At 59.2% G+C, this 140925-nt stretch overlaps 1 protein-coding gene across 2 annotated transcripts; it reads right to left on the bottom strand.

Moving 5' to 3' along the window:
- Positions 1-23662: 23662 nt before the first annotated feature.
- NUP210 (nucleoporin 210) lies at positions 23663-134649 on the bottom strand. Of its 2 annotated transcripts, XM_036243670.1 has the most exons (40): positions 134486-134649; positions 116361-116497; positions 113922-114053; positions 104931-105030; positions 101770-101920; positions 100295-100427; positions 94596-94754; positions 94259-94327; positions 92289-92395; positions 91118-91258; positions 90247-90384; positions 88697-88852; positions 87459-87657; positions 83457-83602; positions 77116-77337; positions 74971-75144; positions 69773-69965; positions 69233-69339; positions 67626-67730; positions 67441-67542; positions 59065-59193; positions 57902-58029; positions 57677-57812; positions 55418-55480; positions 55062-55241; positions 52684-52764; positions 52100-52231; positions 50852-51010; positions 48208-48299; positions 43980-44154; positions 42282-42457; positions 33525-33745; positions 31919-32055; positions 29637-29760; positions 29355-29501; positions 27868-28118; positions 26191-26407; positions 25570-25665; positions 25407-25490; positions 23663-23773 (listed from the first exon to the last, which is right to left on the bottom strand). In XM_036243670.1, the coding sequence occupies exons 1-40, from the start codon at positions 134647-134649 to the stop codon at positions 23673-23675; spliced, it is 5664 nt and encodes a 1887-aa protein (XP_036099563.1). In that variant the 3' UTR covers positions 23663-23672. The 2 variants fall into 2 exon arrangements, with proteins under 2 accessions (XP_036099563.1, XP_036099564.1); XM_036243671.1 differs by lacking the exons at positions 113922-114053; positions 116361-116497; positions 134486-134649 and adding exons at positions 107369-107466; positions 107625-107867.
- Between the last annotated feature and the right edge of the window lie 6276 nt (positions 134650-140925).

The following is a 140925-nucleotide window of genomic DNA, read 5'->3' as shown; positions in this document are numbered from 1 at the left end:
CCCAGGAGCACCCAAAAACACCCAGGCGCACCCACAAACACCCAGGAGCACCCAGGTGCACCCAGAAACACCCAGGCGCACCCAGAAACACCCAGGAGCACCCACAAACACCCAGGAGCACCCAGAAACACCCAGGTGCACCCAGAAACACCCAGGAGCACCCACAAACACCCAGGAGCACCCACAAACACCCAGGAGCACCCAAAAACACCCAGGCGCACCCACAAACACCCAGGAGCACCCACAAACACCCAGGCGCACCCACAAACACCCAGGAGCACCCAAAAACACCCAGGCGCACCCACAAACACCCAGGAGCACCCAAAAACACCCAGGCGCACCCACAAACACCCAGGAGCACCCAGGTGCACCCAGAAACACCCAGGCGCACCCAGAAACACCCAGAAACACCCAGGCGCACCCAGAAACACCCAGGTGCACCCAGAAACACCCAGGTGCACCCAGGTGCACTCTGGCATTTCAAGGTACATGGGGTCACACTTAGCCCCGAGCTGCACAGCACAACACAAGCCTGATTCCTTGAGATTGTGGGGAGGTCAAGTCTCTGACTCAGGCCTCCAGGCTCTGTGGACTCGGTCAGACTCATCGCCGGCTCCCAACAATTTCCTGGTTCAGGGAGTATTCAATTTACTGAGGTTCTTTTGACCGAGCAGGTTCAGCTGGAGGGCACACAGTGACGTTCCCAGTCATCAATTATGGAGCAGCACAGTGATTACCAACCATCAGTTCCGGGTCATAAACGCGCCAGCGCACCAGCAGCCCAGCCGAGGCTCACTTCCCACCCAGTCCCTCCCCCGGCCCTCCCTGGTTTCACTGGCCCCAGCTTAATAAACGTCCCGTAGACTCACCTGGACTGGTGTGTGAAATCTTTCCCGCATGGAGTCAAGAACCCACACACCACGGGCCCGGCCTTGGGCAGACCCACTCAGGACCAGATCCCCTCTCCAGTGACATTTTCTGGGGGCCCACACGAAACCTCGAGATGGGGACCGTGGAGCCCACACATGTCCTGTTCCCTCCCCTCCCCCCAGGCACGTCGCCCTTGCCGTTCTGTCTCCTAAGCCCAACGGCCCTTCTTCGCCTCTGTGACCTTCAACTTTGCAGTGACAAGTGCTGTTTCCCTGCAGGTAAGCGAGTCACCCTCACCGCCTGGGCCTGAAGGACCCTAACTTTGTTTACCTCCTTTGTCCATCTTTTCATCCGGCCATGGGGTGTCCTCTCTCTCTCTCTGCAGACGGCCGCTCTGGGCGGGCACAGGATGAGCGTTGAAGAGCTGCCAGGCCCTGGCTGGTGTGGCTCAGCGGTTAGAGCGTCGGCCCGCAGACCAGAGAGACCCGGGTTCGGTTCCCGCTGAGGGCACGCACCTCGGTTGCAGTGTGTCCCCGGCCCTGGTTGGGGTCGTGTGGATGGCGACCACTCGATGTGTCTCTTTCATATGATGTTTCTCTTTCTCTCCTCCTTCCTTTCTCCCTCCTGCTCTACCTGAAGATAAATGCAAAAATGTCCTCGGGTGAGGATTGAAAAAAAGAGAGAGAGAGAGCTGTTAGGGTGCTCGCCTCCTGAAGACTCCTATGACAGATAAGTTGGTCATGGACCAAGGAAGTTTCGCCAGGTAGCCAGCGACTGCAAGACAACATCGCTGCACCTAGAAGCACTGTAAGATCACACAAGGGCCTTTCCGGACGCTCTTCCCTGTTAGGTGACTGGTTCCTATGCAGAGAGAGAGGTTCTTGCCTTTTGGCTAGAAGCTCACTACTTTCTTCCTTCCCTTATGTCTAGAGTTGGGTTCAGGCTAACTCTCTTTGAACTTTTGTTTTTTTAAATCCTCAAAATGGAGCTAACAGCTAAGGGCTGAGGGAACCTAGGTTATAGATAAGGGTCGAGCTAACAAAGAACAGGAGAGAAAACATGGGTGAGTGGTTTTTAACTTTGGCTTCTCAATTGGAACTGCTTTCTGAGGGTTTGCACAAAACCTTTCACTGCATAAATGAGAACCCGAACTCATTCAGCTCCAGAGATAAGGGGCATTTCCTTCCTCCAGCTCAAATCTCAGATATGCGTAAGTCACTGAGAATCTCTGCGGAGGTGTCGGGGGGCATCCTCCACGGTGTGTATGAGACCCACAGGAAATTCCAGCTCAACCGTAATCAAGCATTTGTCTTGCCCAGGGACACGCACGCAAAGGTTGGTTACCGAGGGTGCTGTGTCCTCACACCTGTATCAGGCAGCTGGGGAGGGAGACCAAGACATGCCAGCGGGTTTGAAATGACTTAGGAGGTAAGAGCCCTGTGGAACTCAACCCACAAGCAGCATTCTCCAGGTCACTACACGATATCCCTAGAAGTCTGTTCAGACGGCACCGATTCCAGGAGAAAACGAAAATCAACACGAAAAATTGTGTCCCCAAAGCGGGACTCTCCCAGCCCCCAGCCCCATTCATGTTCCCACGGCTACACAATGAATAGGAAGGCTTACGTCCGCGTCCTTACGGAAATGGGAAGGCTCAACCAGAAGTGAGGTCACCTTAAGAAGGATTGCAGGAAACCGAGACACGAGTTGGACAGAAAGAGTGGAACAGAAGCAAGCACAGGTTTTCTCTGAGGGTATTGTTTTCTTCTCCTCATGGATACTTTGGGAGAAGCTGAAATTGTCGTGAAAGGGGAAGCCACTAAGTCCCTTAGAGCTACTCTTCTCTCTGAATTAAACTTCTTTATCACGATAGAGGTCTCTAATCAACGCTTCTCTGTTTTCAAATCAGAACCCGTCCCCTTCCAACGAGGGACTGTTACAGGACAATATATATTTTTGCTGATTGGATCTGCCCAATTAGCCCGATAGGATGAGACTTTCTTGAAATCTGTGACACCCACATATCCCTTCTCCAGAAAGGTGAAGTGTACTTAGAACTAAATGAACCAGATGCTGAGCCAAATGTGAAAATAATGATTTTTAAAGAAACCTCCACGGGAGGGAATGAATCTTGAGACTGAACATTTGCTTAACCATCTTTTCCTCATTATTACCTTCCATGAGAGCAGCGGTTCTCAACCTTCCTGACACCACGATCCTGTAATGAACACAGCTCCTCCTGTTGTGGGGACCCCCAACCATAACATTATTTTTGTTGCTACCTCATAACTATAATTTTGCTACTGTTGTGTCTTCGGCGACCCCTGTGAAAGGGCCGTTCGATCCCCAAAGGGGTTGCGACCCACAGGTTGAGAACCGCTGGCCTAAGGGATGGATTAACAAGCTACTGTTCTACTAAGAAGGGCCCACACCGCCCAGAGCCTGGCAGGGATACCTCTAACTCTGTTTGCTACATATCTGTCTCTCCGTAGATGAGAAGCCAGTCCACAGTGTCTTTGAGGGTGCATACTCCCCAACTGAGAGAAATCTGACCCTGAGTACCTCAAGAAAAAAGACAAATGTTCCTTTGCAACATGACCTGACCCCAAAATAAAGTGGGCAATGGAGAGGTTTGCATACTCAGTAAAACTGTTAATTTTAATATTGTTCTGCAGCCAGGCCGGTTTGACCATTTCCAAGGGAAGTGGACAGAGGTTCCGGGTACCCAAGCCTTTGTGGCTCCCAGAGGCAACCCTATGCTATGTATTGTCTATAAACTAGAAAAAATCTACCTGGATGAAAAAAAACATTCCAAACACAGGTGAATGGATTTGTCAGTCATTTGTTATCATTCGGGTGGCAACCCAATTGTTAAGGTATGAAAAAAATGACGGGCCCGGCTGGTGTGCTCAGTGGTTGAGCGTCGACCCTGCACCAAGAGGTTGGGGGTTCGATTCCCGGTCAGGGCACATGCCCAGGTTGTGGGCTCGATCCCCAGTGGGGGGCGTGCAGGAGGCGGCCAGTCCATGTTCTCTGTCATCGATGTTTCTATCTCTCTCTCCCTCTCCCTTCCTCTCTCTCTAAAATCAATAAAGAAAAAGAAATAATCCTATTAAAATAATAACAATAAATACAATAAAATACAAACTTCTGGAAGGTGATTTCTATCAAAAGGGGGAAATCTTAGCTATAGCCAAGTCAATCAGTTGAACTTATTCCAACAATTTCTTTCTAAATTCATACATTTTAATAAACGTTATTGAATATCTAGACATGTTGATATAACGTGAAACTGAAACATTGACTGTTAGGCACGTCTTATGTTCACCTCCTTCAGGGTTTTACTGCAAAGGGGCCGTGGGTGGGTTTGGAGCTGTTGATGAATGTCGGAGGTGTGCTTCTTTCTTTTTTTTTTTTTTATTTTCACTTGAGGACTTTTTTTATTTTTTGTTCAGATAGAGCAGAAGGGAGAGAGAGGAACAGAGAGAGAGAGAGAGAGAGAAACATCGACGTGAAAGGGACACATCGAGTGGCTGCCACTCGCACGACCAACCAGGGCCGGGGACAAACCGCAACCGAGGTACGTGCCCTTAGCGGGAACCGAACCCGGGACTCTCTGGACCGCAGACCAACTCTCTAACCGCTGAGCCAAACGGGCCAGGGCGGAGGTGTGTTCTTGAAAGTGAGTGTGTTTGCCAATAGAGAAACCCACATTTCTGAAAGTTATAATGCATTCATAAAAGTCAATCTAAGGAATGCTGGTTGCTTAATTGTTGGTTATCATTAGACAGTGAGGTTTTTAAGAGTTAGACATTCTAATTAGGTTGGAAAGAAGTTATATGGTTTTGGTAAAGAAGGTATAAAGTGTGGCCTGGCCAGTGCGGCTCAGGGGTTGAGCGTCGACTCTACAACAAGAGGTCGCCAGTTCAGTTCCCGGTCAGGACACAGGACCAGGTTGTGGGCCAAATCCCCAGTGGGGGGCGTGCAGGAGGCGGCCAGTCGATGTTCTCTCTCATCCATGTTTTTACCTCTCTCTCCTTCTCCCTTCCCCTCTCTCTAAAATCAATTTAAAATTTTAATTAAAAAAAAGAAGTTATCAAGTTTGGAGGTGAATTTTTGAAAGCCAGGAACTGAAAGTGAGTTGTTCTAAGAATGGTTATTTGTGAATGAGTAAAACGTTTTGTGAAAGTTGAAGGTTTGTGAAAAGACTTTAACCCCCACTCAGGCTCCAGCCCCCTCTCCCCCCTCTGGCTCCTCTCTGGTGACTCTGGCGAAACCTGGAGTTGTTTTAGTTACACTCTGTCTTCTAATCATCGGTGTCAGAGAAACCTACTGTCAGCTGCCAAGTAAACCCTTCATCACAATGTGTCTTGTCGCCCAGCCGGTGTGGCTCAGTGGGTGGAGCGTCGTCCCAGGGACTGAGAGGTCCCAGTTCGATTCCCGGTCAGGGCCCAGGCCTGGGTTGCGGGCTCCATCCCCAGTAGGGGGCGTGCAGGGGGCAGCCGATTGGTGTTCTCTCTCATCGATGTTTCTCTCTCTCATCGATGTTTCTCTCTCTCTCTCTCCCTTCTTCTCTCTCAAAAAACTCAATAACAACATTTTTACCAATGTGCCTCGTCGGTGCTGAGATGGAAGGCAAACCTGCCTCTGGACACAGAGCCACCTGTCCACACAACCACCGCTGGGTGACACCGGCGTGATGGGGTCGCTGAGTCAGGACCTGATCGCCCTGACATTCTAAGGGACCCCTCCCCTCTCCTTCACTCGGCCAGCATGGAATTGAGTCCCCTGTGTGAGCAGCATCTATTCACCCCCAGGGCATCTCCCACTGGCCTGGTCATTGGTATAGCCTCCCTCAGGGCACGGGGTGAACATGTCCACGGGCCAGACACACTTTCTCTTTGTGCTTCTCTCTGCCAGTGTGGAGCTCAGGCCCCTGTCTGAGCGGGCAAATCCATTCGCCGGGCATCTGGACAATGCCCTGGTCATTGGCAAGGCCACCCTCAGGGCACGGGGTGAACACAGGATGAAACGTCTTTGCTGGCGTGGACTGAGCTTCTGTCCGGGCTGGGCAGCTGCACCCCCAGAGCATCACTGTCCAGTCGTCGGTAAGGACACACTGCTTACCGGTCTCTAGAGCATCTTTCTACAGCCCGTCTTATCTTGTCACGTTTTATGTCACGGGGTCTCTGGGTGAGTTGGCCAACAGCAGCCCTGCCCTGGCTCACCGCTGTCCCTGTGACTTCTGCTAACTCAGTGGGCCTCAGCGGCCTGGCCTGGGCTCTCCCCAGCTGCTGAATTAGTGAGACCGGAGTCAAGTCTTCCTTGGTCAACACGGATCATTCACAGCCCTCCAAGCGTCCACGGAGGGCCTCACCGGGCCTTCCAGTCGGGAGATTAGGGACGTAAACGAGACCGAGGTAACGAAAGAAAAAGAATGCCATTTTCCATCCTCAGCAGCTGAAGTTGCCCCTGCCTGATATCCCCCATCCTTCTTCCAGTCTTTTTATTTTATTGTTGGTGCTGTCACAGATGTTGCCCATTTCCCCCCCTTTTCACCCTCCACCCAGCCCCTGCTCTGCTCATGGGCTGCGCGTAGATGTCCTTTGATTCATCTCTCCCGGTCTTCCCACCCCCGCCCCTCTGGGACCTGTCCATCTGTTTCATGCATCCACACCTCGGGTCCTGTTTTGTTCATTAGATTCCACACATAAGTGAGATCATGTGGTATTTGTCTTTCTCTGACTGGCTTATTGTGCTGAGCATAATACTGAGCATAATACTCTCCAGGTCCATCTATGCTGTTGCAAAGGGGAAGAGACCATTTTTCTTTTCTTTTCTTTTTTTTCTTTTTTTTCCTTTTTATCCTCACCTAAGGACATTTTTCCATATTTTGTTCAGATAGAGTGTGTGTGTGGGAGAGAGAGAGAGAGAGAGAGAGAGAGAGAAACATTGACGTGAAAGGGACACATCGAGTGGCTGCCACCCACACGACCCAACCAGGGCCGGGGACAAACTGCAACCGAGGTACATGCCCTTAGCGGGAACCGAACCCAGGTCTTTCTGGACTGCAGGCCGACGCTCTAACTGCTGAGCCAAACTGGCCAGGGCCATTTTTTTTTCTTTTCTTTTTTTTACTCCTGATCCAAATGCATTTTCATTGATTTTTAGAGAGAAGGGCAGAGAGAGGGAGAGAGAAAAACATCGATGTGAGAGAGAAACACCGATCACCTTCTATACATGCCCCAACCAGGGCCAGGGATCAAACCCACCACCTAGGTATGTGCCCAGACCAGGAGTCAAATCCGTGACTCTTCAGTGTACAGGACCACACTCCTACCGACTGAGCCACACCAGCCAGGGCAAGAATTCCTTGCTTTTTACAGCTGCATAGTACTCCATTGTGTAAAAGTACCACAGTTTTTTATCCACTCATCTACTGATGGGCACATGGGCTGTTTCCAGATCTTAGCTATTGTAAATAGTGCTGCTATGAACATGGGGGTACATATATTCTTCCTGATTGGTGTGTCAGGCTTCTTAGGGTATATTCCTAGAAGTGGGATCACTGGGTCACATGGCAGTTCCATTTTCAATTTTTTGAGGAAACACCATACTGTTTTCCATAGTGGCTGCACCAGTCTGCATTCCCACCAGCAGTGCACTAGAGACCCCCTTAGAGTCCCCTTTTCTCCACACCCTCACCAGCACTTGTTTGATGATTTGTTGATGGCGGCCATTCTGACAGGTGTGAGGTGATAGCTCATCGTCGTTTTAATTTGCATCTCTCTGATGATTCATGATGTTGAGCATTTTTTCATATGTCTATTAGTCATCTGTATGTCCTATTTGGAGAGGTGTCTATTCAGCTCCTGTTCATTTTTTAATAAGATTGTTTGTCTTCCTGGTGTTGAGTTGTATTCGTTCTTTATATATTTTTGATATTAACCTCTTATCAAGTGTTCCATTGATGAATATGTTCTCCTCCCACACAGTGAGTTTCCTTTTCTTTTTGCAGATGGTTTCTTTTGCCGTGCAGTAGCTTTTTAGTTTAATGTAGTCCCATGTGTTTATTTTTCCGTTTCACTTGCCCTAGGAGACAAATCAGCAAAAATACTGCTACATGAGATGTCTAAAATTATACTGCCTATGTTTTCTTCTAAAAACTTTATGTTTTTGCGACTTACATTAAGTTTTTTATCCATTTTGAGTTCATTCTTGTGTATGGTGTAATTGGTGGTCTAGTTCCATGTATTTGCATGTACCTGTCCAATCTCCCCAACACCATCTATTGAAGAGACTGTCTTTACTCCACTGAATGCTCTTTCCTCCTTTGTCAAATAGTAAATGACTTTATTTATCATTATTATTATTATTATTATTTTATCCTCACCTGAGGACATTTTTCCATTTTTTGTTCAGGTAGAGTGGGAGGGAGAGAGAGGAAGAGAGAGAGAGAGAGAGAGAGGCATCAATGTGAAAGGGACACATCGAGTGGCTGCCACCCGCATGATCAACCAGGGCCGGGGACAAACTGCAACCAAGGTGTGTGCCCTTAGTAGGAACCGAACTCTGTGGTCTCTCTGGACCACAGGCCGACGCTCTAACCGCTGAGCCAAACCGGCCAGGGCTAAATGACTTTAAAAGTATAGGTTGATTTCTTGGCTCTCTATTCTGTTCCATGGATCTATATGCCTGTTCTTGTGCCAGTATCAGGCTGTTTTGATTACAATGGCTTTGTGGTATAGTTTGATATCTGGTATTGTGATCCCTTCCACTTTATTCTTTTCTCTCAAGATTGCTGATGATATTTGGGGGTTTTGTTTGTTTTTTGGTTCCATATAAATTTTTAGAATATTTATTCTCGATCTGTGAAATATGCCATTGGTACTTTAATCAGAATTGCGTTTAATCTATAGATTGCTCTGGGTAGTATGGACATTTTGATGATGTTAATTCTTCCAACTCATGAACATGGTATATGTTTTTACTTGTTTGTATCTTCTTCTATTTCTTTTCAATGCCCTATAATTTTCCAAGTGCAGGTCTTTTACCTCCTTGGTTAAGTGTATCCTAGGTACCTTATTTTTGTTGTTGTTGTTCTTGCAATGGTAAATGGAATAGAAAACCATAAAGATTCATGGACATACTGATGAGTAATCAGGATAAACAAAAATTGGTTATGGGACTGAATGAACTGAGGACAATTATTATTCTTATTACTTTGTTCAAAATATTGTTGATTTTTAAATCTTTTTGTTTTCTGGATATAAGGAAACTTGTTCTTTTCCTAGAGCAATTTGGTAAATTATACCCTCATAAGCAATATTGAAACATTTATGTTTTTCTCTCTACCTAATCTTTGCAGAGTTTAGCAACTCTTTCTTTTAATTTTTATTTTAGAGAGCAAGGAAGGGAAAGGGAGAGAGAGAGAGAGACACCGATGAGAGAGAACATTGATTGGCTGCCTCCTGCACGCCCCCCACTGGGGATTGTGCCCACAACCTGGGCATGTGCCCTGACCAGGAATCAAACTGTTGACCTCTTGGTGCATGGGTGAGCCCCATAGGCCAAGCATGCAACTCTTAATAAGTATTATTATTTTCAAAGAAGTATGTTTGTTTGCATGAGTCCAGTAAGAACCTGTTCTCTGGATAATAGGACACATAAAACCAGTCTCCAATTGTGATTTTATTAACCAAGCCTTGGACTGGATGCCATGATGGACAGACACATGCCTGGACTCTGGATGTTTCCAGAGAGCTTTACTTTGAAGCCAATACGAGCCCTTTGGAGAAACAGCCTGGTTCCTTGCCTATTCGCATGGTTTGTGGCAGTCTTTCTGGTAAGGCACAAAGGCTGCTTTCTGGAGATGGTCAAGAAAGAGCCTTAAGACCGTTGGGACCTCAAGAACTTGAGGAGTGTACCCAAACCTATAGGTACTGCAGGCGAAGCCTAATGGCACTGTGAGTCTTGGCTTCTTTGCCTTGAGGAGCTAATTAAATCTCAGTCAGGAGATTCTTTATGAGAGTCTAGCAAAGCAGACTTAAGAAAACCTACATGATCAATTACCATTCTTGTGTTCATGCAAATAATCAAGCCAAAATGAAACGAACTCAATGTAGTGATTTGGCTATCTTTGATAGAAATGAAGGTACCTTTAGGGGAAACATTATGTTCCAAAAGAATCTACAGTACAACAGTTATGGATATTAGACTCTAATATAGTTCATTGTCTTCAAAATTTTATTTTTCAACTAGAAATGAAACTGAATACTACATTTTTATAGTTTTTAAAAATATTTGGCTATAACTCTCCAAACTAATGTTTCTATTTTCTCCCATCCTTTGACTCACAATTATTGAGAACTACTATGATGCTGTGTCAGCCATACAGACTTAACCTGAACACCTGATGACATCACCAGAGACGGTTAAAGCTCAGATAAAGAGGATCTGTCAGCCTGGCTGGTGTGGCTCAGTGGCTGAGCATCGACCCTGCACCAAGAGGTCGCCGGTTTGATTCCCCGTCAGGGAACATGCCCAGGTTGTGGGCCTGATCCCCAGTGAGGGGCGTGCAGGAGGTGGCCAGTCGATGTTCTCTCTCATTGATGTTTCTGTCTCTCCCTCTCCCTTCCTCTCTCTCTAAAATCAATAAAGAAAAAATATTTTTTTAAAAAAGAGTTGACACTGTCAACTTAAAACAATAAAATAAAATAAGGCGAGACTTTTTCTACCCAAGACAATAAAGGGTCAAAGCCTTCAGTAAGGGCGGCGGTTATCAGAATCACCTGTGTGGAATTAAATAAACCCAGGTGAACTGTGCCTAACAACACTGATTGTTGGTGAAACCACACCTGGGCAAAATCCCTCTACTGTTGCAGAGAGTCTCTGTCCTGGGTGTGGGAAGGGGCTTCAGGCTGTGGGTGAATGACAGTCCCCCAGTTTGCTTAGGTTGGACAGGTCATGGGATGCCATGGCTGGAAGACAGGAAGCTTGGGGGCACGGATGACATTCATGTTTCCCTCAGCTGTGGAATCTTCTCAAGAGGATGAAAGGTTGTTTATTTTAGGTTTTTCTCCCCCAAATCAATAGTAATGCAGTCTCCATTCCTTGAGAGCAACTGCTCTGGCGAGGAATTTTATTCTGAGTTTCTCAAAAAAAGGGCTGTGCCTTTGAAGCACTAATACCTGATCTCTAGGGACTCTTATCGGAATCGCCGTTGGAACACAGATTCTGAGAAACAGAGCTTATCTGAGCCTGAGCTGTCTGAACCAATCCATTTAATTCAGTTCCCCCGTGGGTTGCTAAATCAGTGAGTCTTGCGTTGCACTTGTCTCCATGGAGGTATATCTGTTAAAGTGTCAGTGTGGTTGCCAGTAAAGAAGCCAACGTTTCTCAACGTTATGGAATGTGTTTGCCAATCTAGGGAATGACAATTGCTCACTTTTAGTTTTTTCCTCCCTACCTGATCCTCCGGAATGTGGCAATTCTTGACGAATGAGTCACAGCAATATATTTCTTTGCGTAAATCCAGGAAGACCAGTTCCAACCTGTGTGGTCTTACGAACCGAGACTTTGACTGGAATGCTATGCCTCAGAGAGACAGCTGGGTTCTGAGTGTTACCAGGAAGCCTGAAGGATTTGAGACAGAAAGAAAAGCCAATGAAACCCACCTGCAGAAACTCACCTGCTTAGTCAGTGGTTCATGGCAGCCCGTCCAGCTAAGGAACGAAGGTGGCTTTCTTGGAAGATGGCAAAAAAGGAACCTCAAGACATCTTTGGGGGCCTCGAGAACTTGAGGACTTGACCCGAACCTACAGGTATTGCAGGCAAAGCCTGGTGCCAACTGTGGCTTCTCTGCCCTGAGGGGCTGGCTACTCATTAAAGCTCAACCTAAAAAGTCCTTATAAAAATCCCAGCAAAGCACATTTTTAAAAAAATTTTGTGTTTGATTCAATCAATTACTATTCTTGTAGTTATACAAAAAGGGAGGCCAAACGGAAACTGGACTGGATGCAGTCTCTTTTAAAATGAGGGTAAGCCCTGGCCGGTTTGGCTCAGCGGTTGGAGCGTCGGCCTGCGGTACAGAGAGACCCGGGTTTGGTTCCCACTAAGGGCACGTACCTCAGTTGCAGTTTGTCCCCGGCCCTGGTTGGTCGTGCGCGTGGCAACCACTCGATGTGTCCCTTTCACATCGATGTTTTCCTCTCTCTCTCTTCCTCTCTCTCCCTCCCGCTCTGTCTGAACAAAAAATGCAAAAATGTCCTCGGGTGAGGATAAAAAAAATAATAATAATAAAATAAAATAAAATGAGGGTAATCTTGCCCTGGCCGGTTTGGCTCAGCGGTTAGAGTGCCCACCTGCGGTCCGGAGAGACCCGGGTTCGGTTCCCACTAAGGGCATGTACCTCGGTTGCAGTTTGTCCCCGGCCATGGTTGGTCGTGCGGGTGGCAGCCACTCGATGTGTCCCTTTCACATCGATGTTTCTCTCTCTCTCTTCCTCTCCCTCCCACTCTGTCTGTACAAAAAATGGAAAAATGTCCTCGGGTGAGGATAAAAAAATAAAAAATAAAATGAGGGTAATCTTAGGGAAAAAATAATCGTGTTTCGATGGAAATCACCATGTCCAGTTGTGGATACTGGACTCCGGTGCAGGTAACTGTCTCCAATGTTTTGTTTTTAAGGCTGGGTCTGTGTGCGCCACCCCGGCCTCAGCACCTGATGACATCACCAGAGATGCTTTAACTGCCAACAACATATTAGATTGTCACTGTGTGGCTTCGTTCCCGCTGAAGCCTTACACCTGGACATGTTCTCCGTTGGTTTCTGATTGGCTGTAGGCATTAACTTTGTGCTCTGTGTTGTTCTGTGTCCACAGAACACACGCCTGGGTCTTTATCTGCCTAATTACTTGCTCACACGATACAGACCTCACGACGGAAGCCATCTGCCTCTCTGCATCCTGAAAGTAAGATTCCGTAGTTTGGACTTACAGCTGAGCCCATGAAGTATGGACCGTCTCGCAGCTCTGCTTAAAACTGTTTTCCCTTCTCTGCCAACACTGTTTAGACAGAAAAGGCCCATGGTTTCTCATGGGGGAATCCTAAAATATCTCCCTTGGCTTCATTTGAATGAAGTGCAGTGGACAAAGGGGCTTCAGACAGATGGGTCACACCTGCCTCCAGGGACACTGTAAGTTAATCTTTACAACATGGGATTTTACTCCTCACTAGACCTTTAGTTGTTATAAGTCTCCTCACTTTTGAGTTTCGCCTTTAAAAAATAGACACCGAGGCCCTGGCCGGTTTGGCTCAGCGGTGAGAGCGTCGGCCTGTGGTCCAGAGAGACCCGGGTTCAGTTCCCGCTAAGGGCGTGACCTTGATTGCAGTTTGTCCCCGGCCCTGGTTGGGTTGTGTGGGTGGTGACCACTCGGTGTGTCCCTTTCACGTCGATGTTTCTCTCTCTCTCTCTCTCCTTCCCACTCTATCTGAACAACAAAAAAAATAGACACTGAGCCCAGCTGGTGTGGCTCAGTGAACTGAACACTGTCCCATGGACTAAGAGGTCCTGGTTTGATTCCCCATCAGGGCTCACGTCTGGGTTGTGGCTCCATCCCCAGTGGGGGGCGTGCAGGAGACAGCTGACTGATGTGTCTCTCTCGTCGATGTTTCTCTCTCTCCCTCTCTAAAACAATCAATGCAAACATATCTCAAAATAAACGAATAAAAACAGACATTGATTAGCAACCCCTGCCGTGTGCCCAGAGCTTTAGTCCGAAGGAGAAGGCCGCTGGGGAGGGTTAAGAACAGATGAAGCGGCCGCAGTATCTACAAGCACCTCTGTGGCTTTTCCTGTTTCTGACAATATCGACTCCTCCCGAGCGTTGAGAAAGGAGCAAGGGAAGGGCCCTGGCAGCGTCTTGTGCTCGCTTCTGTCTCTTCCCCCTCTGGATCCCAGTTCCGCCGTCTGTGACCCTCTGAGAGTGACCGGCTTTCCGCGAGGGACACAGACCGCTCGGCGGGTTTCCCGGCAGCTGTTCAGTAATTGCTGTTCTGCTCTCGGGAAGCAGTAGCTACATCGATTGGAACAGGCTGGAATGACCAGAACTATAGTCTCTGGAAGTTACATCACATTCCTTTGCAAAACCACCAGGACCCCTGAGAGAAGAATGTGTACAACTGCTGTTTCCCTCGTACCTGAAACCAGTGGTTTTTGTTTTTTTTTCCCTATGTAATGTACCTATGCTTCTCCTAGGAGCTTCTAATTTGCAATTAAGATGATCTTCCCATTCATTCAGTTTAATTTTAGAGGTGCCTTTTTTTTCTAATTTTGCATGCAAACATTGACTTAGGCACCGAAAGTGCTACATGTTGGCCGTCTCTACTTGATGCCACGTCTCGTGAAGTCTCACGGCTGCAAGTCCTTGCAAGTAAAGGCTTCCTATTTGTTGTAAGAAGTGTTGGTAGGGGGCTGGGGCTGGGTGTTTCCAGCCCTGGAGGCCTGATTCCCCACGTGGATTTTGGTTTTATTTAGGTTTTGTAGTGTCTGGACAAATGAACGAAGGATATCGTGTAGCAGGTTGGAAGAGTGCTGTGCGGCTGAATCCCCAGAGCCACCTCCCGAGTCATCTCGAATCCTCTTACGTGTCTCGGTTTCCCTCCCCTGCCATCTGATATAATTGTGAGGACTCAGGGCGCTAGGTGCACGACCTGTATGTCCGCGTCCCCAGACGGGTCACTCGCTCACTCACAGTGGAGCTGGGCTTCCACACGGGCCTCTTGCTGTCTGATGCTCCGCAGGGGTGTTTAGTCGCCAAAGGATAACGTGAGATGTAAGCTGGAGGGAGAAATGCCCCTTGACTTTGGAGCCAAGCCAGCTCAGTCTCTCAGTTATGCAGTGAAAGGTCCGTGCAGGTCCTCGGAAAGCAATTCCAACGGAAAAGCCCACGTTAAACACCAGCCACCTGTTTTCTTCTCCTGTCAACTCTTACCAGGAGCCTGGGCTCTCTCAGGCCTGACCTCCACCTCAAGGACTTTAAAACAACAGCTCAAAAAAAAAAAAAAATCAGCCTGAATTCAACTCGAAAGAAAGAAAGAAAGAAAGAAAGAAAGAAAGAAAGAAGAAAGAAAGAGAGAAAGAAAGAAAGAAAGAAAGAAAGAGAAAGAGCGAGCCCTGGCTGGTTTGGAGCATCGGCCCGCGGACCCATGAGTCCGGGTTCGATTCCAGCCAAGGGCACGTACCTCGGTTGCAGTTTGTCCCCGGCCCTGGTTGGGGTCGTGCGGGAGGCAGCCAGTGGATGTTTCTCTCTCTCTCTCCCTGACGATAAATAGGAAGTATCCTTCCGTGAGGACTAAAAGAAGAAGAAAGAGGAAGAAAATGATGTCTTCCCATCAGAACTGCAACCCGACCGGGAAGGGCCATGGGGCAGGGTCTTGTGTGATTGTTCAGTGATTTGGGGGCACACGTGCTGTCTGGCAGTTGGCTGGGTGTCCAGTGCCAGCTTCCCTGGTCCAAGACCGACTGACCCTGTCAGGAAGGTCTTCAAGTGGTGAGCCCCTTAATGGCTCCTAACTGCTCGTATGATTTCTGCACAATGCTGCAGTTCACACACACACACACACACACACACACAACACTGTGACTAGTTAAAAAGGTGAAAGAGGAAAGAACACACAGTCAGCGTCTCTGCAGCCCCCACCCAAGCCAGCGAGGACAACTGGTTTCCCAAACACCCCCCGTCGCGGCCTCGGAGATGTTACTGGTGGTGCTGAAACATCGCCCGCTGTTACTGGCAAAGTTGAAGGTTCCAGAGGCAAAACAAGGGCCCTTGGAGCTTCGGGGAGGAAGGCACCCGGGCAGGGGTGGGTGGGAGAAGGGAAGAAATGCGAGGTGCAGGCTTGCTCTCGGGTCCTATCGGGAGGTCCCACCTGGGCCCCAGAAAATGTTACCGAAAAGGGGACCTGGCCCTGCGGGGTCTTCCTAGGGCCGGCCAGCGGTGTGAGCTCTTGACTTCATGCAGGAAGAATTTCACCAGTCCAGGTGATTTTTGGAGGGGTGCTTATTAAAGCGGGGGCCAGTGAAGCCAGGACGGGCCTGGGGTGCAAGCAGCCAGGAGGGGACCGGGCGGCACGTGAGCCTCGGCCGGGCTGCTGGCTCACTGAGAACTCAGCCGTGGGGGCCGGGGGGCAGGTTCCGAGGGTTCCCCGGGAGGAGCTGCTGCCACCCACGCTCCTGGTCGCCATGGGGTCCCTTAGACTTTAGGAGACGCTGCCTGTGGGGAACAGAGGGAACGGGGAAGGTGTGGGGTGCTCCCCGCAGGGAGAGTGATGCTGGGACCTTCGTTTTCAGGGTTTTTTTTTAAAGGCTGGGAGTCTAGGGGAGATCTTAGGGGAGAATCTAATAGAATAGTCACCACCGCCTGGGGGCCTGGCCCACCTCTGAGCCCCGGAGCCTGGTCGGCCACCCAGGAGCCCCTGTCCCCGCAGACAGACTGCGGGACAGTGTGTGGCAGGGCCCAGGGGACAGCAAGCTGAAGGGAGGGGCCGCCGGAGGGCCCAACAATGTCCATCCGACTGACCAGCGGCAGAAAACGTGTCCTCAGTGGTTCGGGCACGAAGGAGTCCCTGGCAGTCACCTGTGGCCGTCAGGACACTGCCGACCAACCGTCCCCACAGGCAGAGGTTTCCAACAACCACTATTTACTGTCACGGTCATGGGGCTGGGTCGGTCGGTCTGGAAGGGCAGGGACCGTTTCTGGGCTTCGTTGGGCGTCTTTCCCTGCCCTTGGGTCTGCAGCCACCTGGGCTGCCTTATCACTGTCCCTGGCAGGACCAGACGGGCGGGGGCACATTCTCAGGGACTCGTCCGGCACCAGCTCTGAACTGGCAGGATGGGGCTTCCACCCACATTCTGTTGGCCAAAGTGACGCGACCACAGCCAGCGTCCACGGCGGTGGCCGGGGCTGCAGCAATGACCCTGCTCCCCTCTGGGAGCCAGTCCGGGGGAGGCCAGCGCAGGGTTAATGGCCACTTTGCAAGTGAGGGAAGAACTACTGCCCAGAGAGGGGAGATCCTTGGCATCTGCCACCGGACCAGACCTTCACCACCCACCCCGGGTGCCCAGGCTCCGGGCTCTGTCCTCGCTGGTGTGTCAGACTTGCAGAGATAACATTTCCAGAGTGTACCACACACACACACGCAGTGAGAGACAGACACAAACAGTTCGTTTTGGGCCAAGCTTAGGGATTCTGCAGGAAGAAAGAAATCCATATGCAATGCTGTATTTTTAGCACTAACTGGTGCTAAAACAGCACTCGTTGGCATCCTCTGCAGAGTGGAAGTTGTTTGTGCGTTTGGGAACGAGGCGCTGAGCGCTGCCTGTCGCGTGGACTCTCACCTCCGGGAGGTCTGCCTACGGCTGGCAGGGGGCACGCTCACCACCCCCAACGCGCCTTAGAACGACGGCAGACCGCCACCTGTGCGTCTGGTTACCCAGCCCCGTCAGCCCCAGAGGACCTGAGACAGGTGAAGGGGACAAAACGCCGTCACCAACTTGGCAAGTGCTGGCGGAGGCAGGATAGCACAGAGCTAGGGAAATCCCTCGGCAAGAACAGGGAAACTGAGGCAGAGCTGAAGGCATGAGTGGGCGACCCCAGGACCAGCTGCACTAACGACAGCTGCACTGACCGATCAGTGCAGACCACGACCCTAAAGGGACACAGGTGGAAAACTGATGACTATTCTATTGAAATTCTCCCCTAAACTCCCAGGCTGTAAACACTCTCACAACGAAGGACCCACTGAGCTCCCTCCCAGGAGAGCTCCCTCCCTCCCCTCCCTTTTCCCCCACAGGCATGCACCCCCTAAACTCAAGGGACCTCAAGGCTTGCAACCAGGGGAGCAACGGGCGGTGGCAGCTCCCTGGGCGGCCCCCTGAACCTGCCTCCAAGGCCCCTTTTCTCTGGTGTCCCCTTGAGCTACGGCAGCTCCGCCTCCGCTTGTTTCTTTCGCTGGGATTTTACTTCCCAGTGAACCGGAGCAGCCCTGTCGGACTCTCCCATTGCTGCTTTGCCCGAGGCCCTTCCTTGTTTCGCTGTCCCAGCTTGATCAGATGTGCTCTCCTAGTCACCCGGGCTCGTCCTGTGACATCGTCCCCGCACAAAGGCAAGAGCCCACACTCTACTGGCTGGCCCGAGGCAGACGGCTCAGGGCCAGGTCCCCTTTTTGGGAACAAGACCTTTTGCTTTTTGCTGAAGGAGGTTGAGGGAATCGATATCCTGACATCCACCCACCCCGAAGGGTTACCACACATGGACGGAGTGGTGCCGTTGCCCATCCCAGTCATGTGGTAGAAGGGCCAGGAGAGCCGACACCATCTATAATATGATGGAAGCTGTCTGCTAAGGAGCCTTCCAGGAAAGAAGTCATTAGTGTTTGGATGGGGACAGGGAGAGCCTGGCTTTCTGTTCCTCTTCTTACGAATGCTGCTGTGTCTGGATGTGATGTGATGGCCGGCTCCTGGCAGCCCACGTGTGTCACTGAGGGGGCCTGGAGGAGAGGAATGCAAACCATTATTGAGTGCTGTGCACTCCGTATGAAATTGCTGCCCTGGCCAGTTTGGCTCAGCGGTTAGAACGTCAGCCTGTGGTTCACAGAGACCCGGGTTCGGTTCTGGCTAAGGGCATGTACCTCAGTTGCAGTTTGTCCCCGGCCCTGGTTGGGTCGTGCGGGTGGCAGCCACTCGATGTGTCCCTTTCACGTCGATGTTTCTCTCTCTCTCTTTCTCTTCCTCTCTCTCCCTCCCACTCTACCTGAACAAAAAATGTCCTCAGGTGAGGATAAAACAAACAAAAAAGAAATTGTTAAAGACTGCCCGGCTGCTGTGGCTCAGTGGTTGAGCGTCGACCCTGCACCAAGAGGTCGCCGGTGTGATTCCTGGTCAGGGCACATGCCCAGGTTGTGGGCCTGATCTCCGGTGGGGGGCAAGACTTTGCTTATCTTGGTTCAGTCATCAACTCAAATGGAGACTGAAGCCAGGAAATAAACAAAAGGCTAAGACTTGGAAGGTCAACAACAGAAAAATCAGAAAAGGTCACCACAAGCAAAGATGCACCGTTGCGGGTGGTCATCCACACCCTCGCGTTTTCCATCTCTGTGCACAGATGTGTGATCGGACGGTGAAGAAGGCTGAGGGGGAAACATGGATTCACTTGAAACATGGTGTCGGAAGAAAGCTCTGTGGGAGACGCTGGACCCCCAGGGGGATGAGCACGTGGGTCCCCCAGCAAATGGAGCCCGAAGCATCGATGGAAGTGAAAGCGACAGACTGGAGCTGTTCTGCTTGGGGCATGTCAGGGGACAGCATGTTCTTGGGGAAGGACAATCATTCTGGCAAACAGAAGGCGGCAGGAAGAGGAAGGACGGTGAGGTGGATGGACGTGAGAGGAGCCAGAGGCGTCCGTGTACAGAAGCCGAGCAGGGCTGCTGAGGACGGGGCACTGTGGACATCACTCACTTAGGGTCACCAGGAGCCAAAGCTGACTCGAGGGCATGTAACATACTGTGTACCAGGCAGGCCCTGTGCTGAACATACGACATCAGTTGAATGCTTTCTAAGTCTTTCTGTGCCCCAGGTCCTGGGGACATAGTAGAATCAGGCTTGTTTCCACCCTCACGGACACCCCAGCTGGGGAAGGGATGTGGGGTTAGATGATGGCAACAGCATGGGGAGCAACAGCAGAGGTCAGGGGGCCGGAGGAGCTCCCTCCCTCCTGCTCACCTACTGTCCCTTCATCTCATCATTACGTGAACACACACTTTCTCCACGGGGGTCCTCAGGGGCCCGGAGCACAGCACCGTCCATCTGTCAGCTCATTTTGTCCTCACGGAGCCTCGCGAGAAAGTTTCCTGTCCCCAGTTAGGGAACCCGGGACCAGGGCAGTACCAGAGCCCACAGGGGCTTTTCAGATCCTGCATTTAGTTTTTCAGCCGATCACAACAAGGGCTTAATGTGCCCTGAAGTTGTCACCTGTCCCCCAGTGGTTACTGAGGATGCATGAAATCGTACGCTAACCAACAAAATAATCTTGTTGAATAAATAACGTGTCATGAACAATGTTTCTCTCCAAATCAAGGTACAGGCAGTAGCCTTAAAACAAAGGTACAGGCCGGCCAGTGTGCCTCAGTGGTTGGGCGTCGACCCTGCACCAGGAGGTCACCAGTTTGATTCCCGGTCAGGGCACGTGCCCAGGTTTTGGGCTAAATCCCCGGTGGGAGCATGCAGGAAGCAGACAATGTTCTCTTTCGCTTATTGACGTTTCTCTCTCTCTCCCTCCCCCTTCCTCTCTCTCTAAAATCAATAAAGAAAAACAAACAAACAAACAAAAAAACCCCAAAGTCCAGCTTGTCACGTCTGCCATAAATCACTAACAACCTTTTGGGAATATTGTAGGAACAAGCTTTGGGAAGGAGGTTGACTCCAGCAACTGGGTATTCTGGGTCAAGGAGACTTGCTGACTCTCGACCATAAAAACTGGACGTCCACTTGACCCATTTCAAGATAATCATAGGAATGGACTGTGCTGACATACATGTAGAGAACTGTCCCCCCCACCCCCGACCTCTTGTTCTGCTTTCCCTCTCCCTCCTGATAATAACCCCTGCCTGCCCCAGACATTAAGAAGGGCTTTGGGATGAGAGCCCCCCAGCTTCTCAGGTGCCCGGCACTTGAATAAACCACTTTCCTTCTCACCAGCGCCTTTCTCATGAGTTTGGCTTTCGTTGGGGCAGGCAGCCACACCTGTGCTCAGGTGCACTGTCACTTCTGCACCCCGCCACCCCCCGTTCCCCAGGGCTCTTTGTGCAGGGACTGGCCTCCCTGCCCCACGGAGCCTTCTCTGTGGTGCTTAAGGCCTCTTCCTCACCATCCCCCTCTCCTGTCAGATCAGCCACTTCCTCCAGGAGAGGACACGCCCACCTGCCACCCACGGCCCATGTGAGAGGCCTCACCATGGCACCTTGTGGGCACTGCTGCACCCACTTCACAGAGGAGGAACCAAAGCCCAGGGTGGACGAGCAACCAGAGTGGGACTGCACAGGAGGGACGGGGTGGGTCCAGGCTCTGCCCCCAGCTCTGTCTGATCTCCAAGCTGTCCGAGGGGGAGGTGTGGGCAGGGGTGGGGTGTGAAGGACGGACGGGGCCTGGAGGGCTGTTCCACCTGTGGACAAGGCGCAGTGGTGGAGAGCACAGCCTATTGGGAAGTGCAGTTTGCTGGGCGTGCACAGAGGAGCCAGGGCCTGAAGGAGCTGCACCCGGGCAGGGCTGTGGTGACGTTTAAGGGTGGGGGAGGGGATGCAAGAGTCAGATCTGCCAGCAGCAAGGCAGGGGATGGGGACAGCTGAGCTGAAGGGGCCGGGCAGGGAGGCAGGGGGAGCCATGAGCTCGTCCCACAGGGAGTGTCCCTGGGCAGAGGGTCGTGGGAGGCGGGACAGACGAGGAAACTAGGAGGATGGATTCGTGGGAACTTGGAGTCGAGCTGGAGTAGTGAGTGGGGCGAGGACCCGAGGAGGGGACCCTCCTGATGCTGGAATAAGTGTGTCCGCGGTGGTAGGAGCAGAGCTCTGGCCAGGTGACTGGACGTGTGGGTGTGGACTGAGGGCGTGGGGCCGAGCAAGGAGGGCTGGACACCGGGGTTTGCCTCCGGGAGCTGCCGTCCAACTAGAGGAATTAGGTTGGGCTGTGGGCGAAGACCCACTTGATCACGAAGTCAGTGTCCCTGGGCCGTCCTGGGCGGGAATGCAGGCTCCACGGTCATGACGGCCCAGGGACACTGGTGGCCCCGCTGTCCTGCTACATGGAGACCCACCTGGTCCAGGGGGGATGAGGAGGTGAGGAGGGAGCACCCCCTTCCGGAGACCATTTTGGGACACTGCTGCTCCGCTCGTGCCCAAGAGCGGCACGTGGGCCTCTGTGCCTGCCGGTCAGGGGTCTGGGTCCGAGGGAAGATGGCGTGATGTCAGGGACGACTGGTCTCCACCAGAGGAGCCTTCGGGTGGCCAGTGACCTGGGCAGCCACCCCACTTCTCTGTATCTGTTCCCACACCTGTGACCAGCCTCCCCTGTGCGTGCTCCCTGAAGGGCCCTGGGGCTGGGCAGGCCGGCGGGGAAGGGCCTGCAGAGGACGGGCCCTGGCGCCCTCAGGGCTCAGACCGGCTGAGCGGAGCCTGTGACCTGGGCAGACCAGCCTGGAGAGGGGCTGGGAGCAGCGTGGCCGGAGAGCCGCTGGCAGAGGGGAAGGTGCCGGACAGGGAAGGCTGAGCTGACTGGCGGGGACGTGTGGAGGCCTGGGCAGGGCTGCCGCGTGCTCCTCAGGGAAGGCGCCCAGGGGCCCTGGGCTGGCAGCGCGGAAGACACCATGGCCTGTGCCCTGGCTGCCGGCTGGTCCCTTGGAGGGGGGAGGCCAGAGAAGGGCTGTGGGGCTAGGGTTAGGGGCAGCCAAACAGACCCTCTCCCCAAAGCCACGTCACCGGAAGCCAAGTCCCCGGGGCCTGGGTCCCTTCCAGGCAGGAGTCCTGCAACCCCAGCAGCCGTCACGCGCCGCGTAAGAAATTATATTGCGCTTTATTAAACAAACTGAGTAGACACAGGCCTGTGTACATCCAAGTTGTCAGTTTGAGCTCAAGTAATAGGCAAGGCACGATTCATCCGGTCTTCAGCTTTACAAAAATAAACCACAGACCACCCCGGGCCCCAGGGTGGGTTCACACTGCAGCTCGGGGACAAACCTGACCCCATGCGGGTCCACGGGGGGCTGGCCCTGGGGCGCCTCCAGGTCCCCCTGGCGCAGGGCTGTGTGCTGAGCCTCAGCCTGCGAGGGAGCCAGGCGCTGGGAAGGAGGGAGGGCTTTTCCCACGGGTCCCTCCCCAGCGCCCTCCTGGCCGGGGCTGGGCACTGCGGGGAGCTGCCTGGAGGGTCCTGCCCCTGGGAGCCGGCTCCCTCCTGGGCAGGACAGAGGCTCAGATCTGCTGAGGTGAGGCTGTTGTGATGAAGGGAGGACGGATAACACTGGCTTTGTGCTCGGGCGGAGCGCGGGGCTTCTGCGAAGGAGCAGGAAGATTCCTGACCCCAAGGACGGTTTCCTAACGATGACCCCAACGTCCCTGTGCTGACGGCGGGGACCTCCCACAGGGCCGAGGCCCAATGCAGATGTTCTAGGTGAGGGAACAAGAACACCGGCCAGCAGCACGTTGAGGCCGGAGGGGGGCAGAGAGCGGCCGGGCCGGCGCTCCCCGCGGTGTCTGTCCCAGGAGGCTGAGGGGCTCAGGGTCCCAGCCGCTCCGGTCCTGAGCTTCTGGTGCAGGGACAGGCAGGGACCAGACACGTGTCACTCACTCCCCTCATTCCCTACCAGGAGCCGAGGGGAAAACCCCGCAAAAATAACAAAGTAACAGAAATCTTTTCCCTGAGACCACTGAGGAACATCTCCCAGACACCCCCCCACGGAGCTCCGCCCACCCCACGTCCTGAGAAGGGAGGGGCGTCAGGGACTCTGGGGAGCAAAGCACTGTCCGGAAACCCTAGGAATCCAGGCACAAGGGATGCGTCAGAACGTCTTCGCCTCTGCAAGACGCACGTGAAACAGACCGACTCTGGTCTGTAAGCAGCTAGAGCACAGTCTAGAGACCTGGACGGACAGAGGCCGGAGGGCTCCGCGCAGGGGCCGCTGGTCTGTGGAGCGGCGGGAGCGTCAGGGCCCTTGCAGGGGCCGCGGGCGGGCGGGGGGCGGGCGGCAGCAGGCGTGGCTAGTGGGAGGTGTAGGGGGGGCTCCACAGCCCCGAGGGGGGGCTGGCTCTGCGGCCCGCAGGCAGTGCATTGGAAGGCACCGGAGAGGAGGCAGCGAAATCTGGGTGAAGAGAGACAAGTGAGCCAAGGGCACAGGCGACATTCCCGAGACCCCCTGAACAGCGGCCGCCGGGTGCTCTGCTAAGTAGGCACCCCAGTATCTCGGCGCCACAGACGGGAACCCACGGAGGTTTGCTGAGCTGCCCGGGAGAGAGCGAGCGAGCGAGCGCTGGACACGCAGGGGGACCTGGGGCACCACCTCCCTCGGCTCAGTCTCAGGATGGCAGAGAGGCGTCTGTCCTGCTGGACAGAACAGTCCTCGGGCAAAACACGGTGCACGAGCGTGAGCATCGGGGAGACGGTGCAAAATCCCTGCTGTGACCCCCACACAGGGAGGGGGCGGGGGTGTCTCTGTGGGCCAGCGGCCAGCCCATCCGAGCTGCAGAGCAGGTGAGCCTGACCGTCCCGTGTCCTTCACGGGGCTTTAGCTCCAGGCCTCGGGCATCTGCTGGGCGGCTACCGTTCCAGGGGCCAGCAGGCCTGGGGGGCCTGTTACCCCGGAAACGCATCTACACACACAACTGTGTTTGCTTTCAAAAACGTCACGGACCCCTTGAAGCCTGGGTGTGGCCAGTGGACACCAGGTCAAGGATTTCTTGTGCGGGGGACAGAATGGGGACCGGGAGACACAGGGCTCTGTGCACAGCTGTGCAGACGGGCTCGGCCCATTTCAGGGGGCTCAGCACTATTTCAGGGGGCTTGGCCCATTTCAGGGGACTTAGCACTATTTCAGGGGGCTCAGCCCATTTCAGGGGGCTTGGCCCATTTCAGGGGGGCTCAGCACCATTTCAGGGGGCTTGGCCCATTTCGGGGGGCTCAGCACTATTTTGGGGGGCTCGGCCCATTTCGGGGGCACAGCCCATTTCAGGGGGCTCAGCACTATTTCAGGGGGCTCAACACCATTTCAGGGGGCTTGGCCCATTTCAGGGGACTCAGCACTCTTTCAGGGGGCTCAGCCCATTTCAGGGGACTCAGCACTATTTCAGGGGGTTCAGCCCATTTCAGGGGGCTCAGCACCATTTCAGAGGGCTTGGCCCATTTCAGGGGGCTTGGCCCATTTCGGGGGGCTCAGCACTATTTCAGGGGGCTCGGCCCATTTCAGGGGGCACAGCCCATTTCAGGGGGCTCAGCACTATTTCAGGGGGCTCGGCCCATTTCAGGGGGCTCGGCCCATTTCAGGGGGTTTGGCCCATTTCAGGGGGCACCGTGCACAGAGAGAGGTGCTCCCGGAGTTGTGCGAAGTCCCCTTGGTGCCCCCTGAGACAAGCGGCTATTAGAGGAAGGGCCAGGCATTCTCGTCCGTCTGGGAACCCCCATCGGGGCAGCCTGGAACCCCTCTCTGAGCCCCAACCCCGTGCAGAGTCCACTGCAGGGCCCCGAGAGGGGATCCAGGGTGCACACCCGCAGAGACCAGCTCCTGCCGCCAGCCCCACCCTGGACAGCGCTCAGGGCTCAGGGCTCAGGGCCCAGACCAGCACCGGAGCCTCGCGGTTTCCTCCCACCAGCTCCCAGACCTGCCCTCCAGGCCTCACGCCGCTGCCCCTCCGCTGAGACGCGGGTGCGAGGCCTCAGCTGCGGCTCCTCCCCAGCACCTTCCCCCCACCCCAGGTCTGCCTGCTCCCAGGGGGACTCACAGTGGGGGCTGTGCCGAGGGCTGGCTCGGAGGGACAGGGCCGGTGGTGCGGCGAACTCGCGGGGGGCGCAGACCGTGTGGTAGGCTGCAAGACCAACCACGGGCCGGTGAGATGGTGAGACCGGGGGGCGGGGGGGAGGCGGCCACCTCGCGGCCTCGCTCACCTATGATCATGACCGCGGTCCCAGCCAGCAGGGCGAACAGCGTGAAGAACATGACCTGGTAGGAGTCCAGGAAGTGCTGGGACAGCCCGGCTGCGTCTGTAACGGGGACACGGTGACCAGACTGCCCCGCGGGGCCCTCGTCCGTGCGGCCGAGGCGGGCGGCCAGCTGGAGGCCGGACAGTACTGGGCCCATGGGGGTGCGAGCTGGTCACCCTTCTTATTTTTCAATCCTCACCCGAGGATATTTTTACATTTATCTTCAGATAGACCGGGGCGGGGGGGGGGGGGGGACACATCGACTGGTTGCCTCCCACACGACCCCGACCAGGGCCGGGGACTGAACCACAACCGAGGTGCATGCCCTCGACCAGAATCGGACCCAGGACTCTTCGGTCCGCGGGCTGACGCTCTAACCGCCGAGCCACACCTGCGGCCTCTGTTCACATGTCAAAGGCTCCTTCCGGCTGCCGTGTTGAGAACGGACGGTCACCCTGGCCTGAACGGGACACTCTGCAGTCCAACCCTCCGTCCCTCTCTCTCCCGTCTCCACTAACACCCGGGGCCACCGGTCCGTCTCCCAACACCCAGGCCCGGCCCAGCGTGTCCTGGCCCCCGACTCACAGGAACCGGTCCCTCGGCGATCCAACACGAAGGCCACGGTGACGGGGATGGTGACGGCTTGGCTGGTCGTGGGGCTGGAGAAGGTCAGAGTGGTGGACAGAGGCCCCTGGCTGCCGGCCGCCGGGTCCGAGATGCCAACCGTGTACGCGATAAAGCTGGGCAGCCCCAGAGACTTCTCCTTCTCGAAGGCCAGCACGGTGGGGGACCCCGATTTCACCTGGGAGAGACGTCAGGCTGCAGGGAAGCCCCCCTGCCCGGCAGGCTGTGCTGCCCTCCGGTGCCCAAAAGCCAGAAGTGGGGCCCCGCCCAGGCCCCATGCTGGGCAAGTGCCGACGCCTGGGCACCCCTGACGGACAGCACGCCATCCGCAGAGCCAGAAGGAAGCCCACTGTCCACACTCGAGCTGTTTCTGTTCTATCCTCACCCGAGGGCACTTTTGCATTTATCTTCAGACAGAGCGGGAGGGAGAGAGAGAGAAACATCGACGTGAAAGGGACCACTGAGTGGCTGCCACCCACACGACCAACCAGGGCCGGGGACAAACTGCAACCGAGGTACATGCCCTTAGCGGGAACCGAACCCGGGTCTCTCTGGACCGCAGGCCGACGCTCTAACCGCTGAGCCAAACTGGCCAGGGCTCAAGCTGTTTGTAAGGAGAGGACAGACCGGTGTCATTGAATTCTGGTCACGTGCTCCTTTAAAAACAGTAAACTCTGGCTGGTTTGGCTCAGCGGTTAGAGCATCGGCCTGCGGTCCACAAAGACCTGGGTTCGTTTCCTGCTAAAAACAATAAACTGACACCAGCTATCCCCAACCCTCAAGGACCAGCCTGGAGCTGTTTCTGGGGGTCACCAGCGGCCCAGCCCCAGGGCGGGGCAGACCCACCCTGACCAACAGCCCACTCACCCCGACCCTGGCAACTCAGCCACCCTGTGGCAGGGGCAACCCCTCACCTCGTCCACCCGCTGGGCGGCGGGCACCCTTCACCCACCCTTCAGCGGACGGGGACTCGAGGCCCCGAGACAGGGCACTTCCCTGTCGGCGTGAGTCCATGACGGGCTCGGACCAGGGAGTCTCTTCCGGCCCCTCGTCAGCAGGGTCCCCGCCCTGAACCCACTCATTCCCGGAGGAAAGGTCACCTGCACCCAGAGAGCTATGGGAACAGGGGGTGTCAAGGTCTGTTTCTGTTTTTCATCTTAGGAAGAGGCGACTGAGGGTGTCCGAGTGCCGCCCTGCGCCCACCCCCTGCGCCCACCCCCTGCGCCCACGCCCTGCGCCCACACCCTGCACCCACCCCCTGCGCCCACCCCCTGCGCCCACCCCCTGCGCCCACCCCCTGCACCCACCCCCTGCGCCCACCCCCTGCACCCACGCCCTGCGCCCACGCCCTGTGCCCACCCCCTGTGCCCACGCCCTGTACCCACGCCCTGTGCCCACACCCTGCGCCCATCCCCTGCACCCACGCCCTGCGCCCACGCCCTGTGCCCTCTCCCTGTACCCACCCCGTGCCCACACCCTGTACCCACCCCCTGTGCCCACGCCCTGTACCCACGCCCTGTGCCCACGCCCTGTGCCCACCCCCTGCACCCACGCCCTGCGCCCACGCCCTGTGCCCTCTCCCTGTACCCACCCCCTGCGCCCACACCCTGTGCCCACCCCCTGCGCCCACGCCCTCACCTCCAGGTGCTCCAGCACGTCCACGGCACCGAACACCTTCACCTCGGAGCTGGGGTAGTGGTTGCTCAGCAGGATCTCGGCCTGGTCGGCGTACAGCCCCGGGCTGAAGGGCACCTCGGCCGCGACCTGCTCTCCGGAGAAGTGGCTGCCCGGCAGGGCGGCGGTGACCAGCAGCACCGTCCTCTGCACGCTCAGCTGCTTCAGCTGCTTGTCCGTCAGTCTGCGCGTGGTGACCGAGCACAGGTACCGGCCTGTGGGGACGGGGGCGTTCCGCTCTGTCCCCCTTCCCGCTCCGAGAACTCCTACTCATCCTTCAGAGCCCAGGTGAGGCGCCACTTCCTGCAAGGCCTCCTGGGTTGTCCTTCCTCCAGTGACCCACCGCCCATCCTCCCGGTCCCCACCCTCCAGCCCAGGCCCACCGGACCCACACTCCCTGGGGCAGGACGTCTGCTCTGCAGCGAGGGCCCAGCCACCCGGCTCAGAACAGGGCTGAGCGCAGGCGACCGGTGGCCCCGTGACCCGGCCCCAGCGCAGCAGGAAGCTCGGCAAAGGCACAAGTTACAGCTGCTTCCGTGTCTTGTGTTCTCCACGCGCGACCCAGACAGGCCCACGCGCTGGACAGAGCTCCCCAACCTAAAACCTGGGGTCCCCTCATGCCCATGCCAGCAAAGCGCCCCAGGCAAGCCAGCTTCCCCGGTGGCCCTGTTTCTCCTGGTCAAGGGGAGACGGCACCCTCCTGGGGCTGAACAGCAGGGTCTGGGACCACCCAGTGCCGCCCTGCGCAAGGCCCCGAGCTTGGCCCCCGCACACGCCCTCTGGGAGCACCTGCTGCCCTCCGACACTGGCCCTGCCCGGGCACTGGGGCTGCAGACCCTGCCTGCCAGCTTCTCCCAGCCGAGACGGGCGGAGAAGACGCCTCCGGGTCGTCACCAGGCATCACCTAACCGCTGGGGGCTCGGGGTGAGACCAGCGCTGGGCTAAGCTCGTCGAGGGACTTCTCCCCTGAGCCCTCACCGCAGCCATGGGGGCGCCCGTCCTGAGGTTGGGGGGCAGTGTGGAGGGCCCGGGCCGGGCACCCTCAGGCCAGGAGCTGCTCTGGCCACGACCCCGGCCTTTGGTCCACAGCTACTGGCCCACTGCATGGCCCCGACTATTCAGGAAGGACCCCCAGCCCCCCTGGCTTGCTCCCCTCAGAGCCTGAGCTGAGAGCAGAGCACCCCCACTCCAGGGAGGAACCAGCCCCAACATAAGAGCGAGCGCTGAGCCATGTCCTTTCTGCTGGGGGGGGGCAGCTACTGAAAGTGGCCACGACCCCTCCCAGGAAGCCCCCCCCGCGGAGGACACCAGGAACCCCCGGGCCACAGTGACGGCATCCGTCCCCAGGCTGGGCTCCGGACAGACTGCCCTCTGGACAGACAGCCAGTCAAACGCACCGGAGGGGCCCCTGCCTGCCGCCCAGTCCCCCCTCCAGAGCCCGGCGGACGCACCCAGGGCGGCGTCGAACGCGGGCTCGGCGGCGAAGATGTCACAGGCCGGGAAGTCAAACACGTCCTGCTTGAACTGGACCTCACAGCTGAGGAGGGCTTCAGGCTGCAGGCTCTTGACGACCTCCAGCTGGGCCAGGGAGCACTCCCCTGGGGATGGGAGGGGTCAGGAGGGCAGGCCAGGCCCCGGGGTGCAGCGGTCAAAGGTCCCCTCTGGGGCGTGAGTTTCACGGGAAAGCGTGCGCACCCCACTGGGCGGGCACACGGGGCCCCGCCCGCCCCTACCTCTCAGGTTCGAGCTCCTTTCCCCCACGGTGACCATCACGCTGGAGGCTGTGGCCTCCTGGACGCTGGTCTGGACGGGCCGGATGGGGCGGGCCGTGATCCTCTGGGGGACGACCACCACTATCTGAGGAGAAGCCGAGGGAAGGTCGCTGGGCACGGACCGTGTGGGCACAGCCTGCGCCGTCTGACTTCTCCCCGGGGCCTGGGATGCGGGCACTGCCCACTTCACAGGCGACAGACCGAGGCTCAAGGCCGAAGCGCGGAACTCGAACACGGGACGGCAGGTCGGCGCTCGGCTGGTCAGACCCCACTGCCCAGTGCCGCCCACGGAGCAGGGGCAGGGGGCAGCCCGGATTTGTCCACCATCCGGGGGTCAACACCATCATCTCTCTGTCCACCCTTTTGGTTAACTGGTCTTTCAGCCAAGAGAACATAATCTATTTACTTTACCATTTACTCAAAATAAATCCACCTGCTCAAACCGCGAGCGCACAGAGCAAGGAAGGGGCCCAGATGCACCCCTCACGCCCCGGCCACCCTGCAGCCCCAGCTCGGCCTTCACCTCCACACAGCCCGGCCCTGTCTGCCCTGCAGCCCCTCCAGCTGTGCTTCTACCAGCCCGACCTCCCTCAGAGAGGGGGTGGGGCCCACACCCCCAAAGCTCCCGGCCCCCAGGGCCAGAGCAACGCAGACCTGCAGGCAGGTGCCAGGCGGGCAGTGGTCAGCGCGCCCTGTGCTGCCCACCTTCTCCAGGCTGCCCCGCCGCCGTCCTCCCCTCCCCCCCTTTGCAAAAAGGGCCGAGCCCCCCACCCTGGGCCCCGTGTGTCCCCCCCGTGGGCCCCGTGTGTCCCCCCCCGTGGGCCCCGTGTGTCCCCCCCGTGGGCCCCGTGTGTCCCCCCCGTGGGCCCCGTGTGTCCCCCCCGTGGGCCCCGTGTGTCCCCCCCCGTGGGCCCTGTGTGTCCTCAGGCACCACCTGTTCTGCAGCACCACCACCCCCAGCTCAAGCCCTGTGTCCTGGAGCCTCCAGCCCCCCAGATGCCCCCCACCTGAGGACTCAAACTCACCGTGTCTCCACGTCACCTGTTCTCCCCCCAAGTGGCCCCCCTTGTGCCCCCTCAAAACAAGGGGCGTCTAAGCCAGACCACGGGGAGTCATCCCCAAGGCCTCCCTCTCCCTACCCCCACTTCTGAATGGTCACCAAGCTCTGACGACCCTCCCTCCTGAATCCCCCCAAAGTCGCCCTGAGTTCTGCCCGCCCAGGGTACCAGCTGAGGGCCTGCCCTCGGGTCCTGGCAGCTCACTCTGCACGACCCCTCTCTCGGGTTTGGGCTGCGGGGCACCAGGCGACGTCCAGAGCTCACCTCCGACCCTCGTAACTGGTTAGAGTCCCTGAGGGACCCGCTGCACCAGCGTGAGCGCCAAGCTCTCTGCCCGGACGGCAGCGGCTCCCACCCGCCGAGCACACGTGTGCTGGGGCCGTTCCGATGTGTCTCACGGCGCTGCCTCCCCGCTTCACGGACAGGAAACAGGCGCAGGGAGCCCGACACGGCACCCAAGGCCACGCAGCCCCTCAGCGGAGCGGTCAGCTGGGGCTTGGTCAGGCAGCCTGGCCCACACACGTAACCACGCACGCCATGGAACAAACTCCCCGGCAACCGATGCGCTTCCTGGTCTGAGCCCACACCCCAGGTTCCAGCCCCCAGGACGGCCCGGACCCTCGCCCCCCGCCAGCGTCCCTCCCCCAGTCGCTCCTCCAGGACAGCACAGCTTTGATAGTTGCGAGGGCCCCTCCCTGTACCCACTGGCCCCCTGCGGGGCTGCAGCCCTAAGCATGGGTGCCCCCGGGTGCCGCGGGCAGGCTGCAGGGGGAAGAGACCCGGGACATGCTCACTGCCTCCCTTCTGGCCGGAGACAAACAGGACAGAGCATCCCTGGTCACCTCCAGAAAGGCTCGAAGCGGACTCGTGGGGGAGGCTGAACTTTGCTGGGGGGGCCCACAGCCCTGCTTCCAAGAGACACCCACACAGGACACTCGGGGGGAGCCGGAGCGACCCCGGCAGGTCACCGCTCATCACCCGGTTTGGTGGAGGGGGCAGAGGCGGGGACAGAAAGGCCCAATGCCTGTCCCAGAGGCAAGTGGGCAGCAGACTGACCGTGTCCCAAGGCGCTGACACTGACTTCTCAAACCAAAGGGACCCTCAGTATCAAAACCTGAGAGCTTCACCCCAAGAAGTTCAGCCACGCCTCTCGGGCCACGGAGCCACGAGTGTCCTGAAGCCCACCTCTCTGTAGGTCCTCAGGTGCCCAGCAACCTCGTAGTAGACCGTCACAGACCCCGCGTCCCGGGCCACCGCCACTCCCGACTTGGGATCCACGTGGAGGATGCTGTGGGCCGAGGAGCTCCAGGTCCCGGGGAGACCTAGGGGAGAAAGCCCCGGAGGTCACCCACCTTCCCTCCCTGCCCACTGCACAGCTGGAGCCCGGCAAGGCCCCTCCGGCCCCTCCATCCCTCACACCTCCTGCTGGCTGTCCCTCCGTCATTCCGTCCGGAGATGACCTGGGTGCTGGACCCCCAGCCTCCACGCCTACCTGCCCTCCCCCCCAGCCTCGCCCCCATCAGTGATCAGTCCCGTTGCACCAAAGCAGGTGTCGGGCTCAGAGCTGTTACTTAGTTAGAAGCCAATCCCACTATGTAACGAACATGATGAAACACTCAACAACCACATTCTATTCGTGGAAACCGATCTCTGCATGTTTTTAAAGGTAGTGTTTACCTTCCTTTTAAAAGGAAAAAATTAGGTAAAAAAAGAAAAAATAGGGAGCCAACTGGAAAGAAGTTAAATCAATCACTGCACATGTGGCTCATGGGGGTCCAGTTGGCACGGGGAGGCTGAAATCTGGACACCACTGAACTGGCCCAACAGCTGTTCTTTGCTTAGTCTCCTTCCAGAGACACACGGGCGACACGCCGGCTTCCAGGCACAGCGCTCATGAGAACGGGACGTCCCGTTCCTCGGGGCATCAGTCACCTTTCGAAGGATCAGCTGCCAGTGGCCACATGTCAGACAGTGTGGATGCAGGACCTCCCACGGTGCAGGACCTCCCACGGTGCAGGACCTCCCACGGAGCAGGACCTCCCATGGTGCAGGACCTCCCACAGAGCAGGACCTCCCAGGTGCAGGACCTCCCAGGTACAGGACCTCCCACAGGCAGTACCTCCCCAGAGAGCAGGACCTCCCACAGAGAAGGACCTCCCAGGTGCAGGACCTCCCACAGAGCAGGACCTCCCACAGAGCAGGACCTCCCAGGTGCAGGACCTCCCAGGTACAGGACCTCCCACAGAGCAGGACCTCCCACAGAGAAGGACCTCCACGAGCAGGACCTCCCACAGAGCAGGACCTCCCAGGTACAGGACCTCCCACAGAGCAGGACCTCCCACAGAGCAGGACCTCCCAGGTGCAGGACCTCCCACAGAGCAGGACCTCCCACAGAGAAGGACCCCCCACAGAGCAGGACCTCCCACTGTGGGGACCTCCCACGGTGCAGGACCTCCCACAGAGCAGGACCTCCCAGGTGCAGGACCTCCCACAGAGCAGGACCTCCCTCCTACTGGACAGAACAGGGGTTGGCAAAGGCCACATATTTGGGGTTGTGTGTGCCCAAAGGTCTGATGCCACCGTTCAACCTGGCAGTTGGGTGAAAATGGCCACTGACAGGTCCCAATAAACTCTTATTTGCAGAAAAGAGGCTGCAGGCTGGCTGTGGCCCAGGGTGGTGGCTTCTGCTCCAGGACACCATCGAATCCCACTCGCACGTCTCCAGGGAGCCCACGCCCGCATTCTGAGGGCCCACGTCCACAGGGGGGTTCCGTCGGCCAGCGTCTCTTACCTTCCATGCTGACCAGAACGGTGGCCAGACAGAGGACGTCCCCCACCACCACCGCTCCAGACAGCTCCGGGGAGATGGCGTGCAGGACGGGCAGCGGGACGAAGTCGGAGAGGCCCCCGTGCTCCGAGTCCCGCACGCTGAGCAGCGTCAGGCCCACGCTGACCGTGCGCACGACGCAGGTGTTGTTGGTGGGGCCCTTCCCGATCTGCACGAACTCGTCCCTGGGCACCGGAGGGATGGGGGGCTGTCAGTATCTCAGTATCGGGAAGGAGTCCGGCTCCGGGGGAGGGAAGCAGCCGGAGTCCTCGCTGGGCGACACCCTCTGCGGGCGGCAGCCTCAGATGTCACTCCGACTCCCGGGCGCCCAGCAGGCGGTCCAGGTAAGACGACCCTCACCTCATCCTCCAGGTAAGACGGCCCTCACCTCATCCTCCAGGTAAGACGGCCCTCACTCACCCTCCAGGTAAGACGGCCCTCACTCCTCCTCCAGGTAGGACGGCCCTCACCTCATCCTCCAGGTAATGACGGCCCTCACCTCATCCTCCCGGTAAGACGGCCCTCACCTCATCCTCAGGTAAGACGGCCCTCACCTCATCCTCCAGGTAAGACGGCCCTCACCTCATCCTCCAGGTAAGACGGCCTTCACCTCATCCTCCAGGTAAGACGGCCCTCACCTCATCCTCCGGTAAGACGGACCTCACCTCATCCTCCAGGTAAGACGGCCCTCACCTCATCCTCCAGGTAAGACGGCCCTCACCTCATTCTCCCAGGTAAGACGGCCGTCACTCATCCTCCAGGTAAGACGGCCCTCACCTCATCCTCCAGGTACGACGGCCCTCACCTCATCCTCCAGGTAAGACGGCCCTCACCTCATCCTCCAGGTAAGACGCCCTCACCTCATCCTCCAGGTAAGACGGCCCTCACCTCACCTCCATGTTAAGACGGCCCTCACCTCACCCTCCAGTAAGACGGCCCTCACCTCATCCTCCAGGTAAGACGGCCCTCACCTCACCCTCCATGTTTAAGACGGCCCTCTCCCTCATCCTCCAGGTAAGACGGCCCTCACCTCACCCTCCAGGTAGACGGCCCTCACCTCATCCTCCATGTAAGACGGCCCTCACCTCATCCTCCAGGTAAGACGGCCCTCACCTCATCCTCACAGGTAAGACGGCCTCACCTCACCCTCCAGGTAAGACGGCCCTCACCTCACCCTCCAGGTAAGACGGCCCTCACCTCACCCTCCAGGTAAGACGGCCCTCACCTCACCTCCAGGTAAGACGGCCCTCACCTCACCCTCCAGGTAAGACGGCCCTCACCTCACCCTCCAGGTAAGACGGCCCTCACCTCATCCTCCAGGTAAGACGGCCCTCACCTCACCCTCCAGGTAAGACGGCCCTCACCTCATCCTCCAGGTAAGACGCCCTCACCTCATCCTCCAGGTAAGACGGCCCTCACCTCATCCTCCAGGTAAGACGGCCCTCACCTCATCCTCCAGGTAAGACGGCCCTCACCTCATCCTCCAGGTAAGACGACCCTCACCTCACCCTCCAGGTAGACGGCCCTCACCTCATCCTCCAGTAAGACGGCCCTCACCTCACCCTCCAGGTAAGACGGCCCTCACCTCACCCTCCAGGTAAGACGGCCCTCACCTCATCCTCCAGGTAAGACGGCCCTCACCTCATCCTCCAGGTAAGACGGCCCTCACCTCATCCTCCAGGTAAGACGGCCCTCACCTCACCCTCCAGGTAAGACGGCCCTCACCTCACCCTCCAGGTAAGACGGCCCTCACCTCACCCTCCAGGTAAGACGGCCCTCACCTCACCCTCCAGGTAAGACGGCCTAACCTCATCCTCCAGGTAAGACGACCCTCACCTCATCCTCCAGGTAAGAAGGCCCTCTCTCACCTCATCCTCCAGGTAAGACGGCCCTCACCTCACCTCCAGGTAAGACGGCCCTCCACCTCATCCCTCAGGTAAGACGTACCCTCAACCTACATCCTCCAGGTAAGACGGCTGCCTCACTCATCCTCCAGGTAAAGACGGCCCTCACCTCATCCTCCAGGTAAGACGGCCCTCACCTCATCCTCCAGGTAAGACGGGCCCTCACCTCATCCTCCAGGTAGACGGCCCTCACCTCATTCCTCCAGGTAAGACGGCCCTCACCTCATCCTCCAGGTAAGACGGCCCTCACCTCATCCTCCAGGTAGACGGCCCTCACCTCTCCTCCAGGTAAGACGGCCCTCACCTCACCTCCAGGTAAGACGGCCCTCACCTCATCCTCCAGTAAGACGGCCCTCACCTCATCCTCCAGGTAAGACCGGCCCCTCACCACAACCCTCCAGGTAAGACGGCCTCACCATCACCCTCCAGGTAAGAACGGCCCTCACCTCACCCTCCAGGTAAGACGGCCCTCACCTCACCCTCCAGGTAAGACGGCCCTCACCTCACCCTCCAGGTAAGACGGCCCTCACCTCACCCTCCAGGTAAGACGGCCCTCACCTCACCCTCCAGGTAAGACGGCCCTCACCTCACCCTCCAGGTAAGACGGCCCTCACCTCATCCTCCAGGTAAGACGGCCCTCACCTCATCTCTCCAGTAAGACGGCCCTCACCTCATCCTCCAGGTAAGACGGCCCTCACCTCATCCTCCAGGTAAGACGGCCCTCACCTCAACCTCCAGGTAAGACGGCCCTCACCTCACCCTCCAGGTAAGACGGCCCTCACCTCACCCTCCATGTTAGACGGCCCTCACCTCACCCTCCAGGTAAGACGGCCCTCACCTCACCCTCCAGGTAAGGACGGGCCCTCACCTCACCCTCCAGGTAAGACGGCCCTCACCTCACCCTCCAGGTAAGACGGCCCTCACCTCACCCTCCAGGTAAGACGGCCCTCACCTCACCCTCCAGGTAAGACGGCCCTCACCTCATCCTCCAGGTAAGACGGCCCTCACCTCATCCTCCAGGTAAGACGGCCCTCACCTCATCCTCCAGGTAAAGACGGCCCTCACCTCATCCTCCAGGTAAGACGGCCCTCAACCTCATCCTCAGGTAAGACGGCCCTCACCTCATCCTCCAGGTAAGACCGGCCCTCACCTCATCCTCCAGGTAAGACGGCCCTCACCTCATCCTCCAGGTAAGACGGCCCTCACCTCACCCTCCAGGTAAGACGGCCCTCACCTCACCCTCCAGGTAAGAGGCCCTCACCTCACCCTCCAGGTAAGACGGCCCTCACCTCACCCTCCAGGTAAGACGGCCCTTCACCTCACCCTCCAGGTAAGACGGCCCTCCACCTCACCCTCCAGGTAAGACGGCCCTCCCTCACCCTCCAAGGTAAGACGGCCCTCCCCTCACCCTCCAGGTTAGACGGCCCTCACCTCACCCTCCAGGTACAGACGCCCTCACCTCACCCTCCAGGTAAGACGGCCCTCCACCTCAACCTCCAGGTAAGACGGCCCTCACCTCACCCTCCAGGTAAGACGGCCCTCACCTCACCCTCCAGGTAAGACGGCCTCACCTCACCCTCCAGGTTAAGACGCCCCTCACCTCACCCTCCAGGTAAGACGGCCCTCACCTCATCCTCCAGGTAAGACGGCCCTCACCTCACCCTCCAGGTAAGACGGCCCTCACCTCACCCTCCAGGTAAGACGGCCCTCACCTCACCCTCCAGGTAAGACGGCCCTCACCTCACCCTCCAGGTAAGACGGCCCTCACCTCACCCTCCAGGTAAGACGGCCCTCACCTCACCCTCCAGGTAAGACGGCCCTCACCTCACCCTCCAGGTAAGACGGCCCTCACCTCACCCTCCCAGTAAGACGGCCCTCACCTCATCCTCCAGGTTAAGACGGCCCTCACCTCATCCTCCAGGTAAGACGGCCCTCACCTCATCCTCCAGGTAAGACGGCCATCACCTCATCCTCCAGGTAAGACGGCCCTCACCTCATCCTCCAGGTAAGACGGCCCCACCCATCCTCCAGGTAAGACAGGCCCTCACCTCATCCTCCAGGTAAGACGGCCCTCACCTCATCCTCCAGGTAAGACGGCCCTCACCTCATCCTCCAGGTAGACGGCCCTCACCTCATCCTCCAGGTAAGACGGCCCTCACCTCCTACCTCCAGGTAAGAACGGCCCCTCACCTCATCCTCAGTAAGACGGCCCTCACCTCATCCTCCAGGTAAGACGGCCCTCACCTCATCCTCCAGGTAAGACGCCCTCACCTCATCCTCCAGGTAAGACGGCCCCTCACCTCATCCTCCAGGTAAGACGGCCCTCACCTCATCCTCCAGGTAAGACGGCCCTCACCTCATCTCCAGGTAAGACGGCCCTACCTCATCCTCCAGGTAAGACGGCCCTCACCTCATCCTCCAGGTAAGACGGCCTCACCTCATCCTCCAGGTAAGACGGCCCTCACCTCATCCTCCAGGTAAGACGGCCCTCAACCCTCCATCCTCCAGGTAAGACGGCCCTCACCTTCATCCCCAGGTAAGACGGCCCCTCAACTACGGTAAGCGGCCCTCACCTCATCCTCAGGTAAGCGGCCCTCACCTCATCCTCCAGGTAAGACGGCCCTCACCTCATCCTCCAGGTAGACGGCCCTCACCTCATCCTCAAGGTAAGACGGCCCTCACCTCATCCTCCAGGTAACACGGCCCTCACCTCATCCTCCAGGTAAGACGGCCCCCACCTCATCCTCCAGGTACGACGGCCCTCACCTCATCCTCCAGGTAAGACGGCCCTCACCTCATCCTCCAGGTAAGCGGCCCTCACCTCATCCTCCAGGTAAGACGGGCCTCACCTCATCCTCCAGGTAAGACGGCCCTCACCTCATCCTCCAGGGTAGGACGGCCCTCACCTCATCCTCCAGGTAAGACGGCCCTCACCTCATCCTCCAGGTAAGACGGCCCTCACTCATCCTCCAGGTAAGACGGCCCTCCCATCATCCTCCAGGTAAGACGGCCCTCACCTCTCCTCCAGGTAAGACGGCCCTCCACCTCAATCCTCCATGTAAGACGGGCCCCTCACCTCAATCCTCCAGGTTAAGACGGCCCTCACCTCATCCTCCAGGTAAGACGGGCCCTCACCTCATAGCTCAGGTAAGACGGCCCTCACCTCATCCTCCAGGTAAGACGGCCCTCATCTCCTCCTCCAGTAAGACGGCCCTCACCTCATCCTCCAGGTAAGACGGCCCTCACCTTCATCCTCCAGGTAAGACGGCCCTCACCTCATCCTCCAGGTAAGACGGCCCTCACCTCATCCCAGGTAAGACGGCCCTCACCTCATCCTCCAGGTAAGCGACGGCCCTACCTCTCCTCCAGGTAAGCGGCCCTCACCTCATCCTCCAGGTAAGACGGCCCTCACCTCATCCTCCAGGTAAGACGGCCCTCACCTCATCCTCCAGGTAAGACGGCCCTCACCTCATCCTCCAGGTCAAGACGGCCCTCACCTCATCCTCCAGGTAGACGGCCCTCACCCTCATCCTCCATGGTAAGACGGCCCTCACCTCATCCTCCAGGTAAGACGGCCTCACCTCATCCTCCAGGTAAGACGGCCCTCACCTCATCCTCCAGGTAAGACGGCCCTCACCTCATCCTCCAGGTAAGACGGCCCTCACCTCATCCTCCAGGTAAGACGGCCCTCACCTCATCCTCCAGGTAAGACGGCCCTCACCTCATCCTCCAGGTAAGACGGCCCTCCCTCATCCTCCAGGTAAGACGGCCCTCACCTCATCCTCCAGGTAAGACGGCCCTCACCTCATCCTCCAGGTAAGACGGCCCTCACCTCATCCTCCAGGTAGACGGCCCTCACCTCATCTCCAGTAAGACGGCCCTCACCTCCATCCTCCAGGTAAGACGACCCTACCTCATCCTCCAGGTAAGACCGCCTCACCTCACTCCTCCAGGTAAGACGACCTCACCTCATCCTCCAGGTAAGACGACCCTCACCTCATCCTCCAGGTAAGACGACCCTCACCTCATCTCCAGGTAAGACGACCCTCCACCCATCCTCCAGTAAGACGACCCTCACCTCATCCTCCAGGTAAGACGCCCCTCACTCATCCTCCAGGTAAGACGACCCTCCACCTCATCCTCCAGGTAAGACGGACCCTCCACCTCATCCTCCAGGTTAAGACGGCCCTCACCTCATCCTCAGGTAAGACGGCCCTCACACTCATCCTCCAGGTAAGACGGCCCTCACCTCATCCTCCGTAAGACGGCCTCACCAAGACGGCCCTCACCTCATCCTCCAGGTTAAGACGGCCTCACCTCATCCTCCAGGTAAGACGGCCCTCACCTCATCCTCCAGGTAAGACGGCCCTCACCTCCTCCTCCAGGTAAGACGGCCCTCACCTCATCCTCCAGGTAAGGACGGCCCTCACCTCATCCTCCAGGTAAGACGGCCCTCACCTCATCCTCCAGGTAAGACGGCCCTCACCTCATCCTCCAGGTAAAGACGGCCCTCACCTCATCCTCCAGGTAAGACGGCCCTCACCTCATCCTCCAGGTAAGACGGCCCTCACCTCATCCTCCAGGTAAGACGGCCCTCACCTCATCCTCCAGGTAAGACGGCCCTCACCTCATCCTCCAGGTAAGACGGCCCTGACCTCATCCTCCAGGTAAACGGCCCTCACCTCATCCTCCAGGTAAGACGGCCCTCACCTCATCCTCCAGGTAAGACGGCCCTCACCTCATCCTCCAGTAAGACGGCCCTCACCTCATCCTCCAGGTAAGACCCGGACCCTCACCTCCATCCTCCCAGGTAAGAAGGCCCTCACCTCATCCTCCAGGTTAGACGACCCTCACCTCATCCTCCAGGTAAGACGGCCCTCACCTCATCTCCAGGTAAGGACACCCCTCACCTCATCCTCCAGGTAAGACGGCCCTCACCTCATCCTCCAGGTAAGACGGCCCTCACCCTCATCCTCCAGGTAAGACGGCCCTCACCTCATCCTCCAGGTAAGACGACCCTCACCTCATCCTCCAGGTAAGACGGCCCTCACCTCATCCTCCAGGTAAGACGGCCCTCACCTCATCCTCCAGGTAAGACGGCCCTCACCTCATCCTCCAGGTAAGACGGCCCTCACCTCATCCTCCAGGTAAGACGGCCCTCACCTCATCCTCCAGGTAAGACGACCCTCACCTCATCCTCCAGGTAAGACGGCCCTCACCTCATCCTCCAGGTAAGACGGCCCTCACCTCATCCTCCAGGGGCCGCACTGCCCCCCCCCCCCACGTGCGAGAGGGGAAACTGAGGCCCAGAGAGAAAGCAGCTTGCAGAGCGCTTTCCAGTGGGAATGTGTCCTGGGGGACAGACTGCCCCTGTGGTATGACCTGGACAGGCAGAGCAGCCCCCACGTGCTCCCTCGCCGACGAGTATAAGGATGAGCCTCAGTCCGAGGCCTGATGTGAGCACCGAGCCAGACCGGCAGCTGCAGGTGCTCAGCCCAGCGCCTGGCGCAGTCACAGCTCCATCCACACCAGCCACGTCGTCGAGTGAAAAGGCTGGGACCGGGCAGGCGGGGGGCAGGGTCCCCGCTTGGTCACTTCCTCCACCACACCTGTGACGCCTGCGCCCTGCCCGGTCTCCTGGAGAGGCTCCTGCTGCAGTGGGGCCCGGGCGGCTTCTGCCAGGTGGCGGGGGGCAGCACCCGGCTCCACCTCTCCAGGACGGCTCGCCCCCCGCCTGACGGACGGCCAGCCCCTCACACCCACAGCCTCCGCGATGACGCTGGGGACCAGGCTCGTTCTCCTCTTGACGGGTGCGAACACAGAGGCCGGGAGGGTGACCTGCCCGAGCTCTCGGGCCCCATGAAGAGCAGAGCTGGGCTTGAACCAGGGCTCAGTCTACATCTGGGTTCTTCTGCCCCCCCGCCCCTCCCCCGAACCTGGCCTGAACTGTGTCAGCAGCAGCGGGACACAGTCTTCAGTGCCCCCTCCCCTGCCCCGTGCTGCCCAGAACAGCTCCCCAGCCCTGCTCTGCCCCCCGGGCTGGGGCCGCGCACCCCTGCGGCTGTGGTTCTCCGCCTTGTCTCGGAGAAGCCTCCTTGCTGCAGACTGATGGGCCCTGTGCATTTCTAAGGGTCCCCTGGTGATGCTGATGATGCTGGTCTGGGGGTCCCCCCTCTGGAGAACCGGCTCTGCAGTGGACCCAGGTTCCAGCAGGTCCAGACTGAGGCCACGGTGCCCCTGTCCACTGACACCAACCCCCTCTCCTCGCATTGGGCCTGAAGTATTTCTAAGGGTCCCTGACAGCACTGCACGGGGGGCCGGTGGGACCTGGTACTCAAACCTCACTCCCCGGCCGTGTGGCCCTGGACAAGGGAGCCTCTCGGGTCCCGGCAGTGGGCGACATGGCAGGGGCCAGTGGCCAAAGCGCCGGAAGGACGGGGTATGCCCTGCTCCGACCGGCGTCTGCCGAGTCTGTAACTGATGCACCCACGGATCACAGGGCCGGGACAGAGTTTCCGAAGGTACAAGCACGTCTTCCTACAAACCCTCCGACGGCAACCCCGCACCTGGGTCTTGCTTCCTGACCATCGGGATGTCCCCACCCAACCACATCCTGCCACAGAGCGAGCAGGCTCCCAGCCACGCCCTTGCTCCTCCGGCCTCCGACCACGCCTGGCGCGTCCCCGGCGGCCCTGAGAGGGGCCCCTGGTGCCCTCCTCCTAGAAACGCGTCTTTCAAGGGCACGGCCCCTTCGTGTATCCGTCGCCCCGTGAATGTAACCTGGTCCAACCGAGACACGACCTCACCCACACCCGACCTGTTAGCTGCGAAGCTGAGGATCGAACTGTGGGCGTGGAAGACGTCCCCGGAGCTGTCATGGAAGTGGGCAGTGAAGGTCACCGTCATCCCCAGAGGCAGGGCCACCAGGGCCTCGTTGTTCTGCGTGCGCAGGGCCGGGCTCATGGAGATCCTGAGGTAAGACACGGGCGCCACCTGACGGACAACAAGCAGACACGGCCACGGCTGTGCTGGGAGGCGGCTCCCCCAAAACCCACCCCCACGAGGAGATGCTCACCCCTAGCAGGTCCCCAATCAGGAAGGACTGGGGCTGGACCAGCAGAGAGCACAGGCCTCGCTCCCCTCGTGTCCCAACCTGGGGACGAGGTCCCCTCTCCCTGCGGTGAGCCTGCCCAACCCGCAGAGTCAAAACGCACGACTCTGAGAGATCAGCGCATCGTTCACGTGCAAGGACACCCTGGCTTCGACCGCGGTCCTCGGACCCTGCTCTCCGGCGCTGAGCACACGCTGGGGCTCGGGCAGCAGTGACGCGGCCACGAGCACCTGCCGCTGCCCCAGGGAAGGCACAGCTGCGAAGGGGAGAAGGGTTCCGGAGCCCAAGGACCTGAGCCCGTGAGCCTTGCTGTTTAGTTCCACGAAAACCCACCCGAACAAAGGAGAACCCCCCAAAGACCTGCTTCCTTTGAATATACGTTATTTCTTCTATTAATTTTTTTTAAGAGAGAGAGAGTGAAACATCGACGTGAGTGAGAAACACCGACTGGCTGCCTCCTGCACACCCCACACTGGGGAGGAAGCCCATAACCTGGGCATGTGCCCTGCCCAGGAATCGAACCCACAACCTCCCAGTCTGTGGGAGGACGCTCGCTCCACTGAGCCACGCCGGCCAGGCTGCTGCTTTGACAGAGTTCAGCCGAGCAGGGGCTGGCACGGCGGGCGCTCCATGCGTGAGTGTTGGCGTCAGGGGAGCTGCCTGTCACTGTCCCCCCCTCGCAGACTGGGTGAAGTTTCCCACCAGAAACTCATCTGGAAACCAAAAGCCATCACTCAGGAAACAGGCCCACGACCCCGGGAAAATCTGAAGACGGAAGAGGTCATGTTTCCTGTCGTCTAGGTGCAGAGAGGGCTGAGGAGAGAAGGGGTCGCCCGCGTGCAGGGTAAACCCCAGCGCCCACCCCAGACGTCCACGGAGAAAGTCCCCTCCCTGAGGACACAAGCACCGCGACTGACCAGAGACCAGACACCTGAGCCAGGCGGGCGCGGTGGGCCCCAGACGGACTCTCCATCACCGTGACCCTGAGCTGCCCCTTCCGCTACACATTCTGGTTTCCTTGCCCGTAGAATGGGCACCTGCCCGTCCCGGCTGCGAGTGTCCTCGAGAGGCCTGCCGGTCAAGTAACCTGCCCTGGCATTCGGTGGCACCTGTCCCTTCAGGTACCGGCTAGCTGCTCGGGACCCTAGGGTGCCACGTCCAGCCAATCACAGGCCTTGCTGGGCCTCAGTTTCCCCAACTAAAGCAACGTCATTGGGATCTACAACCTCCAGAGACCTCTGGCTCCGACAACCAGGAGACACTGTAGCATCTCAGGACCTTTGTGCCTGGCTATTCCGCAGTAAGTGGTGACATGGTCTTCCGGTTGGAAGGTACCTGCCAGGGGAGAGGCAGCCCCTGAGCCCTACCGCCGCTCCTCCTCTGAAGAGGAGGGTGAGGGCCTACCTTTACCGCCACAATGATGGTCTGGTTGGCTCCGAACGGCTCCTGAGCCGTCACTTCGACGGTGGAGGTGCCGACGGTGGGCCCCGAAGCCAGGAAGCCCTTCTCGTTGACGTGCACGACGGGGCCCTTCTCGGGCCCGCTCAGGATGCGGTAGCTCAGCGAGGCTGTGCCATCCCTGCGGGAAACACGTTTGCGTGTGGGCAGCCTGCCTCCCCGGCCCTGCCAGGCAACCCGGTCTGGAAACTGGACGTCCCCAGGGAAGCCCCCCTTCGCACCCTCCCGATGCAGCACCCAGCGTGGCGGGGGGCAGGGAGGGGAGGCGGGGGGCAGCCCCACGGGCATCCCCTGTAAAGATCGTGTCCGAGGCAAACTGTTTCCAACTGGCCAGAGAGAAAAACACGGATGAGAGAACATCGACTGTCCGCCTCCTGCACGCCCCCCACTGGGCACGTGCTCTGACCACCGGCGACCGCTTCCTGTTATGGGTCGAGCTCAACCACTGAGCCACACTGGCTGGGCTATTTAGTTACTTGAAACTTATCTTTAGTGTTGAATGTATTACAGGTGTTTCTCCTTTTCTCCCTATTGACCCTGTGCTTCCTGCTCCCGCCCTCTCCTGCCTTCTTCACACTGTTGTCTGTGTCCGATGGTTGTGCTCATATGCACAGAAGTTCTTTGGTTCATCTCATCCTGCCCCCTCTCGCCACTTCCCTTTGAGGTTCATCAGTCTAACAACCAATTTGCACTTAATTCCTTCCTCTTCTTCCCCCAGCCCCCAGCCCCCGCCCACCTGTCAAGCAACAAAAAGTTCTCTGGATCCAGGAGTCTGTTTCTGTTCTGCTTGCTCACTTTGTTTGTAGATTCAATTGTTGAGAGATATGTATTTATTGCCATTTTATTGTTTATATTTTTTTTATCTTCTTCTTCAAAAAGACCCATCAAGATTTCGCGTGATACTGGTTTGGTGGTAATAAACTCCTTTAGCTTTTTCTTGTCTGGGAAACTCTTGATATGTCCATCGATTCTAAACGACAGCTTTGCAGGATAGAGTCATCTTGGTTGTAGGTTCTTGCTTTTCATCACCTTGAATATTTCTTGCCACTCCCTTCTGGCCTGCAAAGTTTCTGTTGAGAAATCAGCTGACAGACTTATGGGAACTCCCTTGTAGGTAACTAACTGCTTTTCTCTTGTTGCTTTTAAGATTCTCTCTTTGTCTTGAACCTTTTGCATTTTGATGATGATGTGTCTTGGTGTGGGCCTCTTGGGGTTCATCTTGTTTGGGACTCTCTGTGCTTCCTGGACTTGTATGTCTGTTTGCTTCACCAACTTAGGGATGTTTTCTGTAATTGTTGTTTCAAATACGTTTTCAATTTCTTGCCCTCTCTCTTCTCCTTCTGGCACCACCATGATGTAAATGTTGGTACACTTGAAGCTGTCCCAGAGGCTCCTTACGCTATCTACATTTTTTAAATTCCTTTTCCTTCTTGCTGTTCTGATTGGGTGCTCTTTGTTTCTTTATATTCCAAATTGATGGTTTGCTTTTTGGCTTCAATTATTCTAATACTGAGTCCCTGTAACTTATTATTTCAGTGAGTGTCTCCTTCATTTCTGACTGGTCTTTTTTTGTTGTTGACGTTCTCATTAAGTTCCTTGAAGGCCTCACCAAGTTTTTTGAGCAACCTTATAAGCAGTGTTTTGAACTCTACATCTGATTGCTTATCTCCATTTTATTTAGTTCTTTTCCCAGAGTTTTGCTCTGTTCTTTCATCTGGGACATGTTTCTTTGTCTCTCATCTTGGTTGCTTCTGTGTTTGTTTCTATGTATTAGGTAGAGTTGCTATGTCTCTCAGGCTTCCTAGGGTGGCCTGTTGTAGTAGGTGTCCTGTAGGGTCCAGTGGCACAGCCTCCCTGGTCACCAAGCTGGGCCCTAGTGTGGACTGTACACCCTTCTGTTGTAACTGAGTCGTGGTTACTGTTGGCACATCAACGGGAGGGATTTCCTCAGGCTGATCAGCAAGGACTGGCTGTGCCCACTGACCACTGACCTCGGACTCCCTTGGAGGATCAGCTGTGCAGGGCCCACCACACTGAGCAAGACTTACTTCAGCAGGGCTCTGGTACCCACTGAGTCCGCTCAGTGAGTGTGTCACCTGTGGAGGTGGTTGGGTGGTGGTGCTTCGACGTGGTCTGACGCTGTCCGCTAGGTGTGCTGGCTCTGGGGCAAGGTCAGCCTCTGCCTGTGTTCTACCCAGAGCCACCAGGCATAAGCTACAGAGTGATCTGCAGATGGTGCTTCCTGTGCTGGGCTTGGAGGTGTCCAGGCAAAGCCAAGCTGGGACCCAAGGCTGGCTGCTCCTAGTGCCAGGCCTGCAGCCATTTAATGAAAGGTAGGGGGCTCGCTGAGGCCAAGCTGCTTGTCTGAGAGAATTTGGGAAAATCTGAAGCAGGATCCAAGACAGGCCAATCCTATGGTGAAGCCACTGGCAACAGCTTGGGTGGGCCTGAAAGTTGGATGGGGTGGGGCCTCAGGGAATCACCAGGGCGGGGCTACCAGTGTGAGCCAGGTTGCTGGAGTCCCAGATATGGGGCCTGTCTGCCTGCCCAGGGAAGGGCTCAGCAAGGGAACAAGAGCCTCCACCAGCAGGTCTGTCCAGGAGAAAGCTGCCCCTTCAGCCCTCACCCCGATGCCAAACAGCTCAGTTCTTCCCTGTTCTCTGGTGCCTTTCAAGCTGCCTCCCCCACGCTGGAGCCTGGAGGGAGCAAGTCCGACAAGTCCGTGCGCGGCCCTTTAAGAGCAGCTGCCTGGGGCTCCAGCAGCCTCAGCCTCCCTGAGCCTCAGTTCCCGCTGGTTTTACAGCCAGAAGTGATGGGGATTCTCTTCCTGGCGCTGGAACCCTGAGCTGGGCGCCTGGTGTGGGACGGGGACCCCTCAGTCCTCAGGGGGGACCTTCAACTCCTTAGAGAACTTTAGACAAATGTTCTTTTCTCTACTGCAATGTTCAAACCCCTCAGGCACCTCTCCTCTTAACCTGCAGAACTCCTATGCACCCTTCAAGACCCCGTTCAATCACCTTCATCTGTGACATGCCCCCCCGCCCCCCCAACTCCTTACATGGGAAGCCCTTCTCTGGGCTACGGCTTGAATGTTACACTTCTGTTTTTGTTTTTTTTAATTTTTCCCCTTTATTGATTTTAGAGAGAGAGGAAGGAGAGGGAGAGAGAGAACATGGACTGGCTGCCTCCTGCACGCCCCCCACTGGGGATCAGGCCCACAACCTGGGCATGTGCCCTGACCGGGAATTGAACTGGTGACCTCCTGGTGCAGGGTCGACTTTCAGCCACTGAGCACACCGGCCAGACTACGCTTCTTTTCACTACAACCCTATCATGCTACTGTCCTGTTTCCCTGACCACAGTCCCCCGGGCAGCACGTGTTGTCCACCCCCGTCCTGGATCCTGGCACACAGTCCAGTGTTTCGACCATTCGGTGAAGTGAATACCACGTGGACGTGTTCAGGGAACATGTATGTGCGCATGCAGGCCTCGCCGCCCCCCATCTCACAACAGCAGTTCCAATACTAGTCCTGGTTACCTCAGACGCCCCGAAATGCGAGGTGGGAATGATGTTTGCTGACCTACTTCAACAGCGTGTGTGTGCCCTGGCCGGTGTGGCTCAGTGGTAGAGCGTCGGCGCCCAGGCCAAAGGTTCAATTCCTCTGTGGGCATGTTCCTCTGTGGGTTTGGTCCTTGGCTCTGGTGGGGTCGTGTGGGAGGTGACTGATCATGTGTCTCTCTCACGTCGATGTTTCTCTTTCCCCTTCTCCTCCCTCCCTGTCTGGAAAAATCTCCTTGGGTGAGGATTTAAAACGCATGTGTGTCGAACATTAACGAGCACCGGGAAGTGCGGGTCTGAGGGGGGCGGCGGGTGCCCGGTCACCAGCTCCCCGGCCACGCCCACGCGGGCCCGTGGACAGCGCGCTGAGTGCCAGGTCTCGCAGCGAGGGTTTCAGCAGCGGGCGCTGCCGTTCCAGGCTCGGGAAGGGGGGCCCCACGGGGCTCCGTGGTGAAGAGTGGGGGCGTCCACACAGAGGGGGGAACGCAGAGGCCGGACCCACTTCCAGGCAGTGCCGAGCAGGACGCCCCGTTTCCGCCCCAGCGGCCGACCACCCCGACGGCCACCTGCGGGGCCGGCAGACTCGGGCCCGGCTTTGAAGACCAAGGCACCTACCGGTTCGTCTGAAGCTTGAGGACCGAGTTGGGCGACATCAGGATCTGCTCTGCTTCCACCTCAGGGCTCAGCAGCAGCAGCTTCTCAAACACCTGCAACAGAGCACGGTCCGTCCCTGCGGCACGCCGGGGCTCGGGGCTCGGGGCTCAGGGCTGGGGGCTCGGGCTTCTCTCTCGGCAGGAGCACCGAGGGGGCTGAGGAGCCGGGACGCCTGGGGGGCTGACCGTCAGGGAGGGAGCCGGCGATGCAGAGGGGGGTGGGGGGGGGAGGCTGACCGTTAGAGGCCAGAGGTGTGAGGAGAGCAGGCAGGTGCACCCTGCAGGCCCCTGGGGCTGAGGCTCAGAGCTGGCAGCCGGGGCCTGTCCTCAGGTCCGCGGGGAGGGGCGGGGGCACCAGGGCACCAGGGTGCGTGTGCCAAGGCGGGTGCAGAATTATAGGCCCAGGGTCTTGCTCGGCGGTAACTCAGACAGAACCGAACTTGGAGGAAGCATCACATAAACTCTCCTTTCTCTCACGAGACATCCGCCCCTCACCGACCATCTCAGAACCGCCCGGCCCAGCCCTCGGCCTCACGTCTCCCTCTGTCTGCCGGGCTCTCTCTGGGCCCACCCAGAGCGGGGTTGGGTGCGGGCAGGTGGTGACCTCAGGCCAGCAGAGGACCATCACCTGATCCTGCTGGACTGACTCTGGCCCCGGCCCTACCTGGGCACCGAGCCCCCGACAGCACAGGGTTTCCAAGAGGAAACGGACCCGACGCCCTCCCGTCCAGCACCACCACGTTCTGACCAGATAGTATCTAGGCCCACGTTGTTGTCTGCAGAATTAGTTTAAAACGAGTCATCTTGCCCCGGCCAGTCTGGCTCAGCAGTTAGAGCGTCGGCCCGCGGACCGGAGTCCTGGGTTCGGTTCCCGCTAAGGGCATGAACCTCGGTTGTGGTTTGTCCCCGGCCCTGGTTGGGTCGTGTGGGTGGCAACCAGTCGATGTGTCCCTCTCACGTTGATGTTTCTCTCTCTCTCTCCCTCCCTCCCCCCCGCTCTATCTGAAGACGAATGCAAACGTGACCTTGGGTGAGGATAAAAAAAGAATAAAAAAAGAAAATGGGTCATCCTGGCCGTGGGGTCTCGGAGAGCTCTGGGGGCCCCCAGCCTCAAGGGGCACCCCACATGTCCTCAATGGGGGGCAGCCTGTGCCAGGCAGGGGCATGCAGAGGGCGGTGGCCTGGCTATGCCGACTGGGTCACACGTGCCGTGCAGGAGACACCCACACACACACCCACACACACGTGTCCCTCTTTCTCAAGCGTGTATTTGTTCCTCTACACGGAGGCGAAGGCCCAGGAAATCTCTTCCCTGTTAACTGACTGTGAGAAGCGACAGCGCAGGCACCAAGGTCGACGGCAAGGGACACGGCTCCCCGTCAGGCAAGCTGGGGGCGCAGCTCTACTAAGGGGGGGCTGCTCTCATCTCCCGATTTCGCCACGGGGCCAACATGTGTCCGCAGGACAAGCGGCTGGATGTTTATGCAAAATCTTCCTACTTTTTAATGTTTGCCACGGAGAAAAACTGTCACAAAGCACGAACTGGGCCAAACAGAACACGCCGGGGGCCGGGGTCCAGCCGAGGTTCTGACGCGCGACGGCGCCCACTGTCAGCTGGGGAAACCGAGGCACAGAGCCTGCACGGCCCACGGGCGGGCCCAGGACTCGGGAGATGGACGCCCCGTCTTTAGCTGCATGACGGGAGCTAGAACGTTCCCATTCCACCCAGGAAGAGCATGTACTTGTGTGTCTGCGCGTCCGTGTGTCTGCGCACAATGCTCGTGGGGAGCGGAGCGGACGGGGTGCGGGCTGGCAAACAGGCGCTTCCTTCTCTGGAAATCGGCCCCTTTCCCCCGATGGGGGACGTGCCTGGGCGGGGAGGGTGTATTTCTCCTTGCGGAGTGGCTCCCCCTGTCCCTTTTCTCCCGACAGTCAGGGGTGCTCTCGGTTTTGTCGATTTAGGACGCGGGGGTTTCTGAGCCCAGGTCAGGAGAACAGGGTCCTTGAAGCTAAAAATGCTCTTCGGAGCCACCTGCCACTGCCCGGTTTGTCGAGGGCCGGAGGGCAGAGGGGCCGGAGGGCAGCGGGGCCGGAGGGCAGGCGGCAGGGACGCTGGGGGCTGCGTGCCCTCGAGGGCCACCTCCTGTCTGAGGCCACCACGGGCCCCCACCCCCGTGCTGGGACCTGGGAGCCCCCCACAGCGGGTCACGGGCTCCTTGTCGAGGCTGCTCTGGCCCTCGGGCCTGGGGGGGCCCTGCCACTCAGGTCCTCCAACCGCGTGTGACACAAACGCAGACAATGACACCAGTGCCCAGCACAGACTGTCTTCCAGCCTCTTCCTCCCACGACAGCACCCCAAGCTCGGCTGATCGTCTACGTGGGGACACAGGAAGCTCCAGGCCTCTGCGCCCCTGCAGCCAGCTCCGCCGTCCCAAATGCCAGTCCCCCGCGAGCTCAGTCACCGCGTCCCCCATCCCCGGGCTACACAGCATCTGACGCCCCCCAGCAGACCGAGCCCCCAGAGCAGGCCCCGCCCCGCAGCCCTGGAAGGACTGGGGTGCCTTCAGGGCCCGGAGGAGAAGGGCGCGCCCGGGTCGGCCCCCTACCTGGATCTGGATCTCATCGGACAGCTCTCTGGAGAAGCCCTGCAGCTGCCCGGCCGCGGGGTCCAGAGCCTGGACCACCACCCTCAGCCCGGTGCGGCCCCTCGCCCGGCCGTGCACGGTCATCGCAAAGTTGTGCTGCGACGGCAGCCGGAACGACGCCTGGGACAGACACCGATGTGTTTAGGGGGGCCCGGGGCCCCAGCACCCCCAGAAGGGCAGAGCCAGACAGAAGCCCAGACTGTTCCCGGTCAGGGCCCCGGACGCCCGAGCACAGTCTGCGGTCACCCCGGCGGGCACAGAGCCCGTGACAGGTTTCCCCATGTTCTCGGGTGAACGCGGACAATGGGGGGCCAGCCACCCACAGCCAGCACGTCTGCTGCAGGACTTCTCAGAGCCTTTAGTGGCTCGAGGCGGCTGTGGATCACCACGAGGGACGCTAGGTGGGGCCGTGTTTCCCCGTGGAGCCCTGTGCTGTGCTATCCGGGAAGTCGCTCTGCCCGTGCACCATGGGAACGGCCCAGGGAAGCCCCGGCCCTCGGGACAGGACCCGGCCCCACTGGGTGGGCGGGGGAGGCATTCGCTCTATACTAGGAGCCTGGGGCAGCCGCTAGGAAACCCCATCCCTGTGCCTGGTCCCTCTGCCTCACAACCCCTCCCCCTCACCATGAGGCAAGGAGGAGCACCCCAGAACCCCCTCCCCTCGGGCCCTGCCTGCCCCAGGCGTAGCTGGGGCGGCAGGCTGGTCCCCAGGCCTGGCACCCAGTCCCTCCCCCTGGGCAGCCCGTCCCGTGCATGAGGCTCCCGTTAACACCCGGGGGGGGGGGTAGCAAGTCCTCCCAGCTCAGGTCTGAGGGAGGCAGAGGCCCCCGGATGGAGGGCTAAGGAAGGGGCGTCTGGGCTCCGGGAGGAACCAGGAGACACCCCAGGGCTGCCAGGTACCATCTCAGGAACTGGGTGGAGTTAGAGGTGAGGGGCCCTGACCACGACCCCGTGACCTTCTGGAACTCCTGAGAGTGTGTGAGCTACGACCCCTCTACGTTAGCAAGGACGAGCGTGAATGGACCGGCCGTGGACAGTCCACGGCGCTGGGAGAACAGCTGGGGGGCGTGTTCCCACAGGTCTGAGAGCTGGAGGGTGTGGGGGACCCAGGGGGCAGAGGGGCCTGGCGTGGAGGTGCGGACCCCGTGTGCAGAGCTGGGAACCCCTTGCCCCGCTGGCCTGGGACGAGGGAGGCTCTGGGCCGGGTACCTCGTGGTGCCGCCCCCGGACGTCCAGGATGTCGCGCTTGGTGACCGACCAGTGGAAGGTGAGGCCGGGCACAGCGTTGCCGAAGGAGAAGGGGTTCTGGCTGTTGGTGATCCCGGTGATGTAGACGGGCATCTGCGGAGGAACAGCATGTGGCCCGAGGGTCCCGCTGCCCAGCGGCCCCCGCGCTGCCGGGACCCCAGTCTGGATGCGACCTGCTGGTTCCGCCCTCGCCAGACACAGGTGCACAGGCTCCAGAAGCAAGTGATGGGGGAGACAGGAGCCCCTCCCTGGCCGAGACACTCCGTCCGTCCGGAAGGGACCCCGGAGCTCCAGTCGCCTACAGACCCAGCAGCGCGGCACCCCCACCCCCGCCCGGCCTGTGACCCCCACTCTCGGCCAGCAGGGCCCTGCTCCTCGAGCCGGGATGGGTGTGATCAGTCTCCTCCCACCTGTCCTTCCTGTGTCCACCAGGGGGCGAGCCCAGGGTGCAGCGGAGGGAACAGACCCGAGCCGGGCTGCCCAGGGGGCTCCCCGGAGCTCCGAGCCCACCCCTGCCAGGCAGCAGGGCTGGAGCCGAGCCTCACCTGGGTCCCGGTCCTCATGCGCGTGATGGGGGCTCGGATCCTCACCGCCTGCAGCAGCAGCACCTCCACCTCCACCAGGTCCTGGAGAAAGCGTGGGGGGCTCAGTCTGGCTGGGGTGTGCGGGTGCCGGCCACGGGGTTCCGGGGGTCCCCTCCGAGGAGGGAGGCTGCTGTCGAGCCCAGCGCAGCTGCGTGGCCAGAGGGCACCCACAGGACGTCCAGCTCAAGGCTCCTCCCCAGACCTGCGCTGTGGGTGGCTCGGCACAGACCTGCCCCTCCAGGTCCGCCCGCAGGGACCGGCGCTGTTCTCGGGGCTGGGAAGCCCTCCCAGGGCAGGTCTCCAGCCTCACACCCCGAGTCCAGCCTGCTGGTCTCCGACGGAGCCGAGCAGATGGACACACGGGAGCCAGGCTGTCTGACTGGGGCCGACCGCACACCCGCCTTCACTCGGAGCTCGACGCTCCTACAAACCGAGCCGCCGACGCGCCTACTGCGACTTCTGCCCTGTGGACTCGTGCGGGACAGAAGCCAAGACGACCCCACGCTGAGCCCGTCTCCCGGGTCTGCGATCCCGCTAACCCTGGCGCGGGGCAGGTCCTCCGTGAGCATGTATTCCCTTCCCTTCCTCCTCCTCACCACTCAGACCCCTGCCTGTCCTGGTGCACCCCGCGCTGGGAGCTCAACGCCCTCCGTGGCAGGGGGGCCTCGGGCGGAGCCCCGCCGTCTAGGCTCCAGACACCTCTCAGACGAACACGGTCGTGCGCCTGCCGTCCGCCGAGGGCACCGGGGCCTCTCCCACCTGCCCGACAGGGGGGCGCAGGGACAGGCGGCCCGGCCAGAGCGGTGCTGGGGGGCGTGTGGTGTGCCTCTCACCAACCTTCCTGTCCACTGCCGCTCGGCCACCGGGCCCCGAGGGGGGAAATGAGCCGGTTCCTACGGCTACGACACTTTCTTGGGGGGGGGCACAGTCTCCTCGCTGCCTCATCTCACTCTGCAGACACGGACTTGCCGGGCGCCGCAGGGCAGACGGCGACGTCCCAGCGCTGTCTGACCAGCAGAATCGGCATCCACCTCCGCGGGAAGGGACTGCCGGGCCCAAGGTCAGCTCAAAGTCAGCCTCCGGGGAAGAGGGCCGTCACCCCCCCGGGGTGCACGCACACCAGCCCCCCGCAGCGCACCGCGTCCTTCCGGGGTCCGTGGTCACATCACACAGGACGGAACGCCCTCCTGCCGCCCAGCTGTCCGCTGCAGCCAGAGACACGAAGGCAGGGCGTTGGGGGGTCCCAGCACCCTGGACCCTTGTCGGGAGGTGCAAATGGTTTCCCCTCATTCCCAGATGCCCCAAGGGGTGCCCGCCACCCCTGGGAAGAAGGAACAGGAGCAGATCTGGGGACCCCCACTTTCACTTGCTTGGAGTCCGTTCCACTGGCACAAAGCCATGGGGGTTCCCCTGGGGGAGAGGACCCCAACTAGGCGTTCGAGCATGCTGACCCAGAAAGCACTCAGGACACCCCCCGACTCGGGCACAGAGGCTTGGGGGCAACACCCCGAGTGCAGCCGCGGACAGTGGTGGGCAGTGTGTGTTCTCTGATTCTCCCGGAAACCAAGTCCAGGCTGGAGTCCTTGGCGCAGCCTCCGAAACCCCCCCAGCGACCGCTCACAGCAGGGCCAGGAGCACCCCCTCCTCCTCAGGACACCCCGCCCGGCTTGTGAGCGGACACCAGGACCGAGGGCTCTGCCATCCGCCGCCCCAGGTCCGGCCGAGAACCGCTTCCTAGTAACTGGGTCCCCTGGCCCCTCCCCTGGAAATGGGGAGAGGGGCAAACTCTCAGGGTGCTGAGGGCTGAGGAGGGTTCAAGCGCTCGGGGCTCAGTCCTGTCTCCAGCCCCTGCCCCTTAAATAGAAGCTGCGGCCCTGGCTGGTTGGCTCAGCGGTTAGAGCGTCGGCCTGTGGACCAGAGGGTCCCGGGTTCGGTTCCCGCTAAGGGCACGTACCGCGGTTGCAGTTTGTCCCCGGCCTGGTTGGGGTCGTGCGGGTGGCAGCCACTCGATGTGTCTCTCTCACATCGATGTTTCTCTCTCTCTCTCCCTCCTGCTCTATCTGAAGATAAATGAAAAACCGTCCTCGGGTGACGATAAAAAAAAAGAAGCTGCGGAAACTCAGTCTGGACCAGGGTCCAGGTGTCCCCAAGTCGGCAGGGTGGCCCAGTGACAGGCGGGGCCTGCAGGCGCGGAGGGCAAAGCGAGGCTCAGCGAGGGCTGGTCCTGAGGGCGGAGGCCCAGTCAGCCAACAGGGCCCCCTCCCCTTCTCCAGCGAGCACCCACCTCGCCCGAGAGGCAGGTGGGGAGCAGCCGGCTCGGACGGAGCCCAGGCCCTCACCTGAGACACGACGACGAGCTTGCCGGTCTCGGCGTCCACGGCCCGGACGACGCCCGACACGGTGCAGTTGCCCACGGCGAGCCCCCGGACCAGCCCCGCGCCGTTCACCGCCGCCAGGCTCTCGTTGCTGGTGGAGAACAGGATGTGGGACTGGGGCTGGGGGCCTCCCTCGGACGTGATCTGCAGCGGGGAGAAGCCGTGCGGTCAGCCCGTCCTCCGGGCCAGCGGGCAAGGGGCAACACCTCGGAGCGGCCAGCATCCCTCCGACTGACGCCTGAGCTGAGTGGGCCCGCCCGGAGCCGGGCAGCGGGGGCGGCGGCCGGGCTGGGGCGTCAGGACACGGACTGGGCTCCTACCTGCATCACGGCCCCGATAATCAGCGTCATCCTCCTGGGTATCAGCCTGAACGGGGGAAAGACCTGGGGGTGGAGACGAGAGAGGGGACGTTGTATTCTGAAGCTGGTGCCCTGGGCACCCCACACGGGACGTTTCCGGGGAGAGGGGACGTCACTCCTGTGAAGAGGCACCGAGGAGAGTCTTGGGGTCCTGGGCAGCTCCGGGGGGGCCTGAGTCGGCCCCAGGAGCTCATCCTGCCCACGGGCCCAAGGATCTGGGGTTGGGGTGCGTCCTGCTGCTGCGACACGTCCTGGGAACCGCTGGGGATGCACCTTCTCGGGCCCAGACCCTCAGGGCAGCTGGTCCAGCGACCTGGGCCTTAGCCGGTCCTCTGGGAGCTTCGGACGATGTCAGCCCCCAGTCACGGGAGTCACATCCCCTCCCCCTCTTCGGAGGACGCCCCCTTCACTGGAGTTCTCCGAATGTCTACGGACAAACTGCCTAAGCTCTCTCCTATGTCCTCAGAACTTATGTTTTTCCTTCATTGATTTTAGAGAGAGGAAGGGAGAGAGAGAGAGAGAGAAACATTGATGAGAGAGAACATCGACTGGCTGCCTCCTGCACGCCCCCCACTGGGGATCAGCCCACAACCTGGGCTGTGTCCTGACCGGGAATCGAACCGGCGACCTCTTGGTGCAGGGTCGACGCTCAACCCCTGAGCACACCGGCCGGACTGTCCTCTCTTTGGAGAGCGGGCACCAGGGCAGGGCGAGGAGGCTCCGTCGCTGCGGCAGGGTGAGGCCCGTCCTCCCGGCGCCCACCCCCACCGGCGAGGGCACGAGGGTGAGCACACGCCAGGGGCCGAGGCGCTGCTCTGGGTGTGAGGGTCGGTCTCTCAGGCAGACGCGAAGGTGCCTGCTCACTTGCAGGAACCTCGCATCCGGCTTCAGAGCAGATTCGTTCCCATGTAGGCCGCCCGCCCGTGACCCTGACCCTGACCCTGACCCCTGGAGGGCGCCGGCAGGACCTCTTGGCCAACGCGGCCGTGGTGGAGACCTAACACGACAGCCAGGTCACCTGCCGAGATGATGCTGGGACCTCAGAGCCTCCGCGCCCAGGAAGTGCCGGCTCCCGGGGCTCCAGTGCGAGCTCAGCCTCCCTCCCGCGGGCCTGTCCTGCCGCTCAGACGGGTGAGAGGACCCTCCACACGCCACCCACTGCATCCCGGCGTTTCAACCGCGTACAGCATGACCTGCAGCTGCCCTGCCCAGTGGTCGGCCGTGTCCCTTCTCTGAGCCAAGTCAACGTCCCTGTGTCCCGGGGGAGGCTGAAGCCACTCGGCCCTCCCGGGGCTGGTCGTCAGGGCCCATGCAGGGCACCGAGCTTCGAACGGCCTCTCCAGCCCGGCCAGGGTGGCTCAGTGGCTGAGCGTCGACCCTGCACCAAGAGGTCACTGGTTCGATTCCCGGTCAGGGCACATGCCCAGGTTGTGGGCTAATCCCCAGTGGGGGGCGTGCAGGAGGCGGCCAGTCGATGTTCTCTCTCATCGATGTTTCTCTCTCTCTCTCCCTCTCCCTTCCTCTCTCTCTAAAATCAATAAAGAAAAATAAATTAAATACAATAAAATGGCCTCTCCAGCCCAGCTAGTGTGGCTCCGTGGTTAGAGTATCAGCCCCAGGACCGGACCGAAGGGTTGCAGGTTCAATTCCTGGTCACGGGCACATCCTGGGTTGAAGGGTCGATCCCCGGCCCCGTCTGGGGTCAGGAGGGAGGCAACTGATTGAGGTGCCTGTCTCTCCCTCCCTCCCTCTCTCTCCTCTCTCCCTAAAAATCACTGGAAGAATGTCCTCAGGTGAAGATTAATAAAAATAAATAAATAAATAAATAGCCCTGGCCAGTGTGGCTCAGCGGTTAGAGCGTCGGCCTGTGGTCCAGAGAGACCCGGGTTCGGTTCCCGCTAAGGGCATGTACCTCGGTTGCGGTTCGTCCCCGGCCCTGGTCGGGTCATGCCGGAGGCAGCCAGTCGATGTGTCCCTCTCACGTTGATGTGTCTCTCTGTCTCTCCCTCCCTCCCTTTCTCCCTCCCGTTCTATCTGATAATAAGTAGAAAACTACCCTCAGGTGAGGAATAATAAATAAATAATAAACAAGCCTCCCCACAGTGGCTTCCGGGACGTTCCTGGAGATTCCAGCCTTTTCCCAAAAGAGATGACTCCCCTCCCCCGTGTGTCCCGGGGGGCTGGGCTGACCCCACGTGGCGTGAAGAGTAACAACTTCACCTCGATCTGCTGTGGGGCCGAGTTGATCCTCTGTCCAGCCTTATCGGTCACCACGGCAGTGAGACTGGTCTGGCCGATGGCCACCCCGTGGACGAGGAAGGTGGCGGTGTCGTTGTCGGGGGCCTCGTCCAGGGGGCTGGAGCAAAGGGAAGGGCTGGGACTTGGCCGCCAGACGGACCTGCCAGCTCCGTCCCCAGACGCCCGCTCGGACCCGGGGGGACTCACGTCAGGGTGACGATCGGGGAGGCGGCTTGCAGCTTCAGGTTCATGAAGCCGAAGTATTTGGCCAGGAAAGGCTTCTTGTACGAGTCCAGCACGCGGACATACGCCTTGACCGTCTTCCCGATCTCCACCTGCATCGGGGGGACAGGCTCAGGGGGCTCGGAAAGACCGAATCCACCGCCGAGGGCAGCCGAGGACCTTCCGAGAAACATCACCAAGCGCAGACACACAGACCTGGACGCTGGGGACAGGCCCCTGGGCCGACCTGCAGACTCCGCTGACCCACGTGAAGTCAGTTCGGTGACTGCTGTGCACAAGGAGCCCTGGAGGCACCACAGGCGTAGATCACACGCAACACTCTCCCCGAACTAACAGTCCCGTGGACAAGGCGCAGCTTAGAACGGCAGCAGGTGTACCGCCGAGTCCAACACCTGCACCGTGACTGTCCCACACCCAGCGTGCAACCCACACAGCAGGAGCTTTGGGGAACGGGACCCAGAAATGCTTCCTTCACTCCGCAAATCACCAGTGGAAATGGGGCCACGGGAGGGATACGAGACGGTGTGAGAGAATAGGGGCTTTTTAAGTTGTCTGAGCTGCGCAAACACCGCCCGTTTAGTCACTAACTATGCTGTCGGCTCAGAGAACTAGAAACCGGTGCGGACTGTCTACACGCCCAGCTACAGTTGCTGAGGGCGTCTGGCGTAGACACATTTCCTGCGCATACGAAAGGAAAGCCGACATCTGCTTATTTACTGTGTGAAGACATGGCACTGGTGAGCTTCACCCCTTCTCCACCGAAATTCCCGAGAATCCCAAAGCCACACGGGGGAGAGGAATTCCCGTCCAGCCAGGTGTGCACCTAGCGGGCCGGTGACCTACGCCGGCTGGACAGGGATTCCCGTCAGGGCCGATGCGGAAACAACTCCGAGCGGGGTTTGCCGCCGAGCCCACGGATGTCAGCCGAGCTGAAGAAACCCAACCTCGGGGGCTGCATCGCGCAAAGGGCACAGCAGGGACGGCAGAGCGGAGCGGGCTCCCGGCAGCTCAGGAGGGACGGAGAAACCAGGCGGGAAGGCGAGGGACACGAGAAAGGGGTCTCCACGCCCCAGCCCCGTCCGCTCCTGTGAGGCGGCAGAGCGGGCGCCACAGGGAGCTGCACTGACCTTGTCCACCACCCGGACGTACAGCTCCTGAATGTCCGACACGTGCACGTCGGCCCTCGCCGGGGCCGGGAAGGCGAGGCACAGGTCGTGGATCATGATGGTCGACGTGCCGGGGAGCAAGGGGTGCACCTGGGGGTCAGAGGGGCTCGGTTACAGCAGTTCAAGCAGCAGACGCCCCCTCGCAGACACCTCTGGTGCAGGGCTCGGGAGTCGTGACCGGGGAAGATCCCAGCCCGAATGAGGACCTGGCCGCCCCTTGTCGGGAGCACCCGCTGCCTGAAGAGAGAGACACTGGTGCCGGGAAGGACCTCAGGAACATTCTCTTTGGTCCGAGTCACAAAGACAACGGGAGCCGCTCCCAGGGGCTCAGTGAGTGGCCGTGGGCATAGAGCATCTTGCAGGCAGAATGAGGATCCAGCCCAGGGTCCATCTCCCGCCCAGGCGACCGGACCCAGCAGCGCGGTGATGGACAAGCAGCTGGCGAGTCCGGGGCTGGACGGGCAGGTGCAGTGCCCACCTGAGCTCAACGCATCACAGACCCGGGGACGGACCGCGAGGCCGTCGCACGGCCAGTGTCAGCCCTGGCACCTCACCCACCCCCACGTTCATGTCCACCGCGGCTCCGTGGGATCGGAGACCTCGTCTCAAGTCCTGGTGAGTGAGCACATCTCCCGTCTCTGCCCGAGAGACCACCCCTGCGTGCGCCTTCTCTCGCCACCCACGTCCCGGGTCCCACCTCCGAACAACCAATCCCCCAAACTACACCCAACACTCTTCATGCTGCAGGTGGATTTGCAGAAACGTGTCCCATTTCACAGGTGCATTTCAACCAGGGGTCTGGGAGGCGCCCGGCGGGGGCGAGTGCGGGGCCCGCGGGTGAGCCCGGGGCTGCCTCCCAGGCCTCTCTGGCCCGGGCTCTGTGGCCTTCGCTCTGCTCTCTCGTTCCTGGGGGGGGGGTCCCTGTGAACCCTGAACGAGCTGGCGTCTGCAAAGCTAACTTTAATATCAACCACCTGTGGGGGAAAAACTCAGGTTTCTGACCCTAAGGAGACAAGCAAATATGATCCTGTCACGTGGAGGGTAAACCCTCGAGGTCGGACCAGAGGGTGTCACACCCTTAACGCATCCTGTGAGACCTGAGTGTCCGGCCCCTGCCCGTGGCCCGTGGCCCGTGGCTCTGATTTCGCCGGGAACCACAGTGCCCCCGCGTCAGGGCAGCCACTCTGTCCCGTCCCTCAGAGCTGGCCAGCACCTGCCGGCCGGCCTCAGGGCTGCTGTCCTTCCTACGCCCAGATGTGCGATGCTCCCCCACCATGTCACCTGCTGGCCACTCTCATGCTCTGGTCCTCGTCAAGCCTCCTCCCGGGACAGTCTGCCCTGACCCCGCACAGGCCAGGTTCCCTCACCTCTGCCCACTTCCAGGTTCACCGCCTGCAAGCAGTCTGGGCGCAGCCCCTGTGTGTGCCCGTCCCCGCCCTCTGGGCTGTGTCCTCTCCCCTGAGCCTCGGGACTGAGCCCGGTAGCGGTGCAGACGACCCCCAACACCCTTGTCCTCACCGCCCTGGACCGGGGGACGGAGCCCCTGAGCCACTCGGTTCACAGAGAGACGGAGTTTCAGCCGCTTGCTTAGCTTCACCTTCAGCTTAAGACCTGGCGAGTTGGGTGGGGGGGACTCTGCGAACCCCGTGTACCCGCATCTATTGGGAAGGCCTGTTTCTAGTCCGGCCCCTTCCACACACAGGTGGGGAAACCGAGGCTCGCACAGCCGTAAAGGGGCCGCCGGGGAGGCATCCAGGTGCCCAGCCCAGCGCGGGCTCCTCCCCCCACACCCCGGCACATCCGGGGCTCAGGCCCCAGAACCAGACTGGACCGGCTGGCGGGGCGGGGCCGAGCCCTCAGTCGCGAGCTTGGCCTCACTGAACACTCCACCAGGACCACTGAGCTCAAGGGCACGACCCACAGACCAAGCAGCCGGGCGGCTCCACACGGGACCGAAAGCAGGTCAGGACCGAGCCCGGGGGACACATCAACGGTGCTGGAAGCGCGGCCGGAGCCACGCCAGCCCGGGGTCTGCGACAGGCGGAGGGGGGCCTAGAGCAGCAGGGCCCCTCCAGAGGACGCCCCCGGGCGAGAGACAAAGGATTTCTCTGGAACCTTCCGCGAGCGTCTGCGTGACCCCTGGGAAAGTCCCCCGTCGGGAGCGGCCCGTCCCCACCGTGCGGAGAAGCCGCAGGCTGCGCTGGCCGCTGAGACCCGCCCAGGAGCCGCACACGGGCTTTCTCCTGCGTCTCTTCTTTCCTGCCCAGTTCGCACATTTTAGACAAAGACAAGGCAGCGTTGGGGAAACACATTCCTTCCCCTCGATTCCCAGAGCCGAGCCACGTCCCGGGGGACACACAGGGATGGGGCTGCCCGTCCCCCGGCGCTCATCGCTCGCCCCGCGCCACGTGAACAATGCGGCAGAGAACCTGCTCTCGGGGGTCAGAGGACACGCCGGCGGTGGCCCAGTGGGGACCTGGCCACCACTCAGGAGGGTGTGAAGAGGACGAGGTGGGGAATCCACGCCCAGGAGGAGTCTGAGCGGGGAGACTGCAGCGAATACCCAGCGGGGAGAAGGTCTCCGGAGATGGGGAGGCCCCGTGACTGTGCAGACGCCGTGACTGGACCGGAAGCAGCTTTGTTCGTCTGTGGGCTGCAGCTTGATGCCCGCCTGTGCCCACCAGGCCCCGAGCTTCTGCTCACAGAAACCTGCTCCTTGCTTCCCGCGGCCCCATCTTGCTTCAGACCTGTGCCCTGACGGGCATCTGCACAAGGGCAAGGACCCTACAAATATCCAGGAATATCCCGGGGCCCACGGCTCCCATTTCCTACCGCGTGCCCGTCAGCGCCACGTGGTGGGCCAGGCGCGACTGTCGGGTCCGAGCCTCGAGGAGATGCCCTAAAGGCTGTGGGGACGACCAACCACACGCATGTCTCAGGCACCGTGAGGGTCTTGGCTTGGACGCCGGATAAAACTTCATCCGGGGACTCAGACCAGCTCTCAACTTCCCAGCCAGGGCTGGGGACAGGCTCCTCGCCCACAGGTGGTTCTCAGGGGAGAAGCAGGACACACACGTCCGAGCCCTGCAGCTGCGGCCTCCTGTCGACCTTGAACAGAGAGGCACCATGTCGCCACGATGGGCTCGTCACAGGCGGAGGAGGATCACCCTGCTCCTGAGGGCCCTGCTTCATCGTCCTCAGCCGGGACCAGCATCGGACACAGGACAGGCCCCAGCACTTCCCGAGGGGCCGCACGGATCTGGGTGGAGAGCTCAGCCCCCAGCAGGTCCTTCTCCCGCTGTCGGAACCCATGGGTTCTGCTCACCAGTCTTACTTTGGGATGTAAATGTTTCTTGAGAAGGAAAAAAACCTAAGTTTAAATCAGGTCATCAGTCCAGTGTGCACGCCCGCTGAAAACGAAATCAAGGGCCCCCGCGGGGAGTCAGGCCATGTGAGCGGCACGGAGCACAGCCCTGCGCGGAACACCCGTGGGCGCCGCCTCCCCGAGCACACTGGGGTGGGAGCCCCGCGGACCCCACGGACGCTTGGAAGCCCACACACACTCAGGAGCCATTCTTATGCCCAGACGTGTGTCGACGGGGAAGGAAAGAGACATGTGGGCGTTCCTGCCTCCGTGGATACGCCGAGTGAGAACACTAGGCATGCACAGTGGGAACACGCCACAGGGATGTGCCAGCGTCCTTCAGAAATAACCGCTTGAGAGAAGCTGCTCGGGCCTGGCACGGGCTGCGTTCGGGCCACGAACGTTCCCCGGCAGGTGGCAGAGGTGCGAGGAGACCAGAGCACCGGGGGCACCTCTGGCCGCAATGGTCTCGGCACAGGTCCCAGCCGGGGGGAAGCAGAACGGTCGCCAGGATACCTTCCAGGGCAAAAGCAATGTTTGCAGGGCCTGCCCCTGGGTGCTGCTGGCGTGCCCACAGCGCTGGACTCGTCCGGGGCTCAAGCCTGCGACGGGCACTCTGTGCCCCTCAGGAGGGCCACGGCGGGGAGGAGACAGGTGAGCATAGGCCACACCTGGAGGACAGCTGTGCAGGGACCACCTGTGAGGTGAGCAGAGCCCTGCAGTGGCTGCTGAGGAGCTGCAGGGGGCGCCCTAGACCGGCAGCACAGTGGACCCAACAGGGGTGCACAGGTCTGGGGAAACCCACTCTGACGCTGGAGTCCCCCCTGAGGTCTCTCGGACAAGGGCCCAGCTTCGGTTCCAGCCAGAGCAGGGGCTCACCACCCACGGAGGCGACCCAGCCCTTCACGGACGGCAGGAGCTCTTGTTCTAGGAGCCAAGGTCCCCCTCGGGCCCCGGGTTCACCTCAGGGCTTCTGCAGAAAGTGAGATGCAACTCTCCCCAACTTGGAACCTCGTTTTCTTAAGAACAGAAGAGCCGCTGTCCATCTCCAGAAGCAAAGCAAGACGGGCACCTTTCAAGCAGCCGGAATTACATTGTGACGTTTTCCTTTTTCTAAATGTATCTTCACTGTTGACGGTATTACAGACCCCTCCTCCTCCGCTTCCTGTGAAGGGTCTGACAGTGGCCACTCGCTTACGTGGCCTGGGGAGTTTCTCTCTTCCTTTCTTATTTTTTAATTTATTTTTGTTACAGATGTTTCTCCATTTTCCCCCATTGACACCCTCCTCCTGCCCCGCCCCCTCCCCCCAGCACTGCTGTCTGTGTCCATGGTTACACATACATGCATATAGGTTCTGTGGTTTATCTCTTCCCTTCCTCCCACCCCCTCTTCTGAGGTTTGTCAGTCTGCACCCCACATCCATGTCTCTGGGTCTATTTTGTTCATCATTTTGTTTTGTTCATTATGTTCCACAAATAAGTGAGATCATATGGTACTTGTCTTTCTCTGCTTGGCTTGTTTCACTTAGGATAATACTCTCCAGGTCCCTCCATGTCGTCTCAAAGGATGAGATCTTTCTTTCTCACAGCTGCATAGTACTCCATTGTGTATATGTACCACAGCTTTTTGATCCATTCATCTACTGATGGACACTTGGGCTGTTTACAGATCTAAGTTATTGTAAATAGTGCTGCTATGAACATGGGGGTACATATATTCTTTCTGATTGGTGTTTCAGACTTCTTAGGGTATATTCCTAGAAGCGGGATCACTGGGTCAAATGGCAGTTCCATTTTTAATATTTTGAGAGAACACCATATTGTTTTCCATAGTGGCTGCACCAGTCTAAACAACCCTCAAAATGGAAAGGGAACCCACTCTATGGGAGAGCATAACTGCCAATGATACATCAGATAAGGGCTTAATTTCCAAAATATACAGAGTGTTCATACAGCTCAACAAAAGGAAGACAAAGAACCCAATTTAAAAAATGGGCAGAGGAGCTAAAGAGACACCTCTCCACCCAGGACATACAAATGGCCGAGACACATGAAGAAATGCTCACGGTCACTCATCATCAGAGTTACCCTCTTTTCTAAGGGGGTGAAAATGCTGGGGGGGGGCTTCTGCTATGGCCGCAGGCTTCCCGCCCCCGTCCCCGCTTCCTCTCAAGCGCGTGTCTGTGCCCCGGGGCTGAGAGGCAGGTTTCCTGCCCTGACTTACAGCAGGTGAACCTGAGATCCTGCCACCCATGTCCCTGCCTCTGAGAACAGGGTCCCCCCCCCCCCAGGGAGAGACTGGTCCACGCCCAGCACCCTCTCCACGGTGCTCGAGACCAAGGCTGACCACTGGAGGAATGTCAAAAAAAAGTTAAAAAAACAATACCACAGCAACAACAAAAATCTGAAGCAAACAAAAAAGTTCGGAAGACACACGCTCGCAAAGCGGACGAGAAGAAACAGACAGGGCAAATAGACCCGTAGCAGGGGAAAAGACTGAATTAATAATCTGGAAACTAGCCACAAAGCAAAGCCCACGTCCAGTAGCCTCGCTGGTTGATTCTACCAAACATTCGAGAGTGACCGTTACCAATGCTACACAATCTCTTCCAAAATTTAGAAGAGAGAACACTTCTAAGTCATCCCAAGATACCAGTATAAGCCTTCTACCCAAACCAGACCAAGACGTCACAGAAAAAAACAACAACACAGACCAGTATTTTTTATGTAACATAAAGTCTCCCGCAGGATACCAGCAAACTGAATCTACTTACAGGTAAGAAGAATTCTATAACATGACCAAGCAGCAGTTATCCGAGGAATGCAGGGCTGGTTTAACATCTGAAAGTCCATTCCTGTGAGACATCACATCAACAGAATACAAAGCAAACACCACACCGCCCTGGCTGGTTTGGCTCAGTGGTTAGAGTGTCGGCCCACGGACCAGAGAGTCCTGGGTTCAGTTCTGGCCAAGGGCACGTACCTTGGTTGTGGTTCGTCCCTGGCCCCGGTTGGGGTCGTGTGGGAGGCAACCAATCGATGTTTCTCTCGCTCTCTTCCTCCCTCCCTCCTGCTATAGATGGTAAAATATCCTTGGGTGAGGATTAAAAAATAAATAGAAACCACATGATTGTCTCGAGAGATACAGAAAAGCATTTGAGAATCCAATACCCTTTCCTGTGTGTGTGTGTGTGTGTGTGTGTGTGTACACAAATACAGGTGACAGACTGGGTGGGTTCTTTTCAAAGTGATGAAATACTGTGAAACTGACTAGTGGCGGCTGCACATCTGTAGGAATAGACTAGAACCACCGCACTGTGCACTTTAAGTAGGTGAGTTACGTTGCGCGTGAACAACACCAAATAGAGCAGGACTTCAGGTACCAACACAAGTGAGTTACCGACGCGTCGTGGTTCTACCTGGTCGTGGCCTGTGCTCTCCTTTGCCCGAGTCCCCACCGCCGAGGCTACGCATCGCCTGACTCTCCAGCACAGCCCTCCCCAACCACGTCCCCCACACCCTGCTTGTCTCCCTCGCTTACTTGACACCTGTCCCACCTCAGAAGCAACCGATGTTGTGACACGGTGTCAAGACAGGCAGTGGATGAAAACAGAAAAAGTGACGGCTGGAAATAGCCTGTAGACTCGGGGGACAGGAGTCTGGTTTCTGACTCGGCCACGAGCTTACTGCACAACTATTTCCAAAAGGGACTGGGGAACAGGTCTCTGTGAAGGTTCATTCCGAGGTCAGCCTTCCCTGGAATTAGTCTGTTACAGGCCCTGCGAGGGCTCACCGGCAGGAACAGGGCAATGCCAGAGGCCACAGTGGGCATCAGGACAGCAGGCGGCTCGCGGTCAATGTGAGGCCCTAACCTGTCCTCCCTCCCCACACGGCCTGCACAGTGCCCGCCTCGTGCCAAACGCCGAACCAACCCGGCGCCTCTCGAGTCCAGGAAAACGTCTCCAAGTCTCGCTGGTGCCAGGACGACTGGCAGAGGGGGAGACCACCCCTTCACAACGGAAAAGCAGGCCTCAGGCTCAGAGCTGTCCAACGGCCATTCCGTGACCCTGCTCCGGGGCCGTTCTGTCTGTCTGTCCGTGGCCGCCTGCATTTATGACTCCTGAGAGCGAGTGGTCTGGCGGTCAGGGGTAAGAGCCCCCTTTCAGAGAAAGCTCGGTTCTCGTGACTGCATAGCTCACTGTTCGGATAAGCAGCATCGAGACCACTGGTGTTTGTTTTTACTCTGTGCTACAACCACAGGGCTATTTGAACTTATTTTATTTTTTCCTTATTGATTTTAGAGAGAGAGGAAGGGAGAGGAAAAGAGAGAGAAATATCGATGAGAGGGAACAACGACTGGCCGCCTCCTGCGTGTCCCCCACTGGGGATCAGCCCACAACCTGGGCATGTGCCCTGACCCGGAATCGAACCAGTGACCTCTTGGTGCAGGGTGACGCTCAACCACTGAGCCACACCGGCCGGACAGGCTACTTCATTTTTACATGATTTAAACACCAAAACATCCTACCCGGAGAAAACGGCTGCACAGAAGCAACCCTCCAGCCTACACAGCAACACGGGGAAACGCAGGACACGCTCCCTGCAGAGTGGAAAGCGCCGTCCCTCCGAGCGGCGGACAAAGATGCCGACTTGGCAAGAACAGGGAGGGTGGCAGAAGGAATCGGAAACGCAGCTGACACATCCCTTAGAAACAACTGGATGGTCGTCAGGGTAGTGCTCACGACGTGAATATTTCAATCCTAATGAGGACAGACTGAAAGGAAACCCTCAGCTGACTCACAATGTGGGAATTTGTGGAGACAAAGAGAAATCACAAAGGTAGCAAATGACTGAAGCAGCGCAACAATGTATCAGGCTCCAAAGGCCCGAGCACCGCTGCTGACGACACTGTCGGCTGAGTCATCACAGCCTGAACCCCACGGCCGCCCCCTAGTGGCCACAGGCCCACTCACCACGGCACTGCCCCTGGCCTCCTGGTAGGCCACCGCGACGACCTCGGTGCTGCTGCTGTTGAGGAAGAAGTAGCCAGAACCTTCTCTGATGTGCAGCTCAGCCTGTAAAAAGGGGGGGCTGGGAGGCCAGAACTGCCGAGCCGGGGGCCCCACCCGGGCGGCGAGGGGCAGGGGCAGGGCCGTACCTGGACTCCGGGGTGGTTGTAGATGGTCACCTCTTCCGGGCTCACCCTCACGTCCTCTACCAGGATGAGTTCGATGGAGGCCGACACGGGCACGAGAGGCGGGTGCTGACGGGCAAGGCCAGGCCCTCAGATCGGGGCAACAGGCCGACCCACCCACCCCTCCAAGGAAAAGCGGGACCAGAGGCCCCTGGTGTCACCCCAGGGCATTCGTTACGTCTGGAGCACAAGCAGCAGAGAGGCCAAGGCCCTTTGAGGCGTCTTCTAACCCCGCCAAGGCCAGTGCCTCGCCCCACCTTCCGGGCCGCACCCCCCCTGGGAAGCAGCCACACAGCAAATGGCCAGCCGCAGTGCCATGTGCAAGGGGTGGGTGCCGGGCAAAGGGCAAAGGGCAAAGGCCCCACGAGAGAACGAGCTTGGCCTGCACCCTTGGGCCGTGTGCGTATTTAAGTATCTGTTTCCTGCCACCCGTCATTCCGGGGAGACCGCGGGACCTGACCCAGCTCTGACCCACCCGCGTGCTCGGACGTTTGAGCTCCTACGGGGCCAGGCCCAGGCTCTACACTGGACACCAGGCGGCTGCCCTCAGGGACTCTGAGCAAGGGGTAAAGGTGAGGGAATGACCGGAAGGTGTCAGCCTGGAGGGGGCGGGGCTCTCAGGTGAGTGGAGACACGCAGGGAAGGTGTGAGTGACGTCAGGAAACTGCAAAAAGCCCACAGGGTGTACGTGCAGAGGCCCGGAAGGGGGGCCCTGCTGGGATGTCTGCAGCCAGCTGAGGGACCCCTGGTGCTGTGGGGTGACTGAGGACCTAACCACTGAGGACAGGTGCCAGTGTGCTCCTCAGGGCCACCCCCTCCCGGCCAGCCTCCTAGTGCAGCCCCCACTGGGGTCCCACCCTCTTCAAAAGTGTCCTTGCTCCCCAGTGCCCAGGAGACAGTTCAAGCTCATGCTGGCTGGCGGAGCCCTCCAAGTCCTACCCAGCTTCCCCGTTACCTGCTGCCCCAGCCCACTCATGATCCAGGCTGACTGCCACCTGCTTCCACCATGGGGTGGGTGCCATCCAGGCAGCGCCATTCTGGGGGAGCCCTGCCACTCCCCTCACGTGCCCCTCTGCACCCACCGCAGCCCTCCACTGGGCCCATGACGGGCCACCCACACCCGTGCAGGAGGCGGTGACCGAGCCTGTGGGGGCTGCACCCTGAGGACGGGGCAAAGGCAGCCGCTCTGCCTGGAGTCAGGGAACTAACTGCACGGGGGCTGGTGCTGTGACGGGAAAGAACGGACGGCCACTGGGCAGAGCAGGGAGGGCGTGGCCGCCTGCACCACCAGGGCACACGGGGCGGGGGGGCAGTGAACGGGGGGGGTGCAGTGAACGGGGGGTGCAGTGAACGGAGGGTGCAGTGATCTGAGGGGGCAGTGATCTGGGGGTGCAGTGAACAGAGGGTGCAGTGAACGGAGGGTGCAGTGATCTGAAGGGGCAGAGAACTGGGGGTGCAGTGAACGGAGGGGTGCACCCTGCAAGGGTGCCCAGGATACGAGGACACGAGGAGAATGCGGGCAGAGTGGGCGACCCCCCCCCCCCCCGGCACCAGTGGGCCCGAGGAGGTACCGGCTGCGTCACGCTGGCGGCACGGAGGTGGGACAGCTGGTAGCCGGTCGCGGTGGCGGAAATGGCTGCGGTGCCCGACGCCCTGTGCACGGAGACGGCCTGCAGACCTGCTGGGAGGGAGAGCCACCTCGTTCCTGCCCCACTGCTGCCTGGGCCTCCCTCCCGACCTGCAGGTTTAACCCTTCGGGGCCCTCACGGCCGGGCTGAGTGCTGAGACCCTGCCGTCCACCAGTGAGCAGAGCAGGGGCCTTGGGGCAGCTCCAACCAGCAGCAGGTGGGTCTGCTCTCGGCTACTGGAGCCGCTGGGCTGTCCCCCGGGGCCTGGGGTTAGCTGTGTGTGGCTGAGCCCGGCTCCCGGGGCTCTCACGGCAGGGGGGTGGGGGGGCGTCACGGGACAGAGAGGAGCGAGCTCGCCGTGCCCCTGGGTTTCGTCCTAGAGAAAGGGGGTCCCAGACACAACTCCGGCGGCCGCCCCCGCTCCTCGGACACGGCTGGCCTGCAGGGTGCTGCCCGGCCCAGCGGCCCTCCACCCCAGCTCACCGTGCAGCTTCCTCTGGCCGCTCCCGTCGTCCCGGGACACCAGCTGCAGGGGCAGGGCAGGCTCGATGCTGGCCAGCTCCGGCCTCGTCGACTCCCACCGGACGCTCAGGGAGCTGAAGTTGTTGAACCTGCGGCCCTGCTGGTCATAGGCGGCCACGTCCAGGAGGGGGTTGCGGTGGCTGGAGACCGGAACCTGCAAGCAGCCAAGGTCGGGCGCGGCGGTCACGCCCAGACCACACGGCCGCACGGCCACTTCTGGCCGCACGGTGAGCCCGCAGCCCAGCTGGCGGCCTGACACACTCGTCCTGGAGAGGGTGCTGGGGTGTCACTGACCAGCCCTCACTACTGCTCGTGATCAGGGTGCCCACAGCCCTGTCCGCCCGGGCCTCTGACTCCAGACCAGGGTCAGAGGGGCTCCGACAACGCCTAAAAAAAGCGTTTTTGATGACATGCTGCAGGGGTGCAGATGGCATGTCCTGGGTGGAGGTCAAGGGTGTCACTGAGTGCCCCAGCGCCCAGGACAGCCCCCGAGAAGGGAGAATTGGGTCCCAGCACCAACAGTGCCAAGGGGGAGACCCTGCCCTCGACCTCCATCCAGCCCTGGCCGGTCCCGGGCACGTCCTCCCGCCCCACACCTCTGCCCGGTCCAGGTGTGTTCCTAGCTGGTCTCACAGGAGTGCCAGCTCCAACCCCCGAATGTCCCAGAGCCCCTCGCTCTGCGAGGCTCCTGCCCCCGTACAGCCCAGTGACGTGGGAGCTGACCACGTACCGAGGGTGAGGACGCAGAGCCCAGGGAAGGGAAAGAGCAAAGCGACCCTGCGGAGGGGCGGCCCTGACCACCACACTCAGCTCCCGCACAGGGGCCCACCCCGAGTCGGCCTGGTTCATCCCCTCCCGAATGGCACGGGGCAGGGGGACCGAGCAGCAGAGGGGGGACCCTAAGCTACTAGACTTCTGAATCCCACAGCTGGGACTCGAACCCCAGTTCTGCTTCTCCCCACCCAGGCAAGCCGGCCACTTCCCAGAGCCTCGGTTCCAACTGTGAGATGGGATCAGGGATGTGGAGCCGTGTGGGGCCGTGTGGGGCCGTGTGGGGCCGTGTGGGGCCGTGACGGACAGGTGAGCAGGGGCCGGGCGGCCTCAGCGACGCTCACACCTGTGCTCCGCCCGTCCTCAGGCCCCGAAGGAAGGGCTGTACCCCTCTGGCCCTTGTGGTCAGCAGTGACCACGTCGTCTACTTGGGCCAGCAGTGAGCAGAACACCTGAGTGGTGTGCGGCCCCGGCACCTGTCACTGCGGCCCGCCCGCCCTGACGGACCCCGCTCTCCTCCCCCCAAGAACTCTGAGCCAAAGCTGCAAACTGCAAACGCAGGTCAGCACGACCGCCTGAGGAGACACAGGGTGTTTCTCGTAGTCGGGACCTAAGCTGGGAGCGAGGGCCACCGGCAGGGGCGAAGGCCGGTCCTGGGGCCCCTCGTTCCACCAGATGCAATCCGGGGGACGCTGTGCTCTTCCCTCCTCCTGCTCTCCCCGGAAGGGTGTTAGCGCCCTGTGCCCAGCTTCCCGGAGCTCCCAACGGCCAGTGCAGGCGATGATTTCATCCCCAGCTTACAGACGGGGAGGCTGAGGCGGAGGCATGAGCAACTTGCCCGAGGTCACTCGGCTTAGGGGTGGACTCGGCTGGTCCGATTTCAAAGCCCACAGGCCCCCTGACCGTGCGGCCTCCCTGTGGTGCGGGAGGCGGTTCGGAAGGCTCACGGGCCTCCTGGCGCTCAGCTGCGGCGGCCGGGCACAGGCCGGCCTGTGGATCCTCCGCCGCCCCCATCGGTCAGCTCTGTCCCGGCGCCTGCCTTGCCCCGATTCACTCTGCAAACCTCTCGGGCAGCCTCGGGCTTTGGAGACGTGTGGGTGACAGCGATGCTGCACCCAGGACCCCGCTTTCTCAAGGCCCCCGGGGGACCCCCTACAGCACGGGGTCCGTGCCTAATCGGCTCTCAGCCCCAGAACCTCAGGACTGGCGACCACTCTCCTTGTTCAAGGTCCACCGCACACGCCAATGCAGAGCCACGCCCCGGGGCCTGGCCGGCAACTTTCCGTCCAGTGACACGACCTGGGCTGACCCAGAGGTCACAGACTGCGCTCGGCCTGAACCTGCTCCCTGGGCAAACAGCCAGCACGGAAGGACAGGGAGGCTGCAGGTGATCGGATGGTCTTTGGTTCTGAAAATGAGGTGTGGCCGGTCTGGGAGGGAATGGGCTGGAGCCGAGCGGGGTGGGCTATCCTTTGGACGGTGCCAGCTCGCCAGGGGGGTCTCCTGGGGGCACCATCCCCCCGGCTCCCCCTCCTCAGCAGCGTCTCCCCTTGGCTGCCCCAGGTGTCCAGACCCACAGGAGTCAGGCAGAGGTCGCAGGGACCCAGCCCGGTGGCTCTACTCCCCTCGGCCACCCGGCAGCTGTGCTGACTCCTCCCCCACGCGAGGCCCCTTCTGGAGGTGCACAGAGGAGCAACGCAAGCCTCCGGTGGCCTTCGACGGCGCTCGGGCCCGGGCGGCAGGAAGGGACTGGAATATGAAATGTTGAGGGGTGAGACCAGACTGAGGTCTGAGGCTGAGGAGGCGGCACTTTAATCAAGAGCGAAAAACAGGCAGAAGAGGGCGGGGCCAGTCAGCCCAGCAGGGCCGGTCCAGCGTGTCCCCGGGCGACAGAGCACGTGGAGGGGCTGGGGCTCGGGGGAGGGGTGCTCTCGCTCTGTGCCGGGCGGACGCCCCCGGCCGGGCTGCGGGGAGAACAGCGGAAAGAGCAGCACTCTGAGCACTCACGTCTGGTCGTATCTTTCTCTACAACACCTCTAAGCCAGGGACCCCTGATCACCAAAGGAGACCAGGCCACACGGGGGCAGGCTCGGCCCCAGCGCTCGGACCACGGAGCTGAGCTCTCTGGCTCCCAGCCTCCACCACGGCCCCTGCAGACCGGGTTTTCCGGGTCCACACTGAGTGCACCTCAGTCTTCCATGGAGGAGGGTTTGGCAAACACGTAAAAGTGGTTTAAAACGTAACACGCTCAGGAGCTTCATCTCCATAGTCCCCCAAGTCAGGGAAACACGTGTCCTTCCCTGAACACACACGGTTCTGGTTTGGGAGGGTCCGTGCTCCCTGCAGACACCAGGCCCGAGCAGGGTGCACGTCTGGGCACGGAGCCGGCTCCCCTCACTCGCCAAGGGGCCCAGGGGCAGGTATTCCTGGCCCAGTCCCTGAGGGAGTGAGCTGGGGGTGCTCTGAGGCTGAGCACTGAGACCCCTCAATTTTTTAAAAAAAAATATATATATATATATTTTTATCCTCACCCGAGGACATTTTTCCATATTTTGTTCAGAGAGAGTGGGAGGGGGAGAGAGAGAGCGAGAAAGAGAAACATCGACGGGAAGGGACACATCGAGTGGCTGCCTCCCACACAACCCAACCAGGGCCGGGGACAAACTGCAACTGAGGTCCGTGCCCTTAGCGGGAACCGAACCCGGGTCTCTCCGGACCGCAGGCCTACGCTCTAACCGCTGAGCCAAACCGGCCAGGGCAAAAAAATATTTTTTCTTTATTGATGTTAGAGAGGAAGAGAGAGGGAGAGAGATATAAACATTGATAAGAGAGAACATCGACTGGCCGCCTCCTGCACGCCCCCCACTGGGGATGGGCCCACAACCTGGGCATGTGTCCTGACCGGGAATCGAACCGGCGACCTCTTGGTGCAGGTCGATGCTCAGCCACTGAGCCGCCCCGGCTGCGCAAGACCCTCCCTTCTCACCACAGAGGCTCTGACACGTATGGGACCAGCGTCAGGGGCAGGGGAGGACCCCACACGCCCACGTGCCCAGAGCTGAGGGACCAGTGACGCCCGAGAGAAGGCAGGAGCCCACCCACCAGCTGCCCGAGCAGGCAGGAGCGGACACAACCACGTAAGGGCCACGGAGGCTGACGGTCCGTGGCAGGTGGCGGATGGTCCCCAGTCCCAGACACTGCCGTCCGGAGCCCCTCTGGGACTTTCGGGAGACTCACGTTGTCCAGATACAAAGCTGCTCTGCCCTGTCCCCACGAGGAGCCAAACCCCAGACCCGGAAGGAGCGGCTGCTGGTACGAAGAGCTCAGGAAGGTGCCCCGAGCGCTCCCCGGGAGCTGCGGGAGCTGAGAGAGCCGGGCGGGGCGCGGCTGGGTCAGGGCTGGGCTGGACGAGCAGAAGCAGCTCCAGGGGCCACTGAGGAGGCACCGAGCTTGTCGCGGGGCAGATCCATGTCCCGCCTGCGGGACCCTGGCCAGCTGGGCCTCGTGGGCAAACCCGTGAGGGGCGCCTGGTCTCGCAGGCCGTCCTGGTGGAGGCACCGAGGCACCGAGGGGAAAGCTCCTGGCACATGGACACAGAGACCCCAGGGCCTTTGCACCTGCTGTTCTGCCTGCCCAGGGCACCCACCTCAGCTCTGAGGCCCTTCCCCGCTCCGTCTGAAGTGGCCTCCGCCTGTGTCCCGTCCTCACTCTGCGTTCCTGAGCCTAGAACCCAGCCTGGCACAGAGGAGGCTCAACAACGAAACGTCCAGGGATGAGCCAAAAGCTGCCCAGTGCCCGCCTCTGAGAAGGGGCCGGGCCAGCTGCGTGTGTGTTCACGCACCCGAACCCGGACAGGACGCCCACATCTCGCGTTGAGTCGTCCGGTCCCTGAGTGTCTTAGAGGCAGAGGCTGGTTGGCTGCAGCCCCAAGGGGACCAGGCCGGCGGGTTTCACCGGTACCCCAGCTGCCAGAGTGAACCCCACCTGGCTGGGCCCAGGTCTGTGGGTTTCACTGGTACCCCAGCTGCCAGAGTGAACCCCACGTGGCTTTCTTTTCTGTGCCCTCATTTATGCTCGGAACACAGCCCCTGGAGAACACTGCAGGCGTCACCTGTACTCGGCCACCCTCGCTCTGACCACACGCTGCCCACTAACAAGTCCCCTCCTCACCAGCCTCGAGTCACAGACAAAGACGATTCTTACAAACTGCCAAGGGCCGTGCAGAGAGCGGCACCTGCGTCTGGCTGCTGAGTCCCGTCCGCTCCCCAGGTCTCGGGACCCCTGCCTGTGATGCTCAGACAGGAGCACCCGCCACGCAGGGCGGGCTGAGGGCGGGGAGGAGGCGGCGGGCACCGAGCCCTCGCGATCGTCCGGCAGCGCCCACTCACCACCTGCTTGTTCTGCTGCAGCAGCGGGCAGGACAGGCCCAGCTGGGGGCTGGCGTAGACGGGCGTCAGGGTGATCCGGGAGGGCGGGGCACACACCAACTTCACGATGGCCGGCTCCAGCGCAGGGAAGGGGTTGGTGACGCTCGGCTTGTTCCCCACCGACAGGGCAATGACCTGGGGGCAGAAGAGCCGTCAGCCACCCCCTGTGCCCACCTCGCCCCCCAGCTCTGGGGCTCAGCCTGCTTCTCTGCGGAATGGGAACGACGATGCACCCACATCCCGGGGGCGACAAAGGCCCAGCCCCCACCGACACCAGCCAGAACCTCTGCCCTGAGCCCGGGAGAGGCGGGGGGCAGTGCCCTGTGGGTTCCCAGCCCCTGTGAAAACCCAGGTGGCACAAGCCAGTTCCCAAGGCTGGGTTTTCACACGAAGAGTCTCGCTGACTTGAAAACACCGTCACCACGAGGAGCAGGGGTGACTGATGTGCCGATGGACTGAGACCCGCGGGGTGGACCAGACGGGGGGCCTGGCCCTCGGTGACACACTGCGGGAAGGAACGGTCTCATCCAAAAGCCCCTCACCCTTCCTGACCCCGAGGCCGGACACGGCAGCTTCCACGCTGACCCACAGGGTCCCTGCCTCCTGCCTGGCGCCCTGAGGACAGAGTGCGGACCAGGGAGGGCGCTGGAGGGTCCGACGGCGACAGCGGGGGGGGGGGAGGGCAGGGGACCCAAAGTCAGGGACGGGGAACTTCTCCAACCCAACTCTGGGCTAAGTTTACTCCTGTCGTGGTGTCACTTAGTAGCACGTATTTACTTTTCTTAATCTCCGTGTGTGAGCTTTTGAAAACAAAGCCGCCAGGAAGTAGGGCCTTTCGCTAGGCTCCCTGCTCACACCGGCAGCCCTGGCACAGCCGACTTCGGAGGTGCCGTGGGCAGTGTGCGCGTGTGTTAGCATCCGTGTGTACATGTTAGCATCCGTGTTAGCATCCATGTGCGCATGTTAGCATCCGTGTGTTAGCATCCGTGTGTACATGTTAGCATCCGTGTGCGTGCGTGTTAGCATCCGTGCGCACGTGTTAGAATCCATGTGCGCGTTAGCCTCCGTGTGCACATTAGCATCCGTGCGCGCGTGTTAGCATCCGTGTGCACGTGTTAGCATCTGTGTGTGCATGTGTTAGCATCCATGTGTGCGTGTGTTAGCATCCGTGTGTGCGTGTTAGCATCCGTGTGCACGTGTTAGCATCCGTGTGTGCACGTGTGTTAGCATCCGTGCGTGCGTGTTAGCATCCGTGTGCACGTGTGTTAGCATCCATGTGCACGTGTTAGCATCCATGTGTGCGTTAGCATCCGTGCGCACGTGTTAGCATCTGTGTGCGCGTGTGTTAGCATCCGTGTGCACGTGTGTTAGCCTCCACCAGTGTTCTCTGCACGAGCAAACGTGCACACCTTCCCCAGACATGGGCTCTCCCCGCCCTGAATCACGCTGGCCTCCCACCTGGCTCTGGGTCCCAGCTGCAGAGCACCCTGTGAACACAGAGGTACAGCCCGACCGGGGCCGAGGAGCACAGGGCCCGAGGGAGAGACCGCGGGGCACGGGGCCCGGACGGCAAGCTGCCTGCCCTCCATCTGGCGATTCCAGCCCCGAGGGGTTCGGGGCATTGTGTTCAGCCTACCCCGTCTCCCAATGTCTCGGTTTTCAGCATTAAAAATAAATAAATAAAAATGAAGAGATCTCACAGGAAAACAACAACAACACTGGGATTCCCAAATTATCCTGAACCACCAAAACGGTCCGCCCGACACGCCGCTTCACGCCTGACAGCCCTTCCGTCCCTGGAGACCTCCGGCCCTGCGCCCCGATCTCGGCTCACCCTCCTCCCCGCCCCGTTTGGCGGGAGGGGCACTGAAGCCGGAGAGAGGGGCGGTCACCAGGGTGAAGGGGGCGGGAATAACGAGCTCTATCAAAGCCTGTACAGGGGGGCCCTCTGCTCACACCCGCCCAGCCCTTCCTCGGACCCTCGGTGTGTCTGTCCGAGAGACGGCACAGCTCGCTCAGGCTTACTCTGAAGGTTAAACCAAAGGACGCATGCGCGCCGCAGGGCACTCCAGGGACACGGTGGGTCTGGGGGGGCTGTGCTCTCACCTGTTCACCGAGGGCCCGGCAGGTCACGAGGATCCAGTGCTGCTGGTAATTGCGGGGGGCAGGGAGCCCCAAGAGGGCCAGGCTGATGCTGTCCGCGTCCTCGGAGGTGACGTTTCGGAAGAACTTGGATGGCTCGAGGACCCAGGGCCGGGGACCTCCTTCGAACAGCATCTCTTGTGAGGAGCCGAGGGTCACCAAGGCGACAGAGGAGGGGTCCACGGCCTGTGGGGCAGAGAGGAGGGGAGTCAGCGCCTGCCTCTGGGGGGCACGTGCACACAGGCTGCCACTCTGAGACCCTGCTGGGGGTTGGGGGGCACCCGGCGCTCTGCTGCTCTGCAAAGCAGTCCAGTGCCAGGAGGAGAGACGAGCCCGAGCACAGAGATGTCAGCTCACTCGACCCCCACCGCACACCATCGGGGACAGTCCGCGGTCCCAGGGCGGCTGCGTGAGTCTGGGGTGCGTCCCGCCAGGCCTGGGTGCTCCCCGAGGCGGCATCGCCGAGTGGGGTTCAGGCCTCACCGGGCGGTGTGATCACACCGTCTTGTTTCAAAAAGCGTGAAACAATTCTAAACGGAAACACGCTCAACGACCAAGGGAAACGGAGATGCGGGTCCTGGCGGCCCGGTTCCCAGTGGTTCGCTTCCCTTACTTTACACGCCGCGGCGTCTCCTGCGCTTTCCACGGCACGCGGCTTGGGGAACACGCCCCCCCCCGCCCCCCCGCCCTCCCCCCCGCCGCTGTGCCGGCCCCAGAGCAGTGCCAGGCACTGAGCAGCTCTACCGTGCTTCGTTCTTCGTTCAGCGAAAGAGTGAGTATCACACCTTCCAAGGACCCAAGGACCCAATTAACACAAGTAAATAACGTCTGCAAGAAGCTCGCACCTGCTCTCCCAGGGCAGCCGCCCGGGGTGCCCACGTGGACACGGGCCGTGCTCGGGGTCTGCAGTGCCGCCCCCACCACAGCAGGGGGAGGGGTTCCACGTGAGGACACCGCCCCGTACAGACACGGCTGGGGTGCGAGGAGGAACGGGGCCCCGAGGGCCCTGCAGCCCTGCTCCTGGACTCCAGCCCACCCTCCAGGAGCTGCCGCAGGGCCTCCCGCACACCGGCCGTGCCCCTCCGTGGTAGGCGGCTCCACGTGTCCGCTGCCCCGGGAACAGAGGCTGAACCACGTCCACCCCGGGATTCAGGCTCTCCCAGCCGGGCCCTGGCCTCGGCGCCCCCTCGTCCCACCTTCAGACTAGTCTGTCCCCGGCCGTCCCAGGCCGGCTGCCCTCCATCACCGGGGGCCTCCCCCTCCCAGGCCGATGACTTGTTCTCCGGCACCGGCTTCAAGCGTTGCTCAGTTGCATCGGGAGGAAATTATTTGTTGGGGTGTCTACCTCCCGCTCAGGCTCTGGGCTCCTAGGGAGGGGGCATCTGTCTCCTTCTATATCTACAGCATGGTCTCAACCACACCAGAAACAAAATACCGTAGAGGGACAACTAAAATAGTCACAAACAGACAAGAGTCCATGACGACACCGATATTCCTCCTCGGCCCCCTGATTGGCAGAAGTCGAAAGGTCGGATGCCCCGGCACCCACATGCTGGGTGGGGGTCTGTGGACAACGCGGACACTTTTCCAAAATCAGTTCATTCTGGCCCAACACAGGGGCCTTCCCTGCAGCGGCCTCTGCGTTATCCACCAGGTCCAGGGGCACGAAGACCCTCGCGGAGCCTGACCTCCCTCAGCTCCGCCCACGTCTCCCCCACCAGGGGCCCCCAGGCCTGCCCACGGCCTGAAGTCCTGGCAGGTACAGGCTGACCACTCAGCTGCCACCACAGTCCTGAACCCGGGGCTCGGCTCCAACCAGATGCCCCCGGCATGGGGAAGGGACCGTGCCCTGGTACCAGCTTCAAGACGGGCACACCCTCAAAGGCGGGGCAGGGGCTGAGGTGAGGATACGCTGAGGCCTATGGGTGCAGGTTCTCCTACTGGGTACTGACTCTGCGCCCCTCCCTACACACACACAGTCCTGGGGTCCCTCATGGACACCCAGCCCCAGACTCTACCTTGTCACACACCCAGGTTTTAAACCCATCAAAGGGCCCATTCCCAACAGGAGACGCTGGGCATGCGCAGGGCCTCTGCCCTGCCCCCCCCGGGACCACCCTCACAACAGTGTAGCCAGAGCCTCTGCTTTGCTCCGGCCTCTGTCCCAACGCCTCCTCGGACAGGCTGCTCGGACCCCACCCAGGGCAGGACCTCCCAAAGCCTGCTCCTCCCGTCCGCTCAACTGCCCTTGCCCCTGCCCGCCATCCCTTACACGGCGTGTGTCCATGGGCTCCTGCCCCACAGCTCGGTCCCTCCCCCTGTGAAAGGGCAGGGACATCGGGTCCTCCGGTTCCAGGGCCGGAAGGAAGCGTGTGCTCGGTGAACGGCCCTGCTCGTACCAGTGTCTTCAGCAACACGTCATCCCCTCTCACAGGGCCACCACCCAGCGGAGTGGAGCCGTGTACCCACATTCGCCCAGCCGGTGGGCTCCAGATGCCCTCCCTGGCTGGATGCCACGGTCAGCCCGACCCCACTGTGGGTGCAGCAGGCCACCAGGAGCCTCGCCGAAGGGTGCTGTTCACGACCAGCCCGAGGGGAAAGGTTGGGCAAAGGTACCACACGTCCTTGAGTCACAGCTGGGGAACCACGGACGGCGCTGCCGCAGGGGACGCCCTTCTCGCTCGGCCTGAACGTGTCACCGACTCTAGGCCAGGGAGACAGGTCGGGGACCAACACGGCTCGCGGAGACCCGCAGGCTCCTCGGCGCCCGCCCAGTGCGGATGTCCGGGCAGCGCCAGAGAGGAGCGTGCCCGTGAACAGGGCGAGGTCCGGGGCCTCCGTCTCCTAGTTCGCAAAACCAGAGGATGGTTTGCTCTCGAGCCCTCCGTGCGGACAGCATGTTTCTAGGGGTTTCCACGTGCCTCTTAGCGGGGGTGCCCACACTCGGTCTCGGATCAAAACACAGAGGCCAGGGCCGGGCAGAAGGTGAAGACCTGGCTGGCAGAGGCCCAGGCCAGTCCCTGCTCACGGGGACAGAACAAAGCAGGGGGCTCCCCAGGCAGGCACTTGGGGCTCCCAGAGAGCAGCAGGTGGACAAGGCCTCTGAACCCCGCCGCAGACAACGGCTGAGGTGCCTGTTAACTGCGGAAGGAGTCAGGTCTCCGGCAAGCATGAGTCTCACCACGATGCCAGCAGAGAAAAGACAGCATGTAACTCAGGGAGGGGAGGGCCCAGCAGGTCAAAGAAGATCTGGACAGAGCCGTGGCGGGGGTGGCAGGCCGTGGCGGGGGTGGCGGGCTTCCTCAAGAGGAACCACTGCCATCTCAGGAATTTCCATTTTCTTTAGCTCTGCTCTGAACCTCTCACCTGGTCCAGGGCCGGCACCAATGAGGGGCGTCTGACCTCATTAGAAACTGCTCCCTCCCTCCCTCCGCTCTCTCCATCCACACTGAACACGAACACTGTCCGAGACGGGCACATAAAAGCACGTTACTTGTTTGGTTTATTTACTGTCTGTCTCTGCCTCTGCCCCCATCTCTGCTAGAATGAGGACCAGGAGTTCTGCGCATCTTCTGCAACATTGTATCCCGTAGGCTGGGAGCTCGGCGTAAGCACCATGTATCCCTCCAGTACATGGATGAGTGGAGGAGGGGAGCAGGCTGGGCCCTTTCTCCCTAATGAGACATTTACACGTATCTGCGATTTTAGGTCTGGGGTCAGGAGACCTTGGTTTCAGTCCTGGACGGCTAACCCTGAACACATCTGCCCTACTTGCTCACTTTATTTTATCTTTTTTCCTTTATTGATTTTAGAAAGGGAGAGAGACAGAAACATCGATGAGAGAGAACATCGACTGGCCGCCTCCTGCACGCCCCCCACTGGGGATCAGGCCCACAATCTGGGCATGTGCCCTGACCGGGAATTGAACCAGCGACCTCCTGGTGCAGGGTCGACGCTCAGCCACCGAGCCGCACCAGCCGGGCCACTTGTTCATTTTAAATAGAACAGCCTTTCTCAAATAATTAAAACATAACTACTCAATGACCCATCAATTCCTCTTCTGGAAGAAAGCAAAGGAGACAAAAACACTGACTTAGAAAGATGTCTGCACCCCCGTGTTCACCGTAGAGTTTTTCACAATCATCTAGACACAAAACAACCTAAGCATCTGCTGAGGATTGAACGAGTAAGAAAAATATGGCACAGATATAGAGTGGAATAGTACTCAGCCATGAAAAAGAAGCACCGTCATTTGTGACACCGTGGACAGACCACGAGAGCATTACTGTGAAGTAAGTCAGACGGAGAAGGACATACAGTGTATGATTTCACTTAGATGTGGAATCAAAAATACACCCACAAAAAACAGATACAGAACACCATCTGGTGACTGCTGGGGTGGGGGTGGGGGGCGGGGGAGGTTCCGAAGGTACAAACTTCCAGTGTAGAATAAATTGGTTCTGCGGATGTGACGTGCAGCATGGTGCCGACAGTCAACAGCACTGTGCTGCTCATTTTTAAGCTGCTAAGAGAGTACAGCTTAAAAGTTCTCATCGCGAGAGGAAAATGTTTAATTTTGGGCGGCAATGGGCCACTAGACTCATTACAGCGATCATGACGCAATATACACACACACTGATTGGTTGTGCTGTACACCTGAAACTAATATGACACAAAGTCAACTGTGCCTCAATTTAGAAAAACAAAAGCGATCCTTGGTTGCTGCCTGCTCTGCGTTGGGGACTATGCCCAGGGTCAGGGTCTGAGATGAGATTCTGATGTTACTGAACTTGCTTTAATGCGTAAGAGGCACAGACCAGGGACCGGAGCGGTGCGAGGCTGATGCTGTGTCCGGGAGACACAAGTGCTGACTGGCCCAGCCTGGGGAGCCCCCGGCCCTCTCCCTGGGCCTCCTGTGTGAGAAGCAGTCAGAACAAGAAGCCGGTCCAGTCACCATCCTGCTGTGAAGCTTCACAACAACCCTTGGAGGGAGGGCAATTCTTTTTTTTTTAATCCTCACCCAAGGACAATTTTTTCCATTTTTTGTTCAGATAGAGCGGGAGGGAGAGAGAGGAAGAGAGAGAGAGAAACATCATTTGAGAGACACATCAAGTGGTCACCATCCACACGACCCCAACCAGGGCTGGGGACAAACTGCAACCGAGGTGCATGCCCTTAGCGGGAACCGAACCCGGGCCTCTCTGGTCTGCGGGCTGAAGCTCTAACCTCTGAGCCACACCGGCCAGGGCCACCCGAGGATATTTTTACATTTATCTTCAGATAGAGCAGGAGGGAGAGAGGAAGAGAGAGAGAGAGAAACATCGATGTGAAAAAGACACATCGACTGTTGCCACCCACACAACCCCAACCCGGGCTGGGGACGAACCGCAACCCAGGTATGTTCTAAACACTGAATCGAACCCGCGGGCCGACGCTCTAACCACTGAACCAAACCCGCCAGGGCCGTCCAATTTTTTTTTATTCTTTTTGTTGTTGTTAATCCTCACCTGAGGATATTTTTCCACTGACTTTTTAGAGAGAGTAGGAGGGAGGGAGGGAGAGATGGGTGTGGAAAAGACACATCAATGTTTCCCTCCCGCACAACCGCGACCTGGGCTGGGGATCAAACCTGCAATCCAGGTACGTGCCCTTAACCGGAATCGAACCTGCAACCCTTCAGTCTGCGGGCCAACGCTCTAACCGTAGAGCCAAACTGGCCAGGGCTTTCCATTCGTATTTTAACAGCTAAACCTCAGTGAGCACGGACTACTGACCGGGACCGTTAAGCCCATTTTGCTCACAGTTCAGCTAATCCTCACCACCACCCCATGAAGTGGGTACTATATTACCCCCTTTTACAGGCAGGAAAACTGAGGCCCACAGATATTCAAGGAGCCCAGGTCCCAGCGTTGGTGTCAGCCCTAGAGTCCAGGACCTGCTTCCTGCCCACAGGGGGCCAAGGGGCACGCCGACCTTGATGGTCACCTGACCTCCAGCAGGGGGAGAATCCAAACCTGTCCCAGGTTCCGGAGGCCCCAGAATGTGCACCCGCAAGCCAGGGCCACTGTCCCCATTCCAGGGTTCTGCGGAGACCCTGCAGGGTAACTGGAGGTCACGGGAACCAGCGATGGCAACATTGTATCCACAGGGTGCAGGACGCACTGTCTGCCCGCAGGGGCTCAGCTCCCTCGGCTTCCTGGTTTCAGCTCAGAAGTCAGGGGAGAGTGCTGTTCTTAAGGCCATTCCGAGGGGCCAGCACCAAGGAGATTCCCGTCGGGGAAGCGGGGAGGGCAGGCCCGACTCACCGTGAGGGGCAGGTAGGCGGCGATGGTGATGCGGGCGCTCAGGTGGATGTGGTTGTGCTTGTAGCTCACCAGCAGCGCCGTGTAGCCCTGGGCCTCGGCTCGCACCCGGACTCCGCTGCAGTGCTCAGGCCCCGGCTGCAGCCTCCCTGTGGGAAGAACAGGCCGCGTCAGCCCGCCTTTGCCGGAACGCGTGTCCAGGCCTGCGCCTGGTACACACCCCGTCCCCACACCGAAAGGACCCGTCCGAGATGCACAGTTCACCGTGATGCACCCCCTCCCTGAACGGAGCGCACCCCCCAGGACTGGGACCGGCAAACAATCTGACCTGTGCCCTGGAGGCTCCCCAGACCCCCCACGAGCTCCTCCCCAAAGGAGAACCTCGGCTGCCTTCTAACAGCACAGCCTGACTGTGCTTCTGCGTTTCACAGAAAGGGAACGTCTGGGCTCCTACTCCTTTGTGGCTGCCCCTCCGGCGCAGGGGAGAGAGGCCCCCCCTGCGGCTGGCACGGTGCAGACCTCCCCTGGGAAGAGTCCGCCACCGACCTCTCCCTGCTATGGCGCACATTCCTCTGGGTGAACATCCCCCCGCCTTTACGTGGGTGTTTCCCAAAGACCACTGTCTGTGCGCCCCGATACCCACTGTCCGGGGCACACAGATGTCCATGTCTCAACGGCACTACCGGATCTCTCTCCCAAAACGGTTGCGACACGTGACGCTACCTCTAACGACTGTGCGTGGTATTTTCCACCCATTATTAAAGAGGCCGATCTAATGGGAGTGTAAAGAATTGTTTTCTTCCCCAACATTTAGAAGAAAATTACACTGTGAAACCCTCATCCCCACCCCCAGACCCTGTAATTACCACGTTGCTCTGTTTTCTTACTGCGTTATCAACCCACCGCCGACCCATCCACCCATCGCTCTGTTTTTTACGCACTTAAAAGGAAGTTGCGGGTGTCGGGCGCTAGCTTCCCCGAACGGTCACTCATTCTACAGAATCGCCCATTTCAAGTGCACCTGAGCCCCGGCCGGTGTGGCTCAACCAGGGGTTCTCAGCCTTCCTGATGCTGCGACCCTTTCATCCAGCTCCTCACGCTGTGGGGACCCCCGACCATAAAACTATTTCCGTTGCTACTTCATAAGTGTCATTTTGCTCCTGTTATGTCCTAGGTGACCCCTGTGAAAGGGTCGTTCGACCCAAAGGGGTCGCGGCCCCCAGGTTGAGGAGGCTCTAATGGTTAGGGCGTCGGCATCTGGGCCGTTTCCCGTTTGGGGCGATTAGTGGAAAAGCCGCTGTGCACATCGGAGAACAACCTCCTCCCCAGGCCGAGGATACATTTCCCTGCGTGCTGATCCGCTAACGGCCACTCCGCGCCCGGGGCAGAAGTCCCCACGCCGCCCAGAGGGCTGGCCAGAGCCCAGGGCAGAGCCAAATGAAAACCGAAACGCCGAACGGGCCGTTTGTGTCCAAATTACCAAGCAGAAGGAACCGGGACGGTGCGTCTGAGCAGGGACCCCGCTGCCTTCCCATCGGTTCGAGGGGTCTGCCCAACGTGGTGCTGCACTGGAAGGGAGGGGCCCTCAGTACAGGTGGGGAGAGACGCTGAAGGGGGAGCCCAGGGGGCACCCGGCTCCACAGCCCTGCCCCGGACCCTGGAGGCCACCTCGGCACCTGGCAGGGACCTGATGCGGGACACACCCTTTCCTGTCTCGGCTCCAACACACGCTTCCTGCTCCCAGAATCCCCTCCCCCACCTCCCTGACCATCCTCCGGGTGGTCGTCCCTCTGACCGTCCTCCCCTCCCCCACGCTGGCTCAGGAACCCGTCTTCAGCACATCTTCTGGGGGACACGTCTGGGCATTTCGGGTGCATCCATGCCCCGGACTGGGAGAACCCCCAGGACCCTGCTACCCCTCGGCACACCCGCCCAGCACCACACCTACCTGTCCGCCATCAGTCTCCTACAGGGTCCGGGGGACCCCAGAGTGCAGCACTTGGGAGGTGCTCTGTGAACAGGGGGCTGAAAACCAGCCGAGGCTCAGAACAGAGAAAGGGTCAGGGAGGAGCCAGAGCTGAGGTACGGCCACCCCAGGGTGCCTGGCCAAGCCCAATCCGGGGGCTCCCTGGAGAAGTTCACAGTAACACCCACAACCCAAGGGCTTTCAGGGGGCTTCCATGATGAGAAGGCAGAAAGGGGAGCCCAGCAGCCACGTCCAGGGGGAGAAGGTGAGGGCCCCAGGTGGACCGCGGCTGCCCCCCCAAGAACCAGGAGCTGAGCCCCTCGCTGTGCTCTCAGATCAGGGTCATGCAGTCGAGGGCGAGAGGGGGAGAAGGTGCCCAGCAGCCTGACTGAGATCACGCCCACGAGACCCCCGAGCCCTGGGGCAGGCGCCACAGCCCACTGCCCCACCCGGTCTCCAGTGCCTCTGACTCCTGCGCGAATCCCCCACCCTCGCCGGCTTCCCGTCACCTGGGCCCAGCACAGGCCTCACACAGCCACACGAACGCGGTATCGGGGCACCCGAGGCGCTCCGCTCCCTGAGGGGTCTTCTGACGCCCAGGGGTCGTCTCCGCTGCTGTCTTCAGAATCAAACCCCGGCACTGGGCGGAGGGGCATGTGTACCCCTCCCTGCAGGCAAGGGGCCCGTATCCCCACGTGTACACGCGGAATCCAAGGCTCAGAGGGGTTGGGCGATGTGAAGAAGGGGTGCTCAGACCCCGGAGTGTGGTGTTCCAAAGCCTGCCCTCCTCCCTGGGGTCCCGGATGTTGACACAGTGCCTGGGCAGGACCTGCACACTGCCCGCCAGGGCGCGTGTGGGGCAGAGCTGGGGGCTCCTCGCCCGCGGCCGTGGGTGCTCCCCACTAATGCTTCCCTCTGTCTATGGTGTTGCCTCCCCAAAGACACTGAAGACGTCACACAGCTGGGTTTCTCCTGGACGGTCCTCGAGGACACGGCAGCGCCTCCAGGGAAGGACACGGACGTGGGGGTGTCAGAGACGCGGCCGCATCTGGGCAGCGGCATTCACGGGGCTCCACGCAGAACCACAGCTCAGGAGGGGGCCGCCACTCTCTGCTCACAAACGCCAGGGGCTCCCCACTGCGGGGACACGTGGCCCCGGCCCTCCGACGCCCTCCTCATTCATGGTTCAGCAGCTCAGCCATTCCTGGTCGCTGAGTGTGGCCGCGAGCCTGCACATGCCCACCGCGGGGCCTGGCTCAGGAGGCCCCGATGCTGTTCCCGCCCACTCCTCCCTCTGCCCTAACCTCACCCTCCCTCCTCGGCCCGGCCCTGGCTTTTCCCCGCCTACCGACGGAGAGGAACCCTCTGCTGCCGAGCCGACTCCCCTGCAGGCCCCTTCCGCAGAGGACAGACTTCAGACAGCACCCAGACTCTGACCTGTGCACCATCACGCCCTGTGCCCTTGTGTGACCTTGGGGGGGCCACAGTGCCTCAGCCTATCTGTCAGTGGCCCGACCTGTCTCCCCCCATGACGGCTGTGTCATCTAATGAGTCACACACGCAAGGTGCTCCCCCACCCGACCAGCAGGGCTGAGGCTATAAATAACCTCCAGGCACCAGCACCACCGTCACCACCACCCAGACCCTGCAGGGGGCGCCGGAGAGGAGACAACAGGGTGCAGGGCTCCCAGGGCTCAGGCGGGCTGGACCCCGCGGGTGTGTCCAGAGGCATTGCTTCCGCCACGCCCCCCAAGCCCCCAGCAGTGTGCCCGCGTCCTGAGCACCCCTGCATTCCAGGCCCTGCGGGGGGCTCTCCTACTGCCGCCCCAGGAGGACGGCACCCGTTTCAGAGACGAGAAATCAGACCCTCGAGCAGGCGATGGGTCCCGAGGCAGGTAAGGTCCAAAGCAGACCAGGCTGCTGGGGACGGGGAGACAGACACAGCTCCTCGCGCTGTGCCCCCCGCGGCCTCGCCCCGCGGAGGAGTGTGGGCGGCCCCAGTCCCCCTGCTGCCGGGGGGCTCGGCGGGGCCAGTTTACCTGGAAGCGGCTGGAACACACCCTGGTTCTCCACCTCGACCGCCAAGTCGAAGTGGGAGCAGTCGCTCAGGGTGACCACCTCACTGGCCCCGCCGGGCATCAGGCCGTTGATCCTCAGGGGCAGCTCCAGGGTCTGGCCCACTCGCGCCTCCACCTGGCACGGGGCGAACTCCATGCCTCGGGGTTCGATCACGTACACCTGCAAGACAGGTACGGTGCTGAGTGTACATCGGTGAGAAGGCTTCGCCTGAGGGACACGCGGGGTGTGCGGGGACTGGGGTGACGTTCGGGGACAGAGCTGTCAGGGAAGGCCTCTCTGAGAAGGTGCGTAGGAGCTTAGATCTGAGAGCTATGCCAGAGGCAACTGGACAAAAGTCGGGAAGAAAGACGTTCTGGGAAGAAGGGATGGTCTGTGCAAAGGCCCTGGGGCATGCACCAGCTCAGCACGTTGGAGAGAGATACAGAAGGTGGTGCCCAGTAACAATGAGTTTCTGTACGAAATGTACCCCCAGCTTCTGGCCGAGCAGGGTGACAGGTGGCATATTCGCTGAGACGAGATGCCTGGGTGATGGGGGGAGGAGGGACAAGGCAGTTCCTGTTGACCCAAATATTTGACAACTATGATGTAGCCAAAGGGTCCCCATTACAACCCCTCCATACAGAACTCAGATCAGTCTTAAGGTGGGGCGTGGGGGTGCATATGTGTCACAATAAAAAGAGAAAATCACCTCTCATCAGCGTCCCAAGTAACTTAAGAGAAGGGCAAGATCAGATGACAGGTGGACCTTCGATCTCTGCTCTAAGTGACGTAATGAACGGGGCTGAGGTCAGGAGGCCACCAGGCTCAGCTACAGAGGACCAGGCCCACCTGTGGCCTTCGAGTGAGTGACCCCACGCCACTGGGGGGCAGAAGCCAGGTGTGGAGCCTGGCAGAGGGAGCCCTGACTGGGACCTACCACAACAGTCAGCGACCCTTCCCGGTGGGGAGCTGTCTCTCAGGTCTGGTGAATTCCCCGGAGGGACTCGCTGGAGGAGCTCATGTCTCCTGTGGCCCCTGGTCTCCGATCCAGGGGTCCAGCTCTGTGCCCCCCCCCGCCTTGTACGGGGCTTGAGCTCCTCAGGACAGGGCTGGGGCCCCGCCCAGCACCCCCTCACCGCTGCCAACACTAAGGACAAAGCCAAGGGCTGAGGGTGGTTCCGAATTCAGCCTGAGGGCTGGGCCGGATCTCAGGTCTCACCTTCATGTCCCCGAAGTGCAGTGGGTTCTGGACATCATGGGCCTGGATGACGCTGAGTCCTGTGTCACTGCCCGTGGTCATCACGCCCTTGACGGTGACGGTGGCAACTGCGTAGGCTGACGAAGACCAGCTGAAGTTTCCACTCCCGCCGTGGGCCTGCGGGGAGAACGTCACGTAACCAGCCACCGCGTGGTCTCTCTCTGCTCCACGCACACCCCCTCACGCAGGCAGCGTCTCCCACGACAAGGAGAAACAGCCGAGTCCACGCCCGACGGGGGCTGCCCCATGTCCACTCTGCTGCGGTTCCAGTCCTCACGTGGCTGATGGACACCCCCCCCCCCCGTGACAGTGGCCCCAGAACCTCGCGCACCTCCCGGAGCGCAGGCTGGAAAGGAAAGACCTTTCCAGAGCCAGGGGCAGGAGGCTGCCCGACCGGACACCACGCTCCCTCCTGCCCACTCGGAGGAGAACAGCAGCCCAGCAGCTGCCGAGACCCAGGGCCACTGCCCAGGAAGGTGCCACGCCGAGCGGCTACCAGGGCACAGACAGGACCCTGCATCAGAGCCAGGAGGGAGGCCGGCGGGCAGCGTGCCGGCCACGGGGGCTCAGGCCCAAGGGAGTCCGTCCACCACACACGTGGCAGCTGGCAGGGTTGGGGACATTCCCCTTGAATTTCACACTCTTCTCTGAGAATGTTCACACTGCTTCAGGGACAATTTTTTTTTAATCCTCTCTTGAGGACATTTTTCCATTTTTTGTTCAGACAGAGTGAGAGGGAGAGAGAGAGAGAAACATCGACGTGAAAGGGACACATCGATTGGTCGCCACCCGCACGACCGACCAGGGCCGGGGACAAACTGCAACCGAGGTGCATGCCCTTAGCGGGAACCGAACCCGGGTCTCTCTGGACCACAGGTCGACGCTCCAACCGCTGAGCCAAACCGAGGTTTCAGGTTGGCTCCCAGGGCACAGGCAGGAATCAACCAGATGCATCCGTAGGCAGAACAACAAGTTGATGTCTCCCTCTCTTCTCCCCCCCTTCTCCTGTCTCCAAAACCAGTAAATTCTTAAGAAATGCACGTGGGGGTTACGTCTGTATTCCACGATTTCTCTATTTTCTGTTTCTCAGGGTTTTGTTTGTTTGTTTGTTTTTTCTGATCAGAATATGCAGAAAATGCAGGAGACTCTGACTGCAGCCCTGGCCGGTGTGGCTCAGCAGTTAGAGCGTCGGCCTGCGGTCCAGAGAGACGCGGGTTCGGTTCCCGCTAAGGGCATGTACCTCGGTTGCAGTTTGTCCCCGGCCCTGGTTGGTCGTGCGGGTGGCAGCCACTCGATGTGTCCCTTTCACGTCGATGTTTCTCTCTCTCCCTTCCTCTCTCTCCCCCCCTTCCCTCCCACTGTATCTGAAGCTAAATGCAGCAGTGTCCTCGGGTGAGGATAAAGAAAAGACCCTCTGACTGTAAACCCTCGGCAGCCCCAGGAGATGATACTGGAAGAGAGCGGCCCACAGGCCCACCCCCAGGAGCCCCGAGTGCGGTCAGGCCCGTTACCTGGATGGTGTACTGGTAGGTGCCTGTCTTCGGTTGCCACGGAAACGTCAAGATGCTGGGAGAGAGGGTGATGGGGGCGTGAATCTCCACCTCCTGCTGGTTCCACACCGGCGCTCGCAACACGTGCACCCCGCCATCCTGCAGGGGTGAGGGTGCCCACATCACACGACAACCCGGTGGTCAGCCGTCTTCCCAGACGTGCAGACCCTGCCCTGGGGGTCAGTCGCAAAAGTCGATCTTGGGGCTGGGGGGGTGGGGGGGGGGCGCGGCCAGATAACCTTCCGCCTCGGTCTCCATGGAGACGGCTCGGCTGGCGCCGCCCCGCCGCTGGGTAAATGCTGTTCGACACCATCCTCGGGGCCCCCACAGGCGGCTGTGGGTGTCCCCGCTTTACAATGGGGAACTCGAGGGGCGTTACGCTCAAGCGCCTGGCCCCCCGCCCCAGCCGAGGTGCAGACCGGCAGGGGCAGCGATGTGGACCCCAGGCCCCTCGCCCCGCTGCCTCGAGCAGGCTGCTGGGGAGCACAGGGCCCGGCCAGGGCTCCAACCGGTGCAGGCTGCTCCCACCCACGGACTGGGAGGACCCTCAGCCCAAAGGGGCTCCGGTGGTGCCCAGCTGGACGCGGGGCCAGCATGTCTCTCAACACGGGCTCCAGCCTCAGCCCAAAGGTGAGGGTCCCTTGTCCAGGGGCTGCAGAGGAAGGGGCTCTGCCTGGTGTGGGGACCGGTGACAGGAAGAGCACCCCCACCCCAGACACCCCTGCAAGCCCAGAGAGGGAGGGGCCCTCAGGGCACGAGTCGGAGACACAGGCTGGGTCAACATTTCTGCCCGCGCGGGACCCAAGGGGCGGGCGAGCAGGTGCCCACTTGCCTGGTCCACCACGGAGGTGAGCGTCGCCTCAATAGCCGTCTGGCCTCTCTTTATCGCCCTGACGTGATGGAACGACCCGTTCTGGGAAGACGAGAGGACCTCGAAGAACTCAGGGGGCAGCGTGGTCTCAACGCGGATGTTCTGGAGGGTGAGACCAATGGGTGAGGAGCTTCTCAGACCACCCAGGGTGCAGGACAGAGAACAAGACAGACTGCAGGACAGACTGCAGGACAGGGTGCAGGACAGGGTGCAGGACAGACTGCAGGACAGAGAGCAGGACAGAAGCCTTGGACCTGCAGGTGCAGTCAGGCCAAGGGCCCTGAGGCCCACAGACCTCCAAAGGCCAGCAGCCAAGCTGGACAAAGCCCTCCCTGGCCTTTGCCCCTCCCAGCTCCCCTCCCTGGGTGGCCAATGAGCGGGAGCTCCTGGGGCAGCTGCCCACGTGCAGCACAGGGGAGCTGAAGCCTTCAGTCGGCTCTTAGCACTGAGGTCCCGGCGAGGAGACAGGAAACACAAAGAGGTCATCGCCATGCCCTGTGGGAGACTGTTTGCATGGCATCCATTTTGCAAAAATCTGCTCTGCCATCTCCTGCCCCAAGGCAGGATATCTCTGTCTGCATCTCTGCATACAATGTTTCTGCATTCCTTTAAGTAACCATTTACTCAGCCAGTTATGCTGTTTGTCTTTTGTTCCACCTGTGATATTTACATGATATTTACTTGAAATTGCTTCGAGGTGGTCACCACAGACATGCTTGGCAACAAATGTTCTTGTTTTTCTGCTTCTTGCCATATATATACTGTGGATCTCCCCAGAATAAACGAGACTTGATCAGAGCCCTGTCTTGTCTCCATTTCTCGTGTCTCTTGTCCCTCCTCATCCTCACTCCCCCTCTAGAGTCCTCATTGCTCGACCTACGGGACGGGTCAATGCCCAGAGCTAAGGAAGCTCAGGTACCAGGCAGCCACCGGACTCCACTCCCCACCCCCGCCTGCAGGCTGCCCCATGCCTGAGCGGCCCCACAATCCCACAGGACGTCTCCCACGGAGCCAGCAGCAACGCCAGGACGTTCCTGAACTCGGCCTGTTTCTTGGGGGGGGCAGCTCACTGAGCAGGGGCTCCAGAGACACACCCCACAGCGCACCCCCAGGGCCCCAGGCGGGCACTCACATCTGACAGGTAGACCTTGTTGCCAGACTTGTCCAGCACGTCGATGGTGATTTCATAGAGGCGGCCAGTCTCCAGCACCCACCTGTCTCCAGGGTGGACCGTGAACCCTGTAGGGTAGGAAGTGGCAGTGCCGATGGGTCAGGCCAGGGGTACAGGGCGCACAGGGGTACAGGGCGCACAGGGGTACAGGAGTACAGGGGTACAGGGCACGCAGGGCGCACGCCGCTGCCACCTCCTGGCCGGGCAGACCACTCACCTGAAGACGTACAACCGCCCAACTAAAGGCACCTACAACCACTCACCTGGGGGCCCCAAAACCACCTGCGTGGAAGGTCTCAGCCCACCCCGTCGGGACCCACAACTGCTCGTGGGAAGGGCTCACAGTCGCTCACGGAGACAGCCCGCAGCCGCTCACCTGCTTCCCTCCGTGGGAAAGGCCAAGTGTTCATCACTGTGAAATCTCACACGGCCACCGGCACTGAGCCCTACAGACGTGAGCTGACCCCTGAGGGTCCCCCGGACAATCCCACACTCACTGCCCAGACTCCCTCAACGTGAGCCTGCCCACAGGTCTGTGCTCAACATCCACGCGGGCGTCCACTCTGAATCCACGGCGGCCCGAACTGAATCCATGTCTCTACACTCTCGTTCCCAAGTGCGTCTGCGCCGTGACCCAGGGCAGGTCTACGCTCCGAACCCACCGTTGACGCCGGAATGCACCGCAGGCTGACGGGCCCCGGGCACCGAGCACCCCGAGCCGACCCCGCTCCCAGGCCTCTCGCTCTTACAGCAGATGCCACGCCGGCTGCCTGCTGACCCCGGTGACCCCTGTGCGTCCTCACGCCTACCCCTGACCCACCTGCTCTTGCCTGACGGCCCCCAGCAAAGCGCAGCTTCCCGGGGAAGGGCCGCTCGGGGGTCATCTCCGGAGCCTTTCTCTGCACCCTCGTTTACTGACCCCTCCCACCTGCCACCTGCGGCGGGGGAGGGGGTCTCTCCCCACAAAACCAAGCACCGAGGATCTCGTCCTCCTCCTCTGGGGACCCCAGTGCCCAGCACAGGCCAGACAGTTGGAGGTGCCAGGAACCACTGCTAAGGGATGGAATTGCGGGGACCCGCAGGGCCGTCTGCCTGGTGTCTGCACCCTGTCCACGGCGCCTGCTCCCAACAGCAACCCCAGGGGCCTTGGGGTTCGCTACACGTCTGACCTCTCTTCCCTGGCCCACGTCGCTGAGCCAACAGGTGGGTAAACTCAGACCAAAAGCAGCCGTCGAGACGGTGACCCAGGGTGTGTCCCGGGCACCTCCCAAGTGGTCATCACAACGGCAGCTCCCAGGCCCGGGCTGTACCCCAGCGAGTCCTCGCGGCCGTGGGTTCCTCCCCTTCCTCCCTGAGAGGGCACCTACCGACTGTCACATGACGTCAGGAGCCCCTGCACCTGGGCCGCCCCAACCTCCAAACGCCATGGCCAGGGTCAGGCCTGCACAGACCAGACCCAACCCAACCCGCCCCAGTCCTCCTCCCCCACCCCCACCCCCGACAAGCTGGCCGCCGGCCTGGCCCTGTGCAGCTGAGTGTTTCTGGGTTCAGACAGGGGAAGGACTGGGCAGCAGCCCTGGCTGGGCAGGTGGATGCTGAGGGCCCCAGGAGGGTGCTGAGGGCCCCAGGTGGGTGCCGAGGGCCCCGAGAGGGTGCCGAGGGCCCCGGGCGGGTGCCGAGGGCCCCGGGCGGGTGCCGAGGGCCCCGGGCGGGTGCTGAGGACCCCGGGCGGGTGCTGAGGGCCCCGGGCGGGTGCTGAGGGCCCCAGGCGGGTGCTGAGGGCCCCAGGCGGGTGCTGAGGGCCCTGGCCTCTCAGCCGGTAGAGCTGTCCAGAGTAAAGTGTTTTCGGGGGAGGCTTTTATTTTTTTTACTTTTGCTTTTCTAAGTCACGTCACAAGAGCCGTGTCCAGGACCCCGGAAGCCATACTCACCCAGGTACCCGGGTTCCACCACGTAGACGGTGCCGTTGGGTAGCCTGGAAGCACCCTGCATGCGGATACCTGATTCTTCGTTAAGGGAGAAACAGGACAGCAACCGAGGCAGCTGCAGGCTCCGCCCCACAGAGGAGGGAGGGGGGCAGCCGGGGCCACCACCACCCATCCCGGGAGCTTCTCCAGCAAGTCGCCCACAGAGCCGAGCAATCTCGCTGGTTTTTAGAAACAGGGCTATTTTCAGCTGCGCCTGGCTTCCAGGGAGGAAGGGCTTTGGAACAGAGCTCCGGGCACAGGTCATGCACCTGGGCACACGTACGGCCTGAGGAAAGGATACTCCTGTGGCCGAGGACCAGGCTGCTCTGTCCCAGCTGCAGGGCGGTGACTGTCGACGTGTCCTGAGCCAGGACAGCCACGGGCCGGCCCGGGTCTCCCTCGGGGCCCGGGATGCTGTTCTGCAGCTGCAGCTCATACTGATCCGAAGGCATGGAGAGTTCTGGCCATGAACCCGGAGCACCAGGTGGAGACGGAGTGGGAGAGAGAAAACCGTGGTTAGAGGCCAAGCTCACCCCAAATGCCTCTGCTTTCTTTCATGATTTTTTTTTTAGAGCGAGGGAGAGAGAGGAAGGGAGAGGGAAAGATAAAAACATCGATGAGATGCCCTGGCCGGTTTGGCTCAGCGGTTAGAGCGTCGGCCTGCGGTCCAGAGAGACCCAGGTTCGGTTCCCACTAAGGGCACGTAATTCGGTTGCAGTTTGTCCCCGGCCCTGGTTGGTCATGCGGGTGGCAGCCACTAGATATGTCCCTTCACGTCGATGTTTCTCTCTCTCTCCCTTCCTCTCTCTCCCTCCCACTCTATCTGAACTAAAAATGGAAAAATATCCTCGGGTGAGGATAAAAACAAAAAAAACAAAACATCGATGAGAGAGAACATCGACTGGCCGCCTCCTGCACGCCCCCCACTGGGGATCAGCCCACAACCTGGGCATGTGCCCTGACCGGGAATCGAACCAGCGACCTCTTGGTGCAGGGTCGACGCTCAGCCACGGAGCCACACCCGCCGGGCCCTGCTGCTTTCAACCCCACATTCTAGTAGCATCTCCCCGACTCTGGCAAAGGCAGACGCTCTGTGTGGACGTTTATGTTTTTTCCAGGCTGCTTTTTAAAATTCAGCACAGCCTCCGTCAGAATGCCTGCCCGCAGAACAACATCATCAGACCCGTCTGTGTCCACGGCAGACGGGGGCTCCAGGACGGGCGCCCTGGGTCTGTGCCCGCGGGAGGTTCCAGGAAGGTGCTGGTCCGGGTGCCCCGCGTGGCCGGGGCTCAGTGCAGACTACGGAAGAATCTCCTCGGTGGCTGACGTGACCACCATCCTCCTCCCGCTCGGTGCCAGGTGCAGGGAGAACTGCTCACCAGGGCCGGATGGAAAGGTGCGTCCCGGGAGGAACAGCGGACAGAACCTACCACCTCTGCTCACAGTCGCTCACGTCCATCTCCCCGTTGGGGTGAGATCCCAGCAGATCCCTCCCCCAGGCTCAGAGCCCCCAGCAGAGCCTCAAGGGCTCACCTCAGGGTAAAGGGGAAGAAAGCCCGGCTTTGCTGTACAAAGTTCTCCAAACGAATAGGGATCTTTTAGGAAGTGAATATGAGACACTCTACAGATGTTGCAAACGGATGTACCAACACGGGGTGGGGCGAACATAGGTTCAGTCGTGAGTACGCGAACAGTTCATCCTTGTATTTTCTCTTTTAACTCATCTTTATTGTTGAATGTATTACAGATGTTCTCCCTTTTCCCCCCACTGACCCCCTCCTCCCCTACCCCGCCCCCCTCCTGCCTTCCCCACACTATTGTCGGTGTCCATGGGTTGTGCACATGTGCACAGAAGTTCTTTAGTTTATCTCATCCCTCCCTCCCTGCCCCCGTCCCTTTGAGGTTCATCAGTCTAACAACCAATTTGTACTTCTTACTCCCTTCATATTTTTCACCCATCCCTCCAGCCCCCTCCCATCTGGCAACCAACAAAAAGTTCTGTTTCTGTTCTGCTTGCTCATTTTGTTTGTAGATTCAATTGCGGATAGATACGTATTTATTGCCATTTTATTGTTCATATTTTTGATCTTCTTCTCCTTCAAAAAGACCCTTCAACATTTCATATAATACTGGTTTGGTGGTGATGAACTCCTTTAGCTTTTCCTTGTCTGGGAAACTCTTGATATGTCTGTCCATTGATTCTAAATGACAGCTTTGCAGGATAGAGTCATCTTGGTTGTAGGTTCTTGCTTTTCATCACTCTGAATATTTCTTGCCACTCCCTTCTGGCCTGCAAAGTTTCTTTGGAGAAATCAGCTGACAGTCTTATGGGAGCTCCATGTAGGTAACTAACTGCTTTTCTCCTGCTGCTTTTAAGATTCTCTTTGTGTTTAACCTTTGGCATTTGGATGATGATGTGTCTTGGTGTGGACCTCTTTGGTTCATCTTGTTTGGGACTCTCTGTGCTTCTTGGACTTGAATGTCCTTCACCAAGTTAGGGAAGTTTTCTGTCATTATTGTTTCAAATCGTTTTCGATTTCTTATTCTCGCTCTTCTCCTTCTGGCACCCCCGTGATGTGGGTGTTCTTGAAGTTGTCTCAGAGGATCCTTACACTATCCTCATTTTGGGGGTGCTTTTTTCTTTTTGCTGTGCTGATTGAGTGTTTTTTGCTTCCTTATATTCCAAATCGATGGTATTCTTCCTGGCTTTACATGGTCTACTATTGATTCCCTGTAAATTATTTTTTATTTCAGTTACTGCATTCTTCACTTCTGACTGGTCCTTCTTTATGTTGTTGATGTTCTCACTAAGTTCCTTGAAGTTCTCATTAAGATTCTTTTTTTTTGTTTGTTTTTTTATCCTCACCCGAGGACATTTTTCCATTTTTTGTTCAGGTAGAGTGGGAGGGAGAGAGGAACAGAGAGAGAGAGAGAGAAACATCGACGTGAAAGAAACACATCGAGTGGCTGCCACCCGCACAACCGACCAGGGCCGGGGACAAACTGCAACCGAGGTACGCGCCCTTAGCGGGAACCGAACCCGGGTCTCTCAGGACCGCAGGCCGATGCTCTAACCGCTGAGCCAAACCGGCCAGGGCTCTCATTAAGATTCTTGAAGGTCTCCTTAAGTTCCATGAAGGTGTCACTAAGTTCCTTGAGCAACCTTATAGCCAGTGTTCTGAACTCTGCATCTGTTAGGTTGCTCATCTCCATTTCATTTAGTTCTTTTCCTGGAGTTTTGTTCTGTTTTTTTTATTTGGGACATGTTTCTTGGTCTCCTCATTTTGGCTGCTTCCCTGTGTTTGTTCTTATGTAATAGGTAGAGTTGCTATGTCTCCCAGGCTTCCTAGGGTGGCCTATTGTACTAGGTGTCCTGTAGGATCCGGTGGCACAGCCTCCCTGGTCACCCAGCTGGGCCCTCAAGGTGCACCTCTCATGTGGACCGTACACCCTCGTGTTGTAATTGAGCCTTGATTGCTGTTGGCATGTCAGTGGGAGGGATTTACTCAGGCTGATCAGCTGCAAGGACTGGCTGTGCCCACTGCCCACTGGCCTCTGACTCCCTTGGAGGATCAGCTGTGCAGGGCCCACCACACTGAGCAAGACTGACCTCAGCAGGGCTCTGGTACGCACTGAGTCCTCATTGAGTGTGTTACTCGTGGAGGTGGTTGAGTGTTGGTGCTTCGACATGGTCTGAGGCTGTCCACTGGGTGTGCTGGCTCTGGGGCAAGGTCAGCCACTGCCTGTGTTCTACCCGAGGTCACCAGGCTTAAGCTACAGAGTGATCTGCAGATGGTGCTTCTTGTGCTGGGCTTGGAGGTGTCCAGGCAAAGCCAAGCTGTGACCCAAGGCTGGCTGCTCCAGGCCACTTAACGAGAGGTATGGGGCTTGCTGAGACCAGATGCTGCTTGTTTGAGAGAATTTGGGATATCTGAAGCAGGATCCCAAAAGGCCAATCCTATGGTAAAGCTACTGGCAACAGCTTGGGTGGGCCTGAAAGTTGGGTGGGGCGGGGCCTCAGGGAATCACCAGGGCGGGGCCAACAGTGTGAGCCAGGTTGCTGGAGTCCCAGATATGGGGCCTGTCTGCCTGCCCCAGGGAAGGGCTTAGCAAAGGAACAAAGGCCTCTAACAGCCCATCTGTCCAGGAGAAAGCCCCCTCTCCAGCCCTCGCCCTGATGCCAAACAGCTCAGTTCTTCCCTGGACGTCTCTGGTGTCCCTTGAGCTGCCTCCTCTCCAAACTTAGAGGGAGCGAGTCTGACTAGTCTGTGCGCAGGCCCTTGAAGAGGAGCTGCCTGGGGCTCCCGCAGCCTCAGCCTCCCTGAGCCTCATTCCCACTGGTTTTACAGCCAGAAGTGATGGGGATTCTCTTCCTGGCACTGGGACCCTGAGCTGGGCGCCTGGTGTGGGACGGGGACCCCCCAGTCCTCAGAAGGGACCTTCCCAGCCAAGGTGTCCCCTGATTTTTATCCGCCACACATGGGTGTGGGACCAGCCTGCCCCTCCGCCCTCCTACCCGTCTCCATGTGGTTCTGCTTCAATCTCGTGGCTGTAGGACTCCATCCAGCTTGGGGTCAGGTGGTTCTGAAGATGGTGGTTCTGTAGCTCAGTTGTCATTTCGATGTGGTCGTGAGGGGAGGCGATACCATGTTTACCTTCCCGCCACCCTGAGCAGAAGTCTAATTTCATTTTTTAACTTTATTTTATTGTTGACACGACAGCAGATGCCCCATCCCCTTCCCTCTGACCAGCTGCTGTCTGTGTCCATGGGCTATTCATCTATGTTCTTGGGGGACCCTTCACCTTCTTTCATCCGATCCCCCCTCCCCAACCCCTCCATGCCTGTTTCATTGTTATTAATTATTGTATTAGTTCCATGTGAACAATGATCAACCTACTTTTCCCACCACGTATATACAAAACCCTAAAACGACTAAAAGAAGGAGCTCGGCAGGCTCCTTCAATGCCTCTTGCAATGCAGAACTCACGACCTGTCAAAGGCACCGAACGTGGGAGGCTTTGCAGATGTTCGGGGTCTCTGTCCACAGACAGGGCAGCAGCTCCTGGGGTCTCAGTCCAGCGTCTGCAGAGTGGACGGCCAACCCACGGCGCCCACACACTCTCCAGGAGACACGGCCTCTTCCCCTCCCAACGCTGGCTGGCTCTCCTGCCCCCGAGCTGAGGCTCCTGCGTGGGGGGCTGGGGCCCGGGGTGGCAGGGATGGCCCTGCTCCGCAGCCCTGAGGGTCAGCCCCGAGCAGCCACGGTCAAGGGCGTGCTGGGTCCCAAGTTCCTTCTGCACCTGGGTCTCTGGCCCAGGACCCCAGCCCACATCCGTCCACACGGTCGGTTTCCCAAACCTCAGCTCACTTCACATCGGTCATTCCCACCCGCCAATCACTCAGGTTCTTCCCAGGTACCGACTCCACCAGCCAACGTGCCCTTCCCGCAGTTCACCCTGAATAAGGACCTGGCTGCCGTGCCCCCCGGGTCGGCAGGAACCCAGATGGAACAGGGGCGGCCGCACAGAGGCAGACAGACAGGCATCGGTTGAACAGGGAAGGGGGCAACCCATCCACGGGTCTCTCTCACATCAAGGACTCCCTCTCTCTCCTCCTCCCTCCCTTCCACTCTCTCTAAAAATTAATGGAAAAGTATCCTCGAGTGAGGATAAGTTTAAACAAGGAAAGGAGTAAGTTTCGATACACGGATGAACCCGGAGGACATTCTACAACCTGGAATGAGCCTGTCACAAGATGACAGGTGCGGTCGGATTCCCCGTATCGGAGGTACTCGGAGAAGTCAAGTCCAGAGACAGAAATCAGAGCGGCGGCCGCGGGCGAGGGGACAGGGCATCAGTTTTACAAGATGAAAGTCTGGAGTTGACAGCGGTGAAGGGGGCCCAACGGGAGGGTGTCCTAACGCCCCAGAACCGCACGGTCAGAGGGTCCACCTGTCAGTCAGTGGTGGACGGCGCACGTGTGCCGGGGCCGTGACTCACCTGTGATCCGTCCCTGCCTGATCTTCTGCACCTTGTAGCGGATGGACGTGCCTACCAGCAGGTAAACGTCAGAAGCCGGGTTCAGGAGGATGTTCTCCAAGATCAGCAGCCTGACCTCCGCGGGGTGGACGTTCTTGGCACAAAGAGCAGAGAAGGTGAGACAGGGAAGTTGGGGTGAAATCCGAGGCGGTGCCTCGGGCTCCCGGACCCCAGGGGAACCGGGCGCGTGCGGCAGGTGTGTGTGCGTCACAGCTCCACTCACAATAATATTTAAACAGAAAGAGACTTGAGCAGCCGGGAGCAACTCCCACGGACCCTGTGGTCACCGGGGTCAGGGGTTCTCCCCACAGACGCCCCAAAGGCCAGCAAGATTGGGGAGCCTCGGGCACACCTGGAAAGGCAGAGGCCTGTGTCCCTGGACACACTCAGGCCCTGCTCCTCGGCGCCTCCCTGCCCACCGCTCAGCCCCCCCCCACCGCCTCATCAGTGGCCCGAGGGGACCCAGACGGCCTGTGGGGACACCAGGGGCCGTGGGGCCCGCACCTCCCTCTGCCCTCTGGCTGCCCAGCAGCTGTGCCAGTCGGAGAAAACAGATGGCAAAGCCGACGACCCTCGTCCACAGACAGACCCCCACCTTCTCTGGAGCAGGTGCGACCGCTGACCACCCAGTGGACGGTGACCAGCTCTGCACCTATTCACAGATTGTGTGGGTTCTCTCCCTTTTTGCTTTATTGATTTTAGAGAGAAAGGAAGAGAGAGGGAGAGACATAGAAACACTGATGAGAGGGAACATCGACTGGCTGCCTCCTGCACGCCCCCCACTGGGGATCAGCCCACAACCTGGGCATGTGCCCTGACCGGGAATCGAACCAGTGACCTCTTGGCGCAGGGTCGACGCTCAACCACTGAGCTTGGCTGTGTCCCCACACTGGGACAGGGGCACTTGTGGAAAATGAGCTCCTTAATGCCCTGGCCGGTTTGGCTCAGCGGTTAGAGCATCGGCCTGCGGTCCAGAGAGTCCCGGGTTCGGTTCCCGCTAAGGGCACGCACCTCGGTTGCAGTTTGTCCCCGGCCCTGGTTGGGTCGTGAGGGTGGCAGCCACTCGATGTGTCCCTTTCACACCGATGTTTTTCTCTCTCTCTCCCTCCCACTCTATCTGAACAAAAATGGAAAAATGTCCTCGGGTGAGGATAAAAGAAAAGAAAATAAACTCCTTAACGAGAACCCCAGTGCTCCTGAACCTCCCTCGACAGAGAAGGAACAGACGCCCTGTGAACCCCCACGGTGCCCTCTGCCGCCCCGGCCGCCTCCCCGAGCTGTGGCCACAGACATGAACCGAAGAGAAGGTGGAATCGCACCCCAGAGCTCCCCTCTCATGAACAGACACGTCGCGGTAGGGCCGTCACCTCTGCGACTGCACGTGTGCCTGGGGTGCACAGCCGGCCGGCGCCCACTCTCCCACACCCCGGGCCCACCTTGTACACGGCCTCCTGGATGCGGGCCTTGAGCTTGGAGCTCCCGGTCTTCATCCCGGACACCAGGATGGTGTCCCCCTGCTTGGCCACCTTCTCCATCTCGGATATGTAGGAAGGAGGCGTGTACGTCGACTCCAGGAAGGGGAGGATTCTGGGAAGACACAAGGGGTCCAACCTGACGTGTGGAACCAAAGGCCCTGACACATGCCCCGCCCACCGGGACGTCCCGGGAGGGGCCGGACGCCGAAATAAGGGTGCTGCCCAGGGGTCGCTGCTTAGAAATGTGTCCCTGAAAATTCCCACGTGGGAACTGCCGACGTCCTTTGAAAAGGGCAGGTTCTCGGCCCCCGGGCCAGGCCTCTGTCTGCGCTTTCTCCGAATCTGCACGTGATGTTGATCGACACTGAACTGTGAGGATCAGCCCTCGGTAGAAATGCTTCCCTCGCGCAGATGCGACCAGGCCCGGGGAAGCCGCGCAGCAGGCCCAGGCCAGCGGGGTGCAGTCAGAGGGGCCCATCGGGCACCCGGGCCGCCTGCATGTTTCAGCCCCTCCCTGGACGAGCTCCTGCCGCTGGAGAACGGGCCTCAGTGACCCCTCAGGCATCAGGGCGCGGACATCGCCTCACTTCGAGTCCCTCCTGGGGCCGGCCCTGGGGAGAAGCCCAGCGTGTTGGTGGCCAGTCCAGGCGCCTTGAGGGCCCCTGTGCAACCGCCTCTTCCTCGCAGCCTGGGGTCTACAAGCCAGCACCCCTCTCTCGCCTGAGCCCAGGTCTGCCTCCTGCTCTGCCTCAGCGGTGGCACAGGCCGCGTTTGCTGAACAGCTGGGACGTGGGTCCCACGCACCTGAGTGCCTGGCACCTCAGGCAACAACGGCCTCAGACCCGGGTGACTGGAAGCTCCTCCTGACGGCAAACAGGCCGGTTGGGCCAAAAGGGGCCGGGAACAGCGCCCCCTGAACAGCTGGTGCGCACGAGGCCCGGGAAGGGCCCTGGACACCGTCCACGTGCTGACCCAGACGGCCACCGTCCGCGGGACACAGCTACCCCATCCAACGCCCCGCGGCCGCTCTCCTTCCCTGAGGCCGCCGGTGGAACCCAGATCTCGGACTGACAAGCCCGTGTTCCCGGCTTTAGGAGACGCCGGCGGTTCTCTTCCGGGGAACAGCACAGCCCCAGGCCCTGGGAGAGCTCCCACCCAGGGCCTCCGGGTGCAGTCAGGACCTGGGCATGGCCACCAGGACACGCTGTGAGCCTGGGTGCTCCCAGAGCCCTACGCTAGGTTTCTGTTTCCCTTTACTGATGTTAGAGAGAGAGGAAGGGAGAGGGAGAGAGAGAAACATGGATGAGAGAGAACATGGACTGGCCGCCTCCTGCACGGCCCCCACTGGGGATCAGCCCACAACCTGGGCATGTGCCCTGACCGGGAATCGAACCCGCGACCTCTTGGTGCAGGTTCGATGCTCAGCCTGCACTGAGCCACGCTGGCCGGGCCCTGAGCTAGACTTTTAAAGGTATAAATAAATGGCAGACTCTGAACTGCCCACGAAATACGTACTAATTGCCAGGGGGTACAAGACTGACTTCATAACGGGGCCCCTCGCGGACATTCTACCCAAGTGATGACTGCGATGGACCCCAATAAATCGTGATATGACGCAATTAGAAGAATACGAATCTCACTTGTTTTATGTTCCTGCCAAAGATGCAACACACCGAGTCTAATCAGGAGCAATCAGCAGACAAACGCAAAATGAGAGACCGTCTGCGAAAGAGCTGGACTGACCTTCACAAGGGTCAAGGTCCCGAAAGTCATGACCGTGCAACGGGTCCAGGCTGAGGGAGACGAAGGGACGGGACAACAGGTTGGGGCTCGGGCTGGGATGTGCCACCAAGGATGCAATTGGATAAGTGTCAAATCTGAACGAGGCCTCGCGAGCATCCGTGTCCACCCGCGAGCATCCGCGCCCCAGGCCACACCGTGGAGAAGCAGGTGACATGAAGTCACCAGGGTGACAGGGAGACGGGCCGGCAACCTGGACTCCCACACTTAGGGCCGCGATGCTCAGCCTTGTTCAGCTCGGGGCACATACACGAATCACTAACATTCTGTGGCGCACCAAAAGGCGTGTTCTATTCTCTGTCGATCTGACACAAAATAACAGGTGTGATTGTGATGCACCGACACCGGACGGCTATGGTCCTGTGGGCTGCTGCCAGTTTTCCGTTTGACCGTCTGAGAAATGCAGCCCGTGCCCCGACGAAACAGTCAGGTGATGCACGTGTTAGACATTCTTGCCGCTGAAAACCGCCGGTTCAGGGAAACCCACCTTCGTACTGTTCTTGCAACTGTTCCGTAGGCTGGAAACAGCTGCAGAATTTTTTTAAAATTTGGTTTCCCTCCCCAGAAAGGGACGGTAGTCTGTTGAAGCCGACTTGATAAAACACGAGACGTGTAGTAGGGCAGACCCCAGCCCCGGGTGTGCGCCCTGCCCAGGACCTGCAGCGGGACGGACACGCTGCACCCACCCCGCCACGGCTACGAGCAGGGACCTCTGGCGCGTGGGCGCTGCAGGCAGCTCGAGCGCCTCCGGACTGAGCTCCCCGGTCGCCTCCTTCAGATGCAAACGGCCGGGCCGGGGTGGCAGCCACCACACTGCCTTGTGCAGCCGTCTGCAGATCTGAGTTCGAATCCTCGCTCTGCCTTCACCAATCGGAGACAAACGGCTCCGCCCCTCCGTTTCCATCTGAGCCGCGTGGCTGCCGGGAGCAGAGGCTGAGTCGAGACGGGGAGGAGGGGTCCGTCGGTACCCCTGGGGCTGCGAACACAGCCTCTCGCACCTGCTGGGGTGTCCTCTCGGCCGAAACCTGTCCCCCGTTAACTGACCCCCAACAGGAGGCTGCCCTCTGGGGCCACACAGAACCCTTCCCCTGCACCCCATTACCTGGGACACCTTCTCTCTTCTGCAGCTGGACCCCCAGCCTCCTTGACAACTTCCTGCAGAGCCCCCCCACCCCGTGGCTGCAAAAGCATCAACATTCCTGCCCAACAGTGGGGGCCAAAGCGCTGCCCCAAAATCGGTCCAGGGGGATGCCGGCTGGCACCCCGGCACGCGCCCCTCGCTGACACCCCCTCCCAATGCCCTGCCCAGGGGAGGGCCTCACCGCAGTGCGTTGTGGGAGTCGGAGAACCGGCTGCTCCCCTCCGTGTCCTTCACGATCGTCCAGTCAAACACCAGCCCGGCCAGCGTGCTGAATGTGTTCCCTGGGGGAGCAGACGGGAGCAAACTCGTGAGTGGATCCCCGGCCCGGGGAGGGAGAGCCCAGGGCCCCGAGGGAGCCGGGGTCTCCGGAGGGGAAGGGACCGAGGCGGCAGGGCCCGTGTCCCGGGCTGAGCTGGACCCGGCCTGTCCCGATGCCTTTGGACCCGTGACCCAGGGTGTGGCCGATGGACAGCCGGCCCTGCTCGAAAGTCTGAGGACCCGAGCTCCAGGGCTCTACGCCCTCCCGTGGCCAGCGGCCAGCTCGGCCTCTCCAGAGGGGCCTGACCTCAGGCACGCCGCACCCCCACACCTGTCGTCCACACCACTGCACCTCTGCCCGCCCCATCTGACCATCCCCAGCAGGGCCTCTGGGGCCGGGAAAAGCTTTTCACAGCTCGGCCTTCGGGGTGAGATCGGACGGGGCTCCGGCCCGCAGGCCTGCTGGACGGTCAGAGGCCCCGACACACCGGGCTGAGCAGAAGCTCCTCAGGGCATCTGTGGGGGGGCCGGTCCTCACAGCTCCCTGCGCGTCTTCCCATCAGAGACCCACGCACGGGGCTGACGACGGGCAACAGAGAGGGACCAGGGCAGGGGCCAGGGGAGGCAGCCACAGGGACCCTGCCCCTCCGCCCAGACTGGACCCCAGCCCAGCGAGCGGGCAGCCAGCTGACCACACCCAGCACGGCCCTCCCACCGCACAGCAGGTGCTCGGTGAATGATTCTGAGCAAAAAAAGGTCTGTGATTTCTTAAAGCCCAAAGCGTGTTGACGGAAGTCGACGGCCTTCCCAGTGTCTGGACGCTCGGTAAGAAGGGAGCCCGTAAAACCACGCGAGGGAGTATTCGGCCGTCCAGCCTGAGGACACCGCTCCCTGCCGCCGGACCAGGCCTTTCCGGCTCAGCCAGGGCGGCAGCTGCCACCCCAACACAGCCGTCCCTGTTTCAGGGTTCCCTGGGGAACCTTCCTCCACCGCTGAGCCGAAATGGGGTCCCTGAGGCCGAGCCAAGCACGCCCAGTCCGCAGCGACGGCGAAAGAACGCCCAGAGATCCAACACGGCGGCGGCTGACGAAGCGTCCAAGTCCAAACGCCACGGAGGTGCGCGAGAACCTCCCGGGGCACCTCCAAGCCGTGAGGCAGGAGCGAAACCGCCCATCGGGGGGTTGCCGGGACGGTGGAAGGGCGAGGCCCCCCAAGGCGCAGGGCAGCGCTGGCCGCCGGGGAGCAAGGGCCGTTCACAGCGGCCTCCGAGGACGAGACGGCTGTCCTCTGCAAGTTCCAACGAGAGGACGGACGGACGGACGGCAGTTCCGAGAGCAGAAAGGGTCCTGAGCCTCTGTCTCACCCACTTGGGCCGATCAGGGCCGCCCACGGCCTGCAGGGCTCCAGCAATGAAGTGGGGGAGGGGCCGGGAGGGGAGGCTGGAAGGACACAGAGGCCCCAGAGCACAGAGCCGGCCTGAGGCAGCCGGACGCCCAGGGAGCTGGCGGAGCCTACGAGGCCCCCGGAGGCCCCCCCACCACCTGGGGCACATGGGGGCCGGGCAGCTGCCAGGTCCAGGCTCCCCCCTGCCAGGTGCCAGACCCACAACCACGTCCCGCTGGAGCAGGCTCTGGGGAAACTGAGGCAGGCATGTCTCCTTCCCACCATGAATACCCTGTACGCACGTGCGCCGGGTGTGCTGGGTGCTGGGGAGCTAGGACCCCACGCTCCCTGACATACCCCAGGGCACACGACGACCCACCTGACCCTCCCGCCCAGTCCCGCCACCACGTCCAGTCTCTGGCGGCAGAGTCCCTGGGCGAGGACGGGACGGAGAGGCCAGGGCACCAGGGTCAGGAAACCGGAGCTCACACCCCAGGAGGCCGGCAGGCGGGCGGGACGCAGGCCCCCAGCCCACGACGCACGTTCCACGGTCCCTGCAGGTCCCATTCGCAGGACCCCGTTCAGAGATGAGTGTATCAGGGGTTTCAAGAGGGAAACACCCAGGTGTGAAGCCTGGGGCCCCCCTGAGCAGGGGCCCTGTGAAAGGGGACGGGCAGGAAAGGGGGTGGCTGTCCAGTAAGTGAGGAGGGCACCCCTCAGACTGACAGGTTCAGCAAGAATTTGTGGGGTTGGCTAGGGAAGGGGGGGGTCAAAAAATTTCTGCCTGAAGTGTTGCTTTTTCCACTCAAAAAGGAGCTATGAGCACCCACGACGTGACACAGGCCAGCCTCACAGCCAAGAGCCAACATGGAGGAGAAAACCCAGGTCCAGTCTCGGGGGCTGCACCTCCCGTCCCGTCCCGTCCCGGGGACAGCGGAAAACATTAAGCGATTCAACTAACAAACACCTGCCAAGTACCTGCGGGGCCCAAAGTCCAGCGGCAAACAGAAGAGCCAGAAGAAGGAAGTCGCCCCGTTGTGCCCTCCAAGGGCTGCACTGGGCAGAGTCAGAAGTGCCTGGGGGGGAGGGGGACACCAACTCCAGCAGGTACTAGGCACACGGACCCCAGCCCCTGCCAGCCCCCCACCCAGGTAAAGCACTTTGGCAGGAAACAGGCGACGTGCCCTGGGGGACAAGAGCTCCGGTGTCCAAGTGAGACACCCTGAGTTCCTACCCACACGCTGCACCCGCGAGGTCAGAGCTATGTGGCCTCGGGCCCGTTACTCCAGCTCTCTGGGCCTCTGCGTCCTGGTCTACGCAACAGGCATCACCCCTGGGAGGGAATGACGGCGGCGTCGAGGGCCGGCCCGTCCACGGGACTCGGGGCACCGGACAGTGCTTCCCGAGCTGCACGCAGACTCTCCGGCACACACCCGCCGTCTGGATGAGGTGCGTCCCTTCTGAGACGCTCGGAGGTCAGGTTCACCTTCACGAAGGAGGCTGTGCCCGGGGAGAAGAAAGAAGAGACCACTGAGGTTCCAGTCCAAGGGTCCTGGGCGAGGACGACCAGCCAGGACGCGGGACTCACACTCGGCCACGGGGAGGGCGGACAGGTGGAGCTGACCAGCGTCCGCCGCCGGCTGGCGAGCCCAGCCTTCCTGCTCCGGAACCGGCCTCATGCACCTCGAAGCCTTCCGAGTGTGCGAGGTGCCTGCCAAGGGCCATGGGCGTCGGTGCCACAGGGACGGGCCGGGACCGGCTGCCTCCCACCCCGACGTCCCTGCCCGAGGGAACAGGACACACACCCAGCGGAACCGGAAAAGTGACTTCAACATGACCAAACTGTAACAAAACAGATAACAGCAGCCATGCCAGCCAGGACGTGGAGAGTGGAGGAGTCCTGGGGGGCTGGGGAGAAAGTCCAAGGGCACGGCCGCCCCCCACGACCCAGCCGCTGCAGCCCTAGGTCTACACCCGAGACCCCGGCCCTCGCACACTCTGCTCAGCGCCAGGCAGTCACCAAAGGCCACAGCTGTCTGAGTCCGTCCACACGAAGTGTCCACCAGCCCAGGACGTGGGTTGGTGGTTGCCCGGGAGGGAGCGAGGCAGCAATGGGAGGTGACTGCGGAGGAGGTGGGTCTCCTCTGCAGAAAGATGGATGTTCGACCAGAGGTGGGGGGATGTGATTTTGTGACCACGTCAACAACCCCCTGAATTATACGCTTCAGACAGGTGAACTTCGTGACATAAAATATTGATCAAAAGAAACTTCCTTTCCCCACAAAATCGGTTTTATGTCATTTTATTATTTTATTTTTTTATTCTCACCCAAGGACATATTTTCATTTTTTGTTCAGACAGAGTGTGAAGGAGAGAGAAGGAGAGAGAGAGAGAGAGAAACATCGACGTGAAGGGACACATCGAGTGGCTGCCACCCGCACGACCAACCAGGGCCGGGGACAAACTGCAACCGAGGTACATGCCCTTAGCGGGAACTGAACCCGGGTCTCTCCGGACCGCAGGCCGACGCTCTAACCGCTGAGCCAAACTGGCCAGGGCTCTGAACAGTTTTATTACAGCACAGCCTCGCCCGCTCACCCGCCTCCGGAAGACCACCTGGGAGCCGATGGCAGGCTGAGCGGCCGCGACGCGGACGCGGACGGCGGAGTCTAGGACGTCCGTCACCTGGCCTTTCGTGGTGACTCCAGCCCCAGAGAGCGGACCCTGGGGACAGGCTGGAGCGCAGACTCGGGGTCTGCCTCACCCTCAGACACGTGTGTGTGCGTGTGTGTATGTGCATCTGCGTGTGTGTGCGTGTGCGTGTTCACTCCCTGTGCCGGGCTCAGCACCTGGACCTGAAATGACCTGGAAAACACAAGTGGTCAGAGGAGGCCTGGCCCCTGTGTGGACTCACACTGCGGCCCCACCCCCAGCCCACCCAGAGCCCTCAGGGGAGCAGCGCTGGTCACCTCACTGCACAAGCCCCTCCCTCAGCTCCTGGGCTCCCCGCTCCCAGCCAAGAGCAGAGCCCACACCCGACACACAGGACCCTTCCCCTGTCTGAGCTCATCTCTTCCAGAGCAAAACGGCTCCCCTGCCCGCAGCCCACATCCCCAAGGCCCAGGCAACCCCGTGTCTTCCCGGGAACTGTCCTGGCCTCTGCCCTCACACCCCACCTCCTACTTCCCCGGGGTTGGCTCCCCCAAACTCTGGTCCATTCACACTTTGCCTCTGATCTGACTCTAAACAGCACCAGCTGAGATGCGTAGGTGCATTTACTCACACACGGACGTCCCCAAATTCTGGGAGCAGAGGCCAGGCCGTCCATCCTGGTCCCGGGCAGCACCCCCAGGCCCTGGCAGAACACCCAGTGGGAGAAAGTGCTCGGACGCCACTTCGCTTACTGAGTACTCGCTATGGGCCACCCCGCACTGACCTGACCACCCCTCCCAGCCCTCCACCCGCACTGACCCGACCGCCGCTCCCAGCCCCCCGACTGTCCCACTCTGACAGAACAGAGCAGCTAGGCAGCTCAGCTGACGAATGAACACACCGAGGACGGGAGGGTCGGGCCGGGGCTCCAGAACCGCAGCCCTGCCCCTCCCAAGGGACACCTGGCACTGACGGGGTGTGTCTGGCTGGTGAACTTGGGGAGCTCTGCTGCCGTTCAGGGAGTGGAGACCAGGGGTGGCACCAAACATCCTACGATGCGTTAGACAGCCTTTCACCGCAAAGAATCATCTCCCCCGAATGTCCACACCGCCGACACCGAGAAACCCCGATCTAGAGAATGTTTTCTCAAAGCAGAGGGTTGGGGGGCTGGCGTGGCCAGGGCAGATTTCAAAGACAAGGATGATTTGAACTTGAAGTTTTAGGCAATCCTTCGCCTAAATGTGTAAATGTCCAGTCACTCTGGGGTACACCGGAAACTAGTATTTTTAAACCCCATTTTTTAAAGTAATTTTTTATTTCAATTATAGCTGACGTACACTATTATATTAGTTTCATGAGTACACCCCAGTGACTAGACATTACATAACTACTCGGTCATCACCCTGATGAATCTCGTACCCATCTGACACCATTCACGGTTACTGCAGTATCACGGACTGTATTCCCTGTGCTGTACTTTACATCCACACGGGTGCTCAGTAACCACCACTTTGTATTTCATAATCCCTCCACCTTTTCCACCTGTCCTCCCAGCCCCCCGCCCCTCAGACAACCGTCAGAATGTTCTCTGTACCCACGAGTCGGTTTCTGTTCTGCTTACTCATTTATTTTTAGATTCGATTGTCGACAGGTACGTATTTATTGCCATTTTATTGTTCATATTTTTGTTGTTGTTCTTCTTCTTCAAGAAGACCCTTCAACATTTCATATAATACCGGTTTGGTGGTGATGAACTCCTTTAGCTTTTTCTTGTCTGGGAAACTCTTGATATGTCCGTCGATTTTAATAACAGCTTTGCAGGATAGAGTCATCTTGGTTGTAGGTCACTGCTTTTCATCACTTTGAATATTTCTTGCCACTGCCTTCTGGCCTGCAAAGTTTCTTTGGAGAAATCAGCTGACAGTCTTATGGGAGCTCCCTTGTAGGTAACTAACTGCTTTTCTCTTGCTGCTTCTAAGATTCTCTCTTTGTCTTGAACCTTTTGCATTTTGATGATTATGGGTCTTGGTGTGGGCCTCTTTGGTTCATCTTGTTTGGGACTCTCTGTGCTTCCTGGACTTTGTGTCTGTTTCCTTCACCAAGTTAGGGAAGTTTTCTGTCATTATTGTTTCAAACAGGTTTTCAATTTCTTACTCTCTCTCTTCTTCTGGCACCCCTATGATGCAAATGTTGGCACGCTTGAAGTTGTCCCAGAGGCTCCTGTACTATCCTCATTTTTTTGGATTCTTTTTTCTTTCTGCTGTTCTGAGTGGGTTTTTGCTTCCTAATATTCCAAATTGCTGATTTGATTCTTGGCTTCATCTAATTACTGTTGATTCTCTGTAAATTATTCTTCATTTCAGTGAACGTAGTCTTCATTTCTGACTGGTCCTTTTTTATGCTGTTGAAATTCTCCTAAGTTCGTTGAGCATCCTTGTAATCATTATTTTAAAAATGGTTTTATAGATTTTTTAGAGGGTGAGGGGAAGAGAGACATAGAAACATGTTTGTGAGAGAGAAACATCGATTGCACACCCCCTCCAGGGATCGAGCCCTATACCCAGGTTTGTGCCCTGACCTGGAATCAAACTGGGACCTCTCGGTCCACGGGACGAAGCTCAATCCACTGAGCCACACCAGCCAGGTCAGTGTCTTGAACTCTCCATCTGGTAGATTGCTTGTCTCCATTTTGTTTCGTTCTTTTCATGGAGTTCTGTTCTGTTCTTTCGTTTTAAACATGTTTCCTTGTCTCCTCATTCTGGCTGCCTCCCTGTGTTTGGTTCTATGTATCCAGCAGAGCTGCCCCGTCTCCCGGACTTGGCAGACTGGCCTCATGTCGTAGGTGTGCTGCAGGGTTTGTGGCACAGCCTCCCCAGTCTCCAAAGTTGGACACTTGAGGGACACTTCCTTGCGGGCTGTGCACGCCCTCCTCTTGTAGTTGAACCCTGACGGCTGCTGGTACCTCAACGGGAAGGATTTACTCCCAGGCCAGTCAGCTGCAACCACCAACCACTGACCTCCAACCACGGAGGAGGATCCGCTGTGCAGGGGCCCTCCCTACAGAGTAGGGTTTGGGTACCCCTTGAGTGTGTCGCTAGTGGAGGTGGTTGGGTGGTGGTGCTTCGACGTGGCCGGAAGCTGTCCACTGGGTGTGCTGGCTCTGGGGCCTCCCAGGAGGTGCAGACCAAGTCGGCCACCACCTGTGATCTCCCCGGGATACCAAGTATAAGTTACAAAGCATCTGCAGACGGCTGCGCCTTGTGCTCCGCTTGGTGCCCTGATGAGGCCAAGCTGTGAACCAAGGCCGGCTGCTACTAGTGCCAGGCCGGGGCCCACTCAGAGACAGGCACAGGGTTCGCTGAGGCCAGATGCTGCTTGTTTGAGAGAATTCAGAAAATTTGCAGCAGGAGCCAAGACAGGCCATTCATACTGAAAACAACTGGAAACAGCCTGGGGCGGGGCCTCAGGGAATCACCAGGGCGGGGCCAACTGTGGCTCCCAGAGCTGGCTGGGGGGGGGGGGGCGCTCATCAGAGAACTGTGGCCTCTGCCAGCTCTTTGTTTGGAGAAAGGGCCCCCCCAGCTCTGGTCCTGACTCTGGACAATTCAGTTCCTCCTCGTGTGTCTCTGGTGCCTTTCCCGCTGCCGCCCCTGTGCTGGACCCCAGAGGGACTGAGTCTGCCCTTTGGGTTTTAGAGACGGGGGGGGGGGGGACATCGATGTGAGAGGAAAAATGATCAGCTGCCTTCTGGTATGTGCCCCAACGGGGGACTGAACCTGCAACCTGGGTACATGCCCTGACTAGGAATCGAACTCACAACCTTTCATCATTGTACAGGACGATGCTCCAACCAACCGAGCCATCCTGGCCAGGGCTGCGCGGGCCCTTTAGGAGGAGCTGCCTGGGGCTCCAGCAGCCTCAGCCCCCCTCAGCCTCAGTTCCTACTGGTTTTCCAGCCAGAAGTGATGGGGATTCTCTTCCGGGCACTGGGACCCTGAGCTGGGTGCCTGGTGTGGGACGGGGACCCCTCAGTCCTCAGGGAGGACCTTCCCAGCCGAGGTGTCCCCCTCATTTTCATCCACCACACGTGGGTGTGGGACCAGCCTGTCCACCTCCCTCCTACCCGTCTCCATGTGGTTCTGCTTTAATCCCGTAGCTGTAGGACTCCATCCCCCAGCCCCCGGCCCCCCACCTGAAACTAATGTCGTATCGTATGTGAACCGTAATTGAGAAATACATTTCTTAAATAAGTGCACTACATTTAATTTAAAAAGAAAAGAAAAAGAGAATCTAAACGACACATATTCCCTGCGTCCCTTCACCACAAGGTCAGACTACAGTCTGTCCACCGCCAGAGACTCTAGGAAGAGTCCTGGCCCAGGGCAGCTGGTGGTCCACTCTGGTGAGCCGACAGGGCATGGGGCCAGCCACCCCCACCTACACCCCCACACCTACACCCCCACACAGTGACACACACACACTGACACACTCGCACACACTCACACTCACTCTGCCACAGACCAGGAGCCACATCATCACTCGGCCCAGCAAGGAGCACACTCCTGTTTCTAACCTGCTGAGCCAGGAGACCCTCCTGCTTCCCAAGAGGGGCCTTTACCGAACAGAACCCCTGTGCACAGGCCTGGAGTCGCCCCAGGACTGCGAGAGCTCCCAGCCCCTCAGGACGCGTGCAGAGACCCGTGTGCACCAGGGGCCTGGCCTCCCTGCCCCGGGCCGGGATGTACCTCCGGGGGGGCCGGAGCTCTCCACGCCGCTCCCCTCCCCCCGCGCCGACCCCCTGTCCTGGCTGGAGCAGCCTCTGTGGGGAGCAGGGGGCCAGACCCAGGCCGGAGAGAAAGGGGCTGACGGGGGACATCACCTTCCGAGTCCAGCGCCTGGATCTTCAGCTCCAGGGGCGAGTCCTCCAGGTACAGCTCGCGCGTGGTGGACACGATCTGGATGCCGTGGATGAGGTCGACGATGGCGTCACAGCGCAGCACCTGGCCGGAGGCTGAAGGGACGGGACCGAGGTCAGGCGGAGGGCCGCGCCGTGGCTGCCCCCACCTCCTGGGCCTACAGGTCAGGGGCTCCCACAGGTCGGCAGATACCGGAGCAACCAACGGAACAAGCTGGAAGGGCCCGGTGCCGTCTCGGAAGCCAGGACGCCGGCCAGCCCAGGCCCTTCTGAGAGCCAGTGAGACGGCCAGGCCGTGAGCCCTTTGGGGACATGCCCCCCGCCCCCGTGTGCCTTCCCGGCATGAGCCCAGCGCTGCAGGTGTGGGCAGAGCGCCCCTAGGAACACCTCCTCTGTCTGGCCATCAGGGTAAAGGACGACGTCTGTCCCTGCACTGGGGCATCTGCGCATCTACCCGGCGTCCCTGCGAGACTCCGACCACACAGAGGGGGGGGCCGTGTCCCCAGGTGCACCGACTTCCTCTGTGCTCCACAGTAGGACCCACTCAGGGCACCACTCGGAGGACTCCCGGGTGCAAAGCAACAGCCCCTGACCCCCCTCAGGCTCCCGACCAGACTTCCCGCGCTCACTGTGAGAGATCAACACAGCCCACGGACCAAACACCTCAAGACTATTCATATGGGGTCACCCAGTAAAACGGGGGCTCTATCATGAGCTGAAAATGGCCTAAAGGACCTCAAAATAAATCTCTGGAGAGGAAAGTTTATTTGTCTTTTATAATTCTTTTTTTTTTTTAATCCTCACCCGAGAACATTTTTTTATCTTTTGTTCAGATACAGTGGGAGGGAGAGAGAGAGAGAGAAACATCGATGTGAAAGGGACACATCGAGTGGCTGCCACCCATGGGACCCAACCAGGGCCAGGGACAAACTGCAACCGAGGTACGTGCCCTTAGCGGGAACCGAACCCGGGTCTCTCTGTCTGCAGGTCGACGCTCTAACCGCTGAGCCAAACTGGCCAGGGCCTTTTTTTTATTTAACTTTACTTTTTATTTATTGTTGAAAGTATTACAGATGTCTCCCCTTTTTCTCCCACTGACCCCCTCCTCCCCACTCCCACCCCCGTTTATTTTTCTATATAACACTGAAACAGACATCTAAAAACGACATAAACGTCCAATGTCAGAAATGCTTGTAGGACAACCTAACGCTAAGAATATTACTGATGCCCGGCTGGTGTGGCTCAGTGGTTGAGCGTCGACCCTGCACCAAGAGGTCACCGGACCAAATCCCGGTCAGGGCACCTGCCCCGGTTGTGGGCCCAATGGGGGGCGTGCAGGAGGCGGCCAATCAATGTTCTCTCTCATCAATGTTTCTCTCTCTCTCTCCCTCTCCCTTCCTCTCTCTAACACGAATAAAGAAGAAAAAAAAAGTTTGAAAACATTTTTTTAAAAAGAATATTACTCAACCATTAAAAATAACTCTAGCCCTGGCCGGTTTGGCTCAGCAGTTACAGCACTGGCCCGAGGACCAATGAGTCGTGGGTTCGATTCCGGCCAAGAGCATGTATCTTGGTTGCGGTTCGTCCCCAGCCCTGGTTGGGGTCAGGCAGGAGGCAACCAGTCGACGTGTCCCTCTCACTTCGATGTTTCTCTCCCTCTCTCCCCCTCCACCTCTATCTGCAGATAAACAGAAAAATATCCTCGGGTGAGGATTAAAAACAAAAAAATCTGCCCTGGCCAGTTTGGCTCAGTGGTTAGAGCGTTGGCCTGCGGTCCGGAGAGACCCGGGTTCGGTTCCCGCTAAGGGCATGTACCTCGGTTGCAGTTTGTCCCCGGCCCTGGTTGGTCGTGTGGGTGGCAGCCACTCGATGTGTCCCTTTCACGTCGATGTTTCTCTCTCTTCCTCTCTCTCCCTCCCGCTCTATCTGAACAAAAAGTGGAAAAATGTCCTCGGGTGAGGATAAAAAAAATAAAAAAATAAAAGTAAAATAAAAACAAAAAAATCTAATGAGATGGAAAACGCACACCATGTCAGGCAGAAGGAAAGGACAGAAAAGCGTACGGATTATTTTCTAAGTGTTTCACAGCCACCACGCGGTGAATGGAGCTGGTGACGCGGAAGGGTCACAACCACCTTCTTCACTCTGATTCAGCACCCACGGGGCTGTGGGCGGAGTGAACAGGGGCTCGGAAGCGAAAAGCCTCCCCGTGGGAGCAGCTCCGTGCTGCAGGAGGGGCTCGCGGTGCTGCGTGGGCGGCGTCCCTGTCCGGCCTGGGGTCCTCTGCCCAACGGGAGAGACAGGAGGCGCGGCCATGGGCCCTGGCGGCCTCCGCGGCTGGGATCTCAAGGGGGTGTTTCCACACTGTCCCCCCGGGGCCCCACAGGACCCCGAAGCCCTTACTGATGTCCTCTGCAAAGATGATGCTGGTGAGGCGGGCGGGCTGGGACAGCCGGGCCTGGACCACGGCCTTCTGGGAGCACTGCCGCTCGTCCGGGCCCAACGGCTCGATGCTGGCCACCTCCGGCCGGGTCGACGACCTGTGGGGAGAAGACAGAACAGGACTCTCCGCAGCCATCCCACGAGGCACGGCTGGGGCCGGAAGCCACGGCCTCGGCCCCCACCTGAGGTGCTGTCCAGGCTCAAACACGGAAGAAAGGTGCCGTCTCACCAACTCCCCATCCGGAAGAGAATCGGGGCCCAGCCACGACCCGAGACAGGAGGGCGGCAGCAGGCCCCCCTGAAATACCCCAACAGCAGACCAGAGACTTTGAAGCCACCTCGCTGTTCAACAGTCACCTTAGGAGACTCTTCTAGGGGCCCGGGAATAAATACTCCACAGGAGGGCTGGAAGGGTTAGTAACGTTTAACAAAATTAAACTCCATTCTGACCAGTTATTCCTGCATGTAAACACCCGAGCAGTTTTCTAAAAACCCTGGGTCTGGCCCAGAGGAACCATGAAGATAAGGGGTTAATGGCCCAGACCTCGGGGAGCAGACTCCTGACCTCGGAGACGGCTCGGATCAGCCCTGACACCAATTACCCGGTGCCAAGGGAATTGGGTTTTTTTTTTGTTTGTTTGTTTTTTTTATCCTCACCCGAGGACATTTTTCCATTTTTTGTACAGATAGAGTGGGAGGGAGAGAGAGGAAGAGAGAGAGAGAGAGAGAGAGAGGGAAACATCGATGTGAAAGGGACACATCGAGTGGCTGCCACCCGCACGACCAACCAGGGCCGGGGACAAACTGCAACCGAGGTACGTGCCCTTAGCGGGAACCGAACCCGGGTCTCTCCAGACCGCAGGCGGACGCTCTAACCGCTGAGCCAAACCGGCCAGGGCAATGTGGTCTTTTTTAATGTCGTTTTTTTTTTAGTTTCTGTAGTTTGGGCCTGTAACAGCCAGCGAACACAGAGATTCTGAGGCTGAGCTAGAAATTTGCATCTCAACCCGCCTGCACCCAGGCGCGTGCAATAGGCCACCTGGCCCTGCACTGGCCTTGGTGGTGGGTGTGACCCCCGCCGCCCTGACCTCCTAAGGACGACTGCCGGTGGTCCGGTGAGAAGAGACACATCACGTCTCTGGGGACCTCTACACTGGGCCTGCACGCGGCCAACCCCAACACTGGCTTCTCTCTCCACGCGGGCTCTACCGAAGCTGGGGTGACCAACCAGAAGGACCGCGATGACGTCAGGTCCCCGCGCGACGGAGCCAGCCCCACGGGTGACGTGGTAGGAAAGGCAGGTCAACACACGAACAGAGCTGTAAGGTGCCTTCCCACGGAGAGGCAGCCTCCAGAAGACATGGGTGAAGGGACAGCGGGACCCGGCGGCATCCGGACAGCGCACGGCCCTCCCTTCGGAGCCCTGGAGCCGCAGGGCTGGGTGGAGGCGGCAAGCAGGGTGGGGAGCACAGGCCAGGCGCCCTCAGGGCTGTCCGCAGACGGCGCTCCCCAAGCCCCGGGCGGTGACTCTCCGATTGCGCAGACCCTGGTGTGCGGGCGGGCACCGGTCAGCACAGGCCTTAGTCTGGAAGGATGGGGCTGCAGGAACAAAAAGACCAGAGCAGCCCGACCCTGCGGCTCCACACGGGAAGAGCTCCAGGAGATGGGCGACTGCGGGGGTCAGGTCAACGAGATAAGCGGGGCCGACACCGCGGGCACTGAAGGCACAGTGAGGAGCCCAGATTTACTCCAAGGGCAGGGACGCGTTCTGGGGTCTTCAGCAGGTGAACATTCTGCTCTAAGGAGCATTTGTGGTGCAGGGAATGAAGTGCTGGCCCGGAGCTCACAGGGTGACTGAGGACCCGGGAGGGGTGCCCAGGGCACAGAGCACCCAGGCTCCGCCCGCTGCGCCCAGCTCAGCACCCAGCGGAGCAGACACCTGAGCTGGCCTCCTCCCCCGCCCTCTCTTCAACTCACGGGGCCTCCGTTCCGGGGTTTCAGAAGGAAACTTGTACAAACACACCCGCAGAGACAAGCCCTCCCGCTGGGTCCAAGCGTCTCCCTCGGAGCCCAGAGGCGTCTGCAGACACGCCCGAGGATGCTTTGATCACAGGAACATCACAGGCAGGCGTGTGGCTGGCAGGGCGCCTGGAGGTGTGTCGGCGCCTCTCCGCAAAGCACTGTGCAAATAAACCTCACCCACCGCTCAGGAGAGAGGCTACGCCCCGCGGAAACGCACATGTGGTCCTCGGGCTACGGGACAGAGGAAGGGCAGACAAGAGCGCACAGAGGTGAGACGAGGCAGCTGTGGCAGGACGCTCACCCCAGCTGGGAGCACACCCCACTTAACTGGTCGCAGCTCTGGGACTCGGAGCATTTCCAAAGGCACCAGACCTTCTGCACACAGGTGCACACACACGCAAGTGCGCACACACCACCGTCACTGCGGAAACGAGACCCGAGTGGAGCACGCGCAGGGCAGAGGGGACAAAGGACACACCGATGCCGTGCGGGCCCTGGATCCGGTCCAGGAGCAGAAAAGGAAGCTTTGAGGAGAAACGGGTTAAATCCAAGCAGCCTCGAGTTCAGTGAGCCGGCCCGGCCCATGTCACCTGCGTCACTGGGACAATGTCCCTGGTGATGGAAGATGTTAACGGCAGAGGGAGCTGGGAAAAGGTTTGCAGGAGCTCGGTAGCCTCTGTAACTTCCCTAAAAATCTAAAACTATTTCAAATTGTAAAATTAAAAAGAAAAAAAAGACAGGGAGGGAGAGATGAGCAGGCAGGACAGGGAGGGATTTTAGGGTAGTGACGCTTCTGCACGAGCCTACGGAACGTTCACCGCCGAGGACACACGGACACAGACCGCGGTCGATGGACAGGGTCCCGGTGTAACAGATACAGCACCTGTGAGGGACGCGGATCCTCGTGAGTGTGGGGAGGGTGCTGTCCAGAAAACCCGTCATTTGGCTCCGCTTTTTAATGAACCTACAGCTGCTCTGACACATGAAGTCCAGCCCTGGCCAGTGTGCACTGTGGTTAGTGTCCACCGCACATCAAGGGGTCGCAGGCTTGACCCCCGGCCCTGGTCCGGGTGCGTGCAGGAGGCGACAATGGACGTGTGTCTCTGACATCGAGGTTTCTCTCTCTCCCTTCCTCCCGCCCTCCCTCCTACTCTCTCTAAAAATCAATGGAGATTGGTTGTTAGACTGACAAATTTCAGAGGAAAGAAGAAAGTGGGGTGAGGAGAGACAAACCAAAGAACTTCTATGCAGATGTGCATAACCGGTGGACAGACTATAGTGTGGGGAAGGCAGGAGGGGGGTGGGAGTGGGGAGGAGGGGGCCAACGGGGGGAAAAGGGGGAGACCTCTGTAATACTTTCAAAAATAAGACACACTTAAAAAAATAAATACCTAAAATAGAATAAATCCATGGGAAAAAACATCCTCAGGTGAGGATGAACAATAAATAAATAAATAAAGTCTATTAGGGAAAAAATGAAGACCATTCGCCATTTCCTGCTTTTACCCTGACAGTGCGGTCTGTCTTTTGAACGGGCCCCGGGAGCTGGCGACCTGGATCTCCGTCTGGGCTGCAAACTCCACACCCTCCCCAAAGCCTCGACTGGAGAACAAGCCAAGGACAACACCTCTCCCCCCCTCCCAGCAGGGAGTTAATTTCAGGCCCGATACACGAATCAGCACAGGTAAGAACAGCTATTCCAGGCCCAGTTGGAGGGGCATAAAATCCGGGGCCCCACATCCCCACCTTTCCACCGTCTGCCACCCAGATCCCAGGCAGCTTGGAGCCCGGCTGGAAACAACCCCCCCCCCCCCACACACACACACACACACACTCCGTGCCTGGTGTCCGCAGGGTTTTGTGACGCAGAATTACGGTCCCTGAAGCAGCCCTGTCCAGTAGAGATAGGAGGTGATTCACGTTTAAAATCTTCTGATTTAAGAAGAAAAAGTAACAGTTAAAATGAATCTACGAGACTATTGTTTAGAGTAGTTTTAGGTTCCTAGTAACAGGGATGTCCCTGCGCCCGCCATGTGCCTGCCCCCAGCGACCGCCCCCCAGCTACGGACCCACACGGACACGTCATCCTCCCCCAGGGGCCACGGTCAGCACGGGGCTCGCTCTTGGCGTACGTTCTACGGGTTCGAACAAATACATAATCCCCTCTGTGGTGTCATACTGCGTAGTTGTACTGCCCTACAAATCCTCTCTGCCAAGCATCCCTATTTATCTATAAGTCACTATGTAAAAGTCCTATTAAAGAGAAATAACAGGTGAAATTTAATTTTTTTAATCCTCACCCAAGGATATGTGTTTATTGATTTTTAGAGAGAAAGGAGGGGGAGGAGGGATGGGGGAGAGAGAGAGAGAAACATTGATGAGAGAAACATCCATCGGTTGCCTCCCATGCACCCCGACCAGACACTGAACCCGCAGCCTTTGGGTGTGTGGAACGATGCTCCAACCGACCGAGCCACCCGGCCGGGACAACAGGCGAGATTAGTTTTAAGAACACGTATTACTTAGCTCAACTTATCCCAAATACCATCGGCCCAGCACTCACAAGGGACTACGGCTGGACAGCCAGCTCCGAGGACTGGCCTTCGAGCCAGTCAGGTTCACTGCTCTTCACTCGCCGACTCTCGGGGCTCCCCCTGATCGCTGCCACGGGCTGGCTGGGGTGGCAGGGGCTGAGCCTCCTACACCCTCGAAGGGAAGGCGCGTCCCACCTCGGGCCCACAGGGCAGCCGGGACAAGACCGAGCAGCGGCCTGGGAAGCTGCCCCCACCCCACCTCAGGCCTGCAGCAGGCGGACTGTCCCAGCCTGAACACGGTGACCCCATACTAGGAAAGAGCCCCCACCAGCCTGGTGTGGCCTGCAGGGCCCGCACCCACGCCACCTGAGCCAAACACTGTAACAGGAGCCCGACTGGTTCTCACGGGGCTGCCGGGAGGGCTGGAAACTTCATGATAAACGCTGAGGTGCTGAGAAGCAGGCACCGACGCGGCAAACCACCAGGGTGCGGACGGGGGAGTCTCCTCTGGGCTCCAGAATGTTCCGTCTGAGGCTGGGAGGGCTCATCCCAAACCTCCACGGGAGGGTGTGCGCCCGCCGAGGGTGGTGTCCCTGCTACCAGCAGGGGGCGTTGTGAGTTGTCCGAGTCCCTCTGGGACACCCCGAAACCTTCTGCTTTGGCTGCACTTTGAAGAGACGCAAAAAACGTTTAAGAATCCAGCAAGGACCTGTCCTCGGGCCTGGCGGGCCCATCACGGGGAGGGTCTAGAGGCCCTCCCTGCAAGCTGACCCGCTGACGCCAGCCCCTGCTCCGAGAGCCCCCTTCACGGGCTGCAGCCCCATGTTCTGCCGGAGAAACAGGTCCTGGCTCGCGTGGCTGTTCTGCCCCCGTGTAAAGGAACCACCACCCCGCACAGGTGCCGCCCCGGCGTGCACATCACCGGTCTCCGCGCTGGTGGGCGTCTGCCCCACCCTCGCCCTCTCGCCAACACGCCCCGAGGCCCACAGCCACTCAGCCGCTGTGCCACCCAGAGCCCAGGATGTCACCTCTCTGGGTCTCCATTTCTTCCTCTAGACAATGGGAACGAACACAGTGCCTGCTGCCCAGGGACGGGGCGGCTCGGAGACAATACTCGAGCTCTTGTCCCGAGGCCTTGCACAGAGCAGGCCCTCAAGCCCAGAAAGCAGGAGGCGGCCCTGCCGTGGTGACATGATTCTGCGCACAAGGTCTTGGCTTGTTCAAGACAGGAGGAAAGTGTGTGCGTCCATATTGTGATCGTTTATGCTTGACCCTGTCCGTCCCCTCCTCCTAATGAAGCCTGACCCTGACCCCCGCTGTCAGGGCCCCAACAGCAAGCAACCTCGTCAACGCCCCCAGCCCGCCATCCTCAGAGCTACAAGCAAAAGGTCGGGCCCAAGAGAGAGCCTGGCCCGAGGTCACACGGCTGGAAAGGGCCTGGACTTCCGACTTCAGGGCTGAGCTCTGCAGAGAAGCCCCCTCCTCCGAGCTCTCCACCCCCATGCCCCCCCCCCCGCTTGTACTGATCCCTCCATTTCACACGCCCTTCTTCCATGGCTCATGGCAAAGGACAGCTCTTCCACGGACCCGTCCCTGACCCTGTTGAGTTCCCGCAGCACCTCTGGTCCCCCGTGGCCCCTAATCCATTCATTCATTCACGGAATCCACGCTTATTGGATTATGTGCAATGTCCCGGGTACCGTTCCCCGTGCCAGGGACAGAGTACGGCATACACAACCACCCTCGCACCTTCGCGTACACAACCACCCTTGCACCTTCGCAGTCCGGGGGGAGGAGACGAGCGTAAACAAAAGGAGTTTCCACGGGAGCTCAGAAAACGGAGCGATGAAAACCGTAAACAGGGCGGCGACAGGCCATGACTCGCAGCAGCACAGCGAGAGGCCTCACGGAGACGGTGACGTGGGCGAGACCCGCGTGTCTGCAAAGGACGGGCAGGCGTGGGCTGGGGGGCATCTGCAGGAAGAGGGTCTGGGGGGAAGGGCGGAGCTCACAGGCCCAAGGCAGTGACAACAAGGGTCTTCTCTGTCCCACCTGCTCAGTGCCCGGGGACAAGGGCAGAGCGCAGGCGGGCTGGTGGGCACACCGTTCTGCAGGTGCCCTGGTCAGGTTAGAAATGGATTCTCTTCTGTTCCTGCAAATCTGTACCATGAGTGGATGCTGAATGCCCCGTGCCTGTGGGGATCATCATACGGCTTCTCTTCTCCACTCTGTTGATACCGTGAACGACACGGATTCTTTTGTTCATGCTAAACCAGCCCTGCATTCCTGCGATGCACCCCAGTTGGTCATGATACAGTTTCCTTTCTGCATTTTCCTGGAACTGATCTGCTAGTATCCTGTTTAGGAACTCTGTGGTTTTGGTCTACGGATTTCTTTGCACCGTGTCTGTCTGACTTGCAGTCGGGGTTGGCCTTATACACACGAGCCAGGAAATGACAATTCCTTCTCCCGTTCCTGAAAGGGTTTAGGAAGGACGTGTACTACTTCCTCACAAATGGTCAAAGACTGTACAGGTGGCGCCATCTGGAATTAGGGTTGTCTTTATGGGAAGGTTCAGAACGATAACCTTAATTTTACCAAATGTCCTACGTGGAAAAGACGGCACCAAGGACTCAATGCCTTTCCAAACGTTTACAGAACCATCCCCAAAGTCCTGCACAGGAGGTGGGCCCGAGGCACCCACCCTAACGCTGGGGAGACTGGGCAGACCGAGGCTCAGTGCCGGCCACGCAGCCACACACATCCCCCCTCCCCCCCGCAGCCCCACTCACACCCCTCCAGGACCTCCTCCCGGCCACAGCAGCTCCGTGCAAGCACCCAGGGGAGCCCAGGTGGCCCTGCCCCCTCTCACACTCATGCCCCCCTAAGCAGATCAACCCTCAGGTGAGTGAAGCAAACACGCACACACGGGTGTCATTCCCATCGGGGGCTGTGCTGGGTTTGGGGGCCTCAGCTTACACCCACTTCTCAGTAAGAGCACCCACCCTCAGACCCCGAGGCCCCAGAGCCTCACCCTTCTCTGGGCACTGGGGAGCAGGTGACTGGGGCCTGGGGAATTGGTTTGCTGGGGACTCAGACCCGAGCATGTGCCCCCCTAGACTTGACTCTGCGGGCTGCAGGGCTGGAACCCCAGGGGAGCACCTGGCCCACGTCAAGGACTGAGAGACCAGGTGCTGCTGAAGAAACAGAAGGCAGACCAACTCTGCCCGGCTCCCAGGTCTACGAGCCTGAACAACACCCCGCTTTCTACTGAAACTACTGTGGTCTGAGTTCCAGTTGCATCGTCGGGAGAACCCAGCCAATAAAATCCCAACTGAATTCTTGTAAGTCTGGCTGCCTTCATTCATTCAAACTGACGATATTGTTTTCTTAAAAAGGAAAAAAAAACAAAAAACCAGCCTTTCATTTATTATGTGCTTATTGTATGTCAGGCACAGAATGAAACACATCACAGATATTTCATGGGCACCCCAACAACTCCGTTGAAACCCCCTTTGGTACACGAGGAAGCGTCTGCATGGATGGGAAGGAACCTGCCCACGTTCATAATTCTAGAGAAATGACTCAGTCCAGCCTGCTCGAGACCCCCGGTCCGATGCCGCCGACTCCCTCGTGCGGACTGCACAGGATGGTTCAAGACAAGGATGAAGCCCCCCCCCTCCACGCGGTGCTTCCCCTGGGGAAGGGCCGTGCGCCCAGAACTCAGAGAAGATGGCCTCAACCTGCCCCTCAGACACCCCCCCCCATGTGTCCCCGACACTGAAAAGCAGTCAGCGGCACTCACTGTCTAAACCCCCGGAGGAGCTAGGACGCCAGTCATCCGCCGGCTCCTGGTGTCCGCTCCCCACCTGTGCAGAACTAGGCATTCCCACCAAAGGGGTTAAGAGTTGCTTTGAAGCCCTGGCCGGCGTGGCTCAGCGGTTAGAGCGTCGGCCTGCGGTCCAGAGAGACCCGGGTTCGGTTCCCGCTAAGGGCACGTACCTCGGTTGCAGTTTGTCCCCGGCCCTGGTTGGCTCATGTGGGTGGCAGCCACTCGATGTGTCCCTTTCACATCGATGTTTCTCTCTCTCTCTCTCTCTCTGAACAAAAAATGGAAAAAATGTCCTCGGGTGAGGGAAAAAAATAAAACAAAAGTTGCTTTGAGGACTAAGTGGGGAATCCTATGCACAGGCATGAGCAGAAAAAATGGGTTCTGCTATTCTGGTTCCCTCTGCCACACACCCTACAATACTCCAAGCCCCTGCCTCTGGCCCCAGGGGCAGCCGCATGGGCCCTGCCCCGCTGCCCGCCCTTGCCCACCTCCGGGCCTCTCGCTGGACACTGCCCTCCTGGATCAGACACACCCCGGTAACCCTGAGGTCCGGAGGTCCGATTCTTATTTTGCCCTTTGGATAGATTCTTCTTCATGGCAACAGTACTTGAAAGGAAACCTTATATATCCCTTATATATTGCTCCTGAAACGGACGGCCCCTATCAGTTGCCAGACATCTGCAGTAACCCCAAGAACAAGCATGAAGCAAACAATGTTACTAGAATCTGGGGGGCGGGGGGCTCTGCCATCGGCCTGTTGTGTCTGCGGACCCACAGCACTCAGGGCGCTGGGAAGGTAGGTGTGATGGATACAAAGTTGCAACTGGGCGGAGACGAGTTCTGGACACAGCACAACAGTATCAAGGGACCGAATGGAACCCACCAACCGCCCCTGAGAAATGCCTAAGGAAGGAGCCACCTCTGGTCAGGACGGCGGCAGGTAAATGCAGCATCACCTCCGCCCACGACCACATCGAAATGACAACTACAGAACCATCCTTCAGGACCTCGACGCGGAGCTGGATGGAGCCCTACAACTGCGACATTAAAGAACCACACGGAGACGGTAGGAGGGCGGAGGCGGAAGGGTTGGTCCTACACCCACGAGTGGTGGATGAAAATCAGGGGACACCTGGGCTGGGAAGGGCCCCCTGAGGACTGGGGGGTCCCCGTCCCACACCAAGCGCCCAGCTCAGGGTCCCAGTGCCAGGAAGAGAGTCCCCATCACTTCTGGCTGGAAAACCAGCAGAAATGAGGCTGAGGCTGCTGGAGCCCCAGGCAGCTCCTCTTCAAGGCCTGCACACGGACTTATTCAGACCCGCTCCCTCTAGGCTCCAGCATGGGGGAGGCAGCTTGAAAGGCACCAGAGACATACGGGAAAGAACTGAGCTGTTTGGCATCGGGGTGAGGGCTGGAGGGGCAGCTTTCTCCTGGACAGACCTGCTGGCGGAGGCTGATGTTCCCTTGGTGAGCCCTTCCCTCATGGGGTAGCAGATAGGCCCCATATCTGGGACTCCAGCAACCTGGCTCACACTGGTAGCCCCGCCCTGGTGATTCCCTGAGGCCCCGCCCCACCCAACTTTCAGGCCCACCCAAGCTGTTTCCAGTGGCTTCACCATAGGATTGCCCTGTCTTGGATCCTGCTTCAGGTTTTCCTAAATTCTCTCAAACAAGCAGCATCTGGTCTCAGCAAGCCCCATACCTCTCGTTAAATGGCCCCAGGCCTGGCACTAGGAGCAGCCAGCTTGGGTCACAGCTTGGCTTTGCCTGGGCACCTCCAAGCCCAGCACAAGGAGCAGCCATCTGCAGATCACTCTGTAGCTTGTGCTTGGTGGCCCCGGACAGAACACAGGCAGTGGCTGACCTTGCCCCAGAGCCTTCAGACCATGTCGAAGCACCACCACCCAACCACCTCCACAAGTGACACACTCAAGGAGTGGACTCAGTGGGTATCAGAGCCCTGATGAAGTAAGTCTTGCTCAGTGTGGTGGGCCCTGCACAGCTGATCCTCCAAGGGAGTCAGAGGTCAGTGGTCAGTGGGCACAGCCAGTCCTTGCAGCTGATCAGCCTGAGTAAATCCCTCCCACTGATGTGCCAACAGCAATCAAGACTCAATTACAACAGAAGGGTGTACGGTCCACATGAGGGGTGCACGTTGAGGGCCCAGCTGGGTGACCAGGGAGGCTGTGCCACCGGACCCTACAGGACACCTACTACAATAGGCCACCCTAGGAAGCCTGGGAGACAAAGCAACTCTACCTAATACTTAGAAACAATCACAGGGAGGCAGCAGAAATGAGGAGACAAAGAAACATGTCCCAACTGAAAGAACAGAACAGAACTCCAGGAAAAGAACTAAATGAAATGGAGATAAGCAACCTAACAGATGCAGAGTTCAGAACACTGTTTATAAGGGCACTCAATGAACTGAGTGAGGGCCTCAAGAGCATAAAAAAGGACCAGTCAGAAATGAAGGAGGCACTAACTGAAATAAAGAATAATTTACGTTGAATCAATAGTAGAGTAGATGAAGCCAAGAAGCAAATCATCAATTTGGGATATAAGGAAGCAAAAAACACCTAATGAGAATAGGAAAAAGAAAAAAGAATCCAAAAAAATGAGGACAGTGTGAGGAGCCTCTGGGACAACGTCAAGTGTACCAACATTCGCATCATGAGGGTACCAGAAGGAAAGAACGAGAACAAGAAATTGAAAACCTATTTGAAAAAATGACATAAAACTTCCCTAACTTGGTGAAGGAAACAGACATACAAGTTCAGGATGCACAGAGAGTCCAGATGAACCCCAAGGGGCCCACACCAAGACGCATCATCATCAAAATGCCAAAGGTTAAAGACAGAGAGAATCTTAAAAGCAGCAAAAGAAAAGCAGTTTGTTACCTATAAGAGAGTTCCCATAAGATTGTGAGCCAATTTCTCAACAGAAACTTTGCAGGCCAGAAGGGAGTGGCAAGAGATATTCAAGGTGATGAAAACCAAGGACCTACAACCAAGATTACTCTACCCTGCAAAGCTATCATTTAGAATCGATGGACAGATAGTTTCCCAGACAAGAAAAAGCTAAAGGAGTTCATCACCACCAAACCAGTATTATATGAAATGTTGAAGGGTCTTCTTTTTTTATTTTATTTATTTATTTATTTATCCTCACCCGAGGACATTTTTCCATTTTTTGTTCAGACAGAGTGGGAGGGAGAGAGAGGAAGAGAGAGAGAGAGAAACATCGACGTGAAGGGACACATCGAGTGGCTGCCACCCGCACGACCAACCAGAGCCGGGGACAAACTGCAACCGAGGTACGTGCCCTTAGCGGGAACCAAACCCGGGTCTCTCTGGACCGCAGGCCGACGCTCTAACCGCTGAGCCAAACCGGCCAGGGCTGAAGGTTCTTCTTAAAGAAAAAGAATATAAAAAAAAAAATGTGAACAATAAAATGGCAATACATACATATCTACCAACAATTGAATCGACAAACAAAATGAGTAAGCAGAACAGAAACAGACTCCTAGACACAGAGAACTTTTTTTGGTTTCCGGATGGGCGGGGGCTGGGGAGATGGGTGAAAGGGTGAAGGAATTAAGAAATACAAATTATTGTTAGACTGAGGAACCGCAAAGGGGAGGGTGGGGGCAGGGGGAGGTAACAAAGAATCATACGCATGTGTGCATGACCAGTGGGCACCGACAACAGAGCAGGGAGGAGGAGGCTATAGGGTTGAAGGGGGGGTGGACAGCTGTAATACATTCAACGGTAAGTTACAAGGGTGTAAGAAGGTGCATTTCACGATAGGTATATTTTACAGCAATTTTCTAAAGAACAAAATGTGAACATATGGAACCTGAAATAGACTTCTGCTTGAGCATCTCTCGAGAACCAACCCTGACTTCTGAAACGGGGAGCTCCCCGGCTCGTGGGGTCGAACCAGGCTGCCCACACGCAGGAAGTGTCTGCCGCTGGGGGGCCCTGCTGGCCCCTCCTCACAGCACAGGAACAGGAGCTGAGCAGGACGGGGCTCGGAGGGCGAGGCTCAGACCCGAAACCAACAGCGAAAACAGAAGTGAGGCTCCGCCGAGAATGGGGTGGGCCGGGGCAGCGACAGCCCCCCTCTGTCTACCTGCAGGTCCGGCACCCCAGGGCAGAGGCAGGGCCTTCGGGCCGGAAGACGAGCAGAATGGGGAACCTGACGGAAGCAGGAAGGGAACACCCAGGCGCCAGGTCACTGAGGGGACACGGGTCCAGGCACCTCCCTGGTGGGTCCCCAGAAGGGAGCTGAGCCAGGCCCCCCAGTCCTGCAGGAACCAAAGCTGCAGCAGCCCACCTGGCCAGATGCAGGGGGGCAGCAAGGCCCAGAGAACCAGTCCAGGCTCAGACCACCCAACTCCTGACCCTGACAGCGCCTTCCTGCCTCCTAACCACAGGCCACAAGGCCCAGCCCCTGCCAACCTCTCTAACCGACCTCCTGGCCCCTGCCCTCACCCAGAGCCTGCTCTGTGCTCTTCCAACAAGCTCAGCCCCTCCCCAGGCCTCTGACTTGCTGCTCCCTCCAGCTGGCCCCTCCCCAGAACTGTGCCAGGCTCCTGCAGCCCTGGTACCGCTCACCGCTGCCGTCCTCCCAGACCTCTGGCCATGCATGTCACCTTCGTGCATTATTTAACTCCCACAGCCAACTCCACGCTCAGGAAAGTAGGGCCTCGTCTGCCCGCTCCCTGACCTGTGCCCCGGGACCTGCAGCGGCGCCGGCTCACAGTGAGGGTCACAGGTATCACGGCCACCTGTCCAGTGAACCCCCAACCCTCATCTGTGCAGTATGACTGTGTCGGGCTTGTCCCTGGGGCATTCCGGCAGGACAGCCCTTCTCGGAGAGCCCGTCTTAGCCAGGTGCTCTGATGTCCACCAGAAGTGACACCAAACACGGCCCCCGGGTGAGAATACACCCCCAGAGTGAACCACACCAAGGCCCCTGCGGAGGCCCAGGCGGAGAGCGCGGGCCAGGTGTGTGAGGATGATCAGCGCCCACAAACGGGCTGCCGGAAAAACACTCCGGACCAGCGGGACAGAAGTCCGGTTCCGGGCCACAGACCCGACGAACAGGGGCAGACTGAGGCCGCACACGGAGAGCCTCCAGATGAACCAAATCCACCTTGGTGGTTCCGCTTCCACACTGTGGATGTTTTACTTTCACGTCACAGCCTGATGACCTAGTTTCCGTCGGGTCCCGTGGCCTCGCCTGTCCGGCTGCCAGTCCACGAGCTGCCTCAGTCCGGCAGACCGAGTCCCTGCACCAGCAGGAGGCACTGGGACTGGACCATGTTCCAACATGGCTCAGCACGCTGGGGGTTCAGGAGGAGGCAGACGAAGTCTTCCCCTCCCCCCTCGGCCTGCAAAGTGCTACAATGTAACTTCCTCCTGCTGGGGGCAGACAGAGGGACCCCGGAAGTGCATCTCTGCATCTCCCGGGGAGCAGCCAGACTCTCCTGGCCCACAGCTGTGGGTCAGCAAGAACAAAGGGGCTGTGGGGTCCTCCATGCCCCCTGCTTCTCAGTGGGTCGCCTGAGCTGCCTGGGACACGGGGTACTCCAAGGATGAGCCACACTGCACGGGGCCCATGTAGCCTCCCCAACAGTCCTGACCCTGTGGCTGAGAAGGGCCCAGGCCACCCACCGTGAGAGGGTGTGGCCTGGTCCACCACCAACCCTGGCAAACACCTCAGGCAGCTCCAAGCTGCCCTGGGGAGGTTTCCGGCTCGGGAGGGGGTGCTCTGGGCACAGCTCACATCGGTGGTCCTGCCTGTGTCCTGTCGGGCACCCGCCCCCAGCAGGTGCGCCCCTCCCCTCACGGGGTGTGCCGGTGCTCACCGTTCACACCTGGACCTGGTCCAGTCCAACACGCTTGGCCGTAGGAGCGCTTCACTCAGAAACGGGGAGGCTACTAGGCCCCCTCCCCCAGGAGCAGCCCGGGGCTGACCCTGGGTAAAAGGAAGCTCGAAGGCTTGGGCTCTCCCTGCCTGGAGGGCGGCCAACCTGCAATTCCCGTGGCCCAGCCAAGGCTGCACTTTCCCTGAGACCACATCCTCGCCCCTTCCCCGGCCCCTTCCACAGAGCATCTTCCCAACAAGCAGACACGAATCCTTGTCTCAGGCTCTGCTTCTGGGAAGCCTAAAACACTCCTAAAACACTCCCTGTGTCCACCGCAGCCCGCTGAACAGCCAGACGCCCCGGGACCCAACCGCAAGGGAAGAACACGTAGACAGTGTGGCATCCACGCAGCAGGATGGTGTTCAGACAGTGAACACCTAGGACGAATTTGAAACAACATGGAAAAGTACTTGGACTTCTGCCCAGCCGGTGTGGTTCAGTGGCTGAGTGTTGACCCTGCACCAAGAGGTCGAGTGTTCAGTTCCCAGTCAGGGCACATGCCCAGGTTGTGGGCTGATCCCCAGTGGGGGGCGTGCAGGAGGCGGCCAGTCGATGTTCTCTCTCATCCATGTTTCTATCTCTCTCTCCCTCTCCCCTTCCTTTCTCTCTAAAATCAATAAAGAAAAAACATTCAAGCCCTGGTCAGTTTGGCTCAGCGGCTGGAGCATCGGCCTGTGGACCAGAGAGTCCCGGGTTCGGTTCCCACTAGGGGCACATACCAAAAAATAAAATAAAAATAAAGAAAGAAAAGAAAAAAGAAAAATATTCAAGAAAGAAAAGTACTTGGACTTTCATTTTAGCTGGTGGTTGGAAGAAAAAGAAGTTACCAAGTGGCCTAAATACCAGGTTTGAGGAAAAAATAAACGATTAAAAGGAAACCAACAGGGTGACTGATGGATTATATCGCCGTCGAAGAATTACAATATAGAATTACAATATAGCTCTCTTTTCCTCTATTTCCCCAATCTTCTATATAATGTCATTTTTTATACAAAGAATACCTTAAAAAGGACCTAATGAAATATCCTTTATGGAGCACTTTCAATAACACAAAATACCCAGAGTCAGGACTTGTGCCGTAAGCAGCAATGCTGGGGGTAACTGGAGGGAGGGAGTTAGTCTGGAGATCAGCCAGGGGCTGTGAGCTCCTGAATGGGTGGGACAGAAGCACCCTAGGGGTCTCGCTCAACCACAGACGTCACACGACAGGATGTCACATTCAGCAGGTCCCTCTCCGAGGCTCACAGAGAAACACGGGCAGTTTTTGCGATGATCTTTGTGGTTCCTCTGGCCCTAAACCGTCCCATTACTTGATGCTACAAAACCAAGAAACAGGAAGACTGAACTGTTTCTTGGTTCAGGCACGTGATTTCGGTCAACGTGGACCTTGACCTCCGATTCAAAGGATGCGCAAAAAGGACCCCAAGGTTCGGGAGAGGGGACGCTCTGCGTGTGTGTCCTCACAGGGACTTAACAACGAACACCCTGGATGTAGAGGGTACCCCCCCCCCAGCTTCGATGGCTGCAGATGTACAGCTCTCTTCACACCAACGACACCGGCGACTTCAACTTTCAAAAATGTGGGAAACAGGCCCTACCTGACTGTTCGGTAAAGGCACTGACCGCTCTTCCCTTAGACTGTCGGACACAAAAACGGCAACAGCCAACACGACCATCGCTGTCTGGTGCGCGTCAAAAGCAGACCTGTTTTTGTCAGATCGGCAAAACGTGTCTTTTTCTGGTGTGCCGCAGAGTGTGAGGCACGAGATTGCGTGTGCCAAGGGACGGAAGAGGCTGGAAATCACTGAACTGAACGATGATGATAAACCCTGGAACAGCACCACTACAAGTGAGAACACATGGTCAGCGCCTGGCGGACGGGAGATTTTCCTGTGACGTTAAAGGAAAATCACAGCCACCAAAACCTCTGAGGAGACAGCAAGACGGGCAGTCACACCCCTGCCCCAGAAACGATGGCTCGGAGGCGAAGCAGGTGACAACCTGCTGGGGGCTGCTCCAGAGACCACGATGCTGTCTCCCCTCCCTCCTAGGCAGCTACACAAGCAAAGTCAAGTTCCCCTGGTCTGTCAGCTCCTTTTGGAAGAAAATGCAGTTCGGGGGGAAAAACAAAACAAAAAAGATGGTTACTGGGGGGTGGGGGGGGTAGAAGTACAGCTACAGAATGTCAGAGCAAGGAAGGGGCATACAAATATGCCTGCGAACTAGCTGTTTTTAATAAACAGCTTTCTCTTTCTTTTTAAAAATTTTTTTCCTTTTATTGATTTTTGAGAGAGAGAGAGAGAGAGAGAGAGAGAAACATCGATGAGAGAGAACATCGACTGGCCGCCTCCTGCACACCCCCCGCTGCGGATCAGTCCCACAACCTGGGCATGTGCCCTGACCGGGAATCCAACCAACGACCTCTTGATGCAGGGTCGACGCTCAACCACTGAGCCACACCGGCCACAGCTTTGTCTTTCTCGCCGATATAGCAAGAGAACAGACCACGTCAACCAGAGAGTGAGCATGTGTCTCCCACAAAGCATGGACTAACGGGATCGTCCCACACAAGACAAAGCCCTAGGCAGGGACACACAAAACTCAAGCGGAGGATCAGCCTCTGACAACCAGCCAGAAACAACACCGGCAGGCACAGGGGAAACTGAACCCAGAACACACTTGGCGGATGTGGCAGGCCCTCACTGGGGAGGCCCCCCGCAAACATAGAAGGTGCCCAGGAAGGAAAAATGCTGCCCTGGGCACCACACGTGCACAGATGAACCTTCAAACTGAGCACACACACACACACCTCTGCCATGTGATCCCACCCTGATAAGCCTCAATACTAACCCAGCTTGGAGACTAGGAAAGAAAAGGAGGAGCAAAGGTGTACCGTGGGGGGTGTCCAGGCAGGAGACTACCTCCTCCTGCTCATCTCCAGCAAGGCCCACCTGTGAAGTGTGAGTGGGGACCTCAGTCCCCCCAAGGGCTGTGTCCACTCTGCTGGGAGCAGAAGCCAAATGCTCCCCATCTACAGGATGCAAAGGCTGGACCCCATCACCCTGCCCCGCCAGGAGCCCAGCCGGGTGTCCCTGCTGTGGGGAAGGGGACCCAGCCCTCTGGTTTCATTAGTATCTGGGGTTTATCAGATCACACCCCCTAAGAGCACAGAACCCCTCAGTTCCCCTGGGAAGCCAGGAGGGGCTTCGAAATAGGACAGAGACACGGCAGCTTGGCCAACTCCACTCTGGGGGACCGGGTGACTCACCCACCACCCCTTTGTGTCAAACGGATCCCTAGCGTTTCCCCCAAAGACCTTCCATCACAGGCGGACGTTCCTCCCAAAGGCGCTGCGGGGATGTGAGGTGACCCCCACACGTGCTCCAGTGCTGATCCCCACAGCAGTGTGGCGCCGGGACAAACCCGAGAAACCTTCTCCGCAGAGAGCGTGCAGGGCCTGGTCCCCTGCTCCCCGGACTGGGAACAGGACGACCACGCCGCTCCCGTGCGCTCCTCTCCCTGCGGAGGCCCCGGGCCGGCCCCTCCTCCCCGCAGCCCGCGGACGCTCAGGTCACCGGCCGGGCCCAGGCGGCCTCCCGCGCGGCGGCGGCGACCCGCGTGCGCGCCGCCAGGTCACCGGACCAGCGGCTGCGGCCTGGCCGCCCGGCCCCGCACCTGCTGCCCGGCGCCCGCCGCCGGCCCCGCCGCCTCCGGCCGCCTTCCCGCCGCCGCCTCCCCCGCGCCCGCGGCCCCCGGGCCTCACCAGCGGTAGCAGCCCTCCGAGGCCTCCAGCGTGAAGTTGACGCGCGTGGCCCGCGTGAAGGGCAGCAGCACCTTGGGGATGTTGAGCTTGGCCGCCGCGGCCGCGGGGCCCAGCGCCAGCAGCACCGAGAGCGCGAGCAGCGGCCCCCGCGCGCGCGCCGCCATCCTCGCCGCCGGCACCTCCCGCGGCCCGGCGCCCGCCCGCTCCCCGGCGCCGCCGCCCCGCCCCGCGCCGGCCGGCAGGTGCTGAGCGCGGCGGGAGGGGCGGGGCCAGGCCGGGGCCACTTCCTGGGCCTGGGCGGGGCCGAGCGCGCGGCGCCCCCACTCGCGGCCACGCGGGGCAGGCGGAGGGTCGGGGTGCGGGGTGCGTGCCCGGGCCGCGCAGTCCGGGGTGAGAGGTGGAGCGCGCCCCGGGACGCGGCGAGGGTGGGGGGACGCGGCGAGGGTGGGGGGACGCGGCGAGGGTGGGGGGACGCGGCGAGGGTGGGGGACGCGGCGAGGGTGGGGGGACGCGGCGTGGGGGGACATGGCGAAGGGGGGGCGCGGCGAGGGGGGGGGACCCCGAGCGCCTGCCCGACGCCCTGGCCCGCGCGGGAAGCCGTGAGCACGCTCCGGCTCCACGGTCACCCCCTGGTTTGCACCCCCGGCGGTGCTGCGCGTCCCTCTGGACCCTTCCAGCTCCCCGCGGTCGCGCCGGGGCTGGGCCCAGCGCCTCTGGGCCCGGGCGGGGAGCGGCGGCGGCGCCGGGTTCGACCCCCCTTGAGCTCAGTGAGCGCGCGGAGCCGCGGGCACCGGGGAACCAGTGGGCGCCTCGCCCCGGCCCTGCTTTCCCAGGGAGGACGCGGTTCCGCCAGGGGAGGAGACCCGGGGAGCACCGAGGCCCGCGGGTGCCCCCTGCCCCTTCGTGGCCGGAAAGCCCTTCGAGACCCTGGCTCTCCGGGAGGAGCAGGGTCAGTGGCCCAAAGCGCACTCAGCCAGCAGGGGCGGCGCTTGGGCATCTCCGACCCCAGAGCCCTGTTTTCTGCGTTGCGCCCACTGGCTTCCCGAAGCGCGGGGAGGTGACTCAGGGCGGACTAAGGGCGCGCTGGCAGGAGCTGGGGCCGCAGAGAGTTGGGCATCACCAAGTTCATCTGCAGAAATCCCGGATTTTAAGTTCAATGTGCTTTTTGTGCGCTGGGGTCGACGGTTGTGTTTGTCATGAACTGTGCGCGGGTGGGGTCAGCGGGCACCAGGTGCGCCCCTGTCTCCGAAATGTTCATCTGCTGCTGGGAGGGGTCGGCCTAGGGGAGGTCAGAAAGGAGCGGCCCCTTGCGCAGGCCCTGCTGGTGGAGAGCACCCAGCGGGGAGGCACACAGGGGGCCACCACCTGACCAAGAAGGAGAAGCTAGACTTCAGTCAGCTGGGGAAGGCTGGGAGGAGGTGACCCCTGGGCTGGGCATGGACACCTCACTGGACTTCAGGAGTCACCGGGCTTGGGTGGTGATGAGGGGTGTTTGAAGTCCCCAGACCAGGGAGCATATGGGTGGGGGGACCCTCCAGCTATCTCAGATCTGGGAGGTCCTCCCTGGGTGTAACCAGGTGCTCTGAGGGGGAAAATACCCGCGGGTTATTTTATCCAAAGAAACAGAAGAGTTGTCAGAAAAAGCGGCCAGCCCTGGCCAGTTTGGCTCAGCCAGCCCCAGAGGGGTCTGTGTGAGGGAATCTTTGTGTTCTGCTTTGCACATTTTACTGATTGTTTTTTTAAGGCAGGAGTGTTGTTTTTTATCCTCACCCGAGGACGTTTTTCGATACCTTGTTCAGATAGAGTGGAAGGGGGAGAGAGAGAGAGAAACATCAACGCGAAAGGGACACATCGAGTGGTCATGGTCGCTACGCGCACAACCCAACCAGGGCCGGGGACAAACTGCAACCGAGGTACGTACCCTTAGTGGGAACCAAACCCGGGTAGACCGCAGGCCGACGCTCTAACTGCTGAGCCAAACTGGCCAGGGCAGGAGTGTTTTGTTTTGTTTTTTACTTTTTTTTCTTTATTTTTTTTAGAGAGAGAGGAAGGGAGAGGGAGAGAGAGAAACATCAATGAGCGAAAACATCGACTGGCCGCCTCCTGCACGCCCCCCACTGGGCATCAGGCCCACAACCTGGGCATGTGCCCTGACCAGGAGTCGAACGGGCAACTTCTTGGTGCAGGGTCGACGCTCAGCCACTGAGCCACACTGGCCGAGCACATTTTACTGATTTTATAGTCTGATGGCTTAAGTTAAAAAGGCTCCGAAGGGCTCATAGAGAAAGTGATTCCCCCGGCTGCCCATCCCCAGTACCTTCTGCTTGAATACACTTCCAGAAAAAGTGTGTACACATACAGACGTGTACATATGAAAATCAAGATAGCACTCAGTATGTTCCCCCTCTGCCCACTCCCATTGGCAAACCAGGAGCCTCGCCAGGCAGGTGAGTGACTGCAGGGCCTGGCAGGGCCTGAGGGGACTGAAGCATCCTGTCCCACTGGGATCCTGAGCCCATGACTCCATCTCTCCAGATGTTCCCATTACCGAGGAGAAAATCAGGAACATGGATTTGTACGTGAAACATCCCGACTGCAAGGGGATGAGATTAATTCATTAAAAACAAACACACACACTCTTGGACATTTATTCCAGCCAAACGGAAACTCATGTTCACACAAGAACCTGTGTGTGAAGTATTCTAAGCAGCTGTCGTCATAGTCACCCAGAACTGGAAACAGCCCGGACGGCCTTCAGTGGGTCGGTCCATCCACACCCCAGAGTAATACTCAGCAGCAGAGGCGGGGACTAGGGATACGCACCTCCGATAAATTCCTGGGAAGTAGGCCGAGTGAAGGAAAGCCAACCCCAAAAGCTTGTGTGTTGTATAATTCCATTCATAAGACATTCTTGAAATGGCAAAATAATAGAAATGGAGAGCAGATGGGAGATTGGGGGGGGGCAGCATGTGGGGGTGACGAGGCTGTGGAAGAACATGGGAAACCCTCCTGGTAGTAGGCACGCTCTGTCCTTTGCTGAGGTCAGTGTCCTGGCTGCAATATCGCCCTTGGTTTCTGCAAGACGACACCACTGGGGGACCTGGGTGAAGTGCATGGGACCCTTCTGCTTTATTTCTTACAGCTGCGTGGGAATCTACAGCGATCTCAAAGAATCAGTGCTAATCCTACAAGCAAAAAGCCAGCGCACAACGGGCCTAACAGAGTGACCTGGATGGACATTGCTCACCGCCTGTGTGCTTAATTCAAGGCGGTCAAGAAATTTCCTCAACGAGAAACACCAAGACGGTGGACAAACATTTTCCCACTTGAGATATTCCCCTTCATATTGCCTTAAATAGGTCCCCTTTACCCCTGTTTCAGTCGCCTAGGAAGTGATAAGGGGTGGTGTCTGGGGCGTAATCAGGGGTTACCCTGCCTTCTCCATGTGGTCTCATTCCAGCCCCTGCCACTGACCTTCTCTGGGTGTCAGATGCTTTAACTGAGATTCAGGACGGCATGGTGGCCAGAGCAGACCACCTGCCCCAGGTACCGAGGCCCAGGGAAGGAAGAGAGCCCGGATTTGGGTGAGATGGTTGCCTACCTGATAAATACAGTGACAGGAAAATGTCTCCTGGGACTTGTATCGGTGCCTCCCAATCGCTGCCTTTTCCTGCCCCTTCAGACATCTCAGTGTCCCAGTGCCAGCTGCTCGGACGCCTCCTATTTGTCTTTGAGTCAAAGTGTTTACATCTATTTATTTAAGAAGGAAACTTCTCCAAATGGGAAAACAGTCTTTGCTGCCAAGATAGAAGTAACCATAAAATAAATACAAGGAAACAGGAAGATGTCAAGTTACAGTAGGACCCTTTTCCTGCCAAAGGCCCAGAGCCCAAGGCGTGTTCTCCAGGTTCAAGCAGGAGATCACCAAGCACCAGACAATGTCAAGACATGACCACCCAGCCTGGGCCTTTCTCCTTGGACATATGAGGGTTGAGAGAATTTAAAAGCCAAATAAGACCCTGGCCGGTTTGGCTCAGCGGTTAGAGCGTCGGCCTGCAGTCCCAAGAGACCTGGGTTCGGTTCCTGCTAAGGGCACGTACCTCGGTTGCAGTTTGTCCCCGGCCCTGGTTGGTCATGCGGTGGCAGCCACTCGATGTGTCCCTTTCACGTGATGTTTCTCTCTCTCTCTTTCTTCTCTCTCCCTCCCACTCTATCTGAACACAAATGGGAAAATGTCCTTGGGTGAGGATAAAAACAAAAAAAGAAAGAAGAAAGGTCCAATTTTAACCTGATATGCAAATTTAGTCAAACAGTTCATGTAGAAGGTAAGATTTGCACCAAGGGTCAAAGTCCTGTCCTTGTAGTTTGTCGTTCAAAGTAAGAACTTGAAGTGGTCACCTAGAAGAGTAGGCATAACTCTTTGTTTCTTTATCGCAAGGTGTGGTTTTAATGGCTCCATAAATTAATAAGGCAGAAATATGAGTGTTTTATTACACTATTGTTTCAGGGACCTGAAATCTGTGTTCATAACACTCAATGTATCCGGATGTTCTGAGAGTACTCCATCATGTTAAAATGATCCAAGTAGCCCGGCCAGTGTGGCTCAGTGGTTGAACGTCGACCATGCACCAAGAGGTCGCCAGTTCGACTCCCGGTCAGGACACGTGCCCAGGTTGTGGGCCTGATCCCCAGTGGGGGGCGTGCAGGAGGCGGCCCATCGATGTTCTCTCTCATCCATGTTTCTGTCTCTCTCTCTCTCTCCCTTCCTCTCTCTCTAAAATATTAATAAAGGGAAAAAAAATTTTTTCAAAAGGAAGAAATAAAAAATGATCCAAATAGACAGAAGGCTGTTATCACTTCTGATATGCAGACACGAGAACTCTCTTTTTTTTAATCCTCTCCCGAGGACATTTTTGAATTTATCTCCAGATAGAGCAGGAGGGAGCAAGGGGGAAAGAGAAAGAGAGAAACATCGATGTGAGAGAGACACATCGAGTGGCTGCCACCCTCACAACCCCAACCAGGGCCAGGGACAAACTGCAACTGAGGTGCGTGCCCGTAGCGGGAACCGAACCCGGGTCTCTATGGTCCACAGGCCGATGCTCTGATAGCTGAGCCAAACCATCCAGGACTGAGAACCCTTTAACTCACCCTGGAGAAGGTGTGGGGTCAGACAGCCTGGGTCCTGCCGCACCTCCCCTGCTCGGTGGCTTGTGTGAGTGGTCTCCCCAAAGCCTGAGTCAGTCCCTGCCCTTCGCTTCTGGTCTGCCCTCCACCCTCCCGACCCTGTCTGTCCTGGTCTGAGGGGTTCCTGCTCATGGACACCACTGTGAGTCGCTCTCGGAGGGAGGGCGGAGCAGGAACTGCCTGTGTTACCAGCTTGGGGATGCCACCCCCAAACTCTCCAGGGGACGGACGCTTGGAGATGCGTGTGGCTCATTCCCCAGGCTGCGTCGGGTCCAGGCCCCGGCCTCCTGCCCTGCCTGGAGCAGGTCTTTTCCTGATGATCGTACTCGTACTCGGTTCCCGAGTTTGTCCCAACAACACGATCCCTGCAGGCGTTTCTGTTCCGCATCCGGCAACAGGCCCTGAGAGGGTCTGGAAGTGACCGCTCCCAGCGTGGTGGCACCCAAGAGCACCTGTGGGCACTCCGCCCGGCGCCGGTGCCCGGAGGGCCCCTGGGAGCCGGATGACCCACACACTGCGCCCCCGGGTGGTCAGTTCCCTGCCTGTGGCTTAGGCGGCTCTTACTTTTCTGTCTTTACAATCAAGTGCTATTGTTGTCTATCTTGAATCTGTGGTTTCTGCACAGGAATTTGTCATGCCAAAGGGGTCAAAGGAACTGTCCATGGGGCCGATTCAGACTATCCTGAAAAGTAACCAATGTGCCCTGGAAACAAACAGAGGAGCTGAGTCCCCTGCGGAGGCGGCAAACTGAGTAAGGAGCTTTCTGAATCAACATCCATGCTTAATCCGTTGTTTATCAAAGCATACCTTTTAAAACTGTGTGATTTTAAAGCTTGTCTATTAATAAAAGGTAACAGGGCCCAGGGAACAAAAGTAAAAACAGATCAATGGGACTGCATCCAACTCCAAAACGTCCGTGCATCGAAGCATAAAATCACCAGCTTGAAAGGCAGCCTACAGAATGGAGAAAATACCTGCAACTCGTAGAGCTGAACAGGGTTACTGCTGTTCAGCACGTTTAAAGAACTCCTACAGCTAAAACATATCTGATTTAAAATGGGCAAAGGGCCCTGGCCGGTTTGGCTCAGCGGTTGGAGCATCCGCCTGCGGTCCGGAGAGACCCGGGTTCGGTTCCCGCTAAGGGCACGTACCTCGGTTGCAGTTTGTCCCCGGCCCTGGTTGGTCGTGCAGGTGGCAACCACTCGATGTGTCCCTTTCACATTGATGTTTCCCTCTCTCTCTCCCTCCCACTC

This window comes from Molossus molossus, unplaced genomic scaffold, assembly GCF_014108415.1.
Source record: "Molossus molossus isolate mMolMol1 unplaced genomic scaffold, mMolMol1.p scaffold_m16_p_5, whole genome shotgun sequence".
NCBI classification, from domain to species: Eukaryota; Metazoa; Chordata; class Mammalia; order Chiroptera; family Molossidae; genus Molossus; species Molossus molossus.
The sequence above is the reverse complement of the archived record's forward strand: the minus strand, read 5'-3'. Positions and strand labels throughout refer to the sequence as shown.

Excerpts from the sequence above, each read along its gene's own strand:
- NUP210 (XM_036243670.1), bottom strand. The coding sequence starts at position 134,649 with ATGGCGGCGCGCGCGCGGGGGCCGCTGCTCGCGCTCTCGGTGCTGCTG. Across the intron at positions 92,396-94,258 it reads GGTGGAACCCGGGTACCTGG|GGTTCACGGTCCACCCTGGA; the intron begins GTGAGTATGGCT and ends CCTACCCTACAG. Across the intron at positions 23,774-25,406 it reads CCCTCGGCACAGCCCCCACT|ATTTCGCTGCCTCCTCTCCG; the intron begins GTGAGTCCCCCT and ends CTCTTCACCCAG.